Source organism: Podarcis gaigeae (genome assembly GCF_964106915.1).
Source record: "Podarcis gaigeae genome assembly, chromosome: 17".
NCBI classification, from domain to species: domain Eukaryota; kingdom Metazoa; phylum Chordata; class Lepidosauria; order Squamata; family Lacertidae; genus Podarcis; species Podarcis gaigeae.
Genome location: NC_139694.1, coordinates 4,689,812 through 4,833,990, shown reverse-complemented (window position 1 = coordinate 4,833,990; position 144,179 = coordinate 4,689,812). Strand labels below are relative to the sequence as shown.

At 44.9% G+C, this 144,179-nt stretch overlaps 1 protein-coding gene across 10 annotated transcripts; it reads right to left on the bottom strand.

The window, feature by feature from the left end:
• Window positions 1-70,113: 70,113 nt before the first annotated feature.
• PCGF3 (polycomb group ring finger 3) lies at window positions 70,114-123,707 on the bottom strand. Of its 10 annotated transcripts, none has more exons than XM_083719760.1 (13): window positions 123,393-123,707; window positions 96,610-96,652; window positions 95,458-95,574; window positions 91,969-94,883; window positions 90,259-91,919; window positions 89,570-89,817; window positions 86,119-86,215; window positions 84,847-84,902; window positions 83,348-83,458; window positions 81,495-81,583; window positions 78,912-79,049; window positions 74,656-74,736; window positions 70,114-74,428 (listed from the first exon to the last, which is right to left on the bottom strand). In XM_083719760.1, exons 6-13 carry the CDS (start codon window positions 89,706-89,708, stop codon window positions 74,381-74,383), a joined length of 759 nt encoding a protein of 252 aa, XP_083575886.1. In that variant the 5' UTR covers window positions 89,709-89,817; window positions 90,259-91,919; window positions 91,969-94,883; window positions 95,458-95,574; window positions 96,610-96,652; window positions 123,393-123,707; the 3' UTR covers window positions 70,114-74,380. The 10 variants fall into 10 exon arrangements, 9 of the variants coding, with proteins under 9 accessions (XP_083575886.1, XP_083575889.1, XP_083575893.1 ...); XM_083719763.1 differs by having other exon boundaries at window positions 89,570-89,687; window positions 90,702-90,869; window positions 94,846-94,883; XM_083719767.1 differs by having other exon boundaries at window positions 89,570-89,687; window positions 90,759-90,869; window positions 94,846-94,883.
• Between the last annotated feature and the right edge of the window lie 20,472 nt (window positions 123,708-144,179).

Here is a 144,179-nt window from a genome sequence, read left to right as displayed (position 1 = left end):
CAACCATTGGTGCCAACTCCAGAGGGTGCTGGCTGCCTGGGCACCCACAAAATTTTTGCTGTGGGTGCCCGGTCTTGGCTGCCACCTCCACCTGCCGCCTTACCTCTGGCTCCACAGTGGTGACTGGGCCAGGCCGGGGCCTCCACCGTGGGGTCTTTGTTGGAGCCCACTGCAGCCTCACCCCAACACAGGAGCAGAGAAGTGGCGCCGGAGAGCTGCTGGAGTTGGTGGATGAAATCCTGCCATTCTGAGTTCCTTGGGTCCCAGAGCTGAAGCCTGCATACACGGTGCGAGGCAGCGGTGCGGCAGGTGGTGGTGCTGCGGTGCTGTGTGTGACGGTCAGCTCAGTGGGATCCCACCTTCGTCACCAGTGAAATATACTCAGAGTCGAGAGTGGATTTCATGCTCTTTATTCAGCTCATAGTGGTGAGGAGGAATGGAAGTTTCCCCAAAGTATCTGCTTTATATACATTATTTACACAATGGGCTGCATGTGATTGGCTAATTCCGGAATTCTCCTGTAGGCCAATCAGGTTGTGGATTCACTTCCATCTGGAGCTGGATTGGGTGGCTCCTGCAGACCAATCATACTGCTGCATTGTTATAGGACCAATCAGACTGCTGCATTTTGGATCCTATTGTTCTAGGACCAATCAGACTGCTGCATTTTGGATCCTATTCAACTCAGTACATAACACTGGATCTCTCCACTGCTTTGCCTGGCTTTGAACCTCTAAAGTGGCATCCTTGGCCCTACACAGAGATGCCTGCGGAGGGGCTCTGCCCATAGCTTCCCCTCTCAAGGCCCAGCAGGGCGGGACCGATCCGTCCTAGAGAGGGAAGAGGCTCTGGCTTTGCTCGCTTGCCAGGCCGAAATTGGGCAACCATGTAAGTAGCATCATCATCATCATCATCATCATCATCATCATCATCTTAATTTATTTCTACCCCACTGATCTGGCTGGGTTTCCCCAGCCACTCTGGGTGGCTCCCAACAGAATATTAAAAACACAATAAAACATCAAACATTAAAACTTCCCTAAACAGGGCTGCCTGCAGATGTCTTCTAAAAGTCAGATGGTTGTTTATTTCCATGACATCTCATGGGAGGGCATTCCACAGGATGGGTGCCACTACCAAGAAGGCCCTCTGCCTGGTTCCCTGTAACCTCACTTCTTGCAGTGAGGGAACCGCCAGAAGGCCCTCGGAGCTGGACCTCAGTGTCTGGGCTGGAGGGTGGAGATGCTCCTTCAGGTATACAGGGCTGAGGCCCTTTAGTGCTTTAGAGCCTGCATGGTTTGCTGAGGCGGACGGGGGGGTGGCAGGAGCCTCGGAGGGTCTCTCGGGAGGCGGCTTGACCTTTGGCTGGCAACCTCTGCACAGCAGCAGTGCACACATGTGATGTCACAACGTCACCGCGTGAGCACCCACTGGCTTGGGGCCCAAGATGACGTCCATGGTGAAATGGCTCTGCCAAATAAATTCTCTGTTCCTCCTCACATTCAGGAAGGGGTTGACAAGCCCCTTTTTCTGAGCCTTGGTTTGTGCAGGAGAAAACAGTGGAGGTTCCTAGTGAATTGTGGTCCATGCAAACCCCTTTGATTGGAGACTTTGCGGGGGAGGGCAGGAAGAAAGCCCTCTTAGGACTGTTGAGAGCTCTGTTCCACCTTAAGGAACAGACATGGGATTGTTACGTGTCACATGTCTGTTTACATTCCAGCACAGCTTGCTGGGAGCTTCCGTTTGTGTATAACTTTTTGCTTTTAGATGTTCTGTCTGAGATGACAAGAGAGAGATAACAGATTAAAACTGCAGAGTTTTGAAAAACTAAAAAATAGAGTGCAAGACTGGCTCCATTATTACCAAATAATGGAGGCATATAATTTGGACAAAAAAATTGGCTTCCAGGTGGAAAAATCAAAATTGGAAACAGAACTGTTAGATCCCAAAATTAAGAACTTGTCAAGAATGTATAACTTGCTGTTGAAATGGAACACTCAGGATGAAACGGTGAAATCAGCTATGATTAAATGGGCACAAGATGTTGGACATAATATTATGATGGCTGACTGGGAACAGATATGGACCACAGGTATGAAGTTCACGGCATGTAATGCCTTAAGAGAAAATATAATGAAAATGATCTACAGGTGGTACATGACACCAGTCAAGCTTGCAAAAATTTATCATTTGCCCGATAATAAATGTTGGAAATGCAAAGAGACTGAAGGTACATTCTTTCACCTTTGGTGGACATGCCCAAGGATTAAGGCTTTCTGGGAGATGATCTATAATGAAATGAAAAAGGTATTTAAATATACCTTTCTGAAGAAACCAGAGGTCTTTCTCCTGGGCATGGTTGGCCAACTTTCTTTATGTATGCTACAACAGCAGCAAGAATACTTATTGCAAAGTACTGGAAGACACAAGATCTACCCACCCATCTACAGAAACATTGTAAAATTAATGAATGTTAGAAGGATGTTGGAATGAAGTTATGTGGTTTTAGCAGAAATGTTATAAAGGTTTAGGAAAAAACAGACTGTTAACTGGTGAAAGGAGGGAAAGTAAAGTTACATTATATTAAGATAAATTACAGGACAAAAATAGGAAAAGATGGAAAGGATTTGCTGAAATAGTTAACCGAATTAGAATACAAAAAAGGGAGGTGTGAGGAGGTCAAGGAAACAAGCAAATGAAAGATAAGTTATGAGAAGATTTGCTGTGTTTTTTAATGGATTTTATTTTTCTGTTTTCTTCTTTTTCTTTTTCTTTCTTTTTTTTCCCTTATTGTGATGTGCTGTTTTGTTTTTGTTTAATATGGTGTTTTTACTTTTTCTTTTTGTAACCTTTAAAACTTTAATAAATATTATTTTTAAAAAAAGAGATGACAAGAGAGAGAGAGATAACATGTTTCTTTGTCCTGATTTATGATTAACAAATCTGTAGTTGTAGCATGCTTCCACAAGCCTCACGCCTATCTGCTGATAGTGTGCCCTGGCTGAATAAGCCCGGGTCGCTGATTTATGTCGGTGATGGTCTTTGCAGCGGGATGGCTGGAAGGAGATGGCCCAGCCGGAGCTAGCCAGCTGGCCTCCTGGCCCTCTGCATGTCAACAAGGACCTGAGTTTAACTTCCAAGCTGCCAGTGGTTCATCCCAATGCTAAGGCTCCTGCCCAAACCAGGACTGAGCAGCAGAAAGCATAATATACCCTGTCGATCCAGGCATGCTCTGCTAATGAGCTGAGCCCTCTAGAGGCACAGTTAGAGCACAACTTGTGGAAAATGCAAGCCACGTGACAGGCCCAATCAACCTCAGAGCTAGTCCGGGAAAAGCTGAGATTCCAGAGGGAGCCAATCACCAGGTTTCCATCATCACCAGCTTCCAGGAGGGATTCGATGCGGAATGAAAACAGTCCAATGGGAAACAGCTGAAGAGCCTGTTGCACATCAGCATATCTATGTGGCAGACAGCTTCCTCGAAGGCGACTTTCCATGCCTGGCATCTCACACAGCTTTGCACATGACTCTTTTCCCTTTCAGTCATGCTGATCCATAACTGACAGATACCCTCCCTCTCTGGATGGCAAGCTGCTTTCATCACACAGACAGCAGTCGCCGCTTCCCAGGAGCAGGCCCGCTCTTCCCTGTTCCTCACCAGACAAAACAGTAATGGGGCAAAGACCCAAGGAAGAAAATGGGGGGCAGAGAGTGCCTGCATCTTCACTGAGTGCTCCAGAGGGGTGGTCAACCTGAGAGTAGCCTCGGTTATTTATTGGGAAGCAACCAAGTGCCCCACGGAGGACCTTACGTTCTTCAAACAAAAACAACTTGGAGGTCCCGGGCCACAGAGAGGTTAGGCTGGCCTCAACCAGAGCCAGGGCTTTTTCTGGTGGAACGCTCTGTCACAAGAGACCAGGGCCCTACGGAACTTGACATCTTTCCGCAGGGCCTGCAAGACGGAGCTGTTCCACCAGGCCTTTGGCCAGGGCACAGCCTGACTCCCTCCTTTGGCAATCCTCACAGAACTCTAGCCCAATGGTTGCCATTAATCTGATTTGAACTGATTTTATAATGAAATGATTTTAGAATGCTGTATTATTTGACTGTTGTTAGCCGCTCTGAGCCCAGCTTCGGCTGGGGAGGGTGGGATATAAATAAAATTTTATTATTATGATTATACTGTCCAACATTTCTCCGATGAAAATAGGGACATCTCATTCAATAAAAATAATAATTTTATTATTTATTCACCGCCCACCTGAGTGGGTTGCTACAGCTACCCTGGGTGGCTTCTAAAATATATAAAAACATAATAAAACATTAAAAAAGAAACTTCCCTATGCAGAGCTGTCTTCAGTTTCTTATCTCCTTGGCTCAAGGGTGGCATAACTCCATACCCTCCAACATGAACCAATGAGTCTCCATTCAGCTTGAAGCAACTTGTTTCGTTCCTATGCTTATTCTGCACATACTTATGTATCTACCAGGCTACCAGGCTGGGGCACAGAGCTGCTGCACAAAAGGATATATACACAATGGCTCCCGCTTTGCAAAGACCAGGCTGGATTAGAAGGGATGGTATTATTCTCTTGCCCGCTTTGGATCAGGTTTAACGTCTGGGGCTTTCAAATTGCAGGGCTCCTGCAGCCTGCCATTAGCATGCAGCAGGAAGACTCTGGTTGACTGAAGCAGTGAAAATGCAGAAAAATTAAGCCCACCCTCCATCACTCGGAGGAATCGGAGGGAAGGCAGCAGGGCAGCAATGGGAAGAAAGAACCACCAAAGCACACTAACAGTGCAATCCTAATCAAGTCTACCCAGAAGTACTACTGAATTCAGTTGGGTTTGTTCTCAGGTTGGGATTGCAGCCTGAATGGATTCATTCAGCCCAACATGTTGTGTAGACATGTGTTCCATTGAAAGCTGGAGGCAAAGGGCAGCTGCAGGCAAGGGCTGGTGGCAGCACAGATTTATGGGGCAGGGAATGGGAAAGGATCTGGGGTGAGTTGGGGGGAATTTGCCTACAGCAGCAAATAACCAGCTCATAACCAGCCACGATGGCCATGACCAATGCAGCAGGTCAAGGATGCTTTAGTTCTTCTCCTGTAGTCACATATTGTCAAGGAGCTGTCAATGAGCCAGGTCAACCACAGGACAGCCAGGTCAACCACAGGACAGCCAGGTCAACCACAGGACAGGCACATGGGATGCAATGATGCAATGAGCTTTTTATTAGCAGAAAATAACAACAAAGTACACTGGTACCTCGGGTTACAGACGCTTCAGGTTACAGACACTTCAGGTTACAGACTCTGCTAACCCAGAAATAGTACCTTGGGTTAAGAACTTTGCTTCAGGATGAGAACAGAAATCGTGCAGCAGCGGCGCGGCAGCAGTGGGAGGCCCCATTAGCTAAAGTGGTGTCTCAGGTTAAGAACAGTTTCAGGTTAAAAACAGACCTCCGGAACGAATTAAGTACGTAACCAGAGGTACCACTGTAGAGTGCTCTGGTTTGTCTTAATCCAGCTGAGATGTTGGCGAAACTGACTGCTACTACCTCCACCCTTCCTGCCCTAGCCTTTCACTCTGGATCCCTGCCAAGCAGACAAAGGCTGTGTCAAGGGGGTGAGCTTCTCTGGGCCTGTGTGGCAGGACTCTCCTCGAGTGGAGTGTCAGATGGGGAGGAGAGCCTGCAGGACCAGGGCTGTCCTGCTGCTGTGTAGCAGGGGCAACCTCTGTCTGAATCTGCACTCAGATTATGACTCTCAGCCTCTAACCCTGTTTTGAGAGCCAGTGTGGTGCAGTGGTTAAGAGCAGTAGACTCGTAATCTGGTGAACCGGGTTCGCGTCTCCGCTCCTCCACATGCAGCTGCTGGGTGACCTTGGGCCAGTCACACTTCTCTGAAGTCTCTCAGCCCCACTCACCTCACAGAGTGTTTGTTGTGGGGGAGGAAGGGAAAGGAGAATGTCAGCCGCTTTGAGACTCCTTCGGGTAATGATAAAGCCGGATAGCAAATCCAAACTCTTCTTCTTCTTCTTCTTTTGGAAGGGCCTTGATCGCTCAAACTCCCTGCTTCTAACACATGGGTAGGCAAAATAAGGCCAGTCAGGCATGTGTCTCTGCCAGGGTCCTACTCGAGTGTAGGCTGAACTCCTGACAGGGGTAGGCAACCTAAGGCCTGGGGGCCAGATCCGGCCCCATCGCCTTCTAAATCCAGCCCGTGGACGGTCCAGGAATCAGCTTGTTTTTACATGAGTAGAATGTGTCCTTTTATTTAAAATGCATCTCTGGGTTAATTGTGGGGCATTCATCCATTTCCCCCCCAAAAAATATAGTCTGGCCCCCACAAGGTCTGACAGACAGTAGACCGGCCCCTGCTGAAAAAGTTTGCTGACCCCTGTTCTAGCACTTCTCAGCTCACCCCTTCTGCAGACTGCCCAGGATCCAGGATCTAAGTCATCTGTGCCCTCCCTGGGGGGCTCTTCACTGGGTGGCTCCCATCACTCTTCCTTAGCCAGTCTGTCCCTGGTATCTATGTAATACTGGCACCATCAAGTGCAAGTAGTTCAAGCTGCCACATCAAACCTCTTCCCAGGTGAGAGCTTACATAAAGCACAGACAGCAGCAGTGACAACAAAAACCTTCCATTGATTTATCCTTTATTAGCTCTCCTTTAGCAATAGTAAACAGGCACTCAGCTTAAATTCTGCAGGGCCGGTAATACAGGCATACCCAATTTGAAGCACAGGTGTGCGGTGGGGGCAGGGAGCAGGGAGGAAGGGAAAGGGAAATATGGATTGCAGCTTTCCCCTCAATCGATATTGTTCCATACTGCCAAGACAGCATGAATAACATGCCTACTGGGAAGCACAGGGGTTAATTACCACTGGAAATGTACGAACTTCCCCGAGATCTATGTGACCAGGTTAGCCCAAAGACTGATTACCATGATGAAAAAGCCATTAAGATCAAGACAGTCTGTCTCGTGGCCAATTCCTCAGACAGAGTTCTTGGGTTCACCTTGACGATACACTGTTGATAAGGATGATACTCTCTCCCTTTTTTCCCCCTAGCACTCTTATTCGGCTTCTGCATTTTCTTGTTGGGAGTTAAGTGGTGATTTATTGCTTAATTAGGCACCATGAGCCTGGCATAATACAAAATTATGTGGGAATGCCTAGTGGACTTTGTAGAGACTGTTTACAACTGGAATCCACCATGGCCATAATTTTCTTTTTATATATATATATACAGTGGTACCTCAGGTTAAGTACTTAATTTGTTCCGGAGGTCCATACTTAACCTGAAACTGTTCTTAACCTGAAGCACCACTTTAGCTAATGGTGCTCCCGCTGCCGCTGCACCACCGGAGCACGATTTCTGTTCTCATCCTGCAGCAAAGTTCTTAACCTGAAGCACTGTTTCCGGGTTAGCGGAGTCTGTAACCTGAAGCGTATGTAACCTGAGGTACCACTGTATTTTTATTAGTTTTACATAAAAGTTATACATCATAAACATAACATTTTCACACTTTTAAAAATGTTATTTTGAACCTTGAGACCTCCTTCCTTCCCTCCATGGGTTCCTATTCTAAATTTTATTCCTGCATCTTTTACTGTAATCTATCTGTTATATAATCATAGTATGGAAGTGAGAGCTGGACCATAAAGAATGGATGCTTTTGAATTATGGTGCTGGAGGAGACTCTTGAGAGTCCCATGGACTGCAAGAAGATCAAACCTATCCATTCTGAAGGAAATCAGCCCTGAGTGCTCACTAGAAGGACAGATCCTGAAGCTGAGGCTCCAATACTTTGGCCACCTCATGAGAAGAGAAGACTCCCTGCAAAAGACCCTGATGTTGGGAAAGATGGAGGGCACAAGAAGAAGGGGATGACAGAGGACAAGAGTGTCAACTCCATGAAGCACATCCAGCTGCACTGTGAGCAGTTCAAACAAGCCAGGGATCAATTAATTAAACCCCTATTGGCAAACCTAACTGGAAAATCTGAAACCTTCCGCCATAAGTACCTCCTTGGAGATATGTCAAATGATACTACCCTGGTCATGGCTCAGTTCCTCTCAGAACAGAAACATACATGCTCTGGATAAAACATAGTGACCGTCTTGGAATCCTTTCCTTGCATTTCTGTTTTACTTTGCTTTTGAAAATGTTTTTGTGGGTCTTTGGACAGAAATAAAGAAACCAGATCAGGTTATCATTGGTAAAGGAAATGCTTTGCTGGTCATAAATAGAGGTTTCACAGAACCCAGGACCCACATGCAAACAGTTATGGAAATACAGTGGTACCTCGGGCTAAGAACTTAATTCATTCTGGAGGTCCGTTCTTAACCTGAAACTGTTCTTAACCTGAAACACCACTTTAGCTAATGGGGCCTCCTTCTGTTCTCATCCTGAAGCAAAGTTCTAAACCCGAGGTACTATTTCTGGGTTAGCGGAGTCTGTAACCTGAAGCATCTGTAACCTGAAGCGTTTGTAACCCGAGGTACCATTGTAACACTGTGGCACTCCCTTTGGGGGCCACTGCTTCTTGCAACTGGGACCTAAGGGAAAGACTGACTATAAAATCAGTAATTGCACAGTATTTTCCAGCCGGAATGCACACAGAGTCCTGTTTGAGGATGCTCTGTCCTCAGCAATATAAACTTCATTATGAATGTAAGTGTATGCAGCGGCCTCATTATAGCACTGCGGCAGTAAGAGGCGTCTCTCTCCCTTCTTCTCTGCTGGAGCAGAGACAAATCTCAACTGCAGGCCTCTTGAATAGCCTGCAAGCAGAAAGCCATGCAGAGATGAGGTCTCATTCAAGCCGATTCACACTTTTTAAAAAATAGCTGACATCAGGTTTAAAAGTTGCTGAGTCATCAGCAGTCAGCTGGAGCAGTAGGCAGCTTCAGATGGGTGAGGTGGTCCAAGCAGAGTCTTACGTCAATACAGATAGAGCATTAGCTTAAGATCTTACAAATTTAAAAAGTTAAGAGCCTCAAACAAGGCTCTTGAGAGGGCATTCAGATGAAGAAGAAGAAGAAGAGTTTGGATTTGATATCCCGCTTTTATCACTACCCAAAGGAGTCTCAAAGCGGCTAACATTCTCCTTTCCCTCCCTCCCCCACAACAAACGCTCTGTGAGGTGAGGGGGGCTGAGAGACTTCAGAGAAGTGTGACTGGCCCAAGGTCACCCAGCAGCTGCAGGTGGAGGAGCGGAGACGCGAACCTGGTTCCCCAGATTACGAGTTTACCACTCTTAACCACTACACCACACTGAACGTTTTGAACGGCTGTTTGCACAGACCTTGCTTTCAGCAGTTGTTGTTGTTTAGTCGTTTAGTCGTGTCCGACTCTTCTGACCCCCTGGAGCAGAGCACGCCAGGCACTCCTATCTTCCACTGCCTCCCGCAGTTTGGTCAAACTCATGCTGGTAGCTTCGAGAACACTGTCCAACCATCTCGTCCTCTGTCGTCCCCTTCTCCTTGTGCCCTCCATCTTTCCCAACATCAGGGTCTTTTCCAGGGAGTCTTCTCTTTTCATGAGGTGGCCAGAGTATTGGAGTCTCAGCTTCATGATCTGTCCTTCAGCAGTACAGAGCCCTAAATATCAGGAACTGGGAATAAATGGTAGGACAGAAATAATAATAATAATAATAATAATAATAATAATAATAATAATAATTTTATTATTTATATGCTACCCATCAGATTGGGTTTCCCCAGCCAGTCTGGGCAGCTCCCAACAAAATATTAAAAACACAATAAAACTTCAAACATTAAAAACTTCCCTGTACTTCTGAAGCTGCCTTCAGATGTCTTCTAAAAGTCATATAGTTGTTTATTTCCTTGACATCTGCCAGGAGGGTGTTCCACAAGGCTGGTACGACCATGTAAGTAGCATCATCATCATCATCATCATCATCTTAATTTATTTCTACCCCACTGATCTGGCTGGGTTTCTCCAGCCACTCTGGGTGGCTCCCAACAGAATATTAAAAACACAATAAAACATCAAACATTAAAAACTTCCCTAAACAGGGCTGCCTGCAGATGTCTTCTAAAAGTCAGGTGGTTGTTTATTTCCATGACATCTCATGGAAGGGTGTTCCACAGGGCAGGTGCCACTACCAAGAAGGCCCTCTGCCTGGTTCCCTGTAACCTCACTTCTCACAGTGAGGGAACCGCCAGAAGACCCTTGAAGGTGGACCTCAGTGTCTGGGCTGAATGATGGAGATGCTCCTTCAGGTATACAGGGCCAAGGCTGTTTAGGTCTTTGAAGGTCAGCACCAACATTTTGAATTGCAACCTTTAACTGCTCTGTGCTTGCATTTTTTTCTCTCTCTGGAGAAGCTCAGCACTGACAACTGGTGGGCTTAGGGATGAGGGAGAAAAAGGATTTTTGTTAGAATTTTAATGAGAAACTACCTAAATCACACTTTTTGAAACAATACATGAGCCCAAAACAAGCTATCCTTCGAAATTTGCAGTTCACCACATTTTGTGACGCTGTTCTACAACCAAAGAATACATGCAAAAATTCTTATATTTGGGGGGAATGTGCATGAAAATTTGTGAAAATAGCATGCACATTGCATTATATATGGGGAAATTGCTTTCGAAAATGTCTGTTATGAGATACACACTATGAGATGCATAAATATGGAGAAGGAAGTGTGTCGACTGTCTCACAAATGTCACAGCTACTGCAGCAACAGCAAGCCAAGCAAGAAACTTGCAAATCACATCAACTGGAGCTAAGTTTCATCTGACAGGCGAATGTTTTGGAAGTCAAATGGACTACCAGAACTTATTCTATTTGACTTCCGAGGTACAATTGTACTGAGTCAGTGGCTCATTTGCTTCTGACTTGCACTCTTTATAAAGATTTGAGGAGTGAGGTTATTACCCCTCTATTATTGTCCATACCAGATCGCTCAACCATTGCTACTGTGTCTTTTCTTTTGAGCAGATCACAATGATCAGGTGTCAGGGAACTGCCATCGGAACGAGAGGAGGAGGCGAGGCTCCACAACGATGCTGGAGAGGGGACAAGTAGGGAGAGAGGCAGGTCTCCTGTTGGGGAAGAAAATCAGCGCAACACCAGGGATGGAGGGGGGCCAATGGGGGAAGCAGAGAGCAGGCTCAGAGACTCTTCACTGGACACCAGCGGGGAGAGCACAGGTCCTCCGCTACCCACGCCCTCCCTGCGCAGAAGACTTCCACGCAGGGAGAGTAGGAGGAGACTGGGTGTCAAACAACTTTGATGTTGGAAAAGGTTTAAGAAACACCCACTGTCGGATTCTGCCAGCAACTGAACAGCCACAAAGTGAGGGGCTGTCCAGCCAGGAAAGGTTTAACCAGGCCACCTAGCCAGGAGTGGCGGCAACTTACGCACGAGCAACCCCATATAACCATTACATCAGGTGACAGCAAAAACTACAAGGTTTTAGCAGGGACAGTTAGAATAAGATCTATTATTTGATTATTGATGTAAAACCCCAAAATGTACTGTATTTTTCGCTCTATAAGACACACCAAATGATAAGACGCACCTAGTTTTTGGAGGAAGAAAACAAGTAAAAAAAAATCTGAATCCCAGAAGCCAGAACAGCAAGAGGGACCTGGCTTCTGGGATAGCTGCGCAGCCTGCATTTGCTCCATAAGATGCACAAACATTTCCCCTTACTTTTTAGGAGGGGAAAAGTGAGTCTTATAGAGTGAAAAAATACGGTATTTTCTATAGTTAAGTTTTTACCTCTATCTTTAGTTCATTTTATTTTATTCTATTGCTATGGCTAGTGGCTGATGCAAATAAAGAGTCTTCTGAGTTTGTTTCCTCTATGTTTTCAAGCGTGAGTTGCTGGAGATGCTTGGGTTTTGCTGTTCATAAGAGATTTCCCCCAAACTTTCTGCTTTTTAAAAAAAGATACGAAATAAAAATCTCTGTTATATTTCACTGCCGCTAGCAGCCTTCCGTTTGGGTGAGAGTAGGGGAGGGTTGTTCAAACCGGCATTGTTATTAAAAACTTGCTTGATGTTCAGCATTCCCGGCTTCAGAACATGCTGTCTGAACAGCTCCTGCAGTATTTGAAGTTTGAGAAAAGAAAGAAAACAAGAATCAGCTTCCATTTCTGAAGCTTTGGCATTCTTTGCTAATTCTAGGCCCAGGCTGAGAAAATGTGCCTTAGTTAACATCACAAGGCAGGAAGATTCCCGAAAGTGCCTGTCACTGACTGGCAGCTGGCATTGTACCAAGCAGGATATTTATAGCTCATGTGTTTCCTATGCACGATTCTGTTCTCTCTTAATAAAAAGGAATGCCAAAAGGGGGGAGGGAATAGAATGGGCATTGGGCGCAAAAGCATCTCTCTCCTCACCCACGTATAATGTTCCCCACTGGTGCTTCTGCTGTGCTGCCTTTTACTCCAGCAGTGAAGTACAAACCGCCTTTACGATTCCCATAGAGGCACTAATTGGAATATCCGAGGCTTTTCCAGCATGGTGCCCTCCACATGTTTCTAGCTTCCCAATTTTCTTCATCCCCCACCAATGGCCATGCTGCTTGGGGCTGATGAGATTTGTAGTCATTGGCTCCCAGTACGTTTCCGAGCACAATTCAAAGTGTTGGTGTTGACCTTTAAAACCCTAAACGGCCTCGGCCCAGTATACCTGAAGGAGCGTCTCCACCCCCATCGTTCTGCCCAGACACTGAAGTCCAGCGCCGAGGGCCTTCTGGCTGTTCCCTCTGTGCGAGAAGTGAAGTTACAGGGAACCAGGCAGAGGGAACCAAGACAGTGTGGTGTAATGGTTAGTGTGGTGGACTATGACCAATAAGCAGTAAATGGTGTTTTTTTAAAAAAATAAAAAAGGCAAAACCAGGGTCCTTTATGCTAGTCTGGTGGGAATGTTTAGGCTTTGTTAAAAAGCATCAAATACATTCACCTTTTCCTCCAGCAGCTATGGACCTCTGGGGTAAGGTAAAAGGTAAAGGACCCCTGAGTGGTTAAGTCCAGTCAAAGGTGACTATGGGGTTGTGGTGCTCATCTCGATTTCAGGCCAAGGAAGCCAGCGTTTGTCCACAGACAGCTTTCCATGTTATGTGGCCAGAATAACTAAACCACTTCTGGTGCAACGGGACACCATGACGGAAACCAGAGCACATAGAAATGCCGTTTACCTTTCCGCTGGAGCGGTACCTTTCTATCTACTGGCACTGGTGTGCTTTTGAACTGCTAGGTTGGCAGGAGCTGAGACAGAGCAACAGGAGCTCACTCCGTTGCGGGGATTCGAACCGCCAACCTTCTGATTGGCAAGCCCAATAGGCTCAGTGGTTTAGACCACAGCGCCACCCACATCCCAAGTAACATGCTCTACACTCACCTCAGCCAGAAGAAATACAACCATCATCTTCCTCCTTATTTAACCCTCAACTTCTTAGTTGTCATGTTATCCATACTGATCTATTATATCCTTTATATAATAGTATAGCAATAATATGAGCAGCTGTTATTGCCTTGTGGTTGTTAATATCTTATCAAAATAGTTTAAAACCATTTGTTGATTTGGCTGGCATGCATATTTATGGTATGACAAGGTTAAGATTAATAAGAATTTCAAGAACCATATTGTCAGAAAAGCAGTGTTTAATGTCTGGACAAAATACAAAGACTTATTGGAAAATAAAACTCCAAGGTGGCTTTCACCATTGGAAGCTAAGGCCCGGAAAAGACCCAATATGGAGGCCAAATGGCCGAAGTATTGGGAAATTTTAGAAAAAGATGGAGATAACTGGAAATTGCAGAGTCAGGAGAAAATGAAAGACAAAGTGCGGGATTGGTTACACTATGCTCAGATTAAAGAAGTTTTTAAACTTGATAAAAAGTTAGGATTCCAGGTGGAAAAATCGAAGCTAGAAACGGAACTGTTAGAGCCTAAGACTAAGGTACTTTCAAGAATGTATAACTTGCTGTTAAAATGGAACACACAAGATGAAATGGTTAAATCGGCTATGATAAAGTGGGCACAAGACATTGGGTATAATATTATGTTTGAGGACTGGGAAAAGTTGTGGACTACTGGGCTGAATTTCACTGCATGTAATGCTTTGAAAGAAAATGTAATGAAAATGATATATAGATGGTACATGTCCCCAGTTAAACTTGCAAAAATATACCACTTGTCTGATAATAAGTGTTGGAAATGTAAGGAAAATGAAGGAACGTTCTTTCACCTTTGGTGGACTTGCCCCAAGGTGAAGGCTTTCTGGGAAATGATATATAATGAACTGAAAAAGGTATTTAAGTATACCTTCCTTAAGAAACCAGAGGCCTTCCTTTTGGGTATTGTTGGCCAAGGGGTGTTAAAGAAGGATCGAACATTTTTTATGTATGCAACAACAGCAGCAAGGATTCTCGTTGCTAAGCATTGGAAAACCCAAGATCTACCCACACTGGAAGAATGGCAGATGCAACTGATAGACTATATGGAACTGGCCGAGATGACTGGCAGAATCCGAGACCTGGGAGAGGAGACGGTGGAAGAAGACTGGAAGAAATTTAAGGACTATTTGCAAAAATATTGTAAACTGTATGAATGTTAAGGAGGATGCTTGAACATAAACAATTTGGCACCATCGAATCAGATGAAGTAAATTATGAAGATAAGTCAAATTCATGAAAAAATCAATTTTTAGATAATGATTAGGCTAAGCTAAATGTTTTAAAGAGTGAAATGAATATATCTAAAATTTAAGATATAACATTGGAAAACTAGATTGTAAGGTGGGGACAAAGTGATAAATTGCTGGACTAATTTTTTATAATTTTGGAACGTAGGAGCAGGAGATGTGAGGAAGTCCAAAGAGGATAAGAAAATATGTTATAAAATGTGATATTTTTGTATGTTTTGTTTTTGTGTTATAATTAAAAAACCTTTAATAAATATTAAAAAAAGAAATAAAACCATTTGTTGAAAACATGCCTTATTAAATCCACAAAGGATTCTTTTAAAGAGGATTTCCGTCAGGAGAACAAGGCTGGCACTGATGGGCCTCTCAAATGTTTATTATTCAAGGTTGTAAAGAGATAAGGAGGACTCAGGAATGCACGCTGCAGTGGTGTGGTGGGGCCATTGCAGGGATATGTCCATGTAAGGAAATAGAAACTTACTATAACTTCTGATTTCCCAGAAATCAGGTGGTTTAGACGAAATCAGGTGGTATTGTATTCTGCAAGTGTATAAAAAGCTGGCACGTTCAGAATTGGGTGTGCAGATTGCGAGCTTTATTGTGCTGCACCTTTGCTATGCATATGCATTTCAAATAAACCCTGTTGTATCCTGCAAGGTCGTTTGCTACTTTGTGTGAATCTGTGCTCCGGGGACCCAAAAGCAGATATGGAACAGGTCCAACAAGATGTGCCAAATTAAATATTGCAAGAAACTCACAAGCAGGGCCCGGGTGCAAGAGCACTCTCTGTTCCTGCAGTTCAAATAACCACACAAGCTTTTCCTTTGGATGTCAACATTTTGTGCCGTGAGATCTCCTTTTTCTTTGGAATCTGCCGCCCACCTTCTGCCTGAAGCCTTGTGAAAACAAAAAGCACAAACACCATGCATAATTTGCAATCAACCCCAGCAGATCATGTTCTAGGTAAAGGGACCCCTGACCATTAGGTCCAGTCGTGACCAACTCTGGGGTTGCGGCGCTCATCTCGCTTTATTGGCCGAGGGAGCCGGCATACAGCTTCTCTGTCATGTGGCCAGCATGACCAAGTCACTTCTGGCGAACCACACCAGCGCACGGAAACGCTGTTTACCTTCCCGCTGGAGCGGTACCTATTTATCTACTTGCACTTTGACGTGCTTCCGAACTGCTAGGTTGGCAGGAGCAGGGAACGAGCAACGGGAGCTCACCCCGTCATGGGGATTTGAACTGCTGACCTTCTGATCGGCAAGTCCTAGGCTCTGTGGTTTAACCCACAGCGCCACCCGCATCCCGCAGAACATGTTCTATTCCCCATCAAAAGAAACCATGTGCCGTGTCCTCCATTGCACAAATGGCAGTAAATAAGATATTGAGAGAGAGCGAAGGATAGTCTAGGTAAGCGGAAAGGTTTAGGGCATTCGCTCCCAAAGTAATAGTGACATATCTTTTGGCATTTCTGCTAAATCCCTCTCTTGAGTTTTCATTTTCCTCTCCTGAGATGAAGCCGTGCTCTGGCAATGCAGGAAGAAGAACCAATTTTCCCACTTAACTGTTGTTTCAACTGAAGCTCTAGTAAGAAAAATGCTCCTGCGAGCTTCTTTTATGCATTCTCACAAAGAGGATCCAGTCTTCATTTGGACGGATTACATTTACATCCTGTCACATCCCGTTAGGTTGTTTACAGCCTTATGCAACTTTCTCACCTTAGCTGCCTGTATCACATCAGCATGAAATAATATAAGGCAACTATTAAAGGGGGGGGGGGAGAATATTCTCTATAAATCAAACTCCCATCTAGGCAACAACTGAAGCAGCCTATTCACTTTTGTGAGGCGTAATATTCTGATAAATCACAGGCTTTACCTCTTTTATCCTACTTGCCAAGTATTCTCTCTTCTCCCTCAAGCCCCTCCTCAGATGTATTTTTTTAAAAACCAAGACTATTTGAAATCACAATGGGGGCATGCAACAAAAGTGTTCCAGTTTAGGCTTCCGGCCAATCAGCCATCCCCTTTTGCAGGATACTCTATTCCAGCTTTCCTGAATGCAGTGCTGTCCATATCAGTGATAGTACGACTCATGCAACACTTTGGTGATTAATATACACAGAACAATAATTATACATACTTTATCAACCTTCTGAGAAAAATACAAAACATTAAACAAAGCCACAAAGACTTGCGAACAACCCAGCCTAAAATGAACTTATAATGTCTGGTTTCAATAGATTTTTCAAATGCTTAACTCAGTCTATTAGATAAATTCATGAAGATACCAACAAAAGGTAAGTTCAGTGATATTCACAATACCGAGAGATGCTAGTAGAGTTGTACATAGATGTTAATAAAGTGGTAGACAATGAAGTTGTAGACAATTGGTGCTGGTGTTTTGCACCTGTTTTGCCCTGGCAGGCCAAGTAATCAAAAGGCCACTGTTCACCTCCAATGGAACCCTTTAACTGGGGCTTGCAGATAGCACACTCCCAAGGTCATCCTGATCAAATTTGCAGATGACACCAAACTGGGAGGGGTGGCTAACACCCCAGAGGACAGGATCACACTTCAAAACGACCTTGACAGATTAGAGAACTGGGCCAAAACAAACAAGATGAATTTTAACAGGGAGAAATGTAAAGTATTGCACTTGGGCAAAAAAAATGAGAGGCACAAATACAAGATGGGTGACACCTGGCTTGAGAGCAGTACATGTGAAAAGGATCTAGGAGTCTTGGTTGACCACAAACTTGACATGAGCCAACAGTGTGACGCAGCAGCTAAAAAAGCCAATGCAATTCTGGGCTGCATCAGTAGGAGTATAGCATCTAGATCAAGGGAAGTAATAGTGCCACTGTATTCTGCTCTGGTCAGACCTCACCTGGAGTACTGTGTCCAGTTCTGGGCACCACAGTTCAAGAAGTACACTGACAAATTGGAACGTGTCCAGAGGAGGGCAACCAAAATGGTCAAAGGCCTGGAAACGATGCCTTATGAGGAACGGCTAAGGGAGCTGGGCATGTTTAGCCTGGAGAAGAGGAGGTTAAGGGGTGATATGATAGCCATGTTCAAATACATAAAAGGATGTCACATAGAGGAGTGAGAAAGGTTGTTTTCTGCTGCTCCAGAGAAGCGGACACGGAGCAATGGATCCAAACTACAAGAAAGAAGATTCCACCTAAACATTAGGAAGAACTTCCTGACAGTAAGAGCTGTTTGACAGTGGAATTTGCTGCCAAGTAGCATGGTGGAGTCTCCTTCTTTGGAGGTCTTTAAGCAGAGGCTTGACAACCATATGTCAGGAGTGCTCTGATGGTGTTTCCTGCTTGGCAGGGGGTTGGACTCGATGGCCCTTGTGGTCTCTTCTAACTCTATGATTCTATGAAGATAGTTTTCCAGGCTTCTTCAGTGGTCTAATCTCAAAGTCTAGATATGTATATTGATATTCACTGATAATAATTCAAACCAAATCTTATTATAAATAGCTTAATGCACTTCTAAATGATCAATTAAATCAAAAATACATATTCATTATACATAAAATCAAACTCACTACAGAAATTTATACATATCAGTGATGGCTGGTGCTCCCTGGGACCGGAAGGGAGGCAAGGAGCCCCAAAAGCAGATACTGCCAGAGCCAATGGCAGGTGGCGCCAACTAATTTTGGTTTTGTCCCCCTCCACCTCCCTGCTAAGTCTCCCAAGGGAGACACTGAGATGGAGGAAGAGGACACTGTCCATGGTGCTGTCGGGAGTGGGAGTCAGGAGGCAGTTGGCAGTAAATCATCCGGCATCAGTGAAGTTAACTCTTCATTCAAGGAAACAAGGAAGACTCGGGAGGCTAGGCCTAGTGAGCACAATAACTCGCCCTGGTAGATTTTGCCGCTAGGAGGCAGTTGTGAAGACTGAAGTGTCACTGAAATTCTACTCAATATTGATCCAGAGTAGATTCCAATGTATAGTTAGCAGAGTAAAAACTTAAACACGTTGCAGGATTCCCCAAAAATAGACCAGAGGCAATTATATTTCATTCAGCAGAGCTTTACTGTTAATGAATGCAAATGAGCATAATGGTCACAAATCCAATACATTCAGGATTGGCACTGTCCATAAGAAATCCAGTTGCAGCAGACTTAACTTAAACTGACAATATTTTATAATAAGTCTAAAACCTTACACTAAGCATACAGAACACCACACCAGAAAGAAAAGAGAGAGAGAAAGAGAGAAAGAGAGAGAATGAAACCCAGGCTCCTTCTGGCCTCACTATTATAGTTAGCATGACCTTGACAGAAAGAGATAAGAGAACCAGTTTAAACCAGCTGTACTCAGCTTCTCTGAAGGATTAACTCAAACAATAACCCAAACATCATGAAGTTTCTTTCACACAGAGAAGCTTCAGTAGAATAGGAAAGATCTCTGCACATCAGATCAATAATTTCTGTACTAAGAAATGCAAACTGACCTGAAGGCCCCCTCCTTCCTACAGTTGCCCAAGTCTCCTCCTCACCTGGGTCCTTCCTAAGCAACCTGAGACTTGGTTACCTTGCCTGTTTTTGCTCCACCCTTTTCATACGTCTTCTGGTTCCGAGAGACGAGGGGAAAGGAGGTGGTCACAGCAGGAGGGGGAGATCCCTTGGCTTCTTCACCAGCCAGACTCATCTCTGCCTCTTGGCCTCCCTCCTCTTCTGCTTCAGCTTCTGCCTCTGATTCTAGACTGCTCTCTGTCACAGACTCTCCCTTCTCACTAAGTCCTGTTACCTCTTCAGCTTCTGACTCCTCCTCCTCACAGTCTTCTCCCTCTTCTCCCTCTGACCACTCATCATCATCCCACCACCCATTGCCACAGTGAGTCCACTGTGAGATGCATGAGGAAGCTGTGTGGGTTCTACGCCCTCCCCTCTGATTGGAGTAGGAGCAGCAAGATTGCTTTAAAAAATACAGGCTGGGAATTATAGGTACCGAGATTCCAAGGGACCAGAAAATACTTTTTGTGTATGCAAACAACAGCCACGTGGGTGTTGCTAGCTCAGAGATGGAAGGAAGAAACAATTCCAACCAAGGAAGAATGGCAAACCAAGTTGATGGACTATGCTGAAATGGCAAAATTAACTGGGAAGCTCAGAAACCAAGAGGACAAGAACTTCAAAAAAAGAATGGGGAAAATTTATAATATATTTAGGAGACCGTTGTAAGCCGATGAAAACATTAGCAGGATTTTAATCGTATTTGTAAGGTAACAAAAAATATGGACAATTTAGATGCATAAAAGAAATGGATAACAAACTGATATGCAGTCGTAAACATTGTCATCAGGACCCATGGAGGGGATGGCAGTGGGTCCTGAGATTCAGAGTAATCTCTTTATATGTTTCTTAAAATTGTTTTTGTTATATGTTTATGTTTTCTTAAAGTCAAATAAAAATTATTTATAAAAATAAAGAATACAGGCTGGTATATAAGCAGATTTCTTGGGAGAAAAGCAATGACAAACCTAGACAGCATCTTAAAAAGTAGAGACATCACCTTGCCAACAAAGGTCTGTATAGTTAAAGCTATGGTTTTCCCAGTAGTGATATATGGAAGTGAGAGCTGGACCATAAAGAAGGCTGATCGCCAAAGAATTGATGCTTTTGAATAATGGTGCTGGAGGAGACTCTTGAGAGTCCCATGGACTGCAAGAAGATCAAACCTATCCATTCTTAAGGAAATCAGCCCTGAGTGCTCACTGGAAGGACAGATCCTGAAGCTGAGGCTCCAATACTTTGGCCACCTCATGAGAAGAGAAGACTCCTTGGAAAAGACCCTGATGTTGGGAAAGATGGATGCCGCAAGGAGAAGGGGACGACGGAGGACGAGATGGTGGGACAGTGATCTCGAAGCTACGAACATGAGTTTGACCCAACTGCGGGAGGCAGTGGAAGACAGAAGTGCCTGGCATGATTTGGTCCAGGGGGTCACGAACAGTCAGACACGACTAAATGACTAAACAACAACAGGTTAAAAGCTGCCACTGGGGCCCCAATTTGGAGGAAGGCCACGTAACCTGTTGCTCTTTGCCGTTTCTCTACCCTAACTTACCTTTCTAAGAAACTGCAAGCTACAGGGGTGCGGATAGAGTCCTGTATGCTAAGGATACCTGGGTTTTTTTAAAAAAAATCCTAAGCCATTAATAGCATCTTGGAAAGTTGGCCTCTAAGTCAGAGAAAACAGCACGATAGAGTAGGGGTATTAAATTCCCCCTGTCTCAGCATGATAGCCACCAATCCAAATGAAGCCCTCCTTGATCACAGATAGGTAAGAGGGAGAAAATTTGACTCAGTCCATATTTATAGGTGAAACTACCTGACCTGCACTTTAAAAAACAGTGCATAAACGGAAACACAGTCAAGGGCACCGGCTTGCCCCCCACATTGCCCCGCCACCATAATGCATGTGTTAGAATAAAGTGTGCCTTAAAAAATGATGTAGTGATGTATGGAAGTGAGAGCTTGACCATAAAGAAGGCTGATCGCGGAAGAATTGATGCTTTTGGATTCTGGTGCTGGAGGAGACTCTTGAGAGTCCCATGGACTGCAAGAAAATCCAACCTCTCCATTCTTAAGGAAACCAGCCCTGAGTGCTCAAAGGAAGGACAGATCCTGAAGCAGAGGCTCCAAGACTTTGGCCACCTCATGAGAAGAGAAGACCCCCTGGAAAAGACCCTGATGTTGGGAAAGATGGAGGGCACAAGGAGAAGGGGACAACAGAGGACGAGATGGTGGGACAGTGTTCTCGAAGCTACCAGCATGAGTTTGACCAAACTGTGGGAGGCAGTGGAAGACAGGAGTGCCTGGCGTGCTCTGGTCCAGGGGGTCATGAAGAGCCGGACACGACTAAACAACAACAACAAAAATGATGGCATTAGTGAAATGCAACACACACAAATGACATATAAAAGGAAACAGCTTTGCAAGAATGAGTATGCAAGGCAAAATTGCATATAAAAATGTGTACATTAGGCTAAATCCACACTAACATGCTGATGAATTTTCACGAGGGTTTATTTTCAAAGAATCGCAAACTGATATGTAAATGTGGTGAACTGAACTTAAAAGACTGGGGAAAGCTGAAACTGCCAGACTGGCTGGGGAAACCCAATCAGATGGGTAGCATATAAATAATAAAATTATTATTATTATTATTATTATTATTATTATTATTATTATTATTATTTCTGTCCTACCATTTATTCCCAGTTCCTGATATTTAGGGCTCTGTACTGCTGAAGGACAGATCCTGAAGCTGAGACTCCAAGACTTTGGCCACCTCATGAGAAGAGAAGACTCCCTGGAAAAGACCCTGATGTTGGGAAAGATGGAGGGCACAAGGAGAAGGGGATGACAGAGGACGAGATGGTTGGAGACTGTTCTCGAAGCTACCAGCATGTGTTTGACCAAACTGTGGGATGCAGTGGAAGACAGGAGTGCCTGGCGTGCTCTGGTCCAGGGGGTCACAAAGAGTCAGACACGACTGAACGACTAAACAACAACAACATATATAAGCAGATTGGTTAGAGGAGAAAAAGTGTCCATAATTGTGGGTGGGAAATGCGATGCCTTGAAAGGGCATTGGGGAATGAGATTTTTGGCTGAGGGCAATGTAATGATAGGTGTCAGGGGTTCAGAAGGAGAGACACAGGAGGGGGAGCAAATGGAGAGTGAGGAGGAGGAGTACGAGGGGGGCGCAGGCAGTGACAGTGGCCAGAGTTATTCCACAAGCCTCTCTAGCGAATCGGAGGACTCACAGAAGGGAGCGCCGGTGGCCAGAGCGAGGGGGGCTCCAGGGGGGAAGCCCCAGGAGGAAGGGGCCAGCGGGGAGTCCCTGAGCAGCAGTTGGAGATCAGGACCAGCGTCTCCACCAGAGCGCAGTGGGGAGGGGGAGTCCCAGGAGTCGGGACCAGTGTCCTCACCACCAGAGGGAGGAGAGGAGTCAGGTTTGGCAACGCCCACATCAGGAAGCGGGGAAACGGTCAGAAGGAAAGTCACCGGCTGGGCGCGCGCGCCAAGTTCAAATGTACAGGAGCGCGGCACAGCGGGGAGCCCGGGAAGGGAGCCAGGTCCTAAAGCCCGCTGGAGGGAGGGGCAAGACTCAGGAGGCTCAGCGTCAGAGGAGTCCAGGAAGGAGGGAACCCCAGAGGGCAGAAGGACCCAGCGAAGGAAAGAACAGCGTAAGAGGTGGAGCCGGGCTAGAATCTTAAACTGGTGTGGGTGGAGCAGTGAGTCAGAGGGGACTTAGCCGGTCTAGCGTCGAGACGTGGGTCTGCGCGCCCAGAGCTTGGAAATGGAAACTAAACTTTAATAAAGACTTTTGTATATAACATCCACTGGGCGTTGGTCCTCTGTGAGCTGGGACCTAGCGGCAGTCCTGACAATAGGGTTCATAATTTAGAGATATTCCCTTAGGATCAAGGCATGGGTAATTTGAGGACTTGCCTTGAGGTACCATCACCCAGACAGCTCCAAAGGCCTAAAGGTTGTTGCCAGAAGTTGGTCTTGGAGGCCCTGGTGAATAAAGTTGCTTCGAGCCATTTCTCGATCCTCTAGTCTGTCTGCGGGCCTGGAATCATTACTAGTAGAATCTCCTATTTTATCCCTGACGGGGGCTCCACTTCTAGAGGTGAGATGTTTTCCTAGCATGCCATGCATTACGCATGCACAGGAAGAAAATTATGAGGAGAATCTTCCACGGTTGCAAATACCACCGTCTCTCCCTTTCTCACACCCACCCACACACGAAAGCATCTCTGTCAGTCCCCAAAGAGATCTCCGTTCAGGCAGCCAATGTAATCTGCTTTGCTCACAAATCCCAACAGACAAAACGGTTGGTGAACGCTTTACGTGGTTTCCGCCAAGAAAGCTAAACACGAGCAGAAGAGAGGCCTTTGCAATTAAGGCCTTATTAAAAGGAACATGCTGCTGCCACAGGCTTAACAGAAAATGTACAGGAGACGACAAAGGGTTTTGTTTTAGATTAAGCACTCAGGTAAGTCTTAAAAGGGATGTGGGTAGGCGGGGATAAAGCAGCAGTGTCAGAGACACAACTCTGTGTTACGGGTGCTAAAATTCCTGTCGACAAATTTACATTTTTTAGGGGGGGAAATTACCCTACTTTTCGGATCTAATAGTAATAATAATAAAGCATGGAGGTGGGTATCTGTTGATGACACACAGCCAGAATTTGGGCTCTTGCTCAGTAGTCATGTGTAGGTTTCTTTACCTCCTCAGACTTATCCCACCCAACTTCTCAGTGGGAGCCCAGAAGAGCTAAACAGTGATTTTTTTCTAGGGGGACGAAGGGGGACGCACACCACTAAACATTTTGTGAATCTTTGTACTTTTGTTCATTTACTGTACAGTGGTAAAAGGTAAAGGTAAAGGTACCCCTGCCCGTACGGGCCAGTCGTGTCCGACTCTAGGGTTGTGCGCTCATCTCACTTAAGAGGCTGGGAGCCAGTGCTGTCCGAAGACACTTCCGGACCATGTGGCCAGCGTGACAAGCTACACCTGGCGAGCCAGCACCAGCGCAGCGCACGGAAACGCCGTTTACCTTCCTGCTATAAAGCGGTCCCCATTTATCTACTTGCACTTAGGGGTGCTTTCGAACTGCTAGGTGGGCAGGAGCTGGGACCGAATGACGGGAGCGCGCCCCGCCGTGGGGATTCGAACCGCGGACCTTACGATTGGCAAGTCCTACGCACTGAGGTTTTACCCACAGCGCCACCTGCGTCCCACCCTGTACAGCGGTACCTTGGGTTAAGTACTTAATTTGTTCCGGAGGTCTGTTCTTAACCTGAAACTGTTCTTAACCTGAAGCACCACTTTAGCTAATGGGGTCTCCCACTGCCTCCGTGCCACCGGAGCACAATTTCTGTTCTCATCCTGAAACAAAGTTCTTAACCTGAGGTACTATTTCTGGGTTAGCGGAGTCTGTAATCTGAAGCGTATGTAACCTGAAGTGCATGTAACCCGAGGTACCACTATTTATTATTCCCGATTTGAACTAGAAAATGGTGGTTTTCTTGAGTCAAAATGAGAGTACCCCTAAACATTTATTTATTTTTTGTGGGGAAAGCACTGGAGCTAACAATGCAGAGTGTTACAATCATAAAAAAACCCAGTTAAAGTTAAAATATCAAATCCAAATAAAAAACAGAATAAATCAACATCAGCAGGATCATCAGTTATGTCCCAAAGACCTGTCTGGACAAATAATCAAGTGTTTAAAGGTAAAGGTAAAGGGACCCCTGACCATTAGGTCCAGTCGTAACCAACTCTGGGGTTGCGGCACTCATCTCACTTTATTGGCCAAGGGAGCTGGTGTACAGCTTCTGGGTCATGTGGCCAGCAGGACTAAGCCGCTTCTGGCGAACCAGAGCAGCACACGGAAACGCTATTTACCTTCCCGCCAGAGCAGTACCTATTTATCTACTTGCACTTTGACGTGCTTCCGAACTGCTAGGTTGGCAGGAGCTGGGACTGAGCAACGGGAGCTCACTCCGTCGCGGGGATTCGAACCGCCGACCTTCTGATCAGAAGTCCTAGGCTCTGTGGTTTAACCCACAGCGCCACCCGCGTCCCTTAATCAAGTGTTTACAATGTGCCTAAATGAGGCAGGGGGGGCATTGAGCATCACTTAGGAGTCCCATAATCCCATGGCTACCACTGAGATAACGGAGTCATATAATTGTAGAGTTTGAAGGGACCACAAGGATTATCCAACCCCTGCAATGCAGGAATCTTCTGCCCAGCATGTTCTTCGAACCCACAACCCTCGGATAGATGAAGAGTCTTGTGCTCTACTGACTGAGTTACCAAGGTGGATCACACAGGAGACAAGATGGAGCCTTCCTCCACTTCGCAAGCAAATAGACTTTCAGAGACTAGGTCCCTGCATCCCTCTATGGTTTCATTTCCACACAGTGACCTGGATTAGCTGCAAGGATGCTGCTTGCCTAGAGTTGGAAAAACACTAAGATCCCTACCATGGTGGACTGGCAGATTAAACTATTGGATTATGCAGAGATGGCAAGAATGACCAGGAAAATCAGAAACCAGGAGGATCAAAACTCCAATAAAGAATGGGAGAAAATTACATTATATTTGACAGACCACTGTAAACACTTGAACTCTTTGGAAGGTTTTAAATCACTCTTCTAATGTTACTTAGATTTTGGAGACAATGGAGGATTGAAAATTAGAAGGACTTATAGTATGCAGTTGGAAAAGTTAGTTAACGAACCCACAAGGGGGAAAGTCTTAAGATTCGGAAAAATCTCGTGTAATTTTTATTATTTGTGATTTTGAGCGTGAATGAATCTGTAAAATCAAATAAAAATCTATTTTAAAAAAAAGATAATAATGATTGCTGGTATCAAAATACAACTATTAATTCTCCTAATCCTTTTTGAAATGAGTTTAGCCCAGCTCATCTACTAAGGTGTCCACTAGAAGAGGAAGAATGTGCAATGGAGCCCATAAACCTTTATGCAAAAATTGAATATTTATTTATTTTATGTGCTTTGTTTGTTTGTATGTTTATCGCTGCAATTCAATGCAAAATACAAAGGTTTAGAAACCAAACTAATGGCTAAAAGGGATCATACACTAGTTCTAAGAACAAGTCCTTCTACTGGTGTACCAATAAAAGTACTAGGACCTTTGCAAAGTTAAGCAAGTTCTGGTATGGTTTCAAATGGGATGGGGGAAACTATGTGTTGAGATTCCTGCATTGCAAAGGGTTGGGCTAGATGACCCTCAGAGGTCCCTTCCAGCTCTAAAGTTCTGTCAAGAAAATGCCCCTCCCTTCAGCAGCATCAGCTCCGCCACCAAAAATATGGAGGGTCTTGAAACATGCTGCCTTTTCTCAAAGTTATTATTCTACCTCTGCCAGAAATTATTCTGCTGCCTGCTATTTTACATTTCCCCCTGGGAACAAAGGAATTTGATCATTTTGACTCCCACTCCACACTGAACAGTTCCTAAATAAATGGTGGGAGACCACAACGCAAGGCACTTAAGGCAGATTTACGCATGCAGAGAAAATCAATCGCACGCTGCATGGTGTCTCTTTCCTGGAGCTGCAACGTTGCAGAGAAAGGGGGGCGAATCTGGTGTCTGAATGTTTTCCTGTGTGGTTTTTAAAAACCTGCACCTTTACACAAGGGGAGAATGTCAAGGAGAAGACAAGGCTAAACTAGACCCCTTCTCTCCAACACAGTAGCTTGCCATGTGCAAGAAGATGTTTTAACGATAATGAAGACTTCATAGCATAGTGTGTAACCACGTCGAGTCCAAAAGGGAGTGTGATGCTCCAGGCATCCCACAGGGATCTTTCCAGGATTAATTAAATGATCACAGTGCTTCACTTACATCCATCCATTATCTCAGTCATGTTTACAACGGCCCTGCTAGTTTAGTCCAGTATTACCATTAGCTCTACTTTTCAGAGGGGAGGGAGGTTGTGAGGGGAGCTTTGCATGCAAAAGTTCCCACCATCTCCAGGCAGGGCTCTCCTCCCCCCCTGCCCCCCCACCCCCAAATCAGCTCTGGGGATTAGGAGTTCCTCTGAGGAACTCAAAGACAGTGGTAATTGAAGAATAGAAGGTCACGGCTAGCTGATCTGGTCTGGACAGCGGGCCAAGTTAAAATTGCAACTTTGCTTAAAGTTCCCCATTGCCATGGCATTGTTTAATGAAGGTAGGAGCATGCTTCCGTAACCGATGAAATGTACACATGTGCTGATCATGCCTCAAGTAGCTTATGCATATTCATAACTGTGGCTATCACACAGGGTCCCCGGACGTTTGACGGTCTATTGACCCTGTGCCACCACTGTAATTGCTTTCTTTGCTGCCACCAACCCGTTTCGCACGGGTACACACGGAGCCCAGACAGTTGTTATCATTAACAAATAATCAAGTTTATTTTTATCAGCATGAACAAGCTTATGGTTTCAGTTAATTTTTCTTGTCTGTTTCTTAATCCTAGTTTCTTTACTGTCTTATGTGTTCCTAACAACTTCAAACTGATTATCCCACCTATCTATCTGACTCCACCTAACAGTTCCTCTCACTCCCTCACAACACAACTCGACCAACCCACAGACTATTCCTCCCTCTTCCTTCTCCAACTCCCAACTCTCAACTGACTTTCACACAACTCCAACTCTCACTCTAACTCCTCCCCTCTGTTTCCACTGGCCAATCACTTCACACTCACTTAACCCTTCCCTTACAACCCACCTAGGAGGAAAACGCCACAACAACACGCAGTGTTCACGTGAAACTTTGCAGATAAAAATGAGCTTCGTGACTTTGTATGGTGCGCAGAATCCCGAAGTGTTAATTCTCTATACCTCTTTCTCACTTAATCTTGAAATAAACTTTTTTTAAAAAAATCTCTCCACCCCTGGAAGTGATTTTATCGGCTTTTAGGTCACCCCGGAACAGGGTCCTTTGATCCCCCACTACAATATCCTTTCCCTGTCTGTTTCTTTTTAAGAAACAACTTGTTACATCCAATAGGCCCAAGCCCACCAAAAGTTATTTCACACGGCACATATTTTTGACACTGCAGAATATGTGCCTCGCTGCGCATTAAGGCACATTCCTAATGAAAAGTTTATGTGCAGAAGTACCTTTATGCAAATTTAACTATGACCCTCAATGCATCCTGAAGATTATTCTGGTGAGAGAAGAGTGTCAAAATGTTAGCAGCATAGGCGACAAAATGGCAGAGGGGCGCATTTATATTTCCTTTCCAGCTGTCTCACAATTCTGTGTTGCCCATGTGCAGATTGCGCATGAAGAAAGAGAGCTGGATGGCGCCACATATGGCCAGTGAATCATTGATGAGACCGAAGCACCCAGCCTTCTTTACATCCAAAACCCACAAGCTGGATTTGTCTTTTTATAAGCTGGATGTTGTGATTCAAGGACCCGCTACCCACTTGGGGATAAGAAAGACACATGGACGCAGTGTATTATGTTAATGGGCTAAAAAAGACCACAACTTATTGATTACAGCATGTGAGAGGTATTGGCTTAGGCATTGCATAAAACAACAGAGCGTGACTCTACCCCCTGAGAGAGGGGTGAGTCTAACAAGGGTTAACCACCAGTGGGAGGAGCCTGTTGATGCAAATACAACTGAAAACTCCCCCTGATGTCACCGGGGGTCCTGCCATGGCCCTAGCCACCAGCAAGGGCATCGGACAGGATCCACACCACCGGATTCCTTTACCGGAATACCCATAAAGTGGAGGGGTAGGCGATGGCCACACCCTGCCCTCCAATACACAAACATATTCCAATGCCTAACCGCCAATACCTAAAAGTTGTGACAATTTGCTACGAGGCAGGCGAAAAACCAAGTGGCCGGTGCCAATTTGCCAGTTGGATACAAATTCCTACCAGGCCCCTTGGCCAACCAAGGCGACCAACCAAAGGTCCATAGCAAAGTCAAGAACAAAGCAAAGAACTAAAGGGATTCATCCGACAAAAACCAGCAGCAGAATGAAAGGGAAGTGCTGCCACGGCCACATTTGAGTGGCTAAACCCCGCCCCCAAGCCTCCACCTGATTGGTTGGCTACCTGGGGGTGTGGCACAGCAGCCAGGCCAGCTGGGGAGGGGCTGGAACACCCCCTGCCAACGCGGGAAACGGCTCCTGCTCACAACTCCTCCCCTCTGTAAGGAGGAAAGGCTTTGTGATCAAAAAGAGAACTGGAAATATCAGGAGGACGATGCACAGGCTAAAATGCCCTTGACACCCATTTTGAGCACAAAGACCTTTGGTGATGCTGGCAACCCTGCTTTGCTTTGACCTTAAAACACTCCATTATTTCTCCAGAGCAGGACCTGCCTCTGTGTGAAAGCCCCGAGGAAGGCTATCGATTCTCATCTTGGCACAAATCAGCGTGTTAAGTACAGAGAAATTGGGTCCAGCTGTCCATTTGACCTTGCCTTGCCGGTAATTACAAAATGGTTCCATAACACAGTCTCTTTCCTATCGATTCATACCATGTAGACATAACCTTTAATCCAAGGACAGGGACCTTCTCCTTCTCCCTGCAAACTCTTATTAAGATACATGCCACTATAGCTGTTAGATAAGTAGTCAAAACATGAGATGGTCGAGCCTTAAAACAGCTTCCACGTACCTAGTGGTCGCCATTTTATTGCATGTCCTGGCTGGTGAAGATAACTTATTAATGTAATGAAAAGGACCTGTAGCTGACAGGATGCCTTTGTGATCTTTCCGTGTAGTAGAGGACCTTCCAGATTTACCATCCAATTTGACAGAAAACCCATAGCAATATGAATTAGGCCTCAACGCAAAACTTCTGAATTTCCTTAAACTAGGACAAGGATTATCCAGAGAACATAGCTGAAGGAGTGTCTCCACCCCCATCATTCTGCACGGACGCTGAGGTCCAGCACCGAGGGCCTTCTGCCGGTTCCCTCATTGCGAGAAGCAAAGATACAGGGAACCAGGCAGAGGGCCTTCTTGGTAGTGGCGCCCGCCCTGTGGAACGCCCTCCCATCAGATGTCAAAGAGAAAAACAACTGCCTGACATTCAGAAGAAATCTTAAGGCAGCCCTGTTCAGGGAAGTTTTTAATGTGTGACATCTTAGTGTATTTTTGGTCTTTGTGGAAGCTGCCCAGAGTGGCTGGGGAAACCCAGCCAGATGGGCGGGGTACAAATAATAAATTATTATTATTATTATTATTATTATTATTATTATTATTATTATTATTATCACATAACATCAGGCACATGTGAAACTATGCACAAAACCATGCACCAGTTGGAACTTAGGTCTCCCTAGTCCTAGTCTAATACTCTAACCACTACACCACAATGGCTCTCCAGTGGTGGAGAAAGGGGATACGGTGGGGGTGGTCCACCCCAGGTGTCATCCTTGGGGGGGTGACAAAATCCCCCCCATGGCAGATCACTGCCATGCCAATATGGATGCCCATAGGGACGGGGGGCGCTGTGGGGCCTCAGCCGCCCTACAGCTGGGGCGGAGGCAGCGGGCAGACAGTGGGTGGGACGTCCCTTTAGGTGTTGCGCACACTCTCCCTATGGGCGGTTCGCCCCACCCCTGGGCGTGCCACCCCAGGTGTCCGAAATGTTTCCTCTGCCGCTGTGGCACTCATCAGATATTACCAGAATATTCTGGACCAATCATAGGTTCCTTAGAATGGACATGTTTATCGACTTAGGCATGAAATGACAATGACAGTCATTCTGGCGTCATTTACCTTTTCCTGTCCAAAGAACATCCCCACCACCAACGGAAAAAAATTGATATGTGGTCCCAAGGAAAGGGAAGCATACTTGATTAACAAAATGACCAGATGACATGAGGAAATGTACAACTGATGTGAAGCGATATGAAACGGATCACAAGTTGGCATGTCATTTCTTCACTATTTAATTTAAAGCCATCAAAATGGAAAGTTATAGCCAAGATGGTGACAGCTGAGCTAATGAAATACAAATCAAGCAGGTTTGCTTTATAGTTATATAAACCTATCACAACCTATTACTTCTTTCTTTCTTTCTTTCTTTCTTTCTTTCTTTCTTTCTTTCTTTCTTTCTTTCTTTCCTTCTTTTTGGACCACCAGAGGCCTTGGGTGTCCCAAAGCAATAGCCTAACGTGCTAAATATAGAAGATAGACCCATTGACCCAGCAGTATAACGTTTCCAGCACTTTCCACTCATTGTGTGGAGACCACCAAAGTCCCATCATAGGAGAGTACAGTATAAACATCCATTCCTTTAATTACTCCCACGGAGTGTTTCCTCAGAAACGCCACGTCTCGTAAACAGAAACTATATTTTATACCAGTCATTCTTCTACCTAAAACCAGATCAGATTTTCCCCCAATACACCAGTCCCAGCAGCTGCCCAGAGGCACAATGCGCTATCATTCTGGAAGAGAATGGATAGTTGCAAACATTGATTCAGAAGAGGAAATTTCTGGTTTACCTGTAACAGAATTATTATTTTTGCTCTGCACCCTTGACACAAATCATACAATATGTCAGCAGCACTTAACAGCAGCAAACCACTAAAGGCTCGTTAGTAACACAAGCTTAAACCTTTGAGGTTTGGGGCCCAGGACAGCAAACGCAGATTTGCCACCAAATACCCTCAACGGGGAGTCAATCAGTCCTGAATCTCTGACAGTGATTGCACCTGTGGTGCACCTGCTTGTCAATCATACTCTTCTTTTTTAGGTGTGCACTTAAAAAAACCTAAAAAAACTTAGGTGTACACCAAAAAAACACAATTTATGAAGAGAGCTCTTAATTTTATTTCTTTTTCTTTTTCTTTTTTTAAAAATGTTTTATTGAAACTTTTATCACATTACAAAAGTACACACAGCATCTCTGCTTTCAGTTCATAGAGTTCTTTCTACAGATCAGTCATATTTGATGCAAGACACTAATGTTATGGACAGTATAAACAGTAATGTTATAGACAGTAAACTTTCATTCGGCTACATAGTGTATGTGTGAGGTTTTTGTGTCAGATTCACATGGGTAAGCCCTGTTTCTATCCATTTAGTAGTTTTCTTGTTAGAGGTGAGAGAAGATTGGGGGACCCAGGGCAAGGCTGGTTGCCTTTAGTTGACCGCAGTGAGTTTTGTTTGTGTGTGTGAGGGGAAAGGGGTTGTTAGGTCAAGTTAGCCATATCGATTCATATGCTGTCTGTGGATTCCTGTTGTCTTGTTGTTGGGCTGTGTATGTAATAAAGGGGAGTCACACCAGGGTGGAGGCATCTTTCTTTGTTTGTCCCCATGCTGGTTTCAGTTAGTTTTTCTAAGATTTTCTGAGTCAACCTATGATGAAGGTTGTTCTCCTGTACTCAGTGATTTTTCCTGGGGGGACATAGGAAAAACATTTTGTGAATCTTTATACTTTTGTCCATTTGCTGTATTTATTTCCCCCGATTTGAACTACAGAATGGTGGTTTTCTTGAGTCAAAATGAGAGTACCCCTAAATATATTTTTTAGAAAAAAGCACTGCCTATACTTATATTGGAGGATGCTCCCTCCCCCACTACCCTGCAGAAAATTTCCCCGGAGGAAATGCAGCCTCAAGAATGAAAACGAAACCTTAATGCCAATCTCTGCTTTCTCGCCAGAGTGGTGCATGCTCTAGTTATCTCCTGCTTGGACTACCGCAATGCACTCTACGTGGGGCTACCATTGAAGGTGACCCAGAAACTACAATTAATCCAGAATGCAGCAGCTAGACTGGTGGCTGGGAGTGGCTGCCGAGACCACATAACACCTACATTGAAAGACCTACATTGGCTCCCAGTACATTTCTGAACACAATTCAAAGTGTTGGTGCTGACCTTTAAAGCCCTAAACGGCCTTGGCCCAGTATACCTGAAGGAGCGTCTCCACCGCCATCATTCTTCCAGACACTGAGGTCCAGCTCCAAGGCCCTTCTGTTGGTTCCCTCACTGCAAGAAGTGAGGTTACAGGGAACCAGGCAAGAGGGCCTTCTTGGTAGTGGCGCTCACCCTGTGGAACACCCTCCCATCAGATGTCAAGGAAATAAACAACTATCTGACTTTTAGAAGACATCTGAAGGCAGCCCTGTTTAGGGAAGTTTTTTATGTTTGATGTTTTATCGTGTTTTTAATATTCTGTTGGGAGCTGCCCAGAGTGGCTGGGGAAACCCAGCCAGATGGGCGGGGTATAAATAATAACATTGATGATGATGATGATGATGATGATGATTAGGTAAGTCAGTATGCTTACTCCCTACCCAGTGTTGCAGACTGAGGATGAGGGAGAGTGGGAGCCCACTTGGGGAGTTGATGGCCATGGTAAGATTCAACCGAAACACTTTCACATTAAACGCTGCAATGGTAGCTGCAGCCCATTGGCACTGGTAGGGCAGGAAGAGGGAGAAACCAGTGAGAGGGAGAGCCAACTAATTCTTGCTTCTTCCCCTACTGCCTTCCACCAGGGGCTATACTGAGGCTAAGGACATGGAAAGCCACAAGGAGGGACACCCACTGGAAAGTTTGTAAGCAAGAAGGCAGGCTGGAAAGTTTGTAAATAAGAAGGCAGAATCTCCATTCTGAAGGAAATCAGCCCTGAGTGCTCACTGGAAGGACGGATCCTGAAGCTGAGGCTCCAATACTTTGGCCACCTCATGAGAAGAGAAGACTCCCTGGAAAAGACCCTGATGTTGGGAAAGATGGAGGGCACAAGGAGAAGGGGACAACAGAGGACAAGATGGTGGGACGGTGTTCTCGAAGCTATAAACATGAGTTTGACCAAACTGGGGGAGGCAGTGGAAGACAGGAGGGCCTGGCGTGCTCTGGTGCAGGGGGTCACGAAGAGGCGGACACGACTAAATGACCAAACAACAATTGACCCATAGACGCTCCTAGGCCAGAAGGGTTTCCTTTCTGAGAGATAAATATCCACCCAGAACTGCTCTTTCATGTAGGTGTGTTTTTATATTATTTTGTTTCGCCTTGAGCTGGAGGCAGTGGAAGACAGGGGGGCCTGGCGTGCTCTGGTCTAGGGGGTCATGAAGAGTCGGACACAACTAAACAACAACAACAACAACAACAACAAGGCAGGCAGTTTGGTGGGGCCTGGCAGAGAACAGGCTGAGGTGATGGGGCAGTTTGCCCTCATGAACTAGCCTCCACTGCGTAGCTCAGCCTCTCAACCACTGCACTCGCTTTGCTCTCAAGTGGAATACAAAGTGAGCAATTGCAGCCCAAATAAAACAAATACAACGCTTAACCACGATTTGCAAGCATTGCCTATGAGCATTTGGGGATAAATGTCTAGAACATACAGCATTATCTCGCACAAAGGCAGAAATCACCCACATCCGTATTAATTACTCAGTGACAAGGGACATTGTCAGCCAGGCAAGAGAGCTCTGCATGCTGCTGTTTCTTCTACGGAAGCAGGAATCATAATGTTTTGCTCTCGGTCCCTCCTTCTCCTTTGTGAAGAAGGCTTTCCTGCATGAAGTTTCCTTTGCAGGCCAAAAGCAAACAAAACATCCATTCTTTTGGTAATTAGCAGTTCCGAAATAGTCACTTTCTCCCAGTGTGAGAATGCTTTGCTTAGGAACTGGCCATTTGGGGATTAATCAATAACATTACATCCCAAGTAGCACAGTGGCTTTAAACCAGGATGAAGGACGAGACGTTGGGGTTGTGAGTCACAGTACCGACTGCAAGGAGAGGACATTGTCTGTGAGGAACGCAACACCATCGGGTGAAAATTTCCCACTGTTTTAATGCAGGGTTCCAACAGAGATTTTCCGGAAGGCAACAAATGCCAGGAGAAAGAATCCTCACTTTTTCTTAAGGGTATAAATTGCACAATACAGAACTGAACGCACCTCACACTGTAATTGCTGTGTTCACACTTCTGTGGATTCACTGAAGTCATTGCAATTCCAGTGCTGGAAAATGTTCACACAACTATCTTATTTAAAATGCATTTGTGTCTTATACCTTGTTAGGAGATACTACTGTCTGATGTGTAGTTCCTCAAACCAGCTTCATACAGACCCTCCAAGTGTCCCTATTTTCCAGGGACATCTCTGATTTAGAAAAGCGATCCCAGTTTCTGATTTGATCCCAGAATGTCCCGCTTTTCCTTAGGACGTCCCTATTGGAGCTATCCAACCCCCGAGCTGTCTGAAGGCAATCCTGTATAGGGAAGGGGTTTTTTATGTTTAATGTTTTATTATGTTTTGATGTATGTTGGAAGCTGCCCAGAGTGGCTGGGGCAACCCAGTAAGATGCGTGGGGTATAAATAGTAGAATTATCATTGTGAAATGGGACGTCCCTATTTTCATCGGAGAAATGTTGGAGGGAATGGCTTCATACCAATTGGGGTCCTTATGCCATTCCTAATTCATCTCTAGCCGAGATGCAAACACTTTTGCACAACTGATTGGTTCAACTGATTGGTTCAAAATTGGGAAAGGAGTACGACAAGGCTGGGCTGGATGAATCCCTAGCCGGAATTAAGATTGCCGGAAGAAATATCAATAACCTCAGATATGCAGATGACACAAGCTTGATGGCAGAAAGTGAGGAGGAAGTAAAGAACCTTTTAATGAGGGTGAAACAGGAGAGCATGAAATATGGTCTGAAGCTCAACATCAAAAAAATGAAGATCATGGCAACTGGTCCCATCACCTCCTGGCAAATAGAAGGGGAAGAAATGGAGGCAGTGAGAGATTTTACCTTCTTGGGCTCCATGATCACTGCAGATGGTGACAGCAGCCACAAAATTAAAAGACGCCTGCTTCTTGGGAGAAAAGCAATGACAAACCTAAACAGCATCTTAAAAAGTAGAGACATCACCTTGCCAACAAAGGTCCGTATAGTAAAAGCTATAGTTTTCCCAGTAGTGATGTATGGAAGTGAGAGCTGGACCATCAAGAAGGCTGATCGCCGAAGAATTGATGCTTTTGAATTATGGTGCTGGAGGAGACTCTTGAGAGTCCCATGGACTGCAAGAAGATCAAACTTCTCCATTCTTAAGGAAATCAGCCCTGAGTTCTCACTGGAAGCACAGATCCTGAAGCTGAGGCTCCAACACTTTGGCCACCTCATGAGAAGAGAAGACTCCTTGGAAAAGACCCTGATGTTGGGAAAGATGGAGGGCACAAGGAGAAGGGGACGACAGAGGACAAGATGGTGGGACAGTGTTCTCGAAGCTACCAGCATGAGTTTGACCAAACTGCGGGAGGCAGTGGAAGACAGAAGTGCCTGGCATGATCTGGTCCAGGGGGTCACAAAGAGGCAGACATGACTAAACGACTAAACAACAACAACAAAACCCAGCAGTGCCCCCGGTGTGAACACAAACAGGAAACAACTGAAGCTGGGACCCTCAGGTAGCCCGTGAAATGTCCTTGCTGGATGAGTTTTAAACTGCTTTTATCACTGTTGTTGTTGAAGAAGAAGAAGAAGAAGAAGAAGAAGAAGAAGAAGAAGAAGAAGAAGAATTTGGAGGCAGAAAATCCCACAAGCACCACTCCCTGGGAGTAAAAAAAAACAAACCCTGTAACAATAAATTAAGTTATACCATGACACATAATATCAGCTGCTGCCAAATGACAGGGTCATCTCTAACAACCCTCCTCTGCCTCTCTCCCTCCACCCCACTAAGCAGAACTCAGTGGCATTCAAACCTCTATTTAATGTTTTTTGCAGGTCCAATGTGCATGACAAACTTACTTGGAACACTGCCTTTGACTTATTAGAAGGGAAGCCACATGCTGAAGAGTACAGTTCCCTGGCACGGTGGTTTCAGACGTGCCTGCCTTTGGCTCTTTGGACTGGCTGCTGTTTCTTCCCCAGGCAAATGACAGAAGCTTAGGGTGAACCAAACCCATCAGATTTCGCTGAGCAGAGGCATTCAAGAGAATCCACACCGTAGCCAAGCTAAATTGTTTTGCACAGCTTTTCATGAATAAAACAAGCACAATCCACTTTGCCCCCCCCCCTTTCTTTTTGATCCTGCTTTCACTCCCTGAAATATATTTACCGGATTTACTTTCATTTCATCTCCTTTGTTTCCCAGGAACCGACGTGGAGAAGATTACTCGGGCCAAAAGGGGGCCATGGCAGGGGGTGGGTGGGAGGAAGTCAACCCCAGCAGGGTAAAAAGTCTGGTATTTCATCAGGCTGTTAGGGTGGCAGGTGCAGAACTAACAAACAAGGAAACTAAGGTGCTTGAGCAAAAGCCCACAAAAGAGAAAATCCAACAAAATGTTTAAAAATACGATTTGCAAAAAAAAATAAAAAATGTCATTCATAATTTTGCATGAAGGGAGAGAGACACCCACCTGAAGCGCTGCTGCCAGTCAGTGTAGACTGCACTCAGGTAGCTGGACCAATGGACTGACTTAGTATTGCATCTTGCTATGTTCCTAGCCAGCTAAAACACCCATGTGCCTAAGGTGATCCCAACCCACTTGGATACCAGTTTCTTCACATGTACAGTGGTACCTCTGGTTATGAACTTCATTCATTCCAGAGGTCCGTTCTTAACCTGAAACCATTCTTAACCTGAGGTACCACTTTAGCTAATGGGGCCTCCTGCTGCCGCTGCGCCGCCACCGCACAATTTCTGTTCTCATCCTGGGGCAAAGTTCTTAACCCGAGGTACTACTTCCAGGTTAGAGGAATCTGTAACCTAAAGTGTTAGTAACCCAAGGTGTTTGTAACCCGTGGTACCACTGTAGAGGTGTTTGTGTACAGTTGTTGATTTGTACAACTGAACTGTAAACTGTACCCAGACTGTGAACTCCTTCAACATCCCATTCAAATATAGTTGTACGCGTGTCAGGGGCTCAGGAGCAGAGGCACAGGGGAGAGAGGAAACGGAGAGCGAAGGGGAAGAATCTGAGGGCAGCGTAGGGGAGTATGACAGTGGCCCGAGAGATTCCATGAGCTTCTCCAGCGATTCAGAAGATTCCCAGAGGGGGGCGCCGAGGGCGAGGGCAAGCGGGGTCCCAGGGGGGACGCACCAGAAGCAAGGGGCCAGCGGGGACTCCCAAAGCAGCAGCGGGAGATCAGGGCCAGCTCCCCCACCAGAGCGTAGTGGGGGGGAAGAGTCCCATGTATCAGGGCCAGCGTCTCCTCCAGCAGGGAGAGAAGATGAGTCAGGGCTGACCATGCCTCTATCGGAGAGTGAGGGAACGGAGGGGAAGTCAGGTCCAGCTAGCCTCCCCGAAGAGGGAAGCAGTGACAGGAGCAGTGTAACGGTCAGGAGAAAGGTTGCCGGCTGGGCGCGCGCGCCAAGTTCGAATGTACAGGCGCGCGGGACAGCAGAAAACCCAGATTGGGAACCAGGTCCTAAAGCCCGCCGGAGGTGGGGGGAAGACTCAGGGGACTCAGCGTCAGAAGAGTCTAGAAAGGGCAAGACCCCAGCGGACAGGCGGACCCAGAGGAGGAAAGAGCAAAGGAAGAGGTGGAGCAAGGCTAGAGTCTTAAACTAGTGTCTAGGGGGAGGAGATTCAGACGGAGCTTCAGCGGTCTAGAGTTTGAGACGTAGAGCTGCGCGCTGCGGTTTTGGAATCGAAACTGAACTTCAATAAAGACTTTGGTATATAACAACGAACTGGCGTTGGTCCTTGTGAGCTGGGACCTCGGGCAGCTCTGACAACGTGTGATGCTCAACTGCAGATACACACAATGTTCTGTCATGGAACGCAACGTGTTAACCCCCCTTTTGTTGACAGTGGCCTAAGGAGGCAAAAAGAGGGTGGGGGCAGCCTGAACAGCAATGAATGAGCAGCATAAATAGTTTCTGACCCACTTGAAAGCTTTCTCCTTTCTTAACATCATAACAGTTGGTCCTAATAAAAGGTATGTGACACAAAGAGAGACCCAGCGTTCCAGTTTGGGAATGCGGTTGTGTCAGTGCTTCCTCCTGAAGGCTACAGAATTGGTATGCTTGCCGCACAGCATTTTCTATCTTTCTCCCCGGCAAAAACTGGGACCTTTCAAGTGTTCATGATAAATACAGAGAATTATTTATAAATCATTTGAAAATAAACGCTGGGGAAATAATTGCACTCGCCGCTTCGCAGTCTTTTCAAATATTATGAACATGCCCAAGAGACTTTCGCTTTTGTGCCATTGTGATTCAAACTAACTTCAGTTCAGAGACTGCTGACAGATACAATGCAGCGAGGGCTTCCCGTATGAAAATTAATAGCCCAACGTTGCGTTGTTTTCGGCGCCTGATTACATTGCATAATTGCTTCAAGCAGCGAAGGCTGACGTGACCAAACTGTTGAAATACCCTGGACAACAGAGCCCTTCGGATCTTTACAATGTTTCTTTTAAAACAAATCCTTAAAATCAGCTTGTACATTGAAATCAGATTCGGCACATTTTTTAAAGGGTTCAGTGGGTGCAGGAATCTGAACAAAATATTGCACCATTTCAGATGCTTCAGAAGACTTGCAACCAAGACTAGTGTCATCAAGATGCACCCTTCATCAACATCTGCCAGGCCCCACCACAGACAGCTGCCCTTTTAAGAAAGTTTTCTGCACAATGGCTCCGATATAGTGTAGAGGTTGTAAAAACAACCCCTCTGCAGTGCCACAAATCCAACTCAATTGTGCAGTGTTGGAAAATGTCGAGCACTTCTCCTACCTGGGCAGTTATCTTTCCACAAGGGCCGACATTGTTGCCGAAATCCAGCATCGCCTGAGCTCTGCGAGTGCAGCTTTCTCCCAGTTGAAGTGCAGAGTGTTTGAGGACTGGGACTTTCGCAGGGAAACCAAAATGCTTGCTTACAAAGCTATTGTACTACCAACCTTACTGTATGCTTGGGGACCACTTATAAACGCCATCTCCAACTCCTCAAAAGATTCCATCAACAGTGTCTCCAGAAAATGTTACACATCACTTGGGAAGACAGGTGAACTAATGCCAGTGTACTGGAAGAAGCAAAGACCACCAGTGTCAAAGCAGTGATTCTTCAACATCAACTTCATTGTACTGGTCATGTTGTGCAGATGCCTGATTATCGTCTTCCAAAGCAACCACTCTATTCCGAACTTAAAAATGGAAGGCATAATGCTGGTGGTCAACAAAAGAGGTTTAAAGACTCTCTCAAGGCAAATCTTTTAAAATGTAGTATAAAAACCAACAACTGGGAAACACTGGCCTGCGAGCGCTCCAGTTGGAGAACAGCCTTTACCAAAGGTGTCATGGGCTTTGAAGATGCTCAAACTCAGGACGAAAGAGAGAAATGTGATAAGAGGAAAGCACATTTGGCAAACCCTCACCGTAATCAACTCCTGCCTGGAAACCTATGTCCCCACTGTGGGAGGATGTGTGGATCCAGAATTAGCTTCCACAGTCACTTACAGGCTCACTTTTAAAACTGTGTTCATGGAAGACAATCTTACTCGGCTACAAGTGATCACCAAAGAAGAAGAAGAGGTTGTAGCTCCAGGGCAGAGAACATGCAGAACATCCCATGGCCCTCTGCCTGGGACCCTAGTGGGCTGCTGTGAGCCAAAGTAGACAATGTGGGGAGATGGATCAAGAGCTTGCTGCAGTGTGAGCCTGCTTAACATGTCATTGCGGACTGTGCCTTACGGCTGAAAATTTTGTTTGAAAGTGTGTAAGCCATTGGTTAAGGGACGCGGGTGGCGCTGTGGGTTAAACCACAGAGCCTAGGACTTGCCGATCAGAAGGTCGGTGGTTCGAATCCCCGTGACGGGGTGAGCTCTCATTGCTCAGTCCCTGCTCCTGCCAACCTAGCAGTTCGAAAGCACGTCAAAGTGCAAGTAGATAAATAGGTACCACTCCAGCGGTAAGGTAAACGGCGTTTCCGTGCGCTGCTCTGGTTCGCCAGAAGCGGCTTAGTCATGCTGGCCACATGACCCAGAAGCTGTACGCCGGCTCCCTCGGCCAATAAAGCGAGATGAGCGCCGCAACCCCAGAGTCGGTCACGACTGGACCTCATGGTCAGGGGTCCCTTTACCTTTACCTTTTAAGCCATTGGTACTCAAAGGGTGTGACACACCAAACTGGTGTGGCAGGAGAAGACGGCAAGTGTGGTGGGAAGATTCAAGGACAGTGAAAGAAACGTTTAAACATTTCAGGGTAGTATAGTCAGGGATTTTTTTCAGCCGGAACTCACTGGAACTCAGTTCCAGCACCTCTCAGGTGGGTGCCATTGCCATTATAAGAGAACAAGGGAGGCGTTCATGGTGAGTTCTGGCACTTCTTTTTCTAGAAAAATAGCACTGAGTACACAACAGTACAGTATATATACTAACATATTTATTTTGCAGGAAATGGCTAGATATATTTTCAAAATGAGAGCAAGGGCATCACATAGTAGCATCTGGCAGGGCTGAGCCTAACTACGCCTAATTTTGGGGTAGCATTTTCAGCTATGCCCCCCAAAAGATCTTCAACTCCTTACTTACTTCCCTGTACAATTTACAAAAATGTTTGCCTGTTGACTGATATTTTCTGACACTGCCGACTCTAGCTTTCTCTCAGTCAGCTGCTTCAATTGCTCTGTTAGTGCCATGCAGTCAGACTGATTGGTTATATAGTTTTACCACAATATTTCAGGGTTCTTTGTTGGCTGGGATCGCCCGTGTAGCTAATTGAGAAAGAAGAAGGAGCAACTACTGGGGGGGGGCATGAAACACCAGCAGTTGGAAGAACCAAAATGGATTATTTTTTTAAAGAGTATTCTCACAAAATGCTGCAGTAAATATTTTTACACCACTAGCTGAAATGGCTTTCTTTGAGCTCAAAACTTAAGTTGGTGAATGCGCTCCACAGCCATAACACTAACGCAATTTGTGATTTTCATCCAGTGGTGGTGTTGTGTGGTAACCTGAGGACCTTGTTCTGGGTGGACCCAAAGGTCACGAACACAGCAGTTGGAGAGATAGAAAGTAAGTTTTATTGCTGACAGCAATAGACCCAGTGGAGTTGTCTCCCAAAAACTGGGCCCCTCGCAACGGACCATAAAGAAGGCTGATCACCCAAGAATTGATGTTTTTGAATTCTGGTGCTGGAGGAGACTCTTGAGAGTCCCATGGACTGCAAGAAGATCCAACCTCTCCATTCTGAAGGAAATCAGCCCTGAGTGCTCACTGGAAGGACAGATCCTGAAGCTGAGACTCCAATACTTTGGCCACCTGATGAGAAGAGAAGACTCCCTGGAAAAGACCCTGATGTTGGGAAAGATGGAGGGCACAAGGAGAAGGAGACGACAGAGGATGAGATGGTTGGATAGTGTTCTCAAAGCTACCAGCATGAGTTTGACCAAACTGCGGGAGGCAGTGGAAGACAGAAGTGCCTGGCGTGCTCTGGTCCATGGGGTCAAGAAGAGGCGGACACGACTAAATGACTAAACAGCAGCAACAACAAAGCAATGGTCTGCTGGGCTTATATACCTTTTTCCAAACAGCTTTAAGGCATTGCATATTCATATATTGCAGCAAAATTAAACCAATAAACTTGGACATCGCCCTTCCTAAATCCTCCTATGTCCATATAAAGATTACTTCTGCTTTCCATATAAATGCTCATTATATTAGTAATTACTCATATACTGTTATCAGCAAGCAAAGCCAAAAATCCCCTTTTGGCAGGCAAAGCCCCAAACCCCTCTTGTTATCAGACATCCTGTGTCCTATGTGGAAAGCACCCAACTTGAACATTCTCTTTCACTGAACATCGGGTTATGGTGACCGTCCCATGACTGTGATGGATGCCTTCCTTACAAACTGCAAACACAGCTAAATGCATATATGTTTTCCGCTAACACAGTAATAAGCAATAAGTCACAGTGAAAGACACAGAATTTGGATCTTAGAATCAGGCACAATGGCACAATGTAAAATAAGGCATAATAATGCAATATACTTTCAGGTGGTATTTCAGTTGGCCTTGACACAGTGGAAATGAATTTCTGTCATTGCCAAATTACTAATAGTATGGAATTGTTGCCGGTTATTACCAAGATATCCAGACCCTGACACCAGTCACTTAAAGCAGATACTGTGTTGCTTTTTACTGCTTCTATTTCAAACACCTGGCATAAGGGTGATTGCATCTCACATTAGAAATCTGGATACCTTGGTAATAATAAGCTAGTGCTTAAATAATTATTAGCTGGCAGAAAGATCAAAGCGTATTAATTAGAAACTCACACAGGGAGGAATCTCTTATGAGGAATTAAAGGAATCAATCTAAGCAGCACGCAACGCTTAAACATCCACATCTATTCGGAAATGGATAGGGTGGGGAAACAAGCCCCTTCGCTTCAATTTATTGACATTTGGAGTCGCCGATCTCAGCCAAGGGCAAAAGGAAAGGCCTGGAAATGATGCCTGATGAGGAACGGCTAAAGGAGCTGGGCATGTTTAGCCTGGAGAAGAGGAGGTTAAGGGGTGATATGATAGCCATGTTCAAATATATAAAAGGATGTCACATAGAGGAGGGAGAAAGGTTGTTTTCTGCTGCTCCAGAGAAGCGGACACGGAGCAATGGTTCCAAACTACAAGAAAAAAGATTCCACCTAAACATTAGGAAGAACTTCCTGACAGTAAGAGCTGTTTGACAGTGGAATTTGCTGCCAAGCAGTGTGGTGGAGTCTCCTTCTTTGGAGGTCTTTAAGCAGAGGCTTGACAACCATATGTCAGGAGTGCTCTGATGGTGTTTCCTGCTTGGCAGGGGGTTGGACTCGATGGCCCTTGGGGTCTCTTCCAACTCTATGATTCTATGATTCTATTCTATGATTCTATGAAATGCAACTGATGTCGTGGTTCCAAAACCAATAGAAAAATAACAAGACTTCCAAAACCAAAAGGAGGACAGTTCTAAGCCCTTTAAACCAATGAGTGGCAACAGTGCTTACAAACCAGAGTTCAGCCAAAGGGAAGACAATGATATTTCCTCCTAAGTGTGAAAATCAACAGTGGCTTTGGAGTAATAAGCCTTTGCTTCACACCCCTCAGTAATTAACCCTGATGATGTTTTAACGCTCTTCCTTACGAGCAATGAAGGCAACGAAACAGAACAGAGTAGCTGATTCACATGTCTGGAACGACCCGTCTTGATTACTGCAACTTGCTTTACATGGGGCTGCCCTGGAAGATGATTCAGAAGCTGCTGTACACCTTAAGAGAGGCACTGGAAGGTGTAACTATTCTGTAGGCGCAACTGCAAAGTTTGGAAAGCCTCATACCTCAAAGAATCTCCCCACTCCCTTCTGAAGCTCCAGGCAGTAGGTTTTGTTGGTTGTGCCACCTTGGCACCGAATACAAATAATGACAGCTCAGAGCAGGGCTTTTCTGGTGACTGCTCTGAAGCTCAGGAACCAGCAGAGGTTGGGACAGCTGCATCTTGCTGTCTTTCCTTAAGAGCTGGCATGTGGTTGAAGTCTTTGGTGGCTGCATCGTTTTGTCATTGGATTGTCTTGTGGTTTGTTTGTTTTTTCTGTATTATTAAGAGTTGCTTGTCTTAAACCACTTTGAACAACTGGAAAAGCAATATATGTTCAGTTATTAAACAAATGTTGATCTTGGGCCTAGTCCTTCAGCCTTCGGAAGCATTTTACTTGCCATAGATATTGCCATTCTGATATTGTGTCAAGTGCATTCTGATTCTTTCCCCCCCTCCATCTGATTTCTTCTAAACGTTCTATGCTGTTCCGTCCCCAGGATAGAATTGCACCCACTTGATATTGTAGAAGAATCTTGGAATGGTCATCTTTTAAAACATAATTTGTAAAATAGTGTTGATTTAAAAATAAAATAAAATACACCACTCGCAAAGAAATGTACGGGCTTTGTACAAAGGGTGTGTGTGTGTGTGTGTGTGTGTGTGTGTGTCAAAAGGAGGGAGGGTGTTTGTAGATTTTAAAAGTAACATTAAAATAGAAATAAAAAATATGAAGCCCCAAAGAGAGATCAAAGGGGAAACATATTAAAATTAATCTTCCCAAAGTCAGCTCAGTTATATAAAATTTAAGTGAAATGCAATTTAATGATTCAGAGTTTTTCCATTTTTCAGCAACATTAAAATCCCCACTCCAGAAATGAAATGATCACTTTAAGAGAGTCGGCCTGAGAAGATTCATTTGCTGATCGAGATCAAAGGCATCCAAGTGCACGATGACAAACTTAATTTCAAAATGAGCTGTTAGATCGCAAGCTGTTATGGTGAGTTTTATCCAAATGAAGATACCTATGGGTTAACCAACAACGTGTCCATTATTATGATGGGGTAAGGGGGAGGGGGCCTGTAGATTGCAAGGACGTCTTCTGGGGGGAAGGGGAGGGGCAGTTTGTGTCTGTGCAACTACACACAAAGACACATCGCATTGAGACATCGGTCTCAGGGCCAAACTAGGCATGACTTTAAAGACATGGTGGGCAACCACATCAGGAAATCTTAACATTTTAATACCAGGCATGGGGAGCAGTTTTCATTGGGATCACATAGGAAGGGGAGATTTAACCCTTCCCTCCCCAGCTATCATCCTGAGACCCACTTCTCCCCTGCCCAACCGGTGCTGCAGGTAACCTTAGGAGCATTTTGCAAGCATTTCCAACCACAACAGACTAAAAATGACAGCATCGTGACAGCCAGGGCCAGCCCACCTATAATGCAAGGTGAGGCAACTACCTCAGACGGCAAGATCCACAGGGGCAGCAAATTCCAATGTGGATCTTTATTCCCCACCCCCCTTGTTGCTGCTCAGGACTGCTCAGAACTGCAATACCTCAAGGACCTCCATATTAACCTACCCAGATCCAGAGATCATCCTTTGAGGTCTAATAATAATAATAATAATAATAATAATAATAATAATAATAATAGTTGTTATTGTTAATAATAATAATAATAATAATAATAATAATAATAATACCCTGCCCATCTGGCTGAGTCTCTCCAGCCACTCTGGGCGGCTCCCAATCAAATGTTGAAAACAGTACAGCATTAAATATTAAAAACTTCCCTAAACAGGGCTGCCATCAGATGTCTTTTAAAGATAAGACAGTTGCTTATTTCCTTCACATCTGAAGGGAGGGTGTTCCACAGAGTGGGCGCCACTACCGAGAAGGCCCTCTGTCTGGTTCCCTGTAACCTCACTTCTCGCAATGAGGAAACCGCCAGAAGGCCCTCGGCGCTGGACCTCAGTGTCCGGGCTGAATGATGGGGGTGGAGACGCTCCTTCAGACGCTCCTTCAGGACTGAGGCTGTTTAGGGCTTTAAAGGTCAGCACCAACACTTTGAACTGTGCTTGGAAACGTAATGGGAGCCAATGCAGATCTCTCAGGACCGGTGTTATGTGTTCCTGGTGGCCAGTCCCAGTCACCAGTCTAGCTACTGCATTCTGGATTAATTGCAGTTTCCGGGTCACCTTCAAAGGTAGCCCCACGTAGAGCGCATTGCAGTAGTCCAAGCGGGAGATAACTAGAGCATGCACCACTCTGGCGAGACAGTCCGCGGGCAGGTAGGGTCTTAGCCTGAGTACCAGGTGGAGCTGGTAGACAGCCGCCCTGGACACAAAATTAACCTGCACCTCCATGGACAGCTGTGAGTCCAAAATGACTCCCAGGCTGTGCACCTGGTCCTTCAGGGGCACAGTTACCCCATTCAGGACCAGGGAATCCCCCACATCCGCCCGCCGGTTCGAATCCCCGCGATGGGGTGAGCTCCTGTTGCTCGGTCCCTGCTCCTGCCAACCTAGCAGTTCGAAAGCACGTCAAAGTGCAAGTAGATAAATAGGTACCGCTCCGGTGGGAAGGTAAAAGGCGTTTCCGTGCACTGCTCTGGTTTGCCAGAAGCGGCTTAGTCATGCTGGCCACATGACCCAGAAGCTGTACGCCGGCTCCCTCAGCCAATAAAGCGAGATGAGCACCGCAACCCCAGAGTTGTCTGTGACTGGACCTAATGGTCAGGGGTTCCTTTACCTTTATTCCACAGAGCTATGGTTCTCAAATGTGGTTAACAGTCAATCCCTTTTCCCAGAGAACTCTGGGAAGTGTAGTTCTGGGTGGGAAATAGCCCCCCAGCAGCACCTCTCAGGATCCACAACAAACTCCAGCTCCCATAATTCTTGGGGAGGGGGGTCATGTCTGTTTCGTGAGGTATCGTATTGTTCTAAAGGTACAGTGCGAATGTAGCCTGAGTAGAAAAGAATAATTGAAGACTGAGAACTTTTCTCTCACACACAAATCAAATAGGTAGAAGGAATAATTACGATTTTATTTTTTTTTAAAAAAAAAAAATGAAGTTGCCATTCATTGAAGACACACGTATTTCACAGCTTCACAGCTAATAAGAATGCGAGTCATTCCATGTTTTGAGGGTTAAACTAAATTACCAGAAGCACCTGCATTATATGGCTATGGAGCGTGACTTCATTTAATTTCATAATACAAAGTTAGAAAGAGAAAGATACAATTACTGGAAAACTGAATACACATATAAAAATGGGGAAAGGACAAACCAGCAATTAGCGCTTTCCTACGCTAATTATGTTGAAAGATACCATAATTTACATAAAAAAGGAAACAAGCTGAGAATAATGCACAACTGCTCTCTGTTAAAATTATATATAAATATGTGTGTGTGTGTGTGTGTGTGTGTGTGTGCGCGCGCGCGCTCCGATGCGCCAGCAATGTCTTGGCACTGCGGCATACCTTCAGCTAGGAGGGTGGCGCCTAGGTTTTTGCTAGCAAAGAAGAGGGAGGAAATATTATTGTTGCTTCTGTTCCTAAGTGGAGGAGCGTTTGCTGCACAGCACAATGTCTCGTAGCCGATTCGCACATTACCTTGCTAGTGGAGGAACACACATGTATGTCTGAGGGCCCTTCCAGTCTAGGGTGTGGTCTATTCTGCCACATACAATTGGAAGGCCCTCAGCGCTGGACCTCAGTGTCCAGGCTGAACGATGGGGATGGAGACACTCCTTCAGGTATACAGAGCCAAGGCTATTTCAGGCTTTAAACATCAGCACCAACACTTTGAATTGTGCTCAGAAATATCCTGGTAGTCAGAATGTTTTTTAAAAAATGTTTGGAGGTTTTGAGGGTCATCTCACACCCCCAGGAGCGATATCTATCTATCTATCTATATCTATCTATCTATCATCTATATCTATATCTATCTATCTATCTATCTATCTATCATCTATATCTATCTATCTAGCTAGCTAGCTATGACCAGAAGTGTTCCGCCTAATGCAAGTATTCAGCACAGTCCTGGATATAACGGTTATGGCACCAGCGAAATAGCAAACGAAAAGTAACAAATGTGCATTTAAACAGATTAGGAGTTTTCTTTTGGAAGCTCATCTATCAACATTTATTCCACATAAGAATCTGTGCTACTTAAAACTCGGCACCGCACAAACACACACGCCGTATTTCAGGCAAGTGCCATTGTAATGATTAATTGCAGTGCATCACCATGGAGAGCTCCGCAGCTCGCAAAGACCTGTTGTGGCCCATTTCACAACTGCACTTCTCAACTGCTCCACAAAGAGAGAGAAAAAATAGCAGCCAAAGAACTACTAAGCCTATTGCAATTTTTTGCCTTTTGGCTTCACTTTGGACTATGAAGCTTTAGAAGTCCACATGACCTCCAGCACTGGTTTTAGAGCTTTGCAGTTGTGCGTTGTTTGTGCCCAGGTGCTGCAAAGGAGACTGCCCTTAGCAAGGGCAATTTCTCTGCCCAAGCTATTCTAGCTAGAAATGTCAAAGCAATTGCCTTTTCACCCAAAGGCAAACATTACGTAGGCGGGTTTTGTGATCAAAATCCACCACCCACCCTGATTGCTCTCCTCCACTCCCTGCCCGCTTTGGGTTAAAACAGGAGTTCCCAAACTAAGGCCCGCAAGCCAGATAAGGCCCAAGGGACTTGTTTATCTGGCTCACAGGGACCCCCGCTGCCCGCTGCTGCCACCCACTCTTACCAGCACTGCGCTGTGCAGCTGCCCACTTCTGGGTCGGAGGAGCACCAGAAATAGCTTGTGCGCATGTGCAAGCATTATTTGTGCATGTGCAGGCATTATTGGCGGTGCACATCTGGGCCAGAGGAGGTCCGTGCTCATGTGTACAAGCTATTTCTGGTGCTCCTCTGACCCGGAAGTGCGGCAGAAATGGTGTGTGCGCACGGTATGGGCATGCTCTCCCCCGCCCTGCAGCCCACCATGCAATCGGAGCTGGAGACACCGGCCCGAGGCGCAGTAAGTTTGCTGACCCCTAGGTTAAAAGCAGAGACATCACCTTGCCAACAAAGGTCCGTATAGTTAAAGCTATGGTTTTCCCAGTAGTGATGTATGGGAGAGCTGGACCATAAAGAAGGCTGATCGCCGAAGAATGGATGCTTTTGAATTATGGTGCTGGAGGAGACTCTTGAGAGTCCCATGGACTGCAAGAAGATCAAACCTCTCCATTCTGAAGGAAATCAGCCCTGAATTCTCACTGGAAGGACAGATCCTGAAGCTGAGGCTCCAATACTTTGGCCACCTCATGAGAAGAGAAGACTCCCTGGAAAAGACCCTGATGTTGGGAAAGATGGATGGCACAAGGAGAAGGGGACGACAGAGGACAAGATGGTTGGATAGAGTTCTCGAAGCTACCAGCATGAGTTTGACCCAACTGCGGGAGGCAGTGGAAGACAGAAGTGCCTGGCATGATTTGGTCCAGGGGGTCACGAAGAGTCAGACATGACTAAATGACTAAACAACAACAGGTTAAAAGCTGCCACTGGGGGCCCAATTTGGAGGAAGGCCACGTAACCTGTTGCTCTTTGCCATTTCTCTACCCTAACTTACCTTTCTAAGAAACTGCAAGCTACAGGGGTATGGATAGAGTCCTGTATGCTAAGGATGCCTGGGTTTTTTTAAAAAAAAATCCAAAGCAATTAATAGCATCTTGGAAAGTTGGCCTCTAAGTCAGAGAAAACAGCAAGATAGAGTAGGGGTATTAAATTCCCCCTGTCTCAGCATGATAGCCACCAATCCAAATGAAGCCCTCCTTGATCACAGATAGGTAAGAGGGAGAAAATTTGACTCAGTCCATATTTATAGGTGAAACTACCTGACCTACACTTTAAAAAACAGTGCATAAACGGAAACACAGTCAAGGGCACCGGCTTGCCCCCCACATTGCCCCGCCACCATAATGCATGTGTTAGAATAAAGTGTGCCTTAAAAAATGATGTAGTGATGTATGGAAGTGAGAGCTTGACCATGAAGAAGGCTGATCGCGGAAGAATTGATGCTTTTGGATTCTGGTGCTGGAGGAGACTCTTGAGAGTCCCATGGACTGCAAGAAGATCCAACCTCTCCATTCTTAAGGAAACCAGCCCTGAGTGCTCAATGGAAGGACAGATCCTGAAGCAGAGGCTCCAAGACTTTGGCCACCACATGAGAAGAGAAGACCCCCTGGAAAAGACCCTGATGTTGGGAAAGATGGAGGGCACAAGGAGAAGGGGACAACAGAGGACGAGATGGTGGGACAGTGTTCTCGAAGCTACCAGCATGAGTTTGACCAAACTGTGGGAGGCAGTGGAAGACAGGAGTGCCTGGCGTGCTCTGGTCCAGGGGGTCATGAAGAGCCGGACACGACTAAACAACAACAACAAAAATGATGGCATTAGTGAAATGCAACACACACAAATGACATATAAAAGGAAACAGCTTTGCAAGAATGAGTATGCAAGGCAAAATTGCATATAAAAATGTGTACATTAGGCTAAATCCACACTAACATGCTGATGAATTTTCACGAGGGTTTATTTTCAAAGAATCGCAAACTGATATGTAAATGTGGTGAACTGAACTTAAAAGACTGGGGAAAGCTGAAACTGAAGAGAAACCAAAACCGACAGATTGCCTATCTAAATTACAGAGGCCGTTAATCAGAGAAAAATGGTGTTGGGATCTCTCATGTATAATAATAATAATAATAATAATAATAATAATAATAATAATTTATTACTTTGCCCTTCCTTGGCCCAAAAGGCTGATGAGGCTGTAGTAGGTTCCATTTCTTTCTGAGGAATAAGGCAGAATATTACCTGCATGCTTTGTTGGCAAAGTTCTTACATGAGCTCCAGCTGGTACCTGTTGAAGCAAATCAGAGTCTATTTCAATAAAATCTCAGGTGAGTGACAGCAGAATATCAATGGAAGACCAGCTGTGATGACCTCATTTGTAATCAGAATACTTTGGTGCAACCTGTGATCCTTGCGCAGAGCATCCCCTAACCTGCAAAGGGCTTCTGGGATTACCATCTTAACCAACTGCAGCTGGATTTCCTATCATGCTCTCTAAAAATTACAACTTTTTACTTAGTTTTTGTTTCACATCAAGACAAAGCAGGGGAGGGGGAAGCCCATGGCTTTGCAGTGTTCACTTGGCTGCCAGTAAAGGTTTTACAAGACTGCCTCTGAACAGGCTTTAAATCAAATATTTCCATGGTAAGGTTCTATTCTAAAATGGTTGGAACAGCCATGGGAAGGAGCTGCGGAAAGGGATATACAAACCAGTGCATGGAATGAATGGGTCATAGTTCGTTCGTTCTCTCAAAAAGCTTTTGGGTGGAGCCAGGGAGGGGTCAATTGGGAACCTGTGGGTACATTTGCAAACTGGGGCAATGTGCCATGAGCAACACACAACACTACCACACTCTGGGCAGCTTCCAACATAATAGTAAAGGTAAAGGGACCCCTGACCATTAGGTCCAGTCATGACCGACTCTGGGGTTGCGGCACTCATCTTGCTCTATAGGCCGAGGGAGCCAGCGTTTGTCCACAGACAGCTTCCAGGTCACGTGGCCAGCATGACTAAGCCGCTTCTGGCGAACCAGAGCAGCACACGGAAACGCCGTTTACCTTCCCACCGGAGCGGTCCCTATTTATCTACTTGCACATGATGAGCTTTCAAACTGCTAGGTTGGCAGGATCCAACATAATAGACATTATTTAAAAAACTTCCCTATACAGGGCTGCCTTCATATGTCTTCTAAAGATTGTACAGTGGTACCTCGGGTTAAGAACTTAATTCATTCTGGAGGTCCGTTCTTTACCTGAAACTGTTCTTAACCTGATGCACCACCTTAGGTAATGGGGCTTCTGCTGCCGCAGTGCCGCTGGAGCACAATTTCTGTTCTCATCCTGAAACAAAGTTCTTAATGCGAGGTACTATTTATGGGTTAGCGGAGTCTGTAACCTGAAGCGTCTGTAACCCAAGGTACCACTGTATAGTTACTTATCTCCTTGGCTCGGGGATCACATGACCCTCCAACATTTATCCAGTGAAAATAGGGACATCCTAAGGAAAAGTGGGACATTCTGGGAACAAATTGGAAACTGGGATAGCTTCTGTAAATCCAGGACTATCCTTGGAAAATAGGGACAATTGTAGGGTCTGCGTTTCCCTTGGAACACACACACAGGCATACCCACTAAGATTTGCAGCAAGAGAGAGAGAAGGATAATCTAGGTCAAAGCATAATTCAGAGTGCTGTGTGCTGTCTCTGAGCAAATCTGCCATCAGCCTATAGCTGGATGAAAATACAATAAAGCGCTCCAGACATGAAATGACCCTTTGATCTGGTTGCATGACAGATGCAGGAGGAACAATATTTTCCGCAGATAGGTTCCTTATGCAGAGCACAATTGATTATTCTCTTCCCAAGTGCACTTCCACTGGACAGGAGCTCAGGTGCTTCCATTCTGTATTTTGCCTTAATTACCAAAATACTTTATTACAAAAACACTCATTTCCTTTCAGGACGTTCATTGGATACTTTCCCCAAGACAGGAAGTTTAATGGAATTTGCAACGAGCTACGGTAGATTATTTCTCTGAAGAGCAGTATGACAGTATGACTGTATAAAGAGCGGGGTGGGGGGTTGTTGTGGAGTAGAGGGTATTAGGACAAGGAATAGAAAATACCAAATTACTTTTAGTGACGGAAGTTATTTAAAACATTTTCACAACCGTGAGAAGCATAGTAGTGGAAACTACAGTCAAGACGAGCCGAAATTCATCGAAATTCATCGAAGGGCTCGGGGTGAAGGAAAACCTCCTATCCTACCCCATCATAATATTTTGGGGGTCGATTTTAAAGAAATGCTCCATCAACCAGTGGAAAACATGTGAGGCTGTGTACATGCAGCCATTTTTCGAATGTTAAAATTTCACTAAGCAGCTGCCTGAAAAGCTAATCAAGGCCCATAGCCTCCCACTGAGCCATCATTCGTCAGATTTCGGCTTTTTACAAAGGGACACCTTTGAGCAAAACACGGTGGATAAAGACTCTCAAGAGCAGAGTTAGAGAACCCATGACTCTTCAGCTTCTGCTGGACTACATATCCCATCATCCCTGACCATTGATTGACTGGACTACATATCCCATCATTCCCAACCATCGATTGACCATGGCAGCTCAGGTTCACTGGCATAGCATGACTGGGGCTCTGGGAGCAGCAGCCTTGGGAGCATGATTCTGAGGGTGCGAGAGGCCACAACCAGGCATTCCCATGTCAAGCAAGCACCCTGAAGGGAGGCAACTTGCGCCACTGCCTGCCCGTCTGTCTTCCTGGCACGCGCGGAGGGGGAAGCCCAGTTGGCTGATGTGGAGCCACACTCTCCTTTCTCTGTAAGAGAAGGAGGCACTGTCCCAGCCCCAAAGGCCCTGGTGTGGTTTGATTCCCCTTGAATACAAGAAGCTACTAGAAGCTTCTCTGTGTGAGAGAAGCAGACAGAAGGGTTAATTATTGTTGGGGTTATACCTTCTGGGATGCTGGTTTGAACTGGTTCTATTATCTCTATTCTATTCTATAAATATAGGCCAGAAGGCGCCTGGCTCTTTACTTTTTCTCTTCCTATCTCTCTTCCTTCTGGCGTGGTGTTTCTGTTTGTGTATGCTATAGCATTAAGGTTTAGTCTTGTTGAACTTTTATAAGTTTTCTAAGTGCTGCAACTCTGTATGGACTGAGCCAATGCTGGTTGTATTGGATTTGATAACCATTATGCTCATTTGCCTTCAGCACAAGTAAAACTCTTCTGGATGAAATATTGCCTCTGGTCTATTTTGGGGAACTCTGCTGAACTCTGCAAAGTGTTAAAAGTTTTTTCCTCCACACGTATGATGCATATATGACAGCATGGTTGAGCCACCTCGTGCCCTCTCAGAATCTGGTGGCGTTGGTGTTGGAGAGCTTAATAATAATAATAATAATAATAATAATAATAATAATTTATTTATACCCCACCCATTTGGCTGGGTTTCCCCAGCCACTTTGGGCGGCTTCCAATCAAATGTTAAAAACAATACAGCGTCAGACATTAAAAACTTCCCTAAAAAGGGCCACCTTCAGATAGTTGTTTATTTCCTGACATCTGCTGGAAGGGCGTTCCGCAGGGCAGGCGCCACTACCAAGAAGGCCCTCTGCCTGGTTCCCTGTAACCTCACTTCTTGCAGTGAGGCAACTGCCATAAGGCCCTCAGCGCTGGACCTCAGTGTCTGGGCTGGATGATGGGGGTGGAGACACTCCTTCAGGTATATTGGACCGAGACCATTTAGGGCTTTAAAGGTCAGCACCAAGACTTTGAATTGTGCTCGGAAACGTACTGGGAGCTAATGAAGATCTTTCAGGACAGGTGTTATATGGTATCAACGACACTCCCAGTCACCAGTCTAGCTGCTGCATTCTGAATTAATTGCAGTTTCCGAGTCACCTTCAAAGGTAGCCCCACGTAGAGCGCATTGCAGTAGTCCAAGCGGGAGATAACTAGAGCATTCACCACTCTGGCGAGACAGTCTGCAGGCAGGTAGGGTCTCAACCTGCATACCAGATGGAGCTGGTAGACAGCTGCCCTGGACACAGAACTGACCTGCACCTCCATGGACAGCTGTGAGTCCAAAATGACTCCCAGGCTGCGCACCTTGTTCTTCAAGGGCACAGTTACCCCATTCAGGACCAGGGAGTCCTCCACACCAGCCCGCCCCCTGTCCCCCCAAAACAGTACTTCTGTCTTGTCGGGATCCATTCCCCTGGATTCTGCAATTGCAGAAGTGCAGCCAGAATGGAAGGGAATAAGGTAGCCTGTTCTTAACTCCATTGCTCTTATGCCCCTTGGAACGAAAAGCGTTTGCAGTGCTTGGGTAAAAACTGAGGGAGACAAAGGTGGAACTGATCAAAATGAGAAGAAGCTGAAGACGGACACAGATCTGAGAAAACCTCTGAGCAGTCATCTCCACTGTGTATACAGACACATGCACAGACTGGAGTGCATTCAATTGCAATTGGTTTTCCCTTGTTCCAAAAGAAGCATTTACAGCTCTTGAAGAAAAGGCAATAAGCAGGAATAGACTTCTTTGCCATCACTGATTCATCTCGCTATTGATTCCGCTCTACTTGGGATACAAACATTGGTTAGAGACTTAATCTACTTTGCTCCATTGTTTTTATATTGCCTCTAGATCGGGGTTCTTTTATGATGAATCACAACAACAGCTCAGACTAATGCTTTAAAAGCTTTTGCAAGCGTTACACAGCATCTTTCTTGGCCTACTTCTTTCCGATACAAGGAGGGAAAAATATTTTGAGTGTCTTGTCCTCCCCGATGTGTTGTGAAACATGGTTAACATTTGCAGAGGATCCCAGCGTTAGTCTTCCTCAGAAGAGGATGCTGGGAAATAAGCAGGGCCAGCCCAAGACGTTTTTGCCACCTGAGGCAAAGGACAAGATCAATGCCATCGGTATATAGAAGCTGGCTGGACTGGCAGTAGAAACATCAGTACTGACAACAGGACTGTGTACTGTTAAGGGGTGATATGATAGCCATGTTCAAATATATAAAAGGATGTCACATAGAGGAGGGAGAAAGGTTGTTTCCTGCTGCTCCAGAGAAGCGGACATGGAGCAATGGATCCAAACTACAAGAAAGAAGATTCCACCTAAACATTAGGAAGAACTTCCTGACAGTAAGAGCTGTTTGACAGTGGAATTTGCTGCCAAGGAGAGTGGTGGAGTCTCCTTCTTTGGAGGTCTTTAAGCAGAGGCTTGACAACCATATGTCAGGAGTGCTCTTGTCAGGGTTTCAGAGACAGAGAGCGAGGGGGAAGGGTCCCAGGGTGATGAGGAGGAGGACGACAACGACCCGAGGTTGTCTCAGAGTCCGTCAAGCGATTCGGAGGATTCCCAAAAGGGAGCCCCCCTGGCCAGGCCGAGGGGCGATAGAGGGGGAAGCAGTCAGAAGCAGGAGAGCGGAGGGGGAACCCCCAGTGGGAGTTGGAGATCGGGACCGGCTCCTCTGTCGGAACGGAGTGAAAGGGGTGGAGTTACCAGTGTGTCAGAAAGAGCAGAACAGGAAACAAAGGGGGGAAAGAGTTCGGAGCAAGACGTCCTGCCGGGAGGGGTGGAGAGTAGCACCGAGAGCAGCGTAACTGTCGAAAGGAAGGTCAGAGGCAACGTACGCGCGCCAAGTTCAAATGTGGAGGCGCGCGGAAGTGAGGAGAGTCCTGGGGAGGAGCCTGGTCCCAAAGCACGAAGGAGGGGGGAGCAGGCGTCAGAGGACTCAGCCTCGGGGGAGTCCCGGAGGGAGGGAACACAGGGGGGCAGGAAGACCCTGCGGAAAAGGAAGGAGAGGAAAAGGTGGAGCAGTACAAGCCTCTTAAACTGGTGCAGAGGCGGGACGGATTCAGAGGGGACTTCTATGATCTAAGAGTAACAGGTCCGGAGCCACGGAGCTTGGATGTAATGCCAACAATGTTCTTCAATAAAACCTTTTGTATATAACTTGGACTGGACTTTGGTCTCTTGTGAGCTGGGACCACGGGTGGCTCTGACAGCTCTGATGGTGTTTCCTGCTTGGCAGGGGGTTGGACTCGATGGCCCTTGTGGTCTCTTCCAACACTATGATTCTATGATACTCCACAGCAAAGTCCAGATGGGACACATTCAGCTCTGCCCGCCAACAGAAGGGTACAGCCAGGAGTTCAGGAGGATGGACACACACACAAACACCTGTATTTGCTGCTGAGGCGGTTGCCTCATCCCGGCCAATGGTAAGGCCGGGAACAAGGAATCCCACACGCGACCAACCTTCACCCCACCCCATGCAGAAACATTGGTGGGGGGTATTGGGATGTTCAAGTTTTTGTTTTTATTATGTATTCCGTGTTTTTTATACTGTGATTTTATGCTGTGAATTGGCCTAAGACCTGCAGATATATGGCAGTATGCAAAATTATTATTATTATTATTATTATTATTAACAATAATAACAACAAAAGATCTTGCCTGCCAACAATGCAGAAGCTTCTAATCCAGATGTGCTCATATCCACTCTTTACTTATTTGCAGTAATAATAATACTAATAATAATTTATTATTTATTCCCTGCCCATCTGGCTGGGTTTCCCCAGCCACTCTGGGCGGCTTCCAACAAAACACTAAAATACAATAACCTATTAAGCATTAAAAGCTTCCCTAAACAGGGCTGCCTTTAGATGTCTTCTAAAAGTTTGGTAGTTATTTTCCTCTTTGACATCTGGTGGGAGGGCGTTCCACAGGGTGGGCGCCACTACCGAGAAGGCCCTCTGCCTGGTTCCCTGTAACTTGGCTTCTCGCAGCGAGGGAACTGCCAGAAGGCCCTCGGCACTGGACCTCAGTGTCCGGGCAGAACGATGGAGGTACTTCACATTCACAGTACTTCACATTCCCCCTTGATAGTGCTGAGAGGCTCTCAAAAGAACGTAAAAAATAATTCTCACACTTAAAAAAGGATACCCAAGGCTGGCATTGGGAACAGAAACACCCTGATGACAGGATTATCCGGGTGGCATTTCTCGCCTTCAACCATAATTTCTTTTGGCCAAGCTGGCAGGTCTCAGCTCAGTCCATGAGGCAGGTAAGTGTCCCCTCACAGGCAGTTGGCATTTCCATTAATAGTGGGGCCAGCAACTTTGCATTTAAGGGCAAACCTGCCTAATTCGCACTCAATTCAATACATGAATTGAAACACAGCTGCCCTTGCAAATCTGCACTTCTCAGAAATTTGCAATGCCAAGTAACATGAAAATACATATACTAGGGTAAAGGGTTCTTTGAAATGCATGTGTCTGTGAAAATAGCATAAAAATGCACTATGCTGAGGGGAAGTTGCTTTGGAGGAATGTGTTTATGATGGAAAATTTGCACTAAAATGCTGGTGCAGAGATGCTGAGAGCTGAATTTAAGACTGGAAAAATGAGGAACTGAGGAAATCCAGAGAAATTTGCCCATCCCTGCAACCAAGTGTTGCAATGCGATGCCAAACCCAGGAGAGTGAATGTTCAGAGTTTTATCCAGACTGGAAAATAAGCTTTGTAATGCTATCAAGGTCTTTGGGAAGGGATTGAAAGAGGAGGGAAGGAACGCCATTTTCCTCCCCACCCGCCAGACAACCATTCTGCCCTAGCCAGCTCCTGAGGTGCTTAGGGGCTCATATTTGAGGGTGGTTCAGTCCCATATCTGAACATTTTATTGCTCTGTAACAAGAGGGGTGGAACCTCTGGGCAGTGACAAGGATGAAATGTCTCCTTTGCCTAAAGATCCCTCCATATTGCACAGGGAGCAGAGGAGATTTTCCTACCCTCGTCGTGGCACACATCTTCCTCAGCCCTAAAGGTAAAGGGACCCCTGACCATTAGGTCCAGTCATGGCCGACTCTGGGGTTGCGACACTCATCTCGCTTTATTGGCCAAGGGAGCTGGCGTACAGCTTCCGGGTCATGTGGCCAGCATGACTAAGCCACTTCTGGCGAACCAGAGCAGCGCACGGAAACACCGTTTACCTTCCCGCCGGAGCGGTACCTATCTATCTACTTGCACTTTGACATGCTTTTGAACTGCTAAGTTGGCAGGAGCAGGGACCGAGCAACAGGAGCTCACCCCGTCATGGGGATTCGAACCGCCGACCTTATGATCGACAAGTCCTACGCTCTGTGGTTTAACCCACAGCGCCACCTGCATCCTCAATAATAATAATAATAATAATAAATTTTATTTATATCCCGCCCTCCCCAGCCGAAGCCAGGCTCAGGGCGGCTAACAACAATCAACAATCAAACAATCAGATATTCACACATTCTAAAAATATTTCATTATAAAAATCAATTAAAATCAAATTAATGGCAACTAATTAAGCAAGATTCTAAGCAGGTTGCCAGAGGAGGGAGTCAGGCTGCGCCCTGACCAAAGGCCTGGTGGAACAACTCTGTCTTGCAGGCCCTGCGGAAGGATGTCAGGTCCCACAGGGCCCTAGTCTCTTGTGACAGAGCATTCCACCAGATTGGAGCCGCAGCCGAGAAGGCCCTGGCTCTAGTTGAGGCCAGCCTAACCTCTCTGAGGCCTGGGACCTTGAGGATGTTATTATTTGCAGACCGTAGGTTTCTCTGTGGGGCATACCAGGAGAGGCGGTCCCGTAGGTACGAGGGTCCTAGGCCGTAAAGGGCTTTAAAGATTAAAACCAGCACCTTAAACCTGATCCTGTACTCCACCGGGAGCCAGTGCAGCTGGTATAGTACTGGGTGAATGTGATCTCGCAGTGAAGACCCCATAAGGAGTCTCGCCGCGGAATTCTGCACCCGCTGGAGTTTCTGGGTCAGTCTCAAGGGCAGCCCCACGTAGAGCGAGTTACAATAATCCAGTCTGGAGGTGACCGTCGCATGGATCACAGTGGCTAGGTCAGGGCGAGAGAGATAAGGGGCCAACTGCTTAGCTTGGCGGAGATGAAAAAATGCCGCCTTTGTTATAGCTGTAATCTGCGCCTCCATAGAGAGGGAGGTATCGAAGATTACACCCAAACTCTTAACGGACGGTGCTGGCACTAATTGCACCCCCGCAAGAGATGGGAGTTGCCCCCTCAATCCCATATCGTCCCGCCCTAGCCAGAGGACCTCTGTCTTCGAAGGATTTAACTTCAACTGGCTCCCACGTAACCATCCAGCCACAGCTTCCAGACATCTCGCCAGTGTGTCGGGGGCCGAGTCAGGATGGCCGTCCATCAACAGATAGAGTTGGGTGTCATCGGCATACTGATGGCAACCCAGCCCAAAACTCCGGACAAGCTGGGCGAGGGGGTGCATAAAGCCCTAATCTCCCTCAAATTCGTTGGATGATCTCTTTTATTATAATGGTTTTTATTTTTTTTTAAAAAAAGACCTTCTCCCCTCCTCTCTCTCCATACCATTCAGTATTTTTTTTAATATCTATAATATCTACCCCGCTCCACAATTGCCATCCTTCTATCCTCAATTCCCATCTCTATCTCTTCCAGCCTTTAAGCTGTAGCTGTATTTTTTGGAACGAATTTAATTGGGTTGCTGAAATCAGCAACGCCGTTTTGCTATAAAGTTTAAGTTCTCCAGGGGACGGTTGCTGCTTTAATGTATTTGCTGGCTATTTACTATATTTATTCAATTTATTACTATAGTTTTAAAATATGTTAACCATACGTATTTAGCCGAAGATTAATGTCTTTTATATGTTATTGCATTACAACCGTTTCACCTGGGTACCATGTGAGAAAGTTCCTTTTTAAATGATATTTTAAAGTAACTTCTGAGACATGCCTACAGGCCCAACCAATTCTCTGTACTGGACAATAGGTGTGGTGTGAATAACACGCCAAGAGGCAAATTTAAACCAACAACCAATTTTGCTTTTCCTAAGGGTGTTTTCTTTTTTGTAAGGCAATCATTCATACATTTATTATAAAGATATTAAAGAGGGGGGCTAAAACAGTTTGAACAGTTAACCATAAGAGCAAATGAAAATAGCCTAAGAAAACATGTCCAGCTACACTGTTTGCGAGCCCATGCACTAACTGTTAGTTTCTGTTTTGCCACTGAACAACTGCATGGAGTCACAGAACTCTGTTTACATTCCTGGGATTCCATACTATTGGAGTCTCACGGGAAAGGAGACGGGATGTGATGTTAGTGGTTTCCTGTTTCCTTTGTTCCTTTGTTCAGTTGCTCTCTGCTCTCAGAGAGAGAGGATGTATATTTCTTTGCTCTCTGTGTAGCTAGAAAATAAAGCATAGCAATGCAGCTCATACTGTCTCATCCTTCCCTGTGCTGGGAACTCTGCTGGGAGGACGTGCCTTGGAGCCTCATCAAAGGCTTGAGGTCGTTAAACACGTCAGGAGGCGATTCGGAAGATGAGCCTTATCAGCTTGGCCGAGCTGAGATTCCGACACTAACTCCCCCGGGAGCCGGCCCGTAAATAAAGAGACACAACAACGATGTATGGAGTAAAAATAGGCCACAACTTTATTGATTTCAGATGTCTGAAACCTTGGCCTAAGCACTGTTGGGTCTGAGGATGCACAGGGCAGACAGGTGTTGTGAAGGGGTGTCCCCCACTTCACCCGACGTAGGGAGTTTGACCTAACGCCACCACTCAGGGCCAGTGCAATCAACCCTTTAAAGGGCCCTGCAAACGGCGGCATATGGGGGTGCATAATAATGCTACCCCACATTCCAAAGATAGATCATAGGATACCGTCCAAGGCCTAAAACAGCCAAAGTTGTGACAATTGCTATGGGGAAGGCAAAACCTGCAGAGCAGGGAAAATTCCTTCCTGGCTCTGGGAAACAGCAACGACCGTGCCACCGTAGCAACGGCCGCAGACCTGGGAAGGAAAAGGTTAGCCTGCAAGAAAAAGCACATTTAGGTTACAGGGAGGGGTGGGTGGGTGACGCTCCAAAGACCAGATGGGTGAAAGGGCAACTGGAGCCCTACTTACCTGGCTCTTGTTCCACCCCCCAGCCTGCAGCCAATTGGCTAGCGGGGGAGGGGGCTGAGTGACAGCCAGTACACAGAGGGGTGTCACCCTGGCACAGGAAGCCTGCGCTGGGTCGCAAACCCCGCCCACTGCTTGATGTGAGCGGTAATTCCCTACTTGAGCCAATAATAAGCCATCGAGCCGTTTTCAGCCCTTTCCAGTAAGCTTCTGTCATCTGGGTCCACTGCAGCCCTCTGGCCTCACTCCTCTGATTTCCTTTTCTCTTTCTCCAACCATAAGGTAAAGGTAAAAAGACCCCTGACCATTAGGTCCAGTCGTGGCCAACTCTGGGGTTGCGGCGCTCATCTTGCTTTATTGGCCGAGGGAGACGGCATACAGCTTCCTGGTCATGTGGCCAGCATGACTGAGCCGCTTCTGGCGAACTAGAGCAGTGCACAGAAATGCCATTTACCTTCCTGCTGGAGCGGTACTTATTTATCTACTTGCACTTTGGCATGCTTTCGAACTGCTAGGTTGGCAGGAGCAGGGACCGAGCAACGGGAGCTCACCCTGTCACAGGGATTCAAACCGCCAACCTTCTGATCGGCAAGTCCTAGGCTCTGTGGTTTAACCCATGTCCCTTCTCCAACCATATTCTAACTCTAATCCTATTGGCCAACTTTATTCAGAGATATTATTTCCACTCTCCCTCCCAGTTAGACAGGGGCGGGTATCCTGTGGCCCTCCAGATGTTATTCAACTCCCATCATCCCAAGTCAGGACAAACAATGGTCAGGGATGGTAAGAATTGGAGCCTAATGACATCTGAAAGACCGCAGGTCCCACATCCACCCTCTTGGTCAATCAGAAGGGCGCTAGAGTGCCATTTCCTTTTCTCAAATCGCTTTGGATTCTTTATCTCCCTTTTTAAACTTCAGGTTTCAATTCCCCCTCAAGTGTCACACGCTCATCGTAGGCCGAACTTTTGACTTTCCCGTGCAAGGCAGTCTCCCGTGCTCTGAGAGCCAGTGTGGTGTAGTGGTTAAGAGAGGTGGACTCGTAATCTGGTGAACGGGGTTCGCGTCTCCACTCCTCCACATTCAGCTGCCGGGTGGAACAAGTTCCTCCAACACCGAGTGACAGCAACTTGCCAAGCTCTCGGACAGAGGCTCTTTCTCAGGTATGGAATCTGGAATCCTTTAACTGGTGATACGAAAGACTGGAACTGGGATCTTTGGTATGCAATTCATGCCCTCTGCTATTGAGCAATGGCCTCACCCTGATGCTTCTGAACCTTCCACAATCCATTCATAGCAGGAGCACTATTGGTCAATGAAGTGCTGAGTGCTCTCAAAAAAAACTAATGTACTAATGTTACTTCTACGTTTATTAAAGTGTACATCGCTACCAAGTTTACCAGCTAGCTTATTTGAGCCCTCTTTGCCTATCAAACAATTGCTTTGGCATATCAGTCTTTCCAAACTAATGCTTACCTGCCCCTCCTCTTAATTTGAAATACTTTGTAAGTACCAACTTCATTACACCCTCTATAATAGGCTACAGAAATTGTTTTTGTCAATTGCCATCTTGCAGACTACTTAGAAAATATACAGGAGATTTATTCAGGCTGAAGCAGCATTAAAATGTCATAGAATATAAATTATACCCTGCATTGTTCAAGTAATTTAATTGGGTGTGATTCAGTTGGACTAAAATAGTTTGATTTGTGGGTGAATGTACACGACAAATAATCTATAACAAAGGAGAGTGACATGCAAGATAAATAAATAAATTATAAATCCAGGTCTCCTGTGCAATTCTAAAGACTAATTATGGAATGAGGCAAACGGAAACATGTTTGAAGTGGACCGGATTACACACCTGCATTTACGGATGTAAGACATCGAATTTTGCATATCCATATTAGAAAGTTGCCGCAGAAGGACAACCATGCACTATAATCCCAGGAAAGTGAGCATTACTGGTAGCCCACTAGTGCCACCATTTGGGAAAATCAAATATCACCAAATATTGCTACATAAATGCAGAGATTCCTAAAACACATGCCAGGCACATGAGTGTGCAAGCAGAGGGGCTGAGGTCTTCATCTGCATAATTTTTAGGTTTCATAGAATTAGGAACCCCCTTGCCACCCTCAGATAGTAAGCAGATGTTCGATTTATTACCTTCCCTCCAGCATTAGTTGCAGCAATTTAAAAATACAATATTAAACAGTTTAAAACAAATTACAGTCGTAAGAATAGGGCAAGCCGTAAGAATATATATCTCCAGCAACCAGGGTAAAAAGAGGCGCATCCTGGTGTACAACATAAACTATATAATGAAGGGCAAAAGCCGCCTTTCAGATTTTTGGTTCCTACATCTTTAAGGGTTTTAAACATCAAGGTCAGCATCTTGAATTGGGCTCAGAAATGAGCTGGCAACTAATGCAACTGTTTTAAAACGGAGTTATACAAAATCGAAATGAAACCTCAGGAAATCCACTCACTGCATTTTGTACCACTTAAAAGTTTCCAAGTCACCTTCACATAGAGTGCACTGCAATAATCCAGTCTGAAGTGTCTCGAAGCAGCTGGAGGATGGATGGCGGCTAACAGATTGAGACTGAATCCTGACAAGACAGAAGTACTGTTTTTGGGGGACAGGAGGTGGGCAGGTGTGGAGGATGCCCTGGTCCTGAATGGGGTAACTGTGCCCTTGAAGGACCAGGTGCGCAGCCTGGGAGTCATTCTGACTCACAGCTGTCCATGGAGGCACAGGTCAAATTCGTGTCCAGGGCAGCTGTTTACCAGCTCCATCTGGTACGCAGGCTGAGACCCTATCTGCCTGCAGACTGCCTTGCCAGAGTGGTGCATGCTCTAGTTATCTCCCACTTGGACTACTGCAATACTCTCTACGTGGGGCTACCTTTGAAGGTGACCCGAAAACTACAACTAATCCAGAATGCAGCAGCCAGACTGGTGACTGGGAGAGGCTGCCGGGACCACATAACACCAGTCTTGAAAGACCTACATTGGCTCCCAGTAGGTTTCCGAGCACAATTCAAAGTGTTGGTGCTGACCTTTAAAGCCTTAAATGGATTAAGAATGCTGCACAGCCAGAAGTAAGTGTCTTGGGAATACCATAGTCAATTACAGTGGTACCTCGGGTTAAGTACTTAATTCATTCTGGAGGTCCGTTCTTAACCTGAAACGGTTCTTAACCTGAAGCACCACTTTAGCTAATGGGGCCTCCCACTACCGCACCACCAGATTTCTGTTCTCATCCTGAAGCATCCTGGGTTAGCGGAGTCTCTAACCTGAAGTGTATGTGTGATGGGATAATGAGCTGCTTGTGCGTAAAGCTTGATCCCTCCGGGTTTTGGCTGGTCAGCCAACCTGAGTCTCTAACGGAGCCCCCAAAGCATGACTCCGTCAGTCGCTGGTAGAATCCGACAGTGGGCGTCTACGGAACTTACTCCAACATAAAAGCTGTTTGACGGACATGCGCCTCCTGGACTCTCTGTGTGACAGCTTCCGGCGAGGGGTGGGGGTTCCTAAAGGGGGTCTTGTTACCTCCTCACTGTTCTCACTGGAAGTATCCCAGAGCCTCCCCTCCGACTCCCTTTCCCTTTGAGCTCCTGCTCTCCCCCTACTGGTTCCCTCTTCTGCTGCAGAGTCTCTCCTATTCTCCTGGAGCCTTTCTACCACCTGTTCTTCCGATGGCAGTTCCCTGACAGTATGGAACCTGAAGCGCATGTAACCTGAGGTACCACTGTATATTGAAATTCACCCAGAGGCGGATCACGCTCTCTGCGATCTCCCCATCTCTCTCTTGACAGATGTCTTCAGCCAGGATGACCAAGGTGGTTTTAGTGCCATGACTGGGTCTGAAGCCAGAGTGAAATGGATCTAGATATTATCCTCCCAAGAATGCCTCAAAGTAGACTGCCAGTACTCTCTCAGGCACCTTCTCCAAAAAGGGCATATTTGCCACTGGGCAACAACAACAACGATGATGATGATACCCCAGCCACTCTGGGCGGCTCCCAACAGAATATTAAAAAAAAACGATAAAACATCAAACATTAAAAACTTCCCTAAACAGGGCTGCCTTCAGATGTCTTCTAGAAGTCAGATAGTTGCTTATTCCCTTGACATCTGACGGGAGGGTGTTCCACAGGGCAGGCACCACTACCAAGAAGGCCCTCTGCCTGCTTTCCTGTAACCTCACTTCTCGCAGTGAGGGAAATGCCAGAAGGCCCTTGTCACTGGACCTCGGTGTCTGGGCTGAACGATGGGGGTGGAGACGCTCCTTCAGGTATCCTGCACTGAGGCCGTTTAGGGCTTTAAAGGTCTGCACCAACACTTTGAACTGTGCTCGGAAACACAATAGTTGCTTAACATTTCAGAGTCTAGGGGGGTCCTCTTGAGGGGATGCACCACCAGCTCTTTCACAGCGAATGGTAACTCCCCTTCCTCCAATGAAGCATTAACCACTCTCTGGACCCTGGGAGACCTTCAACCTTCCCTGGTCCACAATTTGGGAATCTCTGGTCTCGTTGAAGGTCTGTATGACGATTCAGAAAATCTTCTCACCAGATATTGCTCCTAAAATCTAAAAGATGTAATATTGCTAATGGTGTTGATAGGTTTATTTGTGGACTGCGCTTCTGACAATAACACACTTTTCCAGCTTTGATTGTGAAAAGATGAAAGGAGTCTGAAGAGCAGCATGCGGAGAGAAAAACCAAGCAGAGTCAAGAACATTCTTTGCTCCAGGGTAAGTTATTTTGTGCTACATCTATGCACTGATGTTAGGCACAGCAATCAGATCCCTCAAAAAATGAGTGTTTCCCATAGAAGATAAATAGAGGTCAGCAAAAATCTGTTCTATTAGATGAACTTCTCAGTAAGGCTGTACCAAACACGGTTCATCAGTTGTGGATGGTGGCCGCACAAGCCCTTGGCAATTCCCCCAGCATAGGTAACCTAGAATCCTCCAGATGTCATCCTCCCAACTCTCATCAGCTCTGGTCACCATGGCCAATGGCCAGGGATGATGAGAGTTGTAGTCCAACATCATCTGGAGAACCACAGGTTCCCTGCACCTGCCCTTCCCTCTCATTCAGGGATTTGTTGCTGCTCATCTGCTATAGCAGAGAGAGGAGATCAATGCAGAATGGGGACCCCTCTACACAAATCTCATTTCTTGTCTTCCAGGAAAGAAGCAAAATTAGGTAGAACAGTAAGCTTCTGTGGGCCTCCACCCATTGCTAATGTCCTGCATTCAGCTTGGTAGCTATGCTCATAGACTCATAGGAGAATTTGAAAGGACCCTGAGGGTCATCTACTGCAGCCCCTGGCAATGCAGGAATCTCAACTAAAGCATCCATGACAGATGACCATCCAACCTCTGCTTAAAAACCTCCAAAGAAGCTCTTACTGACAGAAAGTTCTTCCTGATGTTTAGTCAAAATCTCCTTTCTTGTAACTTGACTCAATTGGTTCGAGTCCTACCCTCCAGAACAGGATAAAACAACATACCCAACTGCCTGAACCATTCCTCTTGGTTTCCAGACCCTTCCTTGATCATCTTGGTTGCTCTCCTCTGCAAGCATATTAAACTATGGTGCTGAGAACTGGAAACATGCAGTGATGTTGGGACAAGGGGCAAAATACCTCGGTTTTTTAATGTCTCCGTTGCTGAACATTTTGGTTTTCGAACACTGTAAACCTGGAAGTAAATGCTTCAGTTTTTGAACATGCCTCGGAAGTTGAACATGCCACACAGCTTCCACTGAGTGCAACAACCTGAATCCCAGCTGTCAGCTATTGAGTTTTCGGTTTTCGAAATAGCTGTCAGCTATTGAGTTATTGGTCTAGTTTCTACATACATTCGCCTCTGTCCTCCAGCCTGACAGGCAAGGGACATTATCAGAGCTTACTGAACACAAAACTGGCAATAGTCACACAGGCCCAGCTTGCTTTCATTCTCAGGGGTGTGGATTTATCCTTCTGCGAGCTAAACATTCACGTTCTTGAAAAACAGGCCAAAAAAATAGCCTTTTTTTTTTTTGCTTTTATTACAAGCATATAATATTAATTGGCAGAACACTGAATACAAGCTTCACTATCATAAAATCAAAACATTAAGCAATAATCCCCCAAAAGGCTTATCCAGACAAAAACTAGCCACCAATAGTACAAAAGTTACACAGCAACACAAAGCGTAAAAAAAATTGTAAACTTTCAAATGAAACCAAGCCAAAAAAATATGATTTATTTGTTTTTAATACGGCAAGAATTTTCAGTAACTTAATTATGCCACAAAGTGAGGATAAAGGCTTAAATGGTTGCACTGGCTTATTGTCCCATAACCCTAAATTTATCTCGTTGCAAGCGAATGGTATTCTTGACACTTGCCCTGTCACTTGGCTGTTATCGCTGCCTTTTTAAATAGGGCATTTTGCAATACCCGAAGCCCAGCGGGTGTGCACAGTGCACCATAGGTAACTTTCCTCACCCAAGTAAATGTGCCCATTCACACAAAACATTAGGAGGAGGAGGAACCATTCGTAGCTTTGACAGGTTCAACGCTCATGGGCATTCACAGAACTCCAGACAGGTGCAGTGGTCAGAACAACGCATTCAGCAACAGAACAAGGCCTGGAACCGAGATCTGCCACAGAGCTGCAAAACAGTAAGGTTAAGGGAACCAACTGCAGCAGAGGAGGAAGGTGGGAGAAAGTGCTTAACATTTCCTGCACCATTTTCCTCCTGCAATCTCCACTTCACCCCAGCCAGGGTTCCAGAAGCATGTTTGTAGAATTGTGGAGGCAAGTGGTCTGCAAGGGAATTGGTTAAGCAACACACACAAACACCCTGCTTCCTCCGCTGCAGATCTCCATCTTCTCTGCCAATTTGCAGCTGCTCAGCAGAAACCCTGGATAGCAAGGACCTGGTAACCCTGGCCTTTGTGAGTCACCTCCAGGGCACAATTTGTGCTCAACTAAGAGGGGAGGAATTCAAATGGCAGCAGCCAGTTTTTAGGGTTAGAAACCAATTCCTGGAGAATGTGCATTCAGCCACCACTTCCACTTAAAGCGGAAACTGCGTTTCTAAGCCAGCAGTATGGATCTTGCTAAAAAGGTTGCATTTCCTGTGCACATTTTGACTATAAGGTGAATACGTCCACTTGCAATTCTGGCATGCAATGGGGTCTGCCTGCGCACCTCATCTTTTTACATTTGAAATTGGAGGGCACGTGTATATATGTTAAGTTAAGGTATCACGTGAAGTGTTTAAAACTGGAGCAATTACCTGAGGAAATACAGAAACAGATTTTTTTCTGTAAAATACAGTTTTAACCGTCTGCAGTAAATGCATTTCTTATGTACTGGTTAAAATATAAAGTTATCAAAGTTATTGTGTAGATGTACAAACTGGTTGGCTTTCTCCTGTTGCATTTAAATTTACAGCTCAGTTTCAAATCATTGCAAATAGGCTATGCTAATAGAGTTGTCATCCACTGGAAAAGAAACGGGACAGTGAATCTCCCAAGACTAATTAGATTGTTATGAAAACAATAAGAGCCAGATAAGCTTTCAAAAGGCTCAGATCCTACTGAGGGGGGAAAAAAATAGCACCATCATATTTTGAAGTCTGATATTTTAAAATGATTGCATTTCCCCTCCAAGGTTACAGTTTGCATCTGGAGCATTGCACAACCACTGAGAAATAAATATTTCCAGGTTAAATGGTATACAAATAAGAGAGCAATACCAGACATATTAATGGCACACACAAAAAGATTCAGATAGGTTGCAAGTCTTGCCGATTTCTTCCACATTTTACATTTAAGAGTTTTTTGCCAAATCTTTTCGTTAAAAAATATTGCTGACAGGTAGTTCTTTCACACAGACACAACTCCCAAATGTCACTCTTAAAAATCCCAGGAAGGAAGGAAAAACAAAAAACAGAAGAGCCCATTTGAATGTACACTTAAACCCACCTACATTCCTTTTCAGATCTGTGGTTAGTAGATGCTACATTTAAAATCTTAAAGTTATGCCTAACAGAAACATGTTTCAAACCTATTGCACAAAAAGCATAAAGAAATGCTCTTTATCCATACAAAACAAAAACATACTAAAAAAAAAAAATCAAAGAAGGGGCCAAACTAAATATTACGCTAAATATGCAGCTGCTGTCATACATTATCACAGCTGTATCCTCCCTCTTTACTGCTCCGAAATATCTAGTACAACTTACCTGTGCCTCATGTAAGAGCATTCACCATTTCTCATATCGTTGTCTGCCTCTGGAAGGGTGCAAAGAGATGTGAAATGGCAGGAGAGCACAAATAAGTAATAATAAACATTACAGAGGCGGGGAGAAGACTTGACACACGGCTGCCATTTTTGGTTGCAGCCACCCATTCAGCACAACATCCAGTCTGGCCCTCACAAAAGAAGGAAGAAGCTTGTAAAAAACATCTCACAATTTCATTTTATATGCCCATAAATAAAGCTGGACCATCAAAACCAAAAAAATACTTAGATGGTAAAAAGTAAGATAGAATGCTTAAAATAGAATAAATAATTTTATAAAGTTAACTTTTAACCCCCCCTGCCCCAATCTTATTTAAAATTCAATATTATATATTCTGATTTCTCTATTTTAAAAGAAAATTATACCAAGCGAGAACATGAACCTGCGTTATGCTCGTCTCTTTTGTTGCTGAGGATAATGCAACAAGATAATTTTACTGCATTTATTTACCAGCGGTAAGCAGTCATTTGAAAAAAACAAAACGAAAAAAACCTCGAAAACCAACTTCACAGTAACTTTTATAGATCACTTATTGAACCAAATTGTGTGGCCTGAGCCACTCAAGCTGAAAATGATTCCAAGACCTAAAGCCAGAAGATCAACAGAATGTTTTGCCAACATAATCATTGTGCAACCTGCCCCTTAAGAACTTCACAGAAGAGAGACAATTTCTATCACAAGGATCTGCTCTGTTGGAATTCACCGTGGTTGTGTTTTTTTCTGATAAAACAAGTCAGCTAGGTCTTTGGAACAAACACACCCCAAGGAACCAAGTTTCCACAGAAAAAAAAATGTATTCTAAGAAGCTGTTGAGAAAGAAAGAAAAACCCAAACATTTTCTGCCAAAGTTGTTTTCATCAGGCTGTTATAAAAGCAGAGATAAATACTCGCTGAAGAGCAGCAAAACCAGCTTAGGTGTCAACTGCTGGCTTTGGTTCCATGCACCTGCCTAGATATATATTTAAATATATTTATATAGCACCGTATCAAATTCAAGTGATTCAAAAATTTGCTAGAAACTTAGCAATACAGATTCTGTAGACTGCTGCAGTCAAGAGTTGTGGGGTTGTAGTTTGCATCTTGATACTATTTAATCCCTCAGTTTTAAGTTACACAGGATAACATTTATATTCCGTATTTTAAGATGGCATTGGTCATACAATTCAGCTGTGTATCTAGTCTGAGGTAGACTGAATAGTTGTATATGGTCATTTAACCCTCTAAAAGATTAATTGAATCAAGTGGGTATTGGACAAGGCTCCAAGCTTAAGGCTCACTAAGCAATGTTAGCCAATATGTTTTCAGATAGCACCATATGGCCTGTGAAATTGGGGGAAACCTTAAAGTTAAGACTCTTCTTTTTCCAGGGAACTCATACAGTCCCATATAGTCCTCCACACTCCACAAATCCATAGTCTTCCATTAACCAGTGCTTTCATTTTTAATATTGGAAGATAATTTCTGAACAATGGCAAGCAATAGCTTAACGTGAAATGGGAAATTGCTTGTCACAGGAGTATGGCCTTATTAAGAAGTAGAAGCTACAAATTTAAGGGAAATTATCCAGTGGAAAATTCTCCTGTGAACAGGATAAGTGCCCTTAATGTTTAGTGTAGTCTTTGTGGTGCCCATTCATTTCAACAGGGCTTGCCCTGGAAGACCTTCCACAGAAAGAGTGTCCAGTGCCGTCTACTGCTAAGCCAAATCTCATCTAGTCATCTCAACATTTCCTACTTGCTCCCATTTCCCCTTCGTTCCTCTAATTGACTCCTTTGACTTCCACCTATTCAGATTTGCCATGATAAAATCTGAGGTAACGAAGGCCACACTGCTCACCTTAGAAAGATGGGCTCCTATCACACTGACAGGAGGAGCCAAAGGCATAGAGGAGGACAATGGCTGAAAGAAGCTGGGTGATGAACTTTAATTCTAGTTGATGACAATAGAAAAATCAGGACTAGGGAAGGAAATGACTTAATTCCTAACTGAAGAGGTGGGGGAGGTCTAGCGCTGCGAGAATCATCCATTCAAGAAGATGAGAACAGTATTTTAACTTGAGTGTATGCTATTAACATAGATACTTGATCTCAATGTTATCCAGCAACTACCTGTTTTGGACTTCCGTTTGGTAAGGATTTGTTAAATGGTCCACATGTCATAATACACCCCCCCCCCTTGTTGCACCCTATCTGGGCTTCTTCCACAAAGGAAAGTCATTAACCTGTACCCATTAATACAGAGCAAGAACGCTCAGAAAAACAAGTAGCAAAGATGGGCAAATGCTATGGGCTAAGCATATTGGCTACTCAAGCATGTCTCCCTAAGTGGGGGAACAATCATCTCCCCCTCGACCTTCTTGCCGGTCTCTCTGAAACTCACCGCCTGTACATGACACTTATTCATTTGGCCGTTCTGTGCTTCTAGTCTAGCCCAAATCCCACCAGTAGCGGATTTTGAAGCAAGAGAGATAGGAGAAACCTAACTCAAGGCAGCGTACTGCAAAACGGCAAAACATCATGGAAAGTGGTGTACCCTCTTCCCTACCAGTCCCTAGGACAAATACAAGTCCCAGCCAAGCTGGAGCCTGATGGAGGAAAGGCAGGTTTGTGTACATGCAAAGAATACACATGCCTCTGTGCATGTATGTGCATGTGGGAGAGGGAAAACATGCCAGTACGTAGGGTTACGTGCAACAATGAGAGTATGCACACATGTTACTGGGTGCAGCCCAGACTGGACCATTTAAATGGCCCCCGATGAAAGGGCCTCACGTGCCCTTGACCAATGAAGGCTAGCATGCAGTTTATCACACACCCACTTTGTGCGTGGTGCAAACTTGCAGAAGTCACATCTGAACGCAAACTTTAAAAATAAAAAATCTCAAGTTGCTTAAAGTGGAGCAGCATTTATCCTTTTTTAAGCTGTTCAATCCTCTATTGAGAGAGACAGTACTTACATAGTTTAGAGGGGCTAATGCATTCCTAGGGGGCTGGATTAAAAAATAAATAAAGATTTATAATTAAGGCCAGGAAGTACCACATTGCCATCTAAATCTGACCCCCATAAAGTTAATTCAGCAGAGAGCCAGGTGAACAGAACTGACTTACTAGGGAAACCAGAAACCAGAAAGAATGTACTAACGCATGTCACCAAAGTGTGCTGTAGCATTAGTATTAGAGTGTTGTTCAAAAGGAACAAGACTGGAGTTCAAGTAGTTAAGGCTGCCAATGGCTTATTTCATTTACTGAAAGGCAAATCCCTCAGTCCAATATCAGCCCCAGCTCTGCAAGATCTATGTTCTAAATACTCAGCACTTTTGATGTGACTGATAAAACCATGAATGGAAACAACTGAAAGTCTCCCGATAACCTCATCCAATGCATCAGCAAAGGAACCAAGGAGAACAGTCTAGAACAGTGAAACATAGGAAATTCACTGCCAGCCATTAGGTCTTTGTCAATGTTAAATAATCTAGGAGGGGCTTACTAACAGACAAGATGGCCGTGAGGTATAAAGAGACAGAAAATCTTGCAAAAAAAATGTGCCACATTTAAGTTACGTTGTGAAGCAACACAAAAGTGGCTTGGGGCAACAAATTCGAAATTCATCTCCTTCACAATACTTTAAACCTATTTTGCGTCTTTGCAAGATGATGACCAAGAACTGAGTTACACACAGGGAACTGTGAAGTGTTTTCAATGTCTGTAAACTTCGTGCTGGTAGTGTCCTCTCGAGTTGCGATATCCTTTTTTTTTTTTTTGTAGAAAAAAGTATAAATATTTTTCTGTCCAGAAAGTCAGGTTAATGCATCCCTCAGAGAAAGATTCAGGGTGGTTGAACAGGAGAGCACTACTGTTCTCGGGAATGAATTCTGCTGGTCTGTGTCACGGGTCAATTGCGTGATGCACTAAGAAGGTGCCCGATGATAGTCTCTGCAAAAAACCGTCCAGAAGGACAAAATAGTTCTTACAGCAAGTCCATTTTGGGTCTGTAATGTAGCAGTAGAGGTGCTTTCTGAAAGATAAAATAATACACCTGCTTTTAGTAAATAGCTAATGCAATCAAAGTTTAGTGTAGAATGTAAGCAATTTATGTATCAAAATGGAAATTAATTTAAACCAATCATGGTCAACTTCTTTTGCATGTGTGTGTAGGGAGGTGGGTTTCCTCCCCAGTAAGTTTGTTTGGAGGCTTTAATCTCAAAAGTTAAATGCATCAAGTTAACCACAAATATAACATACCTTAAATCTCCATCTCGTAACAACTACAAATTTGAGAGTGTGGTCTTTGCCCAGAATTTCTTCATTGCATAATATATCCAGCTAATAAAAACAGAAGTATTTTATTTATTTGTCAAACACAAATTGGCACAAATCCTGACACAATTTTAAACAGTTAAATTAAAGATAATGCTGGTTTAAATGTAAACTGTAATCCCTTTATGGGCAAAATAGATGTTGCTTCAAAGAATCTCTATAAAGATCTTCAGAAGACAATTTGGAAGTCTTTTCCAATACAGTAAACTCATTTGGAGCTCTAGGCCACAGGACAAATTACATAACAAGGATATGTCTCTATCTGTCTCTATCACTGAGCTTGCCAGGCAGCGCAGGGATAATATTTGGGCACCCACTGGGGTTGCATGACTCAGGGCATGAACTGCATTTAATAGTCTATGTTGGTGTGCAGAACAATAAAGGGATAGGTCACAATCTGTGTTGTGCTCTACAACAGACCAGAAGGTCTGCCCTTGTGGAAAATAAACAAAAGCCAGAGTGTGTGGAAGTTATCAAAATGAGCATGTGCAAAGTTCTGAGCGTGCCTGCTTGAAGCAACTGTGAAAGGAAGGGATGAGGGAGGCCTGAATGTAAAAGCAGATAAAAAGAGTGTCATTTTAGCTCCCAGACAGGATTCACTAGGAACAAAAAAGAAGTTTGCAGAAGTCACCAGTAAATACCCAATTGTCCAGGGGCAAACGAGACCATTACTAAGCATTTAACCCTATGTATGAAGCAGTTGATAAGAAACAGCAATAAAAAAGGGAGGGAGAGGGTAATGGCAAATTGTGCCTCATTAGATATTTGATGGCCAATTTTGATTGTCTGGCTGCCTTCATCAGAATCAGAGCGTCTCATACATCTGTATCATGAATATTAAGGTGTAAACTATTATATGGTCCCAAAACATCCAGCTTTAGATGTCTCAACATAGGTCTGGTTATACCTTCTACTTTATCCTTCTGTCTGTCACTTTTGTCTGGCTTTTATTAGACCTGCAAAACCAGACACACAGGGTATGCACACAATTTATATAGAGACCACCTCAGAAGTAGCCACCCAGCCACGGGGAAAATCTTGTTCAATAGGTTTATCCAATGTGAAGCAGGAAATCCATTCCCACATCCTAGGAGCTGATTGCACAAGCTCAGCCACGCACTTTCCCCTTGTCAGGTTACCTACACCTCTCGCACCTGATCTTGACTCTGCCCTTAGAGCAGATGGCTCTCAAGGGATGTCCAGAGCACTGCCTAGTCCTGTTCTGTTGGATGAGTTTTGGTTGTTAAGGCTCAAGGATGTGGACAAGATGCTTGGACTGGTCTGGGTGACCGCTTGCGCTCTGGACCCTTGCCCCTTGTGGCTGATAAAAACTAGCAGAGAAGGGGAAGCTGGCTGGACCAGGGAAGTGATTAATGCCTCCTTGTGAGAGAAGGTGTTCCCTGCCTGCTTGAAGGAGGCAGTGGTAAGACCACTCCTTAAGAAGCCCTCCCTGGATTCAAAAATCTATGCAATTACCGGCTAGTTGCCAATCTCCCCTTCCTGGGCAAGGTTCTTGAGCGGGTGGTTGCGGACCAGATCCAGGCACTTTTGGAGGAAACTGATTTTCTAGATCCATTTCAATTGGGGTTTAGGCCCGATTTTGTCACAGAAACTGCTTTGGTCGCCCTGGATGATGACTTCTGTCAGGAGAGAGACAGGGGAAATGTGTCCCTGTTAATTCTCCCCAACCTCTCAGCAGCTTTCGATACCATCGAGCATGGTATCCTTCTGGAGCAACTGTCCGAGTTGGTGATGGGTGGTAGCACTGCTTTGCAGTGGTTCTGGTTCCCTCGCTGCGAGAAGTGAGGTTACAGGGCCTTCTCGGTAGTGGCGCCTGCCCTGTGGAACGCCCTCCCAGCAGATGTCAAGACAATAAACAACTATTTTACTTTTAAAAGACAACTGAAGGCAGCCCTGTTTAGGGAGGTTTTAATGTCTGATGCTGTATTGTTTCTAATATTCAGTTGGAAGACGCCCAAGTGGCTGGGGAAACCCAGCCAGATGGGCAGGGTATAAATAATAAATTATTATTATATTATAATTATTCTGGTCCTACTTGGATGGTCATTGCTAGAGGGGGATGCTTGGAGAGTGTCCTCTCGTCCTGTAGACCCTTCAATGTGGGGTTCATCAGAGTTCAATTTTATCCCCTATGCTGTTTAACAGGAAGCCACTGAGTGGAGTTATCCAGAGTTTTAGAGTCCACTGTCGACAATATGCTGACGACACATGCCTTTGTTCTTCCTTTGCATCTGCAGGTTGGGCAGTGTATGTGCTGGACTCTCATCTTGCCTTGGCAATGAACTGGATGAGAGCCAACAAACTGAGGCTCAATCCAAATAAGACTGACACACTGTTAGTGATCGTTTCCTGTCAGGGAACTGCCATCGGAGCCAGAGGCGGAGGGAAGGCTCCAGAGCGATGTCAGAGAGGGTCCCAGCAGGGAGAGAGGCAGCCCATCTGCTGGGGAAGGAAATCAGCGTAACACCAGGTGTGAAGGGGGGCAGATGGGGGAATCGGAGAGAAGGCTCCAGGACTCTTCACCGGAGACCAGTAGGGAGAGCACGGGTCCTCCGCTGCCCACACCCTCCCTGCGCAGAAGACTTCCGCGCAGGGAGAGTAGGAGGAGACTTGGCGTCAAAGAACTTCTTTGCTGGAAGAAGTTCAAGAAACGCCCACTGACGGATTCTGCCAGCGACTGAGGCAGCCACGAAGTGAAAGGCTGTCCAGACAGAAAGGGTTCAACCAGGTAACCTAGCCAGGAGTGGCGGCAACTTATGCACGAGCAACCCCCTAGAACCATTACATTTCCCTAGGCCAGATGGATGGGAGGTGGCCTGCTCCTGATGGGCTTACACTCCCTCTGAAGGAACAGGTATGTAGTTGTCATTTGAGGCTCAGGTGGCCTCGGTGGTGCGGCGTGCCTTCCATTAGCTTCAGTTGGTGACCCAACTGCCCCCCTACCTGGGCAGGGATAGTCTAACTTCTGTGGTCTATGCTCTGGTAACATCTAGGTTAGATTAGTGCGACACAGTAGGGCTGCCTCTGAAGACACTTCAGCTGGTGCAGAATTTGGTGGCCTGGTTGCTCAGTGAAGCAAGACGGTTTGAGCATATTACACTGACTGCACTGGTTGCCAATTAGTTTCCCGGCACAATGCAAAGTGCAGGTTTTGATCTATGAAGCCTTAAACTGCTCAGGACTACAATAGCTCAAGGACACCTCTCCCCATATGAACCAACTCAGACCCTGCCATCACCATGAGGCCCGTTCTTTGAATGCCCCCTCCACAAGAGATCTGGAGGGCAGCAACACAAGAATGGGCCTTTTCTGTGGTGGCTCCCTGTTTGTGGAATGTTTCCCCAGAGAGGCTCAATGTGTTTGTGGGAGGAGGGTTATTGGTTTGTTTTTGTTCTTATTTTATTACGTAATTTGCCTTCTCACATTGTATTTTTATGTTGCGAGCCAACTTGTGATCTTCGGATGAAGGATGGTAAACAAATTTAATAAATAATAATTATAACAAGCTAAATTCCAGAGGGTCAGGTATCAAATTGTAGCATTCAGCTTCCATAACAGACTTCCACGCATGCAAACATTACTTCCCTTACTTCTCCCCACTCCCCACAGCACTCTGTGTGCCCCTAAAATCTGCTCCACAAGTTTAGGGGACCTACTGGAGCAGATGTTTTTGTTTTTAAAGCACATTTCTAGACTGCACAGTATGAATGAAAGCCTGAGGTTATCTCAGCTGTTTTTGCTAAAAAAAAAATCTTGAAAAAGTAGAGAAGGCCTGGGACTTCGTCAGGACAGGATTTCACTTAGTACAAGCCTCTACCCCAAACCTCTTAACAGCCAAGTCTCCCTATAGATGCTAAAATGAATGGTTCAAATGGAAATAGCAGGTGAAGGAAGAATAGAGAAATATGACTAATATTGAAAAGCTTCAGAACCAATTCTAAGAGAAAATCTCATTTGTTATACCTAAAGGGACTATTTCAAGATATCAACACTTTCTATTCATCAAGCTATTTCTGTCTCAGAAAGAAAAAAAAAAAACCCCTATCATTTGTAAAGCGATGTTCTATTTTTTTAAAAAAAAAAGAGTTGCAAGATCATTTTAAGAACACAACACAAATGTATGTTTGTTCTTTGTATGGATAATTTTTTATAAAGTTTACCTCATTAAAAGAAGAAAGATTAAGCTTTTTGGCAATGAACTTCTTTAGATGTAAGACTGTAGCTTGTGCAGAGCAGCGAATCCATTTTCTCTTCAATCCGCGCAATTTGCTGCTGTTGCATTCTAAGCAGATGCTTACCTTTGGGGGGGAAACAAGCAGCCAACACGAGTTAATAGGGGTTCCCTTCTAAGTGCCCCTTGTCTCAGTGACAAAAAGGTTGAGAAACTGAACTAAGCAAGGATTCATTTTACATAAAATGAAGGTACAAATAAATCAGCTGTAGAGCACATTCTTGGAACGCAGGGGAGGTCCCAGTTTCCACCTCTGACATCTCTTGCTTTAGAAGAGTCAGGGAGCAGGTGACAACAGAGAGCTCAGTCTGAGAGCATGGAGAACCACAGCAAGGCGGAGTAGTCAATGGTGGGATAGATGGAGAAACAGTCCAACCTCCCTATGTTCCTAGGGAGCAGCTACATCATGGGTACCAACTGACAGGTACCTATGGAAGCATGCAACTTCCACATATCAAAGAGTCATGCAAGAGATCTATACCTTCCAAGACCAGAACTGCTGTTCACCACCAAACTGGGACAGGTATGTGTTTTTGTTGGTGGAGGCTCCACATACTGGAGGCAGCTTCAGATGGTGATGTTGTTCAGGTGGTTCAGTGAAGACCGTGCTGGCCTCCTACCTAGGTAAAGCACTGCATCTTTAGTTTTCCTCTACAGAAACCAAGAAGTTTCTTACACCGGGATGTGCAAACTCCAGGACCAGCTCCTCTACATTTACCCACTCCCCTACGGTGTGCTGCTAAATCCATGTCCGTTTGGATCTACAACTCTTCCCAGGATTTATAGATGTCTTGTACATCTGAACAAAAAAACAAACACGAAATGGCCCTTCCACTTCTACCTCTATGATCCATGGAGTCGAGGGATTTGGCTTTCAGCAAAACCCTGGGCATATTGAGGCTGCCTTATGATACCAGACTACTGCTCTATCTAGTCAACTGTTGTCTGTTCCGAGCAGCAGAGGTTATCCAAGGTCTCAGGAGGCCATCCTTCCTGCGCCTGCTGCCCAAGGATCTATTTCAGCAGGAGACGCAAGGGGATTAAACTCAAGACTTCCTGCGTGCAAAATGTGCTCTACTGCCGAGCTATGGCCTCTCCCAATTTCAAACATCAGAGATACTTGAGACAGTCACATCATTGACTTCTTCAAAATGAACTCAAATAGCAAAATCATGAAATGCTTAAATGAAAAGACTCATTGTTTTTCCTTGCAGTAGGGAATGCTGAATTTCATTAACAAGAAATGAAAGTTAGGGATGAAATAACAGTGTATCTAAGTGGCTGCATTTTCACAGCTGCTGAAGCCAGGTGACAGACCAGCTGGCAGGAATAAACTACACATGTAGAAACAGTCCTAAAAGGCAGTGATTTGAAAAGCCAACTTCTCCAGAGCAGAAACAGAAGCAAAGTGTACAGAGAAGATTGCATCAATTATTCAACTGGTATATGGAGTTTTCGGAGCCACAACCAACCACACTAGGATGACAGGAAACAAAACCTGGCTACAGGTGATTGCAGCGAAGGGTTCAACACTTTCAAAGAATCACAATACCCAGCAAGCACAGCCTGCTTTCATTTTAGAAACTGAGTACTCACTTGATGAGAAACTTTCAAACTCTGGGCAGTATCCAAATACCGTATTTTTCGTCCCATAGGACGCACCTACTTTTTTTTTGGGGGGGGGGAAATAAAGGAATTTTTTTTCCTTTATTTCCCCCCCAAAACCAGGTTGGGGAACAGTGGGATGGCGGTGCTGCACCTCCCCGCTGTCCCCCGAGCTTGTGGTGCTGGCCGATGTCTACCTGGCGCGAGGGGCGCTCTGCTTCAGGGTGCCCCACGCGCCCCCCAGTGCGCAAGGCTTGCTGACATCTGCACGGAGCACGGGGTGTCCTCCGAAGGGCGCCCCGTGCTGCCGGCTGCCGCCCGCAAGCCTTGCGCGCCCGGGGGAACTCCCATCAGGCGTGCAAGGCTTGCGGATAGCTTCCTGGAGCCTGGAGAGTGAGAGGAGTCGGTGCGCACACTTTCAAAGAATCACAAAACCCAGCAAGCACAGCCTGCTCTCCAGGCTTCAGCGAAAGCCTGCATTCGCCCCATAGGACGCACACACATTTCCCCTTCATTTTTGGAGGGGAAAAAGTGTGTCCTATAGGGCGAAAAATACGGTACGTGCTCCACTAACAAAAGGATTAATGTGTCTGCAATGGAACTTCGCCTCCTCTCCCCACATGCCTTCCTGTGCCCTTCCCAAATTTGTTCTGGAAGATTGGGGGGGGGGGAACCCGGAATACATGCAGGGGACACACTGAGCAGATGGAAAGGTAGGGGAAATTCCACTGCGCAGAATCTTGTTGGATACCACTCTCTCTCAAAAATGAACACACCCATCATCGCATCTCTAGCTACTCACACAAATGCCTTCTTCGAAAAGGTACAACGTTATTTCCTAGCTGGTTCTATCCTGAAACCAAAAGCTAAACATCTACTTAATTGAAAGGACGTATTTAAACAGTACCTGCTCATCACTTCTATGATAATCATTATCTTCTTCCTGTTTCTCTTCCGACGTTTCTTTGTTTGTACTCTCATCTGCTTTTGTTTCCCCTTATGAAAAAAGCAGAGAGCATCTGTGACAAAGTTGAAGACTCTAAAGATATCAAATTCACATATGAAATAAATGCAAGAAGTCCTCAGCCCTTTCAGATGTAGCTCTATCAGCTACAATAAATTCATTCATATTAAGAGCAATTCAAGCTACACATGGAAGACACTATGTGTCTAGTATGTCATGTAGTGCATCATGACAAACTCAGGCATTTGAAAGTTTTTTTTTTTTTAAAAAACAACTCTCAAGATTCTGATAGGTTGTAATATCTTTAGATAATTCCACCAACAACCTGATTGTGCTCTTGCTGCTTTTAATGAAAACAGTTTACCAGCAAAGCCACCAAAACTCAGACTTTTCATCCCAACATAACATTTACACATTCTTCTCATTGCAACACCTCGGATATTTCAAAAGATCAGGCTTCAGGCTAAACTGCACACAACTTCCATTTCCTGTTTCTGACTGAAACATCTGGAGATTTAAAATTAGAGTATACCAGAAAGAGAGAACAGGAAGCCAGAAAACAAATCTGTCCACAATTTGCCCCTGATCATAACTACTATCAGCTAATTTGTCCCCAGCAGAGATGTAGGCAAAGGGTTCTTTATTCTGCTCCTCTTCAGAGGCAGAGGCTGTGTAAGAGTTCTCTCCTTACAATCAAGCCCTTCATGAAGCTAAATCGTTTGCGGTGGCATATTTACCTGCAAATGAAGGTCCTTGCAACGCTAGCATTCTGTTTTGACAAGCTGTACTGGAGCAGCACAATCAACCCCAAACACAAGGTTATATGGCACAGCCAATTTTACATTGGATTTATTTTAGAGTTTCCCAGTTAGTGAGATGTGGACAGCCTACTCTGCCCAATTGCCAGGAACAACACACACACCTGGCCCCTAATGCCTTGAACTTGTGTCACATAAGAACATCCCACAAGGTGAACAGAGAGAACTCCACTATGCCCACATCAGATCTTTCTGCAGTCCTTTGCTCAGATGCACCAAGAGCGTGTGGCATCCACTGGCACTAGGGCACTAATGGACACCCCCACACTACTGTCAAGACTAATATTAGGATACCACTTGTGTCTTTGAACCAGTAATACATTCCTTGCTCTGGATCCTAGGCGTTTTATTTCTTTAAATAAATTTCTGCATTCTTGGCTGATGCATCTGAAGTAGGTTCTTAACTACAGTGGCTCATGTCACAATTATGCCACTTAAGGACTGTAAAGTTCATTCTGAAACAGCAGAAAAACGTACACCACTCAAATTCGCTTTGATGAAAGCAGCTCACAGTGAAGTCTATCACAGTGAAGTTGTTTGCTTGCCTCTAAAGACTTAAAAATTGGCTATTGATCCGACATCCTTAGTCAAAGCTGTAGTCATCTTTATAAACCACTAGGCATTCTGAATGCCTACACCACAGCACCCATATATGTGCAGATGATGAGTTCACTTCCTACATTACATGAACAGGTGGACCATACAATAGCCAGTGGGGAAGATCAAAGGTACCATCAGTTGTGGAAAATGGCATGAATGTAAAATTTGTTGCAAATATATAGATCAGGAGGCTGTAGCCTTCCAGCTGCTTACTTGTGGGAAAATATATATTTGTCGCACATTTCACAAGCAACAGCAGACATATTCTTTAGGAAACAGAATATATTGGCAATAAACATACTATAAATCAATAAAGAATGTTCAAACAATTTCCTTTCGCAAGCACAGGTGTAGCAAATACATGCAATGTCTATTTACCATTACGGTGGGAATCTAAATGTTGCTTGGCTGAGCACGTCTCCCCTTTGATGTCACCTGGTACTTCCATGCCCAATTTGTGGTAGAAATCCCTCTGCTTTCTCATTTCCGCTGTTTAACATTGTAAAACAGTGTCTTTAGCTAAGATCAGTGGACTTCATCAACTTAAGCAAACAATTTACTCCTCTCACGCTTTCAGCAAAATGTAGCAAGAGCACCCTCTAATGTCCGACAGCTTTTCTGTGACTCATTACGCATCATCTTAATAAGATGAGAAATTTCTTAAACAACTGAATGCTACTTTTGGATTTCACTTTCTACTTTAAAATGGTCCAGCACTTGTTTCATGCACTTGTTAGTGACTCTTGGCAAGATTTAGGATTGAGGCGGGGACTCATGTTTTACAAACTGTGAAATCAAGTCTTTCCCACTCCCACTCCCATGCCTGCTTCATTTATGAAATAATTTTCAGTCAGAAGTAATGATGGTATTACTCTACACACATCGTATGTATAAAGTATCCATATTAGTGAAACAGGCAACAGCAAAATCTAGGACTGCAAATTGCAGCATATCCACAAGGAATTTTATGTTAGTTTGCATTGCAGGAAATGTAAACAACTATGTGGATATTGACATTTACTGGTAATTTAGGAAGCCCGCTGGGAAATGTTAGAAATGCCTGAATCATGAGATTTGTTTCTGAAATTTACTCATGTGCTTCTTAGGTATGTGTCCTTTATCAGTTATATGATAGAAATGAGGATGACATTTGGACATTTAGGCGCCAGGCGAAAACATTCCTCTATAACCAGGCGTTTGGCTGATTAAAAAAATCTATGGTCTTCCAGATGTGTTTGTGGGAGGGGGACTATTGGTTTGCTTTTGTTTTTGGTTATATATTTTGTGTTACATATTTTCAGGTGAAGGGTGGTGAGATACACACACACACAATAAATTTCCCAAAGGCATTTAGTTATCCTGTCATTTCTCTCTGGGCCCATTCAAATATCAGTAAATACCAGTAAACATCCCCACTTGCTAAAATTTCTCACATTCACATGTGCAAATATGAGGCACCCACACTGCAATGAATTTTCCTGCCTGCAGTATCTTGAGGGCCAAACTACATATTACATTGGTGCCTCATGTCTGGAGCTCCCAACATAACTTTCTGTAAAATCAACCAAGAGATTAGTTTTCTCTTCTACAGGCTAACAGCAGCTCTGCAGAAGTGATCTGACTTGGGACCACAGTACCCCTCTCTTGAAACCACCAAAACCATCCCAGTAACTTTTACAAGCATGGAGCTCCACTGTAACATGCCAATTGGCCCTTAGTTGCCAAAGCAGCCCCATAAAAACAACCTAGAACTACATCATGCCACCCATTATTTCATGTTACTTTATTTTTAAAAATTGAACCATTACATCCAAACACCACATTGAAAAGTTTTAATCATATGTAAATGTTTACCGAAGAGTATATTGTTCACCTACCTTCCTGAAGACCTGGAACAAGTTTGTAAACAATATCTTGCATTGTTCTGTCATGACTAGCCAAAAAGAGAGAGAAAATAACAAGAAGTAAATTTCACTATGAAGCACTTCCATGCTGAATTTGTATCGCTTAACACTGGATGGTGGGATGAGCATTGAAATTTCCCTTGGGATGAGCGCTGAAACATCAACTCATCCCTCACGTAAAAGTAAAGTTAATGAAGGAAGGCTGGATGGCTCCCCATAATTTTCATTGTGCTATGCAATCAAGTGATGTGCAGTCAAATTATGTACATGCATTTCTAAACCAGCCCACTGATGGGAAAGGCATACCTAGCAGATCTCTGTACATATTACCGTATTTTTCGCCCTATAGGACACACTTTTCCCCTCCAAAAATGAAGGGGAAATCTGGGTGCGTCTTATGGGGCGAATGCAGGCTTTCGCTGAAGCTTGGAGAGTGAGAGGGGTTGGTGCGCACCGACCCCTCTCGCTCTCCAGGCTTCAGGAAGACATCCGCAGTTTGCTTCCCGGAGCGCCGGGCGTGCTGAAACCAGAGCACCCGGTGCTTCGGGAACACATCCGCAGCCTAGGCAGCCATGCGAGAGTTCCCGCAGGGCTGTCTAGGCTGCGGATAGCAGCCTGCCGCCCGGCGCAATAATCACCCTGAAGCAGAGCGCCCCTCGCGCCGGGCAGACATTCACAGTGTGGGGAGCCCTGCAGGAGTTCCCCGCAGGGCTCCCCACGCTGTGGATAGCAGCCTGTCGCCCGGCGCAAAGAGCCCCCTGAAGCAGAGCGCCCCTCGCGCCGGGCAGACATCCGCAGCATGGGGAGCCCTGCAGGAGTTCCCCACAGGGCTCCCCACGCTGCGGATAGCAGCCTGCCGCCCAGCGGGCAGGGCACGCTGAAGCAGAGCGCCCCTCGCACCGGGCAGACATCCACAGTGTGGGGAGCCCTGCAGAAGTTCCCCGCAGGGCTCCCCACGCTGCGGATAGCAGCCTGCCGCCCGGCGGGCAGGGCGCGCTGAAGCAGAGCGCCCCGCGCACCGGGCAGACATCAGCCAGCCCCACAAGCTCGGGGGACAGCAGGGAGGCGCAGCGCCACCATCCCACTGTTCCTCGACCTGGTTCGGTTTCCCTGACCTGGTTTTGGGGGGGGGGGGAATAAAGGGGAAAATTTTTTCCTTTATTTCCCCCCCAAAAAACTAGGTGCGTCCTATGGGACGGAGCGTCCTAAGGGACAAAAAATACGGTACCTTAAAACGTTACTTACCCAATATATTGTAGTGGATGGCTCTGGTGTATAACTATCCTGCATGTGGGACAGGTGTTATTTTCTTCCAAATACTTTACCAAGCAACTCCTGCAGACTGTTTATAGAAAGATTTGGTTACTACCATCCTAAGAAGAAACATGGATGTTGCATATTTAACACTGTTCCCTTAATCCAGGGGTGGAGAACCTGCCCTCCACCCAGCCAGAGGACCACATTCCCTTCAGGACGACCTGCTGGGGGCCACATAGAGGATGTGGGTGGGCCAAGGCAAAAGTGAACAGAGCCATAAATGTGAACATCACCTTTGCCTAGTTTCTTCACACTCACACATTCCTCTCTATCCTCCATCCATCCAAGCAAGTAAGCAGCATTCTTGGGGTTCACTGGACACTTTCCAGACAGTCAAAAAAACACTCAAGGGGGGTGCAAAGCTGGGCCAGGGGCATGGGTCTCCAGGGTATGTGACCTAGAGAGATTTATGAGGGCGAGAGAGCCCTGGAAGGCTCCAAGCATTTGGCCTCCAAGCCTGAGGTTCTCCATCTCTGACTAGAACATTTCATTCTTTACAAAACTGCTTTCTCAATACAAAAAAAGTTAAATGTAATCTAAATGCATTATATATTTTAGCATCTATTTGTATTCACTTTCCAGCTTTAACTAAATAATGCCCAATAAGGATGTATTGTCTAACATACAAATGTTAAGGCATAAATTCAGGCACTTCCATTCATCTTCAGAGGGTAAAATTCAGAAAGTAAAATATAGATAAGAAAAATCAGAAGAGCAGCAATATAAAACTGGGAGGGGTTTTGTTTGCTTGCTTGCTTTTCTGGCATGTGTTTAGAATTCTAAACTGATTTAAATTTTAAAGTTCACATTTATTTTTAGGTTGTTTGAATGCAGAATATGAAGTTATGAAAAAGTTGTTTCCTGTTTAAGAACAACATGGTCTTTAGAGTCAAACTGAGGTCTGAATACATAGGATGTTCCTTATAAACATATATTTATTACATATCTGACAGTGTGCCATCATTGATTTAGCGTTGTCCAAAGTTGAAATTGAGGTTATTTCAGTGACGTTAACAGCAGAGTTGTAGGTACAGCAAAAGGATACCTAGAACACCATCCGCTTGAATATAGCCAACCGTCCTACAGTGGCTTTGAAACCTTGGCAATACTGGTGCCTGGCTTCTGCAGTTAAACAGTGCCATCTACATCTCACAAAAAATGATGCACATTTTAGCAGAAACAAGCTCAAGGTAGTGCTTAATAACAGCCAGGATGAGGCACTGTGAGCCTTTAGAGGGAAGCCTGGTTTGCAAGGAGGGAGGGCAGAGAGATATATGCAAAGCAATGAGGACCTATTGACATAACAAAGATTCACACCCACACGATTACCCAGCTATCCTATTGCATTAAAAGTCAACAGAAAGCATATGACTAAAACCATGGAAGAGGGACAGCAAGGTGAAAGTCCAGATAGACCAAGATGGTTCAGTTTTATTATTTATTAAAATATTTATTGCTCTCTTGCAAAGAGTAGAAGTTCCTTCGGAGGGAAAGGAAATGGGGAAAGAAGAGGAGCTTCTGAGTAGAATAGGGGGAAAAGTTCAGTGTTTTGGAAGAACTGTATAAATGGCAAATTCTACGAAGTTTAAATGCACTTATAAGCCATCACCTATCAAAGGGGGGGGGTCTTTCAAATGTCATAAGGACCTTAGCACTGAAATGGAATAAGCCACAAGCACCCAAACTGGGAATGATTGTGACCTAGAATAGAATCATAGAATCATAGAGTTGGAAGAGACCACAAGGGCCATCGAGTCCAACCCCCTGCCAAGCAGGAAACACCATCAGAGCACTCCTGGTTGTCAAGCCTCTGCTTAAAGACCTCCAAAGAAGGAGACTCCACCACACTCCTTGGCAGCAAATTCCACTGTCGAACAGCTCTTACTGTCAGGAAGTTCTTCCTAATGTTTAGGTGGAATCTTCTTTCTTGTAGTTTGGATCCATTGCTCCATGTCCGCTTCTCTGGAGCAGCAGGAAACAACCTTTCTCCCTCCTCTATGTGACATCCTTTTATATATTTGAACATGGCTATCATATCACCCCTTAACCTCCTCTTCTCCAGGCTAAACATGCCCAGCTCCCTTAGCCGTTCCTCATAAGGCATCGTTTCCAGGCCTTTGACCATTTTGGTTGCCCTCCTCTGGACACGTTCCAGTTTGTCAGTGTCCTTCTTGAACTGTGGTGCCCAGAACTGGACACAGTACTCCAGGTGAGGTCTGACCAGAGCAGAATACAGTGGCACTATTACTTCCCTTGATCTAGATGCTATACTCCTATTGATGCAACCCAGAATTGCATTGGCTTTTTTAGCTGCTGCGTCACACTGTTGGCTCATGTCAAGTTTGTGATCAACCAAGACTCCTAGATCCATTTCACATGTACTGCTCTCAAGCCAGGTGTCACCCATCTTGTATTTGTGCCTCTCATTTTTTTTGCCCAAGTGCAATACTTTACATTTCTCCCTGTTAAAATTCATCTTGTTTGTTTTGGCCCAGTTCTCTAATCTGTCAAGGTCGTTTTGAAGTGTGATCCTGTCCTCTTGCTCATGTAGCCACCTGCCCCTAACAAGGGGCAGGTGGCTACATGAGCAAGAGCTACAAACCTATCTTGTCTCCCTCTTGTCCAGAGTTATGCCTTGTACAGTTTAGGTTCAGTTTAGGTTTAAATTAGGAGTATTAATCTAAGGCTTACAAATCGGCACAGCAATCAACTCATAATTTAGTATGTATCACATGAACTAAATTTCCATGTTTCATTTTCTTTCAAATACCACTTGCAAAATATTAACAAACACCCCCCCCCCCCATCCTTCCTTTTAGATCTTCACTGCTGGTTTGTATGAGGAAAAGAAGAACCTGATTTATTACCAGCAATAAACCTTGGATTATGTGCCGCTTCAAACATCACCACCATCATTAATTCTCCAATATACCTTATCTTTCAAAACAATCCCACTTTTTAACATTCCTAAAAGCCTACCATAATATACCATTGCCCTCACCTTCAAAGTAAAGCAGAACATTACTTGGCATCATTCGTTTACACTCTCCCCTACCACTAAAAGAAGGACCACAGCACATGCTTTGTATTGACATGAGAGTTAGCCTCAGGCTTACGGGGACCCCTGCTATGTCCTTCCCAGCAGAAAGTAACATCTTATCCAGCCAGAATATGGATTTTATCTGTAATCAGAATCTGTCTTCACCCACGATCTGATCCTGGATGGGGGCGTGGGTGGAGAGAAGCTTGGTATTGGACATTTGACATTACAAAGCTAGAAGAAGCAGACAGAGAGGATGTATCGGACAATGAAAAATACCCAACCCACTAATCTTACATCTGATGAAACATCACTATGAATACTCATATTAATACTCACAGGTATGCAAGCATTCCGTTACAGTGGTAGCATCAATAAGATAACCATTGCAAAGGCGGCAGGTTATATGGGCATTGATGTCCCAAAGCTTAATCTTCCTCGTCAGCATCTTTGGTGTCTGCAAGAGAAACAGGGCCATCAGTTTTTCCAAGTGTGGATGTAAGTGGCCTTTCCAAATTTAAATATTTGACGTTCATGATAAGCCTGCAATACAGAGAGTGATTAGGTTTTTCAATGTAGCTTTCTTCCTAACTGTAATGGTTCTAGGGGTTGCTTATGTATAAGTTGCCGCCACTCTTGGCTTGGTTGTCTGGTTGAACCCTTTCTGTCTGGACAGCCCTTCACTTTGTGGCTGTCTCAGTCGCTGGCAGAATCCGTCAGTGGGCGTTTTTTGAATCTCTTCCAGGAAAGAAGTTCTTTGACGCCAAGTCTCCTCCTACTCTCCCTGCGCGGAAGTCTTCTGCGCAGGGAGGGAGTGGACAGCGGAGGACCCGTGCTCTCCCCGCTGGTTTCTGGCGAAGAGTCTTGGAGCCTTCTCTCTGATTCCCCTCTCTGCCCCCCTTCACCCCTGGTGTTATGCTGATTTCCTTCCCCAGCAGATGGGCTGCCTTTCTCCCTGCTGGGACCCTCTCCGGCATCCCTCTGGAGCCTTCCCTCCGCCTCTGGCTCTGGTGGCAGTTCCCTGACACTAACAATATTTTACTTGAAAAGAAGGGTCCTGGTTTAAGAAAATGAGAATGAATATCCACTGAACTATCCAATCCAATTACTAAAGGCAAGTTCAACATTTGGTATTCTAGACCTAATGCTGCAATATTTATTCGCAACTAAGTTTGTGACATTCTACACAATCAGGTTTAACTGGGGCCTAGTCCTCAGAAGCAGCAGGTAAGGTTAGTGGACTGCACCACTTCAGATTGCAGTTGGGGGCAGTGATGGATTGTAGGATCCCAAATTAGAATTACTTACTAGCATAAATTTCAAAAACTTCCAAAAATCCCCACGTTAATGGGTAGAGTCTCACATGATTCTATCACACAAACACAAACCTGTATTTAACCCTGGAGAGTCACTGGCAGTCACAGTAGACAATTCTGAGTTAGGTGGGTCATGATGTTGTAATGGAGCTTACCTCTGAGTAGGAATGTATACGATTGAACTGTAAAAGTTCATCTGTTGTTGAAATGACCTTAGACTGATATAACCTGCAGCTGACTTCAGGTCAGTTAAAAAGCAGCATGATAGGAATCCAGTATCTAGGAATTTGGAGTCGCTGGGTCTGCAAGGAATTGTTGAAAGTCTGCCTCAGGGGACAGATGTTACATATTTTATTATCTATGAATCAAAAGTCTGTGTAACTTTGGGGGTGGGGACTAATGTGTATGTTGGTAGCATAAGACAATAAGGAATGGTTAGTCATCGTCCTTCTTTCAACTGAGGCCTTTGAACAGAAGTTAAACAAGTCTCCATGTAATCTGTGTGTAATGCATGCATGTGCGCTTTCATCAAGAATAAATCCCTGAACCCTAAATTTGGAAGGGCAGGGGAAGGGGGGACCCTGACAAAACAAACTGTTAAAATCTCTCAAGAACGTTATGAAAACACCCAAATTTGATGAGAAAGTTTGGCTCATAAAAAATATACAAACTCAAAGTTCCCAGAAAGCAGCTGAAGTATGACATACTAAAACTTATAAGTCAGATAAAAACACCTGCTCACATTTCCTCACTGGGAAAATCTGCACTGGAAAAAGAGGAGTATAGCATTAAATAATTAAAAACAGGAGGGGGGGAGCTAGTTTTACCATCTGTTGCAATGGTATCCTACGCAGCAGGTGTCACCAAATTAACATGCTTTTCAGTAAGAACTGCTGAGACACTTTGGCTCAGAAAACATTTTAATTAATTTTTATTTTGGAACACATTTCATAATTTCATTGCAGTAAGGGTAATTCAGTGTGCTTGCATCTTCAGATTACTTTAAGATAATTCTGCACTGACCATTTTCTTTGGCTTTCCTGATCAATGTACATGTCATTCAATAAAACTAGCTAGCAGGAGCCAAACTCAAGATTCTTAGGGGAGGGGGGGAATTCTGTTTTTTATGATTAACTATTCTCTCCCCTTAAGAGGCCTTCTACAAATTATTGTGTAGATTGTTAGAAATGAATCATTCATATGTTTTTATGTCCGATGAAGGTACTGCATATCCATCAAAGCCAAACTTTCCAAGAAAAATCAGCATAGGCAATTCTCCATATGACAGGTCCTTAACGCTGGGGGAGGGGGGTTGTATGCCACAAAGTATGACTGATTCAACCGTCTCCTATGTCTTTCACCACCCCACTTTGCTATATGTTAATACTGTGTCTTCCCTGAACTGTATTGCTTCCTCCCCACCCATCCCCATAGCCAGAGTAGCAAGAAACAGTCTCTTCCGTACAAGGCATCTGCACATATAGGTAAACTATTTGTTGGTGAAGAAGAAGAGGAGGAGGAGGAGAATGGATTTGATATCCCGCTTTATCACTACCCGAAGGAGTCTCAAAGTGGCTGACATTCTCCTTTCCCTTCCTCCCTCACAACAAACACTCTGTGAGGTGAGTGGGGCTGAGAGACTTCAGAGAAGTGTGACTGGCCCAAGGTCACCCAGCAGCTGCATGTCGAGGAGCGGGGAATCGAACCCGGTTCACCAGATTACGAGTCAACTGCTCTTAACCACTACACCACACTTGCTCTCCATTCCATACACTGATACTGCTGGCCAAACACTTCTGTCTTGCTGGATCACAGCCTGGACACATGGATCAAGACAAGCTCTTTGAGCACACACACAGTTCCACTGCAAACTCCCATGAAACAAGGAGAAGGATGGTTCTCCCCCATGGCGGCACTCAGTCTTCTCTTACAAACAGCAACTGTGCTTGAGGAGATGCAGGTACTATAGTCTGGCAGCAGATGCCTCTTGCTCTCCATGAGCCACTGCCCATAGGTACCAAGCTTTCATGGGGCAGGCTTTCCCCACGGCCTACAAGGAATGGGGTATCCATTCCACGTAGGCCCCAAGGAAGAGCACCCCATGACCAGCAATCAGGATGCCCCTGCCTGTTCCCGGCCTACTTCTTCCAGCCACTCTTTGTTCACAGTATCAACATGAAGTTGTGAGCCATGAGGGGCACCACAGCAGTTACCTTGCTACTGAGCAACTGTCCAAGGTACAGCAGCCCTCCTGGAGTAACTGGTTATGCCACAGACCTTTCTTTTCAGGCTCTCTTCCACCCCAGGTGCTATTCACTACGATTTGGCTGCAATCCTAACCCCCTTTCCTCAGGGAAAGCCCCACTGAATTCAATCGGACTGATATCTGGTCAAGATTGTGCACCCATGCTCTTTTACTGCCAGGAAGCAGCAAATCCCTTTCCCTGGTATGATCTGCTTTCAGACCCCCTCCATGAGATTGCCACTTGTTCCGCCAGGCTTCATCTGCAACCTTTGTGCTTCTGGCACATGTGACTGGATCTCAACGCTGAGGGAAACCAATGTGTCATGACGCATCTGTTTCCTGTCTGCTGCCAATAGGGAACTAATGAGTAGTGTCTCTGGTGTTGCTCATCTTCTCCCTATTCCCCCTGGTGAGGTTCAAACTCCACTTTCCCTACCTTGTGCCCTATACAGTGAGCAATTGCAGTTTCCTTTGTCCTTTATCCTGGTACTTCCCTTTCCCTGCTTGGCAAAAGACACTTCTACTCCTTCAGTGAGTCTTGAGCTCTTGTCTCAAAGAGGGCTCTATGCTCTCTTCTCTGCAGGCCTCCTTCCAAGGAAGCTCTCGGGGCTCTGTGTTATATGGCCCCTCCTTCCTTCTCTTTACATGCTGCAATCAAAAATGTACTTGCAAGGAGTATGTGCTGCCAGGGCAAACTGTACTTCCGAGTGCAAGGATGCCAACAGCTTTTGGTTGCTGGTGTCTTCCTGCTCACATGGTGGAAGATGCTGCCTTTACCAAAGGTATCATGGACTTTGTAGACACTCGAACTCAGGAAAAAAGGGAGAAACGTGCTAAGAGGAAGGCACGTTTGGCAAACCCTCACCATCATCAGCTCCCATCCGGAAACCTATGTCCCCACTGCGGAAGGACGTGTGGATCCAGAATTGGCCTCCACAGTCACGTACTCACTGTTAAGACTGTGTTCATGAAAGACAATCTTACTCGGCTACACATGATCACCAAAGAAAGAAGAAGAAGGTTTCATTATGTCTGATATGCTGAATCTGGGGTGAGTTGAGAGAATGTGTAATGGGGCACATCTGTGTCAGCGTAAGTAGCCCCCCCCCCCCATCACAGTATCCAGCTCAAACATCCATTTCAGCAACTTATCATCTCCACAACATTGCCAAACTGGCCAGCCATGACAGCTTGATGGTGGGGCTGCTAGTTTTGCTCCTTTCTGTGCTTTTCAGAGCAGTGTGTTTCTCCCCTTCTACTCCAGGCTGGACGAGTGTAAAATATGGTAAATATTACAATAGTATAGTAGCTGTTTATCTCTCCCCTTGGTGTATTTGAGTGTATTTGCCCATGGAGGATACTTTCTAAAACACATAGTGGCCACATCTGTACAACACACTGTGCCAAACCATGATGACAACATGACAATAGCCAAAGTTCAGTCCTTTCACAGCTCTGAAAGTTGTACACTATCTCCTCCTTAACAACAATTCTGGGTTCAGACAACACAATAAGCAAAACTTTGGCTTATCTCCTGTTTTGTGCTGACCTAAAAAAGCCTGGGAAGGAGCAAGGTGGGTGTGGGACTCAAAACACTCATGGTAAGCCATACTCTGGCACCATATAAAGCAGTGCCCCAGAGATCTGAGATATCAGATGCTGAGAAGTAATGCTAAACAAACCCATCTAATCCTCAAAATAAACAGCATAATCTTAGCTAATAAATGCAAACAGAAAATTCATGTGCTTCAGAGGAAGTGGGCACTAACTGTGGTTAGAAGAATGAACAGCAGCTGCAACAACCAGGACTGCAATCTTCTGCAGTTCCATGCCTGGGGAATCCTACACAGAATATGACAATTGTCAAAGGGTTTGCATGACAGAAGATCCACGAGAGCACATCCAGTGTACATACTTTTACAGTTTAACAACAGTTGCAGGGGTACATTGGGAAATTTGATTGGAATTGCAGTGGGGTGGGTATGTTAAACCCTTTACTCTGTACTGTTGTTTAAGTGAAAATCATCTTCTGAAGCTATTAATAATATGGATACCTGTATGCTTTGTTTTCTCTTGCAGGGCAAATAGCAGCCTAATAGGAAAATGTTACAGAGAGAATAGGGTTAACACATTGTCTCAAATGGATGCCTACACTTCTAATTGTATTTAAATTGTTATTTTTTAAAAAATAAATAAACAAACAGTGGGAGAGCTAATACTTACTCTCCCCTGGTCATATCTAGTTTGGCCCCAAGATAACCTCAGGCTTTTCTGCTTCTGAAAATAGTAATTTCCTAGCTCCCATGGCATAGTGCTTTGTGTTGGTATCCATCTGTCTCGAGAGACAATGGAATACACCTCTGGAGGTCAAGTCAAGCTATTGCAATAGCAGCACTGAAGTGACCACCCCGGGGTGTAAGCCTGGGCAGTGTGTATGGAGGTCCTGGGCTGCCCAGAAGACAAGACACCACCAACCCAGCCTCGCTGATGGGGTTTCAAAGGAAAGCAGAGCAATATGTCTGGCACCAACTTGGTGGCAGGAGTTGCCAGGAGGTGTACAAGTCACTATCCAACAGTCTTAGGGTCTTCACTCTGGATTTGTGTTGGGTTTATTCTGAGTTCCTTAGCAGTGCTATTTTTCAAAAAAAAGACATGCCAAAACTCACCATGAAAACCTCCCTCATTCTCTTAGAATGGCAATAGCACCCACTTGAAAGGTGCTGAAACTGACTTCTGGCAAGTTCCGGTTGAGAAAAAGCCCTGCTCCTTAGCCTTTTCTTCTCCTGAAGATATTCCACAAAGCAGCAGAGATTTAGCATCAGATTTTTCCTTCTCCTAGGTGGGCTACCTTTCCAGGTGGATGAGCCCCATCTGCCCCTCACTTCCCTCTACAGCATGTACAGAAACCATCTTCTTGACTGCTGAACCCAATACTTGTCTGCTCAATCTGCAGGAGTCTGTCTTCGCATGCAAGAGAAGTCCCTAACTCATCAATGGTTGAGTCCCATCAGCTACCCTGACCTGGTTTAGCCAGCTAGCCAAAGCCATTCCCAGGGTGTGGTCGCTGTTGCATGCTGACAGCTTCTAGGATTCACAGGTGAGAGATGAGTGCAGGGTGGTGGACAAACTACCCCAGAAGAAGCAGGGTTAGCTTAGAGTTTGGGTGACTCTCAGTAGCCTTGTAAGGATAACTTAACCATTCAAAGACTCTTCTGTGACATTCCAAAACTTTGAACACATTAAACATTTCTTGTGGCAGGAATCAGAGCATGAAGGAGTTCTTGCCACTGACAGGAATTCCCTAGTTCCAGTTAGGAGGGGAAGTTCAACTATTTTATAGTGATGCAATTTAAATAGATTTGGGGATCTCCCAAATCTTCTTTCCCCCACATAATCTTTATGTGAAAGAGTGTTGAGATATTTCAGTTGAATAAAAAAGTATTCCTACATTTAAAAAACCCTCAAGATTAAAACAGTTACCATCCTCCCTGAGCTTCTACACAACTGTCACACCATAACACTAAAGGCTAACATTAAAAGCAACTTATACTGGACCCATAACAAATCTGATGTTGAGACTAAAACAGGTTCTATCTGGTGGGACAGCAGCAATTTTATTGTTTACAGTAAAACTAAGCGTTTTGCAAATTTTAATTATGACTAGAACTTCAAAAGCACCAATTTCAAGTTGGGTGTGCTTGTTGTTTTCAATCCCTGTTTCCCCTTTCATCTATTTAAAGTGAGAAACGAGAAGTCCAATTCCATCAGTAAAGTGCTCTTTCCCCAAATAATTCTGGAAGCACATGTGGTCAACATACCTCTTAAAACTGCATTTCTTTTCAGAGTCTGCCATCCAGAGACCTGAAAAGAGAGAAGAAAACAATCTGTTAGGTAACACTACGATTGCCAGAACAAATACCAGAGATTTAAGGAATATAGGTAAATATTTCAATGCATATATGGGATGGGGCTGACATTAAATGATGGGTGCCTATCACAGTGCAGAGAAGAAAAATTAGACAGATGTAATTTTTCCCTGCCACCACAGGGTGACAGAAATGAGAAGTATTTCTGATCCTTTTCCGGTGAACTTATTTCTGTCAGCATAAAATAGTCAAGCTATCAAAAGGCCAACTGCTTTCCTGCTTAAAATAGGTCACTATTAAACTCCCTAGATCCACAAGATCTAGTAGAGCAGGTAACCTTTCGCAGAGTTAAACCCACTAGTCTGACACTGTTTTACTTTTGCTGTTTCTGCTGCCCTGGGCTCCTTTGACAGGAGCGGCAGAATAATTATGATATTTTTATCATAATTATAATAACTGGATGGCAGCACCAGCCAGCTCTGCTCACTTCTTGTTTCTTAGCCCCCAGTTTTTCTGGGACAAAACTGGACACAGGCTTCAAAACTTGATTCCTAATACATGTATTACCTGTCTTGCGACCCACATGCAATCTGCTACTGAGTCTTTCTTCATCTACTATTCTGTGCCAAATTTCATGACAAGGTCCAAAGCTATTCTATCTCTACAGATGCACATGAATGCCTTTTTTTTCATTATTTTCCTGCCATAAAAAGCATTTTCTTGCTATAAGAACAAAAAAGAGATGGCCACTTGGGAATTCATTTTTAAAAGGAACAAGTTCAAGAAATCCAAAAGGCACTAATTCCAGCTCACCACCATCCAGTTCACAGTTCAATTCAAGTTCAGCTGAATCACTGTTTCCCAACCTATGGATCATGACCCATAAGTGGGTCGGGATCTGAATAAACACATGTCTCTGAACATCCGGATGGCTCAGGTCTTACACTGTAACACTTGGGAACTGCTGTCTGCTGGCAGATCCAGTGACAGTTCACCACAAGGCACTCCTTTGGCAGCTGTGCATCACAGATGAGCTGTAATAATCACTCAGAGAAACTCCCTGTACAAGTGAACCATCACTGAACCTGCTGCCAAGGTTAGTTAAGTCAATGGTAATTTGAAGTCTGCTTAGAAACTGAGAAGGTTGAGTAGGTGCAAAACCCATTTGCAACTGATGTCATGAAGTCCTCATTGTGCAAAAAGAACAGCTCCTTCAATTGTCATGTGATAGGACCCTCTAAGATAACTTTTGTAAATGAGGTGCTCTGAATTTTGCTTTCATGTTGCCACAGAGTATCTAGAGATTGCTGATGAAGCAATATCTGTGCTGCTGCCATTTGGTAGCAAATACCTTTTTGATACAGATTTTTCAGGAATGGCTACTATGAAGCCAAAATACAAAAACAGGTTATGTATCCATAATGATAATGAGAACCATGTCTGACAACCATTAAAGCCTACATTGAACTACTCTTTGGCAAAATGCTAGTTTAGCAATCCCACTGTTATTTGCTGAAATGGACTACATTTAGAATAAAAATATTTAAAATATTAATATGTTGTTAGATATAACATGGCTTGTGTAATTGTATGTTTTAAAAACAAATTTCTACAGCTTATGGAGGCATATCCTGCAATCAGATGGTTGGTGTTCTAACATTCCCATAAACAAAACTGTGGGTAACTTTTTAAGTACTATAAACAATTCAACAAATTCCACATTAACAAGGATATTAAGTAAATTGTTGCTTGGATGCCTCAAGGTAATAAAATACACAAACATGCAATTAAAATGCACAAAACCAATGCCTGCCAATGACCTGAGGTCCATAAAAAAACCTGATAAATTGATGGGTCACCATACCAAGTAAAAAGGTTGGGAAACACTGATGCACATGATTGCAAACAAAAATTCAGCATTCACAAGTTGTTGTGCTGAAGAATAAAACATACTTAAGAAGACTAAGAAAACATCAAAGCACAGACAATGGGATGTGAATTGTTTAATTTCCACACACACCCCTCAACAATTATGATCTTTAAGCATAAAGGCTCAAAGGGTCTAAAGAGTATAAAGCACATGTAAGAGAATGAACCTGAACTAGAAATTGTTCATTGTTATACCCCAAATGAACTTAGTCCATATGCAGTGCACCTGACACTATACAGGTGTAGTTCGGAGAATTTTTTAATTTAATTAGCATTTCTTGCAAATTGCTTTGAAATGTTGTTGCAATTACTCTCCCTCCCACCCCGTGGGCACCATCGTGCAAAGGAGCAAGCAGAAAAGAACTCATTTGGAACAGTTCCTCCTGCACGTAGACACTGAAATTCCTGAAGGCCTCCACATGCTGCGGACTGAATGTCTGCAGTGGGACACCTGCTGTACTTGACTAGATGTTCTATGCAAACTAGAGTCCTCAGCTGTAAATTGCCTCCAACACATGGACAGTAGAAATGACCACGGAAACATAAAATGGGGGGAAGGGCTAATGGGCTCACCCCAACTCTCCCTCTTGCACAGTGGTAACTGCACTGAGGGGATAATGACTGAATAAGACTTAAGAATATGATTTTTCTGAAACAATGAATAACCGACACCTATGGTACAGTGAACCACTGCTGTTACACATATAGCCGAAAAGTAAACAAATACAAAAGTAACCAAAAGTACAACCAAATACTAATTGGTAACCCTTCCAAAAATCCTTCAGCTTCCAGAGATGAATTACCACTCCTAAATTAGTAAAATCAGTTTAATCTTCCAAGATTAGCAAGCTTAAATATCCTAGTCAACAATTCATGCCTTTGAGCTCAAGTAGCTCTAGAAGCATGTTCTCAAGTCAGAAGAGGAATGCAGTATTACTGGTGTCTTAAGCCCTCTGTTCACACAACACAAAGGCAGGGGCTGCTCCACTCCCATATGCACTTACTTGCACACCTCACACACACTACATTTTGTAGTTGTATATACATAACTGTACATCTAAAAATGTAGTGTAAAAATATTTCAGGATTAATGTATCATACAGATACGCTCATGTATCATACAGATACACTCAGCAAGGAACCAGGACTGGCTGCAGCTCCCTGTTGCAAACCCAGGTTTGCTGTGAGTAGATGTTTCCGTGTGCTGCTCTGGTTCGCCAGAAGCAGTTTAGTCATGCTGGCGACATGACCCAGAAGCTGTCTGCAGACAAATGCCGGCTCCCTCGGCCTATAGAGCGAGATGAACACACAACCCCAGAGTCGTCCATGACTGGACCTAACAGTCAGGGGTACCTTTACCTATATGAGATAAAGGACCACCACTTACAGAATATTGCAACCAAAATGATCAAGAGGTTGAAGCATCTTTCCCTTGAGAAAAAGGTAAAACTAATGGCAGCATCCTGTGCATATATTGCACATAAGTATTAAGTGTGACTATTTTCTGAGCATAAAGGTAAAGGTAAAGGTACCCCTGCCAGTCTTGCCAGACTCTGGGGTTGGTGCGCCCATCTCACTCAAGAGGCCGGGGGCCAGCGCTGTCCGGAGACACTTCCGGGTCACGTGGCCAGCGTGACATCGCTGCTCTGCCCAGAGCCAGAGCCAGAGCCAGAACCGCACACGGAAACGCCGTTTACCTTCCCGCTAGTAAGCGGTCCCTATTTATCTACTTGCACCCGGGGGTGCTTTCGAAATGCTAGGTTGGCAGGCGCTGGGACCGAACGACGGGAGCGCACCCCGCCGCAGGGATTCGAACCGCCGACCTTTCGATCGGCAAGCCCTAGGCACTGAGGCTTTTACCCACAGCGCCACCTGCATCCCAATTTCTGAGCATACTTATTTTTAAAAGAGTATTTTCGACATCCAATACAAGATTATTTGCTAAAACAACTACTGATTAAGCGGTGGTTGCTGTAAAAGAAAATCAGTTCTCTGATCAGTGTTTTGGCAGGTTTAGTTTACAGTGAGCTTTATACTACAGACCAATTAAATGTAAATTTTTGAAGGTATTAAGACTGAATATTAGACAATCACCGGTGACAAATTAAGCATCATTCATTCAAACACTCATAAGTGTGAGCAATTTCTTTCACCTTCCTCCTCAACGTCATTTAATGAACAGATGGCACAAAAGGAATGAATCAGAACTATCTAGTTAATGAAGTTGGGTGCAGAAGTCCAGTCGTAACTTGCTGGTAATCATGCAATGAGAAGGGGGAAGCATACACTATTCTAGTCCATTCCTGCCTCCTTCACAGACTTCAAATTATGATTCAAGGCACTGCATTTGGCTGCTAACCTCTCCCTGTTTTAGATTAAGAGAAGAACCAAGCTCACATGCAAGACTGGGGATGATTATCACAATGTTTTTGTACACTATTCCCTTTTGGACTATTCCCTTTTTAGACAGATTGGTAACAAGCTAAATTCAAAGAATGGCCTTTGACTATGCCACACTCAAGAGGAGACCCACTAAAATCAATGGATTTAAGTTAATCATAATTCATTTAAGTCCATTCATTTCAATGGATCTACTGTCAATATGACTTTGTCAAAGGGCACTTAAGACACATAGATAGAATTATAGAGTTAACAAAAAGGTTATGATCTGGGAATTTCCTATCCATGGTGTCTCTGTCTTGTCACAGTTTATTTGCTCTCATTCAGCCTATGACTGCATTTAGGGCTTCTAGGCACCAGTTTAGGACATACACAGCCTCTCCTGGTTCAGGTGTTACAAAGAAATATAGAAGGATATCATCAGCATACTAGTGACACTTTGCCCCATATCTCCCAGTGACTGCCCCCACTGGCTTCATAGAAATATTAAATCATTTCGGGAGGAAATTGTTGCCTGCGGCTCCCACAAATCAATTGTCAGGGAGCTGAGACACAGCCATCCAATGCTATTTTCTGGAACCAACCCCACAAGTAGGAGCAAAACCACTGTGAAATGGTGTCCCCAACCTACAAAGATGGTCCAGGAGTATAATGTGGTGAATGGTATCAATGGTCACAGAGAGATCCAAGCAATCTCAGCATGGTCACACTTCCCCATCCCGAAGGTCATCTATCAGGGTGACTGAGACCAACTCTGTCCCAAAACCAGACCAGACTAGAAAAGCATCCACAGCTGAACCAGCACCACCCTGTCTCAAAAAAGGTGTGTTGAAAGTAGTTTGCATGCGATAATTGGAATAAACCTCTGCTCCCAAAGTGATTTTTTCCCCTTGCATGGCCACACTACCACCTCCTCCAAAGCAGCAGGGACCATCCTATCATGCCACAAAGCATTCATCACACCTTGGAGCTACCCAGTAAAGCTTCAAAGGCTGGCAATAATCAGCCAGGATAAATATGAAGCAAGAAAGCATGTAACAGGCTGTGAAGTTGCAAGCATTTTGACCACATCCTCAGGCTTCATTAACTTTGGATTTCTGCTAAAAGGCCACCATCTCCATGATGCCTAGATCTCCATACAGTGACAGCTTACATTACTTCAGTACTCAAAGCAATGGCAGGCCTTGCATTCATGAAAGCTATAGAAAGATCCAAACCAATTTGATTTTGAAAAATTACCAATACTATTTTTGAAATGTAAGGAAATTTCCGCATTCCGTTTTAGAGCCCCATTGCACTAAAAAAAAACAACTTTCCCAAAAGAGTAATGAATACAAAATATGAAGTACACAGAGCCATCAAACAACAACAGAAGCAAATGCAATAGTGAGAATGCTAGAGGGATTTTAACAACAAGAAGAAAAGCTTCAGTATGAAAGAAGTCTTAAAGTATTTCTGAACTCCAGGGGACCTAGCTGTAAGGGGACAAGTATGCCTATGAGCCAAAGCAATATTCCACCAAACCCAAATATCTTAACAATGGACCTATATTAGGCACACATAAGAGGTTTCTAGGATATAAAAAGACTAAAGCTTGCAGAGCTTTTAGAAACCATCCTTACAGTCTTGAACTAAATCTGAACTTTATTAGCAACTGCTATAAACTGCAGACAATGGGCACACCACACCCGGGAGCCCACATCTCAGATGTCTCATCAAGTTTTGAATCAACTATTTGTTCAGGGGAACTGGAAGCACAAAATTTGGCACCTCTCACCATTATAAGTTAAAATTCAAGGTTAGGGGGATCTGATTCCTACTCTAAGCAACAGCTCACAAATGTATCTCACAGTAATCAGAATAAAACAGTAGTCTAAAAGAAAAAGGTAGCGCAAGCAGAACAAAGTGGTATCGATACTTATGGGCCTTCCCATAAACTCATAAGCTCAGACATAAACTTCAATCCATGGTTTATTGTGATGTCCAGGCCACCATCATCTAACAACCATTGTTTGCAAACCCAGATCCGAAATTATACTATGAGACCATTAATTTGGGCATGCTGTGACTTGGCATTACTGTACATGCAAATCAGCAAAGCACGGCTGGGAATGTTGCTCCAACTTCAGTGGCTGCTTTTTTGATAACCTAGAGATTCTCAGACAACATGGATGAAGAGGGTAACAGCACAACCCAGAGATGTAGTTTTCTAGAATGTAGGTACATAGGCAGCAGCCGCACATCGTGACTTCCATCGCTAGATGCAGGAACAAATGAAAAGCTTTATTATTCACTTAAACTGCAATCCTATGCACACTTACCTGGCGATTAAGTCCCATTTAACACAGTAGGGCTTACTTCTGAGCAAACATGATTAGCAACTGCACTGTTAGTATATTTATATCCCGCTCAACCAAGATTGGTTCCCAAAGCAGCTTAGAGCAGTTAAATGCTTCACAAAATCCAAGGGTTAGTACACAGCAAGAGTACTAATTAAGAATCACAAGCCAATTATACTAAACTCACAGAAAAAAATAATTTGAGTGCAATAAACAATAAAACTCAGTATCTCCAGAATGTCTCCCCAACTCTGTTCTACTCAGCATAGAGGCAAAAGGGAGGCAGGAGTGGGTGGCAGTGTTCAATTTTCAAAATAAATAAAAAAAAATATTGAATTTATATACCGCCTCATACTCGGAGGTCTCAGGGCAGTTCCATGTCTTCACCTCATTCCTCCTGGCATTCCAGCTGCTGCTACAACTTTTGCTTCTACTTCTGTCCACTGACTTGCCTGGACCGATCAAGGTGCCCACATTTTTTAAAATCAGAAGTTGTTAGTCCTGTCAGCACATGAACCCATGTAGCCAGGGTTAACTGCATTTTCCCCCTTTTAGCCCTGATTAAATTCCTTAAAACCCTGAAAATAAAGAAAAGCTTATGGACTAAGCACCTGCTTTGGGGAGAAAGCTCCTGCATGACAGGTCACCCATTTTCTATACTGAAAACCCACTGAAGTCAAGAAGGAAGAATCTGTAGGCACCAGAGGCAAAATCAGCTTGAGGGGAACACAATTTAAGCATGCATTAAGTATAGAATAGACCGCCCTCTCAGCCATTAATGAAATCCACCTTTGAACAGTTTGACCTTTCAAGGCCCAGCTGGTAACAGGTAGAGTTCCCTTTGCTGCTTACCTGATAACCCACACATTCGAACATCCTTTTCAAAGTTCAGTGCTAATTAAACCTCTGGCAAACTGATTCTGAGAATAAAGAATGCCCAAACTGGATGATGAGTCACTAATACAGTAATCATGAAATAAGATTTCAGTGACTCTGTTCTCTGCTTCTTTCAAAATTAGCATTTTAGAAATCAATGTGGCAAGTTTGGGCTTCTAATCACTCTTAATAGTAGCAACAACCTATGATACGAAAAAGGTGCTGTGCATGAACACAGCACAGCATTAGAGGGTAGCTTGGCACCTTAGACGAGGTGCGGCGGGGCATTTGCACCCCCTGGTGTTGCTCAACTACAACTCCCATCATCCCTGGCCATGAGCCATACTTGCTGGGGCTGATGCGAGTTGTAGATCCGGAACATCTGAAGATTCAAAGGTTCCCCACACCTGACCACACCAACCATCTTTGCCTTGAGAAGAGAAGTTTTATCGGTTTTGAACTTTGCATTTATAGTCCAGGCTGTTACTTCCCAACAGTGGAAAGTTGCCCTCCAGTGGGGAAAGAAAACACTCAAAGCCCTAATTTGGAGTAAGCTCAAGCTTGGATAATAACGCCCAGTTGCAGGCTTCTCAAGAACAGCCCTTTTAATTTCTTCAGCATTTTGAAACTGTCTCTAAATGCCCACTTCACACTTCCTACAGAGACAACTTGAAATATAACTGGAGAAGCTTTATTTTTAATGGCAAATATACCACAAATGCCTTTTATATAGCCTTTAAAAACATTATTTCTTTCATTTGCATGAAAATATGCAAGGCATGCTTTAAGCTACGGAAAAAATAAAGTACTGACTCATGCAAGACTCAGTATTTAGCTGGTTATTAATACCCCACAACTGGAATCTTTTAGTGTTGGATGGGGATTCCCAGTCAGTATTTTGTTTTGTTTTGTTTTTGAACAGGCAAACCATTAAGTTAGAACTTTGGAAGAGAGGTAGGAGCAGGATTTGTACTTTTAATTCACTGGGATGGTGCTTTGTTTCATTTTTCTAAGTTACCATATTCCCCCAACCATTAGCTGTTTCATATGCTGACTTCTCAGCATTTACGTATCTAAGTTCTGACTGTTCCCCTTTTGCTGCCCCTAATGCCTAGAATGTAGTTGCACAAGTAAGTAAGTAAGTAAGTAAGTAAATTTATATTTATACCCCGCCCTCCCCGGCCAAGACCGGGCTCAGGGAGGCTAACATCAAATATCAAGGTATGAGCTTTCGTGTGCATGCACACTTCTTCAGATACACTGATCAGTGTATTTGAAGAAGTGTGCATGCACACGAAAGCTCATACCAAGAACTAACTTAGTTGGTCTTTAAGGTGCTACTGGAAGGAATTTTTTTGTTCTGACTATGGCAGACCAACACAGCTACCTATCTGTAATCAAATATCAAATACATTAAAACACAAGTTGCATCTGCATGCGGCTCCCCCTCAGAGCCTCTTCAAACTCCCCTCTTCTGTTGCTCCTAAATCCTAATCCCCAGTGAAATAAAACCTAAGCACCTCTAACTGCATTTCGTTTGGACTCAGCCCTCGGTTCCCCTGCCACCTCCTGTGTTTCTTTCCTGCATGTCCCCACATTTCAACTGCAATCTCTTCTGAATCAGTGCAGGGACCAGCATTTCATCTATATTATTCTGTAAATTCTGAACAACACATCAGAGGCACAAAAATAATGTTGAGGACAGCTCAGTTGCTTAGAGCATGGTGGTGACAACACCAAGGTTGCAAACGCAGTCACTGTATGGGATAGCTGCATATTCCTGCATTGCAGGGGGTTGGACTAGAGGATCCTCTACAATTCTATGATTCTACAATTCTATGAGATCCCAAAATGTATCCAAAATATTCTGTACAAATATCTCACTGGGTACGGCAGGGGGGCAGGATTCCATGAAACCAAGACACCATTTTGGCTCTAATTAAGAAGAAGAAGAAGAGTTTGGATTTGATATCCCGCCTTTCACTCCCCTTCAGGAGTCTCAAAGCGGCTAACAATCTCCTTTCCCTTCTTCCCCCACAACAAACACTCTGTGAGGTGAGTGGGGCTGAGAGACTTCAGAGAAGTGTGGCTGGCCCAAGGTCACCCAGCAGCTGCATGTGGAGGAGCGGAGATGCGAACCCGGTTCCCCAGACTACCGCTCTTAACCACTACACCACGCTGGCTCTAATTAAGGACTGTCCCTTTAAGGGTTGCTCTCATATCAATTTTGCCTACCTGAACATAAGCTTACTGAAGACTAGTGCCAAGCTGTCTCCCTGCCATGCAGTGGTCAGAGACATCATTTCACTTAGTAGTCTTCCAAATCAACACACAAGTCATAGTTGAGATCCCTACACGGAACTAGCTCACCAAACGCAGCCCCAGAGACCCTGAAAGTAGGTGGGCATTAATGCAGCCTTGTCACAGGGACCAATAAATAAATGGGAAACTCTGAAGATGTGTTCAAATAAAATTAAAAGTTAAGCAGTTTGCTCTACAAGTGAATAAAAGTACAGTATAAAGAAAGAGGAAGCTGCCAATGTCTTCAGTTTCTTGAAGCTGACAAAATATAGGAAGCATTGCCACATAAGCCTTTTGCTCAAGCTGCCTAAATTAAGAAATCTGACACTAGCTCTCATGTAACCTTGCAGAAGCGCAACCACAAAAATGTACTAGCCCTTCCTCCAAGTGGCACACCTCCTCACACTTGGGAGCTCTCACACACACTCAGTGGTAAAGCACCTGCTACGGAGAACATTCAACATATCATGAACCTATTTAGAGTTATTTGAGAGTGTCAACAAAAGCATATAGATAGAGGTGATCTGGTTGACATAGTGTACTTGGAGCTTCAAAAAGCTTTCAACAAAGTACCTCACCAAAGACCCCTGAATAAACTTAGCAGCCAAGGTATAAGAGGTTTAGGCCCTCTTGCAAATCAGGAATTGATTAAGTTGCAGGAGGCAAAGAGTAGGGATAAATGAACAGTTTTCCGAATGAAGGTATAGAAAGTGGAGTCCCTCAAGGATCAGCATTGGGACCTTTGCTTTTTAACGTATTCATAAACAATTTATAGAGTTAGCAATGAGCAGTGAGGTGGCCACGTTTGCTGGTGGTCACTACAACAAAGAGAGATTGTGAAGAACTCCAAAGGGAACTCTCCAAGCTGAGTGAACGGGTGGTAAAATGGCGAAAAGCATGAATTAGAAGTGTATTATTTTTTTTTGGATTCTCATGATTTTTAAAAAAGTTTCTCCCCATACCTCAGGCAAATCACAGGTAACCTCAGATATATTATGTGACATGATGGTTTTATTGACATATCTAAAATTCATGATAATTCATCAGGATCGATGTCGTGGGCTCATCTTCTTGTGTGTGTCATGTAACTGCCGTCAAGTGCTGGATCCATGATTTTTAGCATGCAGTCTATAGACACCAATGTAAAATCTCATTTGGTTGTTGCTCTGGGTTGATCTCATTTTATAAACCATGTAATAAGATCTATTTTCTGATTTTAGTGGAGCTGACTTTTACCCAGATCCTGTGGAAAGGCAAAATGTGAATGAATGGGAGCCCTTTCTTTGGGGGGGAGTATTTAAAACATGCAAATTCAAGAAGATCTGTTTTAATTCTGTTGTATCTGACTTTTACTAAGTGGAAAAGCAGTGTGGTGTGGGAGCAGCGGGGTGGGAATCTAGCGGAAAAGTCAGTATTTCTTGGCACTGTTTCAAAATTCCACAATGTCCCCATAAGTTTGAGAATCCCCACCTGCGAGTTTAGCTGGAACATCGACTAATGACCGTTTGAAACACATTGCAGGCATTTTAGGATGCCGTAAATCAAATCCGGGCAAAATGTGGCTAAATTTAATTAAGGTAGTAAACGTTTTATAAATGTCCAAAAGCACTCTTTTTTTAACTTTTACAATTTCAGCTTTAAGTAAAGTCCCAATACTGAATATGTGGTACTAACAATTCTACAAGAATAATGGCATTAGGACCGAATTATGGCTTCACAGGGGAAATCCCTTAGATTAAACAAGCCTCAGTGAAAACTTCAAAAGCAGCCAAACTCAGAAGTCACTAAATCTTACAACAAAACCAGCAAGATCAACTTGCATACTGAAAAAACTGAGTAAGATTCTACCCAAGGATTTCTAGCCCTAATGCAGTTATCTTGGCAGTTTCCATATTCAACTGAACATGATCATTTGGGTCATGCTTTAATGCCAGGCAAATAAGGTTTACTCCACACAGATGTGGCAGTACAAAGTCTCCCCATCTGTATCATGGTCCTACCATCAAAATTGCAGTGTTCAAATTGTGTCACTCCCAACTTGTTTTTTAGCTCTGATTCTACCTGAATTTCATTTTGAGACAAAAACTAGGTCCCTAGAAATGATGAGACACCTTCAATGAAAGTTGGGGAGGGGGGGGAGAAACATACACCAGCTGGTTTTTTTTGCACCAGGTGAAGCTTCCAAATTGTCAAAGGTAGGTCTACTTAAAGTACATTACAGTAGTGTAACCTTGAAGTTAAAAAAGCATAAACAATAGTTGCTTCCTGTGTGAAGTTGTTTTAGGTTGCAGAATAAAATGTAACTGCTCTGGATATTTCAACTACTCTTAGCAAACATGTATTTTATACATGCAACATTTGTTAACCCCACTTTCCATACTGGCAACTTCTTTTACTAGAAATCCTGAGCTTAAGTGATTGTTGTTGTTTAACTGAAATGGGATGGATGAAGGGGCATAAAAGTCACAGCCTTGTAGGACTGATTATGTTGCCAACAGAACTACAAGGAGAACCTGTAGGGTAGAAGGTTTTCCAGTGTTTATTTTTTCCACCGAAACAATGAATGGTGCCAACTGCAAATAAATATTAGGTAAGCTTGGCAGTTTCAAAGTTTTTTAGCTTTATTTACTAAATACAAATAAAATAAGCATGCTAAGTAAGATCGCTCTCTAGGGCATCATATTTTTTTCCATTGCAACTTACCCTAATTTTTTTTGGGGGGGGAGGAATTTAAGAAAAAATACCAATTCAAAACGTTCCAGAAAACGGCAATTTGATCAAATTGGGAGTGGGAGAAATACAAAAGAGGAACATTTCAGATAAATATGCATGTTGCTAAACAAAACACGAGAAGGAACAGAATCCAGTAAATCAGTTATCCACAGATGAGCAATTGGCGTTTCTCAGACCTGTCTGATCTTACGGTCTGAGCTGGAATGCAGCTAGAGGCCTCAGTCTCAGTCACTCGCCTGGCAATAAACTGTGGCTGGATTAAAGCTGAGTCAGGGCAGAAGACTCCTCTTCCTGTCATCTGAAGGTAGTTCAGTTTAGTTCACTATCTCTGCAATCTCCTCAGTATTTTTTCCTCATAAACTCTTGGCTCTCCCTCTCAACCTCTTCACCATTCCTTCTTTCAATCTCCTTGGGGGAGAAGACAAAAAAATTCAGTCCCCCTTGGCACAGGTTTTTTTTTGGGGGGGTTAACAACAAACCCCAGTTTGATTACTCAGTTTGATGAGGGGGCTGCAAAACGTGAGGTTTGCTCTGCAAAACCCTGCAAAACAACTGCAAAACTGTGGCACAGGTTTGGAGGGGATCCCAGATTTCGGGTTTAATGAAGTTCCTCTACAGCAAAAATGTTTTCTTTCTCAGCATCCCACGGGGGTAACTTTGGTGACAAACCATTTGATGAGAGTCTGAAAAACTTACTGCAGGCTGACCTAACAATATCCGCTCAACTATCCACTTGATGACAACTAGGAATAACCTCGAGGTGACCAAGTTAAAGAAATGTGTAGATTGAGGCATTCAGGTATAGGTATAGATGGGCTAGTAAAAATGTATGCAGATTCATAATTTCATAGACTTATGTGCAAGGCTATGGGGGGGTGGGAGGAAGCTGTTGAAATCTGCACTTCCTAATCAGTGCTAGTTGACTAAAATTGAGAGAAGTGGGTTACTTGTATCTAGTCTGAAAACTTATCACAGAAATGATATTGAAATTAATATAATGCATTTAGAACATGGGTATCAGGCTGCCTAATACCCAGTGGGGGGATGTGCTAATTTTGCTCTTTCATTTTTCTCAGGAGCAAAGGGGAAAGGATGTATTTTCAACTTCTAGTTGACTTGTCAACTTCAAATGAAATGTCCAAATTAATATTTATGTGACAAATAACTTTGCTATAGGTTAGCAAGGATTCACATCTGACATTTAGCCTTCCACATGTTTGCTAAAGGAAACAAACAACAAGCTCAACTTCTGCGCAAAATGTGCAGTTGTCTTTAACTGTGGGGGCTTCACAGTGTTCCCTACTTTAACCCTCAAGGATGTTTTCCTGTATTGTGGCTCCTCACCTAGTACAGTGAAAACCTCTTTCTGAATCCTCTAGAAACCAGAGATGTGAACCAGCCACGCTTCTCCCATCCCTCTCTGAGTGATCTCCTTCCCACACCCAATTGGCCACCATTGCTTTATAATTCTTTGCTTTCTGTTCATCAACAAACTGAAGAGACAGAAGAGGCAAAAGTGTCCCCACTTGCCTCACCAAAGGTTCTGAAATAGGTTGAGAGGTGTTAAGATCTTTTGCTTTTGTTTTTTCTATGATCAGTTTAGTCTTCAGGACTATCACTCTCTCCATCTTAACAAGAGGATCCACGGGGCCTCTTTTAAAAGACTCACCCTGTACAAGATGTACAATGGCACTTCCAGCTCTAGCCTATTATGAAAACCAGATTTAAAAGGCTGCAATCCTAAATACCCTAGCAAGGGAGTAAGTCCCACTGAACAAAGAGGAACTTACTTCTGAGTCGACATGTACAGATCACAATGGAAGGCCAGAATCAGATGCAAGACTATGAAATGGGTATTTTCCCTTGTCTCCCCTTAATATCTTATGGAAATACATGACATCGCACTGTGCGTTCCTCTACCACCTCTCAACAATACTAAAGGTCAAGGGATCCCTGACCATTAGGTCCAGTCGTGACCGACTCTGGGGTTGCGGCGCTCATTTCGCTTGATTGGCCAAGGAAGCCGACGTTTGTCCGCAGACAGCTTCCAGGTCATGTGGCCAGCATGACTAAGCCGCTTCTGGCAAACCAGAGCAGCGCATGGAAATGCCATTTACCTTCCTGCTGGAGCGGTACCTATTTATCTACTTGCACTTTGACATGCTTTTGAACTTCTAGGTTGGCAGGAGCAGGGACCAAGCAACAGGAGCTCACCCCGTCGCGGGGATTCAAACCGCCGACCTTCTGATCGGCAAGTCCTAGGCTCTGTGGTTTAACCCACAGCGCCACCCACGTCCCTGGTGGGTGCCTGGGCTTGGGGCAAGAAGAAAAATAAATAACATAATATGCTTCCATAAGTATATCTATATTAAGCAATTAACAAAAATGTATCTTTTAAAGATTTGTTTCTAAACTGCTGTGCATATATTTATATCTATTATACATTCTGTTTATTGTACACAGCTGTGCAAACATTTGTTGAGAAGGAAATTTGTGTATTCTTAAATATAATATTATTGAGAAGAGGAGGGTGAACTTGTCACAGACTCTGTGTATTTAGCAGCAACCTATGTTTGGCATGACATTTAGTTCTGTCTCAATCCTAGGACCATTTTTTTCTCAGGCACCATTTACAGGCTCAGATTCTGAGTGAAAGACTCTGGCACCCTTCAAATATGGATTGTTAGCTTTTTCATAATGTCAGTGAAACCTTGATTCACAAACTGTCAATCCAGATTAATATCCAGGATTAGTTGACTACCAACCTAATAAACTGGGTTAGTAGAAAATCTGAATGAGCTTCAACCACTGTGATGCTATGAGCCTTCGATCACTTCACATCACTTCACACCTAATTAGGAATGTGTTAAAAACACTGAGATTTGAAGTGCTATTGTGCAGAGTTACTGTTAGCATGCCACATTATTTGCTGCCAAATCAAATACATGGTTGGCACATTTATAAGGATATTCACTCCATGTTTCAAATATTCTGTTTAAATTATCTGAAGAACCCACAGGAATCGTTCATTATACAAATTGGCTTATTTAACTGGTGTTTTAGATTTCTAATAGGACCTGAAAAAACAATTAGCAGAAACTAGAGAATTGTTAGATTTGGCGGTAGAGAGGACCCATCAGCCTAGGAGGCCTGAACCTCTTTCCTTTTTTACGTAAAAAACTGAATGAAGCTTGTGTTTGGCAAACAAGCATCCAGGTTTCTGACTCTACTCAAATCTAAGTAAACTGGGCTTTCTTAAAGGGCCAGCCTTCCAGACAGGCACTTTTGCATTCTATGGTGTGTTACCTTCACCTTGAAATGGCAAGATACTGTGGGAGGCAGTATCATGTTCCTCTGGTTGAGGGATCCAGTTCTATGGACTCTGGTGCTGTAACATCAGAGAGACCTCTTTGCCATCCTCTGGTTCAAGGAAGAAGAAGAAGAAGAGTTTGGATTTGATATCCCGCTTTATCACTACCCGAAGGAGTCTCAAAGGGGCTAACATTCTCCTTTCCCTTCCTCCCCCACAACAAACACTCTGTGAGATGAGTGGGGCTGAGAGACTTCAAAGAAGTGTGACTGGCCCAAGGTCACCCAGCAGCTGCATGTGGAGGAGCGGGGAAGCGAACCCGGTTCACCAGATTACAAATCTACCGCTCTTAACCACTACACCACACTGGCTGTACTGCCAGGGCTTTTCTTCAGCTGGAACTCACCAGAACACAGTTCCGGCACCTCTCATGTAGCCACTATTGCCATTATAAGAAAACAAGGGAGGAGTCCACACACCTCTTTTTCTAGAAAAATTGCACTGGTTACCTTCATTCACAGCATGAGGCTCGTAGTCAGGAACCAGATCTTACTCTTACTTTCCATCTAAAAAAGCTGAACAGTAGACCTAAAAATTAGGTTTTCACTAGTAAAATGAATTAGAAAGATGGTAAAGGTAAAGGCAAAGGTACCCCTGCCCGTACGGGCCAGTCGTGACCGACTCTAGGATTGCGCGCTCAAGAGGCCGGGAGCCGGCGCCGTTCGAAGACACTTCCGGGTCATGTGGCCAGCGTGACAAGCTACACCTGGCGAGCCAGCACCAGTGCCGCACACGGAAACGCCGTTTACCTTCCCACTATAAAGCGGTACCTATTTATCTACTTACACTTAAGGGTGCTTTCGAACTGCTAGGTGGGCAGGAGCTGGGACCGAACAACAGGAGCTCACCCCGCCGCAGGGATTCGAACCGCCGACCTTACGATCAGCAAGTCCTAGGCACTGAGGTTTTACCCACAGCACCACCCGCGTCCCATTAGAAAGATGGTAAATTAGCATAAATCCAAAATTCCTGAGAGTGTAAAGATATTTTCAGAAGACAAAAATCATCCCAATTTAGCTACACCCTCATTAAATGGAGCTGCTCCAGGCAGCCTGCTTTCTAAAAGCTCATTTCTCCCTTGATGTTAATCACCACAGAACAATGCTAAGCAATTGTCCAGGTTTGTAAAAACCTAGCTGTTTCACAAAGGATGAATTCGGTTCACAGTCATCCTTGTTTAGCAAGAAGGCAATACAATCTGGCCAATTATTAAATGGCAGAAAGTGAACAAGAGCCTTATATTGAACTAATAAGGAATAAGAGAATAAAGAAACTGAAGGTTGTAATAGCACTTTCAGACAAATACTGTATTCTGGAATGGTGATGGTTTGAAGGCGCATGACACAGTTCTATAGCTCCTAAGTTGCTTGGATGGGAGACCACCTGGAAACGGCATTTGAGCTATGCTCACATATGCCAGGAAGACATACTATGAATTACTGTTTCCAAAATCACACGTATAATTGATGCAATACCAACTTAAGCAAGCTACTTAAGAAGTTTATAAGAAACTGACCCCCTGATTTAAAATTTGGACACAAATGAAAAGTTCTATTGTACTTCAATTCCAGTTTGTGGCATTTAGTTGGCCACTGGGAGAACAGAACACTGGACTAGATAGTCCTTTTGTCTTATCCAGCAGGGCTCTTCTTAAGGCTGCAATCCTACATCCACTTACTTGGAAATAAGCCCCACTGAACTCCAATGAGGCTTACTCCTGCATGGTACAGTGGTTAGAGTGTCAGACTAGGACCTGGGAGACCAGGGTTCAAATCCCCACAGGCCATGAAGCTCACAATACACCTTGGGCCAATCACTGCCCCTCAGCCTAGTCTACCTGACAATGTTGTTGTTTAGATTAAATGAGAAGGGGGAGAACAATGTGTGCGACCTTGCGCTCCTGGGGGGGAGTTGGCAGAAATAAAAACAAAGTACAGGTTTAAAGCTGATTTTAAAAGGAAATGTTCAGTTTGTCCCCCCCAAAAAAGAGAGAGGCCCTACTCTCCTGAGATAGAGATTTCAATGAGGCTTCAAGAAACAAAAGGTTTGCAAATGGCCTTGCACCAAGGGCGCAACCCACCAGGAAGCTCTCTTGTGTAGCTGCCATTTATTTTAATCACTTAATGAGCCTTGTGCATAACAATTTTCCAGGAAAGTGTATTCTAAGAGCAGTGTTATAAACTCAGATATATAAACTAGGCGCCAATTGCCAAAACGAATGTCTAGTTCTCATTTTGGGGCCAGGCGGTTTGAAGGTCGATTTTTTCAATACAACTTCATGGTTCTTAAAATTTGTTCTGATTGTGCAGATAAAATATCACAGACTTCTACAGGGTGTGTTTTCAGTGTGTGAAAATAGGCAAGATCCAAGGACCACCAGGCATGCACCTCCAGATAGTGGAGACATCAGGCGCCATCCTGGTGGCAGGGCATCTTCACTTGATCGCAAGTGGCGCTGGTGGGACCTGGTGCCTGGTGAATTTCAAACACTGCCTACAAGAAATCCTAATTATCTCATGCTGGACCTAAGCATCTACCACACCTTTTCCATACTGGGTCTACCTCAGGAATAGACACCAATTCTTTCCACCAGCCAAACCATCTTTAAAAGATAAATGTGCATCCCAGGCAAACTAAGTACTAATGAAGAGGTAGGCCTACCATACAAACAATGCCATATGTAATCGAAAGAGTATGTGGGTACATCATCAATTAGGATCTTTTCAGAGTGCAACATTTCAGCATTCACACCATCATAGGGCTATAACAACTAACACCACCTGTTGCTTGCTAGGACATCTCAAACTCAAATGGCTATCACTGAGTACCGGTCCTTTTTGGGGGGGGTATCCTGTAGCATCTCTGGAGAACGCAATAGCTTTGTTTGCACACATAACACTTTTTCAACCCTGAAGTTTGGGATCAATTAACATATCTGGCACTTGCATGTGGGTAAAACCACCTAACCCTGAATAAACATACTCTCCAAAAACACTGGCACATGTTAAATGATCAGCAGCAAATTACTCAAAAAGTAGCATTCATACCCACGAAGAATGAATCAAACTGAGCAATGAACTTAAAACATGTAGGTTTCTATAGTGTATTCAGAAATCTTATCTTGGCGACCGAAATTTTTAACTATTGCAGATCAAAATATTTTTGAGCTGAAAAGTGACACTTGTGCACTTTCCTGAAGATGAAAGAGCAGTTTGCATTAGTTCTGAATTATATATCACTGCTATTAATAAGTAGATAAAGTAGAATGCTCTGCTTGGTTTTACCAATTGACCTGATATGAACCCATGCATATGGATATATGGCAAGCTACTCACCCGAATTAAATATTTCTGATCCTAGGATTGAGCAATGGGTGTTAAAAGTAGCTGCAATTGCAAAAGAAAAAAATTGTGAATTTTTTGGTATTTGATTTTAGAATGTGATTTGCCAGGTGAGCCTCCATCAAACAGTGCTTAATTTGGGGGGGGGGGTGTTTTTCCCCCTAAAAGCTGACGACTTGAAAGTAAATTACTGACTGGGGTGCAGATGTGGTCAACATCAATGCTGCTGTGGCACACAGAAAGGAAATCATTTTCAGGCGGAAGAGGAATAAAGAAGACTATATTTCAGCCTCAAGCACTATGTTATAAGTTTTGAATCAAGACCTTAGGGTAGCTTCCCATGAATCCCTCCCACCTCTGGAAAGTATCAAGAACATACAGTATTGACCAACCCATGCACTCAAAAACTGCATCTTACTAATTCGTCAATACCCTTGGCAACAGTTTCTACTTCAGAGTCCTTCTATTCACAGCTCCCAATGTGGGCTGAAGCGTTCAGATTTGGAGTACCTGGCTCCAGATTTCACACTATCAGACACACGTAAATAGAAACAATTGCACAGCTTTGGAACAGCAGCAGATAGAAGCAGATTTGTGTGCATTTGAACTGTCTGATGACTCTTGAGAACAGCAAAATGTCAGGGGGGGGGTGTTTGGTTTGAAGGATATGTCTTCCAACATGTCGTGACAGTAGAAGGCTTTCACGTGCATTTAACTGGTACAGCAGTTTCATTCTTGGTAGGTTTTATAGCCCTCAGCATTTATGTTTATGCAGAACCACCCTGAGAAAGCGCCTTGAGGGCAACAACTCTCTATACGTTTCCCTAACTTGGGTCTCCTGCTGTTTTTTGAACTACAACTCCCATCATCCTAGCTAGCAAAACCAGTAGTCAGGGATAGGGGAATTGTAGTCTGGAAACAGCTGGAGATCTAAGTTTGGGGAAACACTGCTCTAAACCAAAGTCCACTGCCAAGACTAATGGGTTCTTCTCTTTCACCTATGAGACTAGTCTGGATGACCTTGGCTGCTCATCCCTACTTTATAGTCACTGACACACAACATCATTATAAAGTTCAGGTAACATACAGCATACCAGTAATTTATTGCTGAAGTTTCCTGTCCTTTATTGTGACCAACCCATTGGTAGTCAACTTGTGGAGTGGCATGATCAGCTTGGAACTGTGGCACTCTTGGATAGAAGCAAGTCATCTCATGCAACCAGCTTGGCACAGATATATCTGATTAATATCTAAACTAATAAAAGGATAAAAACGGAGTCAGTCCAGCACTTCTGCCAGCTCCCAAGATCAATAGATGCAGCAGCATCTCAAGGTACATGGGAGGGAGGCTGCATATGTACTTTGGTGCGTAGCAGAGTGGTACCATTTTGATCTTGACTTGCCACACTATTGCCAAAAAGGTTGACAATCCATGAAAGCACTAAAAGCTCAAGGCCACTGCAAACAGGACATGAGTCCTACATGAGAAGAACTTCAGTCCTGGAAATAGAATGCAACCTGGGTATATTTCACTACACACATTTGTGGCATATATACCTATGAAGTTGATCAAACAGTGTCAAGCCTTTTTGGTAACTCTCTCTACAAACAAGTTCAAAAGTACAAGAAAACTCTACTGTGTGCAAAACTACACATACAGCCACACACTCTGTACTTCAAGTTGATCCATCAAGCTAGGGAACTGACAGGAGTCCATGCATGATAGTTGCATGTTGTTTCATATTTGGAAATGTTTCTCACATAGAAAATTTATCACATTTGATGTGACTCCTGCTTTCTGACTATACCTGGTGAGATGACTTTTGTTCTACTTCCATGAATGACAAATAATTACAGTGACAAAAGACACATCTGTAAGTGGCACCTTACTTAACACCACCACTTCACTCCCACTGAACATTAAATTTGTTTAAAATAAACTGGAGGTGGCCAAAAACTTCCTTAAAAATAATCTCAAGTGGAATAAAGCTTCTCAAGCATTTTTTAAAGAATAAAACTCTCTGATAAGAACTTCCCAAAGCGTAATCACTGTTATCTTCCAAACTCACAGAATTTTTAAAAGCTGGTGTTGCTGTTAGAAGGTTGATCTTAACTTTATAAACACTGGAATCAAGGGCCATTCACAAGGGTCATATCAGAGGGGATAATAAAAGGTATCTGTTCACAGCAGCTCAACCACATATCTAACAGAGGAGCATTCATCCTTGTCAAAGCAGTGACAGGGTTTTTTAAATATATATATATATGATGACAGGGTTAAGGACATCAGAAAGGAAAAAGTTGCAACTGTCTGGGGATTGGTTCTGGGGGTGAGAAATTATACTCTACTTTTCTCTCAGTTTATTTGAAGAACGAAGGCGCAAGCCAGAAGTAAGTTTTACCACTTCATTCTGCTGATGGCTTACATTACTCCATCAACAGAGAATTGCTGAGGAAAGTGGTGCTAAGATCACTTGTTGGAACGGGGAAAGTTATATGACATGGAGGGAAATGTTCTACCAGGCGAGCTGCTCTGCTATGGGGTGTTCATATACATGTACAAAAGTATTTGTATTGTGAGCACATGGGAAACAGTGGCTCATTTTTAAATTTACTTTTTACATGTAATAGCTGGAAAACCTGTCTTACTCAGAATTTGAGGGAGAAAAGTGAATAAATATGCTTAATTTCTTCCTTCAATCATTTTTATAAAAAAAAAAAAAAAGACAGGGCATTCTTCAATATTTCTATTCAAGCCAAAAGCCTTTTCATTTTAATGTCACAATATTCTCACAGTGAACCAACCTGCTTCACAGAAAAGGAGTGCCTTGCAGCCCAGTCCTATGAATAACTGAGCTCTGGCAAGCAGCTTCAATATCAGGCAGAATTTGGTGGCACCAACAAGACTTTACATCCAAGGAGTTTTGCCACTGGCTGCTGTCGGACAATCCAAGACACTACGGCAGAGGGGCAGCCTAACAACAATGCACTAACCAACCATTCCTTCAGAGCAGGGGTCAGCAAACTTTTTTAGCAGTGGGCCGGTCCACTGTCCACTGTCCCTCAGACCTTGTGGGGGGCCGGACTATATTTGGGGGGGGGGGGATGAACGAATTCCTATGCCCCACAAATAACCCAGAGATGCAGTTTAAATAAAAGCACGCATTCTACTCATGTAAAAAAAAAACTAGGGAGGCCCCACAAATAACCCAGAGATGCATTTTAAGTAAAAGGACACATTCTACTCATGTACAAACACGCTGATTCCTGGACCGTCCGTGGGCCAGATTTAGAAGGCAATTGGGCCAGATTCGGCCACAGGGCCTTAGTTTGCCTACCCATGCTTAAGACACTATGCAGCAGCTTCATGCAAATGCCTTTCACAGGTGAAATGTGGTTGAATCTGGACCATAGCAGAGGTGGGCTGCATATAAAATTCAGAAGATTTTATTCGTACAGTCCCCTGTACAGTCCCCTGTCTGCCTTTGGGGCTACCACAGAGCCAGCTATAGCTGAATAAGCCTGAGTGCCTGAAATACGATAGTAACTAGCTGTAATGGGAGTTCAGCTGACAGGCAATGTTACAAGACAGACCTGCCCTACTTCCCTCACCTAGGATGGCTGCATCGGTCCAAGCCACTTTCTGCACCAATCACAGCTACACAGAACTGAAGTGCTTGAACGTAACAAAAACCAGCATGACAATCACATTTTCAAGCATGCGCTGCATGGGTGTGCTTAAGATTTGCACTTTAATTTCACTAGTTGAAGACACAAAGTTCTTTGTATTAAATCTATCTGAGCCACTTGCCACTCCAAAGCCAGATTGCCATGGCTAATATCAAACAGCTCTATTTCAAGTAACAATTTGTTTATTTATTAAATGTGTATACCTCCCTTCATCCGTAGATCTCAGGGCGGCTCTCAACATAAAAAATACAATATAAAAAAACCCCACAAAATATATACTAAGAACAAGAACAAAAATAAATCAATAATCCTCCTTCCCACAACACATTTCATAGAATAGAATCATAGAGTTGGAAGAGACCACAAGGGCCATCGAGTCCAACCCCCTGCCAAGCAGGAAACACATTTAAAAGTGTATTGGATGTTTATCAGCCCAAGGCCTGGCAGAAGAGGAACGTTTTTGACTGGCACTTAAAGGTGTATAATGCAGGCGCCAGCACATAAACGATACCTGAAAATGAAGTTAGCATAAAGACTTGCAATACTAAGTTGAAAGTATTTTCACACTAAGATTTGGCTATTTGGGGTAAAATTGGTCAAAAGTGAACTTTGATCTTTTCTATCACAAAGCAAGCGCAAATAGGCTATTAGTACTACGTATATAGATTAAATCAATGGTTTCATAGGCTTATCAGAGATTCTTTAATCAGAAAATCAGCAATGACAGATCAGTTTGCTTAAATAAACAACTTGCCCACTACTGCCAATCTTCCCCTCTAATGTGCAGACACAGAACCCTCTGCTAAGAAGTATTCTCTGTTTGCAGAGAACTGTGATGAAGCCCAACAGCCCTAACCAACGCTCTTGAAGAACAGATTGTTAACACTAAACACACCCCAGAATCTTTTGCAACCAACACTGGCTCCCTAGTAGACATGTTGACACTGAAATGGTAGAAAACTTGAAAACTCTTGGCTAAGGCGACTTCTGGCATCACTGCAGTATATGTTAGCTCCATTTCTACCCTTGATAAATTTTAGCAGCCTTAAGATCACTTTGCAAGACATTACAGAAAGAGGCGCAGGTTCCGCAGAGTATGTATGGAGAAAAATCACAGACATAATGTTCCCAAACATTATGGAGAAGAAGCAGATATGTACAAAAGTTAACACATACCAGCTTCTGTTATGTGAAGCAGCTGTCAGTATATTTAAATAAGATCTCTCTTAGGTGTAAAGTTTGGCTATGACCTAGCAAAAAGCTTCTTAAGTGTCAGTAATGTCTTCCGCACGGTAAATACCTTTGTGAAACAGGTCATCACAGGTTAGAAGCAAAATAGAGCTTCTGAATCAGGGGTAACAGAAAGCCTGAATTACAGTTTTAGGCTCCAGCTCAGGGACCAAAGAGCAGGGACCAAAGTTGTTGTAACAGAATCATCCAATGCCCTCTCCCCAGACTCTGCTGGCAGAGTGGAAGTGAATGCCATCCACTTCCAAGCTTTTTTAAAATGTGACTTTTTTCATTTCCCTCCCACTGTTTTCAAAGAGAGGGAGAGGTTCAGACACACTCAGAAACATGTCTAGCTTTCCCCTGGGTTTGGGGGTTTAGCAGGAGACCAGGATGACTTAGGATCTTTTGGATATCAGCAACTTCCCAGAATCCCCCCTATATGGTCCTTTCCATGTCAGAGCTCTCATCAGTTGGGCCAGGGCATCAGAGAGGAGGCTCAGACATCTGCTCTCCCACCTGACATCAGGTAGAGCTAATCCATCCTTCAGCCCCTGAGACACCGTCCCAGGACCGTAGGAATGCATAAAAAGATACTATGAAAATACAATCAGATAACACGGAGAAATATATATATGGATAACTTCAAGGATAAGCAGACATATAAAGTTGAACACTGCTAGAAAAGGGGTATAAAAATACATTTGTAGTCTAGATTTAAAAGTGTAGCTTTACCTTTAAAGCACACATTTTCACACACCATTGCATTTATTAAATAATATAACAAGCATTTTAAACTAGAAATACCAATTCTTGTAGGAAGATTTAGGGCAATTTATGTGGAGCATATGAAAATCTAGAGCCCACTTGTAATTAGTTACGAAGATGTATCTATTTATCACCAAATCCCAATCACATTCCCACAGCATTTACAAAACTGAAATTCCAACATGATAAAGCGATTTTAACAAATCCAAGTTAAACCAAACTTCAAGCCACAGAAGTTTGTTTCTTCAATTACACCCCCATCACTAGAAGAACAGATCTCAAGTTCACAACACACTAGCCTGAGGTAAATCATGTTTGCATCAAATTTACTAACACATTATCTCCTACTTTTTTTGACAGTGCACCCATCCCAGAATAGCAGAGCCACTCAAAATAATTTCTGAAACAAAATTATTTAGTTATCAATAGCACTATAGATAGTTCATCTCAACTACGGATTTGATCACCTCTCCTATCGCTTCCATCAAAGGAGGTCTTAAAACTATTTATTATGTGAGAACATTTGGCTAAATTGCTGGACATGAACTTCCTTAATGGCAAAATCAAGAAGCACTCTGAGAAGTATCAAATAGTGGAGTGGCGAATTCAGAAACAAACAAAAACAATACTTCATTACAACAAATAACACTCATATAGACACCTGAGGCCATGAACACCTTGAGAGCCCAGGGTGCTCCGATGTGGGCAAGCTTCAAGTTAGTTACTAGCTGATAGCAAGCCCAGACTTCCGCAGATCAACTTGAGAGACTCACAACCTTAAATTGCACCAGGGCGAAATCCCCAATAAAACACAGCAAACCACGCTTTTTCCCTTTTTCTTTTCTTTTTGTACACCATCAAACCCATGTGGCAGCCTTCCAGTTTAAACTGCACTTGGGCTATGGGCACCACCATAGTACAAGCAAGGCGCCGGTGTGAACCAGCCCTTAGTCACCACACAAGCAGAGACTACTCCTTGGCACAACTTGGGGGCGGGGAGGTGGGTTGAGAAAGCAGATAAAATCAATGGTAGCTTTTCAATGCGAGGGATTTAAATCCTTTTAAAAGAGTGTGTGTAAGGGGAGTTAGACATTTCTGAAAGATCTAAGGACCCCTTCCACTTTTGGAGGGGTGGGTGGGGAGGCAAATCGCCATGGGGGAAAAGACATTCTTATTATTATTATTAAAACCAGCTTATGATTTGTGGGGAGGAGGGCTACAATTACCAGGAGTGGGGTAGAAGGAGAAAGTCTCCAACTCTGGATCAGGAAGACCACCACCCCCCTTTCCCTGGAGGGCATTTGCTGCAGTCGCAGAAAGTTAAGGACGCGCATACCCTTCAAACCCACCTCCCCAATTCCCTCTCCTCTTCTTAAACCAACACCTCCCCTTGACATAGACACCCCCCCAAAAAAAAACACCCACAAAATCCCAGCAGTGTGCGGCGAGGAGGGAGCAGGAGCTTTTGGCCCTCCGCACCTCTGGCACATCCACCTGCCCCCCTCCCCACCTGCCCCCCTCCCCAATAGCAACCCCCTTCCTGTCGTGGGAAGCAGGGGGCGGCCCTGGCACCCGAGGCATGTTTTTTTTGGGGGGGCGAGGGCGAGGGGGGTGGTCTCCCCTCACGGCCGCCCCCCAAAACACCTTTGGCCCACAGGCGTGAGGGAGGGAAGGAGGGAGGGAGGGAGGGAGCCCTCGGCGGGGGCCTCCGCCGTAACTCCGGGCAGGGAAAGGAGGCGAGAAGGGGGAGAAGACACTGACCTGGCTGGGGGGAGAAGGAGGAAGAGGAGGAGGAGGAGGAAGCAGCGGCGGCAGCAGCAGCAGCAGCAGCAACGAGGACGGCGCCGGCCACGCGGGTGGGGTGGTGGGGGAGGGAGCCCGCTCCCCTCAGACACACTCGCCGGTGGGGGATATTTATTTTTTTTATTTTTAAAATATATATATATATATATGCAGATATGGAGACAAGACGTGTGTATATGTGTATCTATATATCTATATATATATATATATAAACAGAACCCGGAGAAGGTTAGAATGGGGGTGGGGGGGAATTATTCCGGTCGGGAGTTAGTACAACAAAGAGGCGGAAATAGCCGAGCGGAGCCGAGCGCGCCCGAGCGGGGGCGCCGCGAGCCCCGGAGCATGCGCGCTCGGGCCCGGACCGAGCGCGCGCCGCCTCACTACTACCACCACCAAGCGCGGCTGGTGCCGGTTGGCGGCCAAGTCCCTCAGACCTGGGCAAAGGGAACCTTCGGCAGGATGAGGGGAAAGGGGCGGGGCCTGGGCAAGGGGCTGGCGACGCCCACGTGAGGGGAGGGGGGAGTCGGAGGGCGAGAGGACCTTTAACGCACACACGCCCCCCCTCCCCACGCACGCGCGCGCGCGCGCGCACCTTCCGTTCCCATGGCGACGGGCTGCTGCTTCTGGGCCCAGGTTGTGGCTCGCGCCCTGACCGAAGTGGGGGCTCCCCATTTTGACGACACCCGCGTTTCTTTGCCACTCGCTTTCCCACGCTTGCAAGAACGCCACACAGCGGTGTTAAACCGACAGCTGCTGTTGCCCTGTTGCCTTTGCTAGCGCGTCAGCAAAATGTTTTTGAAAATCAAAATAAAATAAAATAAAACTCAGTCATGCTTAGCGAGGTCTTGGATACCAATAATAAGACTTAGGGCAGAGCTTCCCAAGTTTTCCGTCTCGGCGACACTTTTTAGACATGCACCATTTGTCCACACAGTAATTCAGTTTTGCTAACAAATCGGAGGTTAAGCTAATATCCCTTATAAAAGCGCTCGCGCGACGCACCTGCACACTGCAGCCGACACACTAATAATGTGTCACCACGCACAGTTTGGAAAGCTCCAATTTAGGGGCTCGCAGAGCGGTTGCATCCCCACACCAAGATGAACTGCTATTTGAGTCCCACCCCAGTTCATACATTTTCTGGCTCCTTCTCTGTGACTACACATAGAACTGTAGAATTGTAGAGTTGGAAGGGACCCTGGGGGTCATCTATTCTAGTGCAACCCCCGGCAATGCAGGAATACAGTGGTACCTCGGGTTACATACGCTTCAGGTTACAGACTCTGCTAACCCAGAAATAGTGCTTCAGGTTAAGAACTTTGCTTCAGGATGAGAACAGAAATCGCGCGGCAGCAGCGGGAGGCCCCATTAGCTAAAGTGGTGCTTCAGGTTAAGAACAGTTTCAGGTTAAGTATGGACCTCCAGAATGAATGAAGTACTAAACCCGAGGTACCACTGTATCAGCAAAGGCATCCCTGACAGATGGCCATTCCACCTCTGCTTAAAAACCTCCAAGGACTCTGCAACCTCCCAAAGGAGACCATTCCACTGTGGAACAGCTCTTACTGTTATAAAGTTCTTCCTGATGTTGAGTCGGCATCTCCTTCCTTGTAACTTGAAGCCACTGGTTTGGGTCCTACCCTACAGAGCAGGAGAAAACAAGCTTGCTCCATCTTCCACGTGGCAACCCTTGAGATATTTGAAGATGTCTATCATATCTCCTCTCTTCTCCAAGCCAAACATACTGTGCTGGTCCCGGGGGGAAGGTACCGGTACCGTAGTCCGAGTTCACCAGATGAGAGGCGAGGTCCGAAACAGGGAGCCGGGCGGGGAACAGGAACGCTGGAAGGTCAGAAGCAGGAGGCCGGGCAGGGAACAGGAACGCTGGAAGGTCAGGAGCAGGAGGCCGGGCAGGGAACAGGAACACTGGAAGGTCTGAAGCCAACAACGACGTTGCTCCCGCAACCTGGGACCGGGCTGACTGACCTTTATCTTCTTCTAAGGCCAGGGGTGGTCCCGGCCCCCAGGAGCCCCGCCTCCCCTGGCCTTAAGGCAAGCACTCCTCCTGGGAGCAACCAGTTCCCTTCGCCTCTCTGCCCTAAGCCTCTGCAGTTCAGGAGAGGCCGAAGGGTTACTGGGCCCCGGGGGAGGCTCACCTGTAGACCCTGAGTCCTCAAGCACCTCTGGGGCCAGAATGGTTTCACCTGGTGCCTGCTCCTGAGGATCTGACACAGGTGCAGGCTCCTCAGAATCTAGGCCTTGCCCCAGTTCAGCTGGCCCTGGAGGCGGGGACTCCTGTGCAGGCTGGGATTCCTCTGGTTCAGCCTCTGAATCTGAATCCCAGGCCATCACACCTACCCAGCTCCTTCAACCGTTCCTCATATGGCTTGGTTTCCAAGCACTGCTGTAGTAACGTTTGGGAAAGAGCCACATTGAATGGCACTGATTCCATGTGTCCTCCATGTGTGGCGAGTTGTGTCCCCTCTCCCCTGCCACTTCTGCATCTGTATTCACTATCTGTCGTGGCAGTGGGTTAATCCTCTGCCAAGCACTCAATAACACCCACTGCAGCTGCTGGCATCCATCTCCCTTGGGTAGGGTTGCCATACGTCCAAAATTTCAAGGTGAAATTAGCGCACAGTGGGAATTTTGAAAAATCATCAAAATGTCCGGGTTTTTGAAGGAGGAAGTGTGTAGAGTGTTACCTCTGGCTGCGAACGGGATCCGTTCCGCATCTGCGTGTGTGAAGGTCGCATCTGCACGTGTGAAGGTCGCTATTCACCGCTTCTGCGCATGCACATGACGTCATTTTGAGCGTCTGCGCGTGCGTGAGCGGCGAAACTCAGAAGTAACCCTTTCCGGTACTTCCGTGTCGCCACGGGATGCAACCTGAAAACACTCAGCCTGAAGCAAATGTAGCATGAGGTATGGCTGTATCTGATTACCACTCTCCGTCTTTTTTGCTTTTCCTCCCCAAAAAGGCTCAACAACTGCTGTGATGCCCTGCACTGAAAGTATAAATTGTTCCACCAAGCCAAGGCTCCCCTTCGAGCCCCTGTGTTACTGGAGACTATGACTGGATTTGGGGGGGGGCAGGGAGAAAATGTCCCTGGATGAGCCTGCAAGTCTGGTTGTGTGGTTAGGGAACTGCACTGCTCAGTCTGTAGAGCATGAGACTCTTAATCTTAAGGTTGTGGGTTCATGCCCCACATTGGGCGAAAGATTCCTGCATTTCAGGGGGTTGGACTAGATGACCCTCGTGGTCCCTTCCAACTCTACAGTTCTGTGATTCTCTGATAGCTCCCTTTCCTTTGCCTCCAGTGTGATTGCATCTGCTACACCACACAGGCTAGGCGTACAAGAGGTGAGGGGATGCATTTTCCCGCCTCGCCCTGGCAGGGATCCAACTTCCCTCTCCTGCTTTTCAAACCTTTGGCTTACAGAGTGAGTCACTTGAGGTTGCTGCTGTCAGTGGGGGTTTTGCAGCTCCTGTTTCTTGCCTGTCCTGGCCTTTCCCTCGGGCTGGTTGGCAAAAGGGACTTTCCCTCCCTTGGTCCCCTCTTGAACTCTCTTCCCAGCAGGAGCGCTCTGTGTGCTCCAACCTGGGGAGCCATATGGGTGCTGTGTTATGTAGGCTCCCCTTCCATCCTTTTGGGTGCGTGGGGTCATAAAAAGTGGTTGTGGGTAGCGTGAAGTAAAGGTAAAGGGACCCCTGACAATTAAGTCCAGTCGCAAACGACTCTGGAGTTGCAGCGCGCGTTTGTCCGCTTCCCCAGACAGTTTTTCTGGGTCATGTGGCCAGCATGACTAAGCTGCTTCTGCCAAAACCAGAGCAGCACACGGAAACACTGCTTACCTTCCCGCCAGAGTGGTACCTATTTATCTACTTGCACTTTGACGTGCTTTCGAACTGCTAGGTTGGCAGGAGCTGGGACCGAACAACAGGAACTCACCCCATCGCAGGGATTCGAACCGCCAACCTTTCGATCGGCAAACCCAAGCGGCACAATGGTTTAACTCACAGCGCCACCTGCGTCCCTGTCGGTAGCATAAATGGGTTCAAACTCCAACCTTTAGGATTCCTGGGTGTTGACAATACTGGGTCATCGCTGGCTCTGGTATTAGTGAATTTGGGGCACTGGTCTCATTTTTTACATTTATTTTCCAAATTTTTATTTTTTACATGTTGTGAAGTGTCCTCAGTCTTACGAGTTCATTCATTTATTTGTGAGCAGCATCCTTGACAGAGTTCCAGAAAGGTAGACTTTGGTAGCTTCCAGGGTCTCTGGGATGTTTTCCTGTGTTGCAATTTCCCCCTTCACCTCCAGGGCTGGGCAGGTATCGCCTACATAAGCTGCGTCTCCCATCCACTGGGGAAAATAAAATAAAATTATTATTATATAGGATTGCTTGGAAAGGACACACACTTACCCTGGCCATGCTTTCATGGGAGTAAGTGCTCAGATAGGCTTACTTCTGAGCAGAGAAACAGAGGATCGCAATGTAAAGCATGTATACCTTGCCTTTTCAACAACTGCTCAAGAAGGCAGCTTGGAAAACCATAAAACGTACATAACTTTTAAAAAATCGTAAAAGCAATGGCAGTAATGCAGCTGCATCAAATTTTAATTTTAACATTGATTCACGATGTCGAATCAAGACCTATGTACTATGTATTTGCCTCTTTTTTTTTTTAAGTGGTTAATATGCCCTCCGCCAATAGTAATGTTGCTGCATTAGTGAGCTATTTTCCAGTTGTGTGTTTAATAATTGAAATCATGTGACACACAAATCATTTCACTAGAGTCACAATATACTCCTTGATATTCTGTTTGATAATCCTATTTAGCCCTGTTATGCCTGCATTAGACTTCAGCACATTGTGGCGGAGAGGGGGTATAATTTGAATTTTATCTTCACAACAAGCCAGAGAGGTAGAGTCGGATGGAAGGCAGCAATGTGTCTTCTGTGGGGATTTGAATTCAGGTCTCCCTAGTCCAAATCTAGCTTGCTGTTTCATTAAGCCACACAGGCTATCCTAGATAATGTTATATCTCCGCCACCCTTGAGATTTTACTTTGCTGAAGAGTAGAGATATTTAGACTATTTAAAGCTATGGTTTTCCCTGTAGTGATGTACGGAAGTGAGAGCTGGACCATAAAGAAGGCTGATCGCCAAAGAATGGATGCTTTTGAATTATGGTGCTGGAGGAGACTCTTGAGAGTCCCATGGACTGCAAGAAGATCAAACCTCTCCATTCTGAAGGAAATCAGCCCTGAGTGCTCAGTGGAAGGACAGATCCTGAAGCTGAGGCTCCAATACTTTGGCCACCTCCTGAGAAGAGAAGACTCCCTGGAAAAGACCCTGATGTTGGGAAAGATGGAGGGCACAAGGAGAAGGGGACGACAGAGGACGAGATGGTTGGATAGTGTTGTCGAAGCTACCAGCATGAGTTTGACCAAACTGCGGGAGGCAGTGGAAGACAGGAGTGCCTGGCGTGCTCTGGTCCATGGGGTCACGAAGAGTCGGACACAACTAAACGGCTAAACAACAACAAGAGTCTATTGCAACAGTCTACAGAGCTATCACTACAATTAAGAAAAATGGTTTGGACTGGTTTGGATGCCTTGGTTCAGTCCCTTTACAATTCTGTCTGCACTGTTAAAGGGTCTTTCATTCTTACTTCCAACCCATCACACAATTCCAAAGGTGTAGGCAATCTGCTCAGGAGGACAATACTGAGAGCTGCCGAGTTAATCTCTAACCATTCATTTCCTACCTCTCAAGCCTAAACATTCTCATGGAGTTTGTTATGTTCCCAGGTATTTTATTATTGTTATTATTAAGATAAGAAGCCACAGAAAAAGCCGCCATTCACAGCACTTACAGTGCAACTTCTGCATTATACTATTTTCTCGTTGCATTTCTTGCAAAAGCAATTGATCCTGTTGTTTCCCTGCTTTTCTCCTTCAGGCGGCCAAACACTAAGGGCAGAATGACTCCACAAACTAATATACATTTTCCTCCAAGGGTCCTATACAGCCGAGATGCTGAGTTTGTTTGTCTTTTTTCTATTAGTAACTCTCACTTCACAGAATTATAGTTCCCAGGCTTTCCTGGAAAGCAGGGGAGACAATTACCTGGTAAAGCAGTTTAGGCCTGTCCAATAGAGAGTGTAGTAGATATTCTGAGTATGAGATAAGCCATTTGACACTATCCCTCATGAATAGTCCTCTCCAGGATAAAAGGGTTCTGTCAGGGAACTGACATCGGAGCCAGAAGTGGAGGCAGGGCTCCTAAGGGATGCCGGAGAAGGGCCAAGCAGGGAGAGAGGGAACTCATTGGCTGGGGAAGGAAATCAGCGTAACACCAGGGATAAAGGGGGGCGGATGGGGGAATCGGAGAGGGGGCTCCAGGACTCTTCTCCGGAGACCAGCGGGGAGAGCACAGGTCCTCCGCTACCCACACCCACCCTGCGCAGAAGACTTCCACACAGGGAAAGTAGGCGTAGACTTGGCGTCAAAGAACTTTTTTGCTGGAAGAAGTTCAAGAAACACCCACTGACGGATTCTGCTAGCGACTGAACAGCCACGAAGTGAAGGGCTGTCCAGCCAGGAAAGGTTTAACCAGGCTACCTAGCCAGGAGTGACGGCAACTTACGCACGAGCAACCCCATATAACCACTACAGGTTCTTTACCCAAGAGGCAAAGCTACCTGCTTCTAATCCCATCACCATCTGGCTTTGATTCTTGCCGAGAATCACACCTGGGAATTGTAACTCACACTGGATCTTCCAACACACATTTAAGACATGAGAAGGAACCCCCTAGGGCTGCTTCCCTGTTAGGATGGTTTTCTAGCAGAAAGTTGGGGGGGGGGGCATTGCCAAATAATATTTATTAGTTTTCCAATTTTTTAGTGAATCAATACCAAATTTAATACAATTTTTCCCCAAAAGTTGAGTTCCCACCCTTCGTCCCAGATGTGTCTCTACTTTCCCCCATTGCTGCTTGGTATTACATATTTATCTCTAATTCACATATCATTCCTTATATTCAATTTGCCATTATTAATTTCCTAATTTTCATTTGTCCTTGCCCCTTATCCATCAGCCATCAATTTATCGATTCCTGCTCGTATATTTACATAACAATATCATATTCCCTTAGAAAACAGAAGAGGTTATACTGTACATCCCCCTGCCTATCCACTTTAAGTCATTGCTTATTATTTCTATATTAATTCTCCTTTCTTTTCATCTTGCGTCGATCTTGTCCACCGCCCTTCACTTCTCAAGTAGTTGTTCATCTTCACTTTTACCCTTCCACATTCCGCACAGCCAGTGTCCATTTCCTGTCCAGCTCCGAATTGTTTTGCAATTCCACTTCTCTCCACAGTGTTTGTGCTCTATTATCTGTTGTAAGATTATTTCTCAAGGACAGCCATCTGGTGTTAGCTCTAAACAAGCAGAGCTCTCTACTTGCAACCCAACAAACCCTCGTCGCAGAAACCAGCCCACAAAGCCCATAGGGAGGAAGACCATCATTCCACGAGGACTTTAAAGTACTAACAAGGTCCCCACCTTCTGGCAGAAAGTTTTATTCATTCTCCCAAGGATATTTTGTCAGCTTCGGAACCCGGTCCTAACTTATTGGCACTGTGCCCAGGGCCGGATTAAGGTTTGATGGGATCCTAAGCTACAGAAGGTAAAGGGGCCCTTTATATGTCCAGCTGTCCTTTGTTAACAACAATTTGTCACTGTTTTTTGTGTTGAATAAATGCTAATTTATGGACCTAATAGGTATCTAAAGCTATTTGCACATAACAAATAGGAGCCTACACAACACAAAACACTGTTGCTGTATGCAGGTTTTATTTCATTTGTTTTTTATCTTATATTTTGGAAATGTACATCCAGTTTTTTTCCTTTAAATTTTTTTGGTGGCCCCCAAGAGAGTAGGGCCCTGAGCTATAGCTTGTTTAAAGGTAAAGGTAAAGGGACCCCTGACCATAAGGTCCAGTCGTGACCGACTCTGGGGTTGCGGCGCTCATCTCGCTTTATTGGCTGAGGGAGCCGGCGTACAGCTTCCGGGTCATGTGGCCACCATGACTAAGCCGCTTCTGGCTAACCAGAGCAGCGCACGGAAACGTTGTTTACCTTCCCGCCAGAGTGGTACCTATTTATCTACTTGCACTTTGACGTGCTTTCGAACTGCTAGGTTGGCAGGAGCAGGGACCGAACAACAGGAGCTCACCCCGTCGCGGGGATTCGAACCGCCGACCTTCTGATCGGCAAGTCCTAGGCTCTGTGGTTAGCTTATACGTAAATCCAGCACTGACTGTGCCGTTCAAATGGAGTCACAGCTGGTTGGAAAACCAGCCTACTGGATCAGGCCATGGGCACATCTAATCTAGTATCCTCTTCTACAGTGGCCAAGCAGATGTCTGTGAGAAGCCCACAAGCAAGATGTGAGCCTTGCCGTAGCTTTTGTCTCTATCTACAAAGCAGAGAAGCAGGAGGAACACAGCAGAGCAACGGCAGGCAAGAGGGCAGGTCTGATTCTGTGCCACAGCCAAGCTCAGAAAACCTCCTGGTTTTATCCAGGAACGTCACAACTTCCAGCCTCCCATTTCCTGGTGGCTTTGTGTCTCGTGGCCCCGTCCGGTAATCCCTGGCGAATGTGGTTGCTCAACCAAATGCACTACTAGATTGTTTTTTTGCGGTTATACTTTTGTGGTTGCGATTGTCAGCGATGATTAATATCTCACACCTAGTTTCAGGGTAGGCTGGGCCTTTGTATCGTTTGCTCAAATAGGTACACTCCCTCCTTTCTCCCCTTGGAAGCCTAACCCACAGACTCGTGGCAGGCTGGGACAGAGGCTCATTATGCCTCGGCGGTGATTTTTCTGTTTGGTTTTGCTTTTAAAATCTGTTTTGTTTACAAAATGTACAGGTAGAGAAGAAACAATAGGGGAACAGCAGTGAAGACAAGCAGGGCTGGTCCCATGTAAAGAATTCATAGAAATACTAAGGGGCAAAGAAACCTATTAGATCACATGTCAGCAGCAAGAAGAGGCCTGCATGGCAACCCACCCACCCCCCCAAAAATTGTCCCCACTTCATCCGCTTTCCAGGTAGCTGTCAAGCAAAATACAAAAGCTGCAGAAAATAAAATTGAGATAACAAAACCAGCAACATAGGATAAGACTGACAGCTCTGAGAAGAACAAGACAGAAAGACAGATAGATAGGAAGGAAGCGTTGAAAAGCCTGAGAAAATATGTAATGTCAAAAATGCCATAAGGCATCGTAGGTAAGCCTCTGTGGGGAGTGCATTCCATTACTAGAGGAGCCACCACCAAACAGACCCTTTCTCTTGTAGCTTACCTGCCAACTCAAATTATATACTGTGTGCTAATTCATTCATAGCTTTAAGGCCTGCCCTCTCATCATCAAAGGTTCTCAAAGCAGTTTGCAAATATAGTTTCTAAGACAGTCTGTGCCCTCAGGCTGGCAGTCTAAAAATACATCACACGGGGGGGGGGGGGGAGCTAGAGTTTAAATGGCACACAAACATGCCTCTTATGATATGGATGACTGGTCTGTTGCAGTTTTTAGGTGTGTGTTCCCCCACCCCACCCCTAATTGCTTTGCCTCTGACCAGCATAATGCACATGTAAAGTACAGTGGTACCTCGGGTTAAGAACTTAATTTGTTCCGGAGGTCCATTATTAACCTGAAACTGTTCTTAACCTGAAGCACCAGTTTAGCTAATGGGGCCTCCCGCTGCCGCCGGAGCATGATTTCTGTTCTTATCCTGAAGCAAAGTTCTTAACCCGAGGTATTATTTCTGGGTTAGCGGAGTCTGTAACCTGAAGGGTCTGTAACCCGAGGTACCACTGTAAATCCATCATTGATTCATTCAAGCTGATAATTATCGTTTCAGAATGCTGTTTTCCCTTAACCCAGTCTTGACAAGTTTTTTGCTTCTCCTGGGCAGATTCTTCAGAGCAGCGAACATGCAGGAAGGATAATAGAAGGGGGCCATCTCTGCATCTGCAGTGTGCTCATGGGCAAAGGCACAGGGCAGCAAGGCCGGCCCACCCATGAGGCAAAGTGAAAGAACTGCCTCAGGTGGCAAGATGTACTGGGGCAGCAGATCAGGAGGCAGATCTTTATTCTCTCCTTGTTCCTGATGTAGATCTTCACCCATCCCTTCTTCCTTGACAGGGAGGAGGGGGCGCCATTTTGCGATTTGTCTCAGGTGCCAAAATATCTTGGGCCAGCTCAGCAGAGCACACTGGGGAAGTGGGTAGGTTTGTACAGATGTTTCTCCAATGGGTGCTGGAACATCCAAGCAGACACTGGACAAATTGAAAAGGTCAAGAGACTCCCTAATTGATTAGAATAAACTTTGTAAGAAGGCTGTTTGTGATTGAAAGAGGAATGGTACATTCTGTGGAATTGCAAAGCGTGCCAAATTTTATATCCTGTATTTTTTGCTCTATAAGACTCACTTTTTCCCTCCTAAAAAGTAAGGGGGAATGTGTGTGCGTCTTATGGAGCAATTGCAGGCTGCGCAGCTATCCCAGAAGCCAGAACAGCAAGAGGGATTGCTGCTTTCACTGCGCAGCAATCCCTCTCGCTGTTCTGGCTACTGAGATTCAGAATATTTTTTTTCTTGTTTTCCTCCTCCAAAAACAGTGCATCTTATGGTCTGGTGAGTCTTATAGAGCGAAAAATACGGTAGCTGTGAGCTCTTGGCAGCATCAATTTGCTCCTGGCCACTTGAATTCCATTGGGCAGATAGGCTTTGGTGTTTCTGAAACATCTTTCTGTCACCTGTCAGACTATGGGGTGTATGATGTATATTTGTGTGGTGAAGTGCTGCTGCTGTCACAGCGAGAAGCTTCCTGTCCTTCTCGCACTGCGGCACAAAGGTGTGTGGGTTTTTCCGCCTTCTCACCGCACCTCCCCCTCACTCTGGATGCTCCAAGCACTAAAATGTAGTCATTTCTAATGCAACTATTGTGGTAAAGTGAATTTTTTTCAGTGTGGGGTTGCCAATACAGTTCGTTACCAAGGATGCAACCCTAGGTACGCCAGTGGACTCTTCCAATTATATGGCCGCTTCGTCACGAAAAGTGCCTGACTCCTTTTGACTGCTGGTGTTTTATAAAGCAGGCATCTATCTACTAAGTTATGTAGTAAGGCTTGCCTAAAATCCAGAATTCATGGTAATAGATTTTGTAAGGAGCCTGGGAACTCTTCAATTAAGGATCCATTACAGGCGCCTTCATTAGTCAACATCTGAACTGAAGTTTTTGCTTCTTTCAGTTCATTTCTATTGATGGCTTTCTGATTGATGCAGACATAGCTTTCCTTGCTGGTAAAGAGTTACCGCTTTGGTCTAATGACCAAAATGGCTTTAATTGGAGGCTTACGAGAGAGAGAGAGAGAGAGAGAGAGAGAGAGAGAGAGAGGGAGGGAGGGGGAGAGAGAGAGAGAGAGAGAGAGAGAGAGAGAGAGAGAGAGTCAGAGTCAATTGTCTTCTCTGAAAGTTGCAGCATGCTCCCCAAGCCTGACTATTTGAAGATCTGATCAATTAGGTAGATACTTTCCAAAGGCAGGAATAGCACCGTACCACTGCTACTGGCAATAAGAACACTCTTTGAGTGCTGGGGAATAGGCAACTCTATATTCAGGTACCAACTCACCTAGCAGTTCGAAGCATGCCAAGTACAAGTAGATAAATAGGTACCACTCCAGCGGGAAGGTAAACGGCGTTTCCGTGCGCTGCTCTGGTTCACCAGAAGTGGCTTAGTCATGCTGGCCACATGACCCGGAAGCTGTACGCCGGCTCCCTCGGCCAGTAAAACGAGATGAGCACCGCAACCCCAGAGTCTGTCACGACTAGACCTAATGGTCAGGAGTCCCTTTACCTTTACCTTTTATATTCAGGTAGGGACCCGGAGGGTCATCTAGTCCAGCCCCCTGCAATGCAGGAATCTCAACCAAACATCCATGACAGGTGGATATCCAACCTCTGCTCACAAACCTCCAAGGAAGGAAAGTCCACAACCTCCCGAGGGAGACCATTCCATTGCTGAACAGCTCTTACTGCCAGAAACTTCTTGCTGCTGTTCAGTCGGAATTTCTTTTCTTGTAACTGGAATCCATTGGATTCCAGTTCTATCCTCCAGAGCAGGAGAAAACAAACTTGCTTGCTTCCGCCCCTCATAGCTGCTCAGATTTCCACCACCTCTCTCTTATAATAATAATATTTTTTAATTTATACCCCGCCCTTCCCGGTTCAGAAAACCGGGCACAGGGCAGCTAACAACCAATTTAAAACACTTAATTGATGCAACAAAAAAAAAGCTTAAAATACAGTATGAAACGTGAATAAGAATAAATTCCGAATTCAAAAATCAATTTAGGGGGGAAATCCATCCAATAAACATTAGATGATCACCAGGGCTAGCTGGCTAAATTAGTCCTACTTGGGCCAGCCAGGAGACCAGGAGAGAATTAGCTGTGGGATCCCAGAGCGGGTAATCTTCATAAAAAGAGGAGGGGGAGGGAAGGAAGGGCAAAAAAGATCAGGCTAAGTTCAAATTGAAAGCTAGGCGGAATAGCTCTGTCTTACAGGCCCTGCGGAAGGAAGTTAAATCCTGCAGGGCCCTGGTCTCATGGGACAGAGCATTCCACCAGGTTGGAGCCATCACTCTAAGTCGCTTCCCTTTTTCTCCCCATCTTGGTGTCTGCTGGCGTCCTAGGAGTCTTTAGCCCCCCCCCCAATGTTTGAGGGAGTCAGACCCACCCCACCCCCCAATTTATGGACATTGTCATTCAAATAGTGTGTGTGCACCATGTCATGTGATCAATTATGCAGGGTGGGGCTTACCTGCCCCTCCCGCCATAGTTTATTCACGTTGGCACCCCTGGCTGGTGTCCAATGAGAATGCTGCTAGAGTCTCTTGTCCAATCGGCTCACGGGGGAAGGGCTCAGCCGACAATGCGGTTGGCTAGATTGGAGGCACTGGGACTGCTCCTTTAAACATCTGCATAAATTTCAGCACAGAGGGGCACAGAGAGCATGGCTGGTCCCTTGTAAGGCTTTGTAGGCTCCCTGACCCCTGTGGGCACCTTGTTGGAGATGCCAGCTCTAAATAATTTTTTCCCCTTTGGAGAATAGCTGTTGCTCATTATCCCTCCAGCTCCCTGGCATGCATTGTTAGGTGAGTCACCTGGGAGAAATCTGATCAGGGAATTAACTTCCTACTGGGCGGAACTGCCGTAAGGTATCGGCACCTTTGCTGGTGATTTATTGCACATCAGCCGAGCACAGGATAGAGTTGAATATTTATTTCTAAGCACAATAAGCTTGCAGGCCCAAAGCCAGCCGCCACCTCCAGTGCCATTCTTCGATTTACCTGCCTTTCTTATTCCCTTCTGGAGCATGTCTTTATCATATAATTGAAAGATAATGTCAAAATTAAATTCAGAAAGTTAAATGGTTTAGCGCAAGGCACTTCAGAATGAGGGGCGAGTTTCGGTGCTTTGAAATGAAGCATGAGCGAGGAGCTGTCGCTCTCGGGCCAAGCATAGCTCCTAACCTTATCTTTACATTACATAGAATTAAGTGGCACCTGTTTGAATGTTGTTTTAAAATTTCAGTTGCCTAAAACAACCTATCTCTTTTTTTCAGTTGGGGAATGTGTTCCCTAAGAGATCATCCGTCAAGCCACATGCCAGCTGTGGACAGAGTAAGAGACAAAAATGTGCTAGATCAGTGGTTCCCAATCTTTTTTTGACCATGCCCCATCTAAGCATCTCTAAAATCGTGGTGTGTTCCCCCCCCCCCCCCGTGGCATATACCGTATTTTTCGCTCTATGAGACACACCAGACCACAAGACACACCTAGTTTTTGGAGGAGGAAAACAAGAAAAAAAATATTCTGAATCTCAGAAGTCAGAACAGCAAGAGGGAGCGCTGCGCAGCGAAAGCAGCAATCCCTCTTGCTGTTCTGGCTTCTGGGATAGCTGCGCAGCCTGCATTCACTCCATAAGACACACACACATTTCCCCTTACTTTTTAGGAAGGAAAAAGTGAGTCTTATAGAGCAAAAAATACGGTAATTCTTATTATTCAAAAAGTGAACTCCTATTCACGTGGAGGAAGCCTAAAAGGCCATTCACTGTTAATAATTCATTCTCGAATTGCCCCCCCCCCTTAAAAATCAAGTTGCACATCTGTGAGGGGTGTGCCCCACATTGGGAAACACTGTTCTAGATTAAGTAATTTACAGCAGGAATGGGGAGCTGTTTGGGATCTTTATCTCCTCCCCCCACCCCACAGGCCGACTTCGACAGGTAGAAAAGGTTGCCTACCTGTCAATCATCTGGTGTCATGATGACATCAGGTGACTGATAGGTGGATAGCCCTGTTAGGATATAGTTCCATTCCACCTTTAGAACAGACATGTGGAGTTGTTGTATGTCACATGTCTGTTTACTTCCAGCACAGTCTGCTGGGAACTTCCGTTGTATATATCTTTTGCTATGCTGTTTGCTTGGACACGAAGGGAAGCAGACATGTTTTCCTTTTGTCCTGATGCTGAATAAATGCTTGTAAATATGCTTATTTATGCCTCTGCCCGCTACTTCCATTGCAAAGAGTTCTTATCTCTGCTGGCTTGCGTGCTAAGCTGCTAAAGGTCTCTGAATCTTGAGTCGCAGTTCTTGATGCTGTTCCGAGAACCGTAGTTTGTCCAGCTGCCGGCCGGAGGGCTGGAGCCAGCTGGGGGCCTGCCAAATGCCCCCGTCTCCCTGGACGCATCCCAACAAGCCCCACCTGTCAAAGTTGGCCTGTGGGGTGGGGCAGGAGGGGTCTGCATCACACAGGAAATGCCCTGGTGAAACATCACCCGGGGGATTGAACTCTCGGTTCATCAGTTGATGCGATCTTTGAGACTTCTCTCAGTCCTGCCACCCTCTCAGGCAGGCTTGGTGGGGATGCAAGATGGGGCCTTCTCCATGGCTGCTCCCAGTCTGGAACTCCCTCCCTGGAGAAGCCAGACTGGCTCCCACCTTGTTATCCTTCTTGCCAGCAGCTGAAGACTTTCTTGTTCCAAGGCTTTGGGGAACTGACTGCTTTTAATGAAGGGGCTGGTGCCATGCTGCTTTCATAGAATCATAGAATCATAGAGTTGGAAGAGACCACAAGGGCCATCGAGTCCAACCCCCTGCCAAGCAGGAAACATCATCAGAGCACTCCTGACATATGGTTGTCAAGCCTCTGCTTAAAGACCTCCAAAGAAGGAGATTCCACCACACTCCTTGGCAGCAAATTCCACTGTCGAACAGCTCTTACTGTCAGGAAGTTCTTCCTAATGTTTAGGTGGAATCTTCTTTCTTGTAGTTTGGAACCATTGCTTCTCTGGAGCAGCAGAAAACAACCTTTCTCCCTCCTCTATGTGACATCCTTTTATATATTTGAACATGGCTATCATATCACCCCTTAACCTCCTCTTCTCCAGGCTAAACATACCCAGCTCCCTTAGCCGTTCCTCATAAGGCATCGTTTCCAGGCCTTTGACCATTTTGGTTGCCCTCCTCTGGACACATTTCAGTTTGTCAGTGTCCTTCTTGAACTGTGGTGCCCAGAACTGGACACAGTACTCCAGGTGAGGTCTGACCAGAGCAGAATACAGTGGCACTATTCCTTCCCTTGATCTAGATGCTATACTTCTATTGATGCAGCCCAGAACTGCATTGGCTTTTTTAGCTGCCACGTCACACTGTTGGCTCATTGATTGTAATCGTTTTTGTGTTATAAACAGGTTCTTTATGTGTGCATCGTTTTAATTCTATTAATTTTTAATTGTTTTAAACTATTGCTTTTTCTTATGTGTTAAGCAATTCTTGTTTTTTATCTGTGAGCTGGCTTGAGTTTTTTCAGGGGGGGAAGCCAGGGTATAAAGAAATATGTCATGAAATAACATAAGTGACCACAAGGATCATCTAGTCCAAACTCCTGCCTGATGTGCGGCTGAAACCCACAACCCTTAAATTAAGAGTCCTTTAAGGATATTATTAACAACAGCTGGAGGGTTCAGTGCTTATCTCTGCAGGGGTCGACTTGCCAGCACATTAACCACAGGGTTTGCCCCCCCACCCCCCAGTTGATGGGCCTTGCCATTCAAATGGTGTGTACTGGGAAATGATATACAATGAAATGAAAAGGATGTTTAAAATAACATTTGTTAAAAAAAATTAAAACAAAAAAAACCCCAGATGCCTTTCTTTTGGGAATTATAGGGATGTTGTTGTTGTTTAGTCGTTTAGTCGTGTCCGACTCTTCGTGACCCAGAGCACGCCAGGCACTCCTGTCTTCCACTGCCTCCCACAGTTTCGTCAAACTCATGCTGGTAGCTTCGAGACCACTGTCCCACCATCTCGTCCTCTGTCGTCCCCTTCTCCTTGTGCCCTCCATCTTTCCCAACACCAGGGTCTTTTCCAGGCAGTCTTCTCTTCTCATGAGGTGGCCAAAGTATTGGAGCCTCAGCTTCAGGATCTGTCCTTCCAGTGAGCACTCAGGGCTGATTTCCTTAAGAATGGAGAGGTTTGATCTTCTTTCAGGCCATGGGACTCTCAAGAGTCTCCTCCAGCACCAGAATTCAGAAGCATCAATTCTTCAGCGATCAGCCTTCTTTATGGTCCAGCTCTCACTTCCGTACATCACTATTTCCCAGTAGCGATTATAGGGATAGAACTACCTAATTGTATAGAAATTTACTCATGTATGCAACTACTGTGGCAAGAATGTTACTTGCCCCAAAATGGAAAGAAGCAGAGGAAGAATGGATACAAAAACTTATGGAATATGCAGGAATTGTGAAACTTACAGGAAGAATAAGAAATCCAGATAACAAACTTTTTATAAAAGAATGGAAATGCCCTAGGGCCTAGGCCAACCCCAACCTCTCTCACCACCAAAGGAACACAAGCCAATAGCAAAAAGAACCTGCACAAACGACACTGACACATAACCCCACACATACATTAAGTAAAATAGAAACTTCGCCACCCGACCCCACCCACACTCACCATGCCCCCCTCCACCTCTTCCCCCCTTTTTTTCCTAATGTAACACTAATGTCTCAACAAATGAAACTGACCTGTAGAAAATGTAACTTGAAAAGAAAAGACATTGCACATATTTTTGTAAACCAAGAAATCTTTTATAAAAAATGCTTTAAAAATAAATAAAAGAATGGAAATGGTTTATTGAACATTTACCGATAAATTATAAACAGATAAGAACACTGGCAAGATTATTGTAATAACCTGCAGCTACATGAGAGCTTTAAAGAAGATAAATAAATGAGTAAGTTAATTTGGATATGCAGAAGATATTAAAAATAAATTTAAGGAACCGCAGAAAGAAGGGGAAGGAAGTCAAGTTTTAAAATGTCAAAATGATTGTGAAATCAGTGAAATGTATATATCTGAAAACAGTGGCGTAGCGTGGGTTGTCAGCACCCGGGGCAAGGCAAGTAATTTGCACCCCCTAACCCGTGGATTTGCGCCCCCTAACCCCCAGATGTTGCGCCCGGTGGGGCCGCCCCCCTGCACCCCCCACGCTACGCCACTGTCTGAAAAGTATTAATAAAAATTAATAAATGGTGGGTGCACAGCATGTCTTGTGATCGATTATGCATGGCAGGGCTATCCTGCCCCCCCCCCATATTTAACTCAAGTTGGCACCCTTGAACTGAGCCATGCTCTAACCAACTGACATATGCGAGCACAAATATACTTGGTCAATTTGGCTGGGGGGCTAATGGGGGGCTAAAACATCTGAAGAGCAACAGGTTGGACAGGGCCAAAGTATTGTTGGGTCTGGTTTGGGACTGGGAATGGGAATGGAAATGGGAAATGGGGACACAAGTAGGCTTGGGGGTTTTCAAACAGCTGCCGAAATTAGGGCTTTACATCTTGGCTCTTCCAACTTCCTCTTAACCGCAGCCGGCAGAGTACCAGCAGAGAGCCAGCCAAGCCAAAATGCATATATGACAGAACGGAGGCTGCAAGAGTGCCGTGTCCACAAAATCGAACCGGCCTGCTATTGAGGCAGAAGGGTTTGCTGCGGGCAGCTGAGAACGGGTCAAGCTGCACATTTTGCAGAATGGGGGACTTTGGGATTTTTCTCTCCCTGGAATCGGTCCTAGATTAAGGAGGAAGGGTTTCCAGTGGCAGCCAGGTTGCAGAATGCAGGCTTTTTTTTTTTTTAATTAGAAAGCAATAAAGTGATAAAATAGCATTTCAAGACAATAGCCTCAAGAGCCAGGAATGCCTTTCACCAGCTTTGGCTGGGAAAACAGCTACAGCTGTTCCTGTGTCCCCATCCCTGCTGAATTGAAGGAGGGTGGCGCTGTGGTCTAAACTACTGAGCCTTGGGCTTGCCGATCAGAAGGTCGGTGGTTCGAATCCCCGCGACGGGGTGAGCTCCCGTTGCTCGGTCCCTGCTCCTGCCAACCTAGCAGTTCTAAAGCACAAAGTGCAAGTAGATAAATAGGTACCACTGCAGTGGGAAGGTAAACAGCGTTTCCGTGCACTGCTCTGGTTCACCAGAAGCGGCTTAGTCATGCTGACCACATGACCCAGAAGCTGTACGCCGGCTCCCTCGGCCAGTAAAGCGAGATGAGCGCCGCAACCCCAGAGTCGGCCACGACTGGACCTAATGGTCAGGGATCCCCTTTACCCTTAATGGACAGGAGCAAAGGCTGCTGATGCAACCAAAACACCAGCACCTGCCACATCCTCTGTCAGAAGGCTAATACAGTGGTACCTCGGGTTACAGACGCTTCAGGTTACAGACTCTGCTAACCCAGAAATATTACCTCGGGTTAAGAACTTTGCTTCAGGATGAGAACAGAAATTGTGCTCTAGTTGCGTGGAGGCAGCAGGAGGCCCCATTAGCTAAAGTGGTGCTTCAGGTTAAGAACAGTTTCAGGTTAAGAATGGACCTCTGGAACGAATTAAGTACTTAACCTGAGGTACCACTGTAGTAGTAGTAGTAATAATAATAATAATAATAATATTTATACCCCGTCCATCTGGCAGGATTGCCCCAGTCACTCTGGTGGCTTCCAACACATATAAAAACCTAATAAAACATCAAGCATGCAGCTGATTGAACCTGAGATAGCTCAGTTGGTAGAGCATGAGACTCTTAATCTCAGGGTGGTGGGTTCGAGTAAAAGGTTGGGCAAAAGATTATTGCATTGCAAGGGGTTGGACTAAATGACCCTCATGGTCCCTTCCAAATCTACAGTTCTATGAATCTGTGATTAAAAACATCTTGATACAGTGGTACCTCAGGTTAAGAACTTAATTTGTTCCGGAGGTCCGTTCTTAACCTGAAACTGTTCTTAACCTGAAGCACCACTTTAGCTAATGGAGCCTGCCACTGCGCGATTTCTGTTCTCATCCTGAAGCAAAGTTCTTACCCCGAGGTACTATTTCTGGGTTAGCGGAGTCCGTAACCTGAAGCGTCTGTAACCTGAGGTACCACTGTACAGGGTTTCAGATGTCTTCTAAAAGTTGCATAGCTGTGTCTCCTGGACATCTGATGGGAGGGAGGGCGTTCCACAGGGAGTGACGCCTTGTGGACGGAGCCACAGGAAACACGGATCCTCCAACCATAACTGGCTATTAAGATCCCAAGCCGGAGGTTTAACAACTTGCAATGAGTCTCTAGAGTTGCAGGCTTCAGGGTGACAAGCAATTGAGAGCAGCCGACCTCATGAAAGGATAACTGTGCTTATCTCTGTTAAATGGCCTTGAGATTTACAGATGAAAGACCGTAAATGTGTTAAATGTCATTAAGAGGTGTTAATCAGCAGCCCTTTATAGGTTGCCAGAGAAGCGTGTTGCCTTCGGGAAGATTAAGGCAGGGGAAGCATTCTGATGGCCAGTGCAGAAGTAATGCCTTCTTTCATCCTTCTCTTTTGGGGGCATTCGAGAGATCCCAGCGCTGCTTTCAGGTTGGGCTCCGTGTCCGAGAAACGCTCAGATCTGCCTCTGCTATGCAAGTTTGGGCAGTGTGTATGGAGGTCCTGGGATCCAAAGGAAAGCAGAGCAATACTGTAATTTGGACACTAGCCCGGCTGCAGGAGTTTGGTCAGAGGGAGGCGTACAAAGTGCCATCTTAGGACATAGCTGTCAACTGTTCCCTTTTTTTTAGGGAAATCCCCTTATTCCGAATAGGATTCCTCGCAAGAAAGGGAAAAGTTGACAGCTATGCCTTAAGGACTCCGCTCCAGATTTGTTTAGGGTTTTCTCCCGAGCCTTTTCTTCTCCTAAAGATTTCCTAGAGGCAGAGGGTATGGATTGTTCCTCAGGGTTTGATCCTGAAGCCTTCCTCATGAATGAGTATAGCTGCGAGGTAGTGGGGGTTCAGGATCACAATCATCTATGCCTGAGTTTATCATCTCATATTTTAAGCGATTTAGCCGTTTCCAGAGGGTTTAAACTGGTGGTTTAAACTGGTGCAACAAACCACCAAGTGTTACCATGGCACCATAAAGGTAAAGGTAAAGGTACCCCTGCCCATACGGGCCAGTCTTGACAGACTCTGGGGTTGTGCGCCCATCTCACTCAAGAGGCCAGGGGCCAGCGCTGTCCGGAGACACTTCCGGGTCACGTGGCCAGCATGACATCGCTGCTCTGGCGAG

Excerpts from the sequence above, each read along its gene's own strand:
- PCGF3 (XM_083719760.1), bottom strand. The coding sequence starts at position 89,708 with ATGGCCCTGTTTCTCTTGCAGACACCAAAGATGCTGACGAGGAAGATT. Across the intron at positions 84,903-86,118 it reads CATCCACTACAATATATTGG|TCATGACAGAACAATGCAAG; the intron begins GTAAGTAACGTT and ends CTTTTTGGCTAG. Across the intron at positions 79,050-81,494 it reads ATCATAGAAGTGATGAGCAG|GTAAGCATCTGCTTAGAATG; the intron begins GTACTGTTTAAA and ends TCCCCCCCAAAG.